The sequence below is a fragment of the Prunus mume genome, linkage group LG3, assembly GCF_029339155.1.
Source record: "Prunus mume cultivar Tortuosa linkage group LG3, ASM2933915v1, whole genome shotgun sequence".
In the NCBI taxonomy this organism is placed as follows: Eukaryota; Viridiplantae; Streptophyta; class Magnoliopsida; order Rosales; family Rosaceae; genus Prunus; species Prunus mume.
The window spans coordinates 5,697,447-5,830,953 of record NC_142700.1 but is presented as its reverse complement, the minus strand read 5'-3'; the positions used below and the strand labels follow the sequence as shown (position 1 = coordinate 5,830,953).

Below are 133,507 nucleotides of genomic sequence, written 5' to 3'. Positions count from 1 at the left end.
TGTTTAGAACAGCCACGTGGACGCTCATCTAGCCGTAGACTACATTTCAATGCATTCTTTCTATAGTGGGTTAATTATTGTGACTCGACTGTTCATCACGATTATGAAAAAGCTGTCTATTAAGAAAGTCTTTTGGTCAAGCCACGCCACTTGGTCACCAATTTTAACAACCAACCAGGCCAACCAAATATTTTCGCGTACTTTCATATTTGGTCAAGCTACTACTTGCCCCATACATGTTTCCACAAATGAATGATGCCTCTAGTCAAGCTTCTCATTTATTCAAATTATGGGCTGCCCTGAAGGTCATTTATTTTTGTCTAGTAAGACGCTACGTCTCCATTCATCTTCTAAAACGAGAATGTAAGAGTTGTACCTAGATAAATCTGACTTCAATCCATGGATAGAAACTAAAAACAATAATTTGGTGAATGAACTTGCATGAGAAGTTGACGCCTTGTGCTAAATCACATTCCAGGAAGCAATAGCGTTGGACTTGGGGTCTAAAAAATTACATTAATTAATACACAAATAAGTACTAAATATATGCATGCATTGATCAAGGCAGGCAAGGCCTGCTAGTAGTTTCTTTACTCACAACTTCAACACAACAACGCTGGTTGTAAAAGGAATTAATGCATGGCCTTACAAGGAAAGGGCGCAGTCAAACAGTCAGGTTTGACAGCATAGGTGGCCGCTTTACAGAGTCAGATGTCTGTGATTCTGCAATCCTTCGCACGGTCCAGCATTCCAGTCACGCATTTTGATGCGTCGACCTCCGAGCCCGTCCACCAAGAGCATCCCCACCAGACCACGGCCTCTGTAGACCCCCAGACCTCCGAGCCGCATGTGCCAGATGACAATGTAGATTTTGGAACATTATTTGATTAGTTTTGTATTTTCATAATTATTTTTAAAAAATTTCTCTTGTAGTATACATTTATTTTATTTTATATAATAAATGTATTCTTTTCGTTTTTTTTTTTGCAATTTCATTTTATTAGCAAAATAAAAAAAACGTAATATTAAATTTATATAATCTATATTAATTTTGCACGATGAAACGTTTCTCGTCTTGCAAAGTCACATTTTACAAAATAAAAAAAACGTAAAAAACATTTTAAATACATATAATTTATTCTTGCGCGACGAAGTCTTTCGTCGTGCGAAAAGGATATGCGCGACAACGACTATTTCGTCACGCAATATCGTTCGTCGAGCAAACGTTGGCGACACAAATTGAGCGACGAAGAACTCTTCGTAGCACAAATTTCTGCGACACGAATCGCGTGACGAATATTATCCGCCGCGCAGTGTTGTTGCGATGAACCTTCTTTTGTCGCGCAAAGGTTTGTGTGGCGAACCAGTTGTGTCATCCTTTAACCTTTGTGCAACGAAGGTTAATCGTCGCACGCTTTGCACGATTTAATGCAAAAAATTGGTCGCGCAAAGTCTTTCTTTACGCTGTTTGCACGACGAATTTTCTGTCGCGCAGAAATTTGTGCGACTAAAAGTAACTCTGCGCGACGACATTCTCTTCATCGCGCAAATCATAAAATGTAGTAGTGATTGTATTTAATTGCATAATTTTTTTTCCATGTTAGTTTATTATATTCTAGCGAATGAAAGAGAAATGTGCCTCATTTTCATTTCTAGCCTAGGGCCACCCAAAAGTTAGGGTCGGCCCTGCTTCTTGATTGATTCTAGAGTTTCATGTTATAGGCTAAAGTTTTAACCATTTATTTGTCACGCTGTGTCACCAACTTTCATTTGCTTCCATGTTTTTTCACTTCATGCAAAGCAAGCAGAGCAAAACATTAATGAAAATTATTGGAAAATTCCAATAGGAGACCAGAATATAGCGTAGGTTGACAAGTAAACAAGAATATATAAGACCCTTTCTTCACCAATAGAGTTAGATTTTAATCACCCTTTCTTCAATAATCAACCCAGTTAATCATTCTCTCTCACCACAGCAAGGCCTTGTAGATTCCAACCCACTGGCCAAAGCATTAATATATCATTCTCTCTCACATTGTTAATCAGATTTCTTTCTTTTCCTTTTCTACTCAGTTTTCTCAGCAACCAAACATAGAAAAAGAAAACCCCTCAAAGCATTAATATATCAATAATACACAGAGCGAATAGAAAAACGGAACATTTCTCCTTAACGCCACGTAAAGTCTCTGTCTTTTTTGTGTGTGTACAGAGTCAGTCTGCTGGATCGTTGATGCTTCCCTGTTGTTTCGTCAGAAGATTTCTTCCTTCGTAAGAAAATTGAAAAAGAACCCCAAAAAATTATATAAATAAAGAAACAATTGGGCCTAAAAGCTATTCGGGTCGAGTTATTGACCCGCCGGTGGCCCAATCTCATGGGAAGAATTAGTAAGGCCAGGTCTGAGTGAGTGATGTTGCAAGATGATGTCCATGATGATGGGTTTGGTGTTGACCAAAAACAGATGATGGGTTTTGTGTAAATTTTCTACTTTTTGGTAATTATTTAATTTAGATGACCAATAAATTATTATTATTTAAGTTCGCTCTGTTTTCCTGTCCTCAAGTGTCTAAGCACCGAAAAAAAAACGTCTAAGCACCATCCTGAATTTGCCTGTTTTACCTTTTACCTACCCATCACCATCCTGAAAGAGTTGTGCATGAATTATATTGGATAGCTCATGGACTTCCAACAAGTTAGAGACGACCTAGACGTATTATATTATTGCAAGGGACAAATTTGTCCCACTGGAGGAGGACCGTCATGCGAATTGTGGAATCCCAATGTCATGATCACTCAGAAAATATTGAAGCTGTACAAAACACGTAGGGCATGAAATAAAGACGACCGCAATTCAGACAAGTTGCTTTTAAATTTATTCAATCGTCATCATCGACGACAGTGCCTGCATTATTTCCTCACTTTTTAGTAGTGAGCAGCTTTGGCCCTTGATTGCGACTCGAGTCTTCATCCCTTATCTGAAGTCTTGGTCAAGCCACGCCACTTTATCATTTAGGTCCAATCACCATACTATTGTCATCAATTTTAGCAACAACCAAATATTTTCACATACTCACATATTTGGAAATATTACATTTTGTCTTTCAGTGATCAAATATTACATTTTACATTTTACATTTTTCATAAATTAAAAATAGGTATGCAATAATTTATAATATACCTATAAATGTGTATAGGTACAATATTTGGAGAGGACAAATAGGTTCGTTTAAAAAGATGCGTACATTGTTTTACTCGGTACATTATAAGGGGAAAAAAATAGTTACATTATTTGGAGAGAGAAAATAGGTTTATTTATAATAAAAATATTGTTTTTCATAAAACAAATAATAGGTATTTTATTCAGAGAAAAAAGGGTACATTATTTAGAGAAAAAAATAGGAACATTATTTAGAGAAAAAAAAAAATAGGTACATTATTTAGAGAAAAAATAGGTTCATTTAAAAAAAATGTTTTTCATAAACAAAAAATAAATAGATTATCAAAATATTTTTTACAAATTTATAAATAAACCCAATCCTAGACATGTATTTATAAAAAAATCCAAGCACTATTTAAACATAGAAACACACCTAAAATCAACCCCAAAGTCAACTTTTTGGGTGTGTTTATAAATGGGTTTTGAGTGTGTGTAATGATGGGTTTTGGGTGTGTTTATATATTTAAATAGTGCTTGGTTTTTTTATAATTTCAACCCCCATTTTGGGTGTTTTAGTGAAACTCCCAATATTTTTCAACATAATTAGAATGTACACTATTATTCATTAAAACTATAATAAAATAGATTACTAGTAGTATAATTTATAGAAGGAAAACAACAACAAAAATTTATTAAATAAACTAAAATGTTACTAACACGTTAATGTTGAATTTAATATTTAATTTCAAATAAGTTTCAAAATTAATTCCTACATTCATTATAATCATTTGAAGATGTTTCCAAATTCAATGTATGTCATTAGTTACTTATTATCATTGTCTAAGCTTATTTTAGCATGATATATTACACAATTACTCATATATAATCTATTTGAAGGGAAAAACTCAAAACTAGCCACTTATTATTTTCTAATTGGTTTTAGAAATTTTATATGCGGAGAGATTATAGAATACTACCACGTAGTACATCTTATACATGTGTTAATGGATATTTATAAATACTAATTCCTCTAAGTAATTATATAATACACATGAGACGGGGCACGTAGGATCCAGTGGATGATGACACCAAAGTGGCTTAACGCGATGACGTAGTATTACATGTCGTTTGCTGTTTAGAACAGCCACGTGGACACTCATCTAGCCGTAGACTACATGTCAGTGCATTCTTTCTATAGTGGGTTAATTATTGTGACTCGACTCTTCATCACGAATATGAAAAAGCTATCTATTAAGAAAGTCTTTTAGTCAAGCCACGCCAGTTGGTCGCCAATTTTAACAAACAACCAAGCCAACCAAATATTTTCACATACTTTTATATTATCGAAAAAGGGTTTCAAGGTGGAATCTTTTCTCACTCGTTAATTAAAATAAATAAAACGGACGGATGAGTAAAGGCATTTCCTATCTATATAATAGGCCTCAGTTTCCTCAGGAAACAATTTACACATAACATACAGTGCATGCCTACACCACATATGGCCTTTCAATATGGGATGCTTATGCAACTTTCAATAAAGTTGCTCGTAGTACTTGTAGCAACAACAAGAGCAAGCGCAGGAGGAGCAGGAGAAGAAAATGAAACAGCTATAGCCCTGCCTCCCTGCAAACCCAAATGCGGTAATGTCACAATTCCATACCCATTTGGCATTGGCGCCGGTTGTTACTTCGGACCACGATTTGAAATCACCTGCGAGGATAGGTCCACAGAACCCCGATTGATGAAATCCCGTATGCTTGTCAGCAACATATCCCTTGAAGAAGGTGAGCTGCAAACAATGCAGTTAGTAAACCGAGTTTGTTTTGACAGCCACGGCGACCAAACCGGCACCGAAGACCAAAGCGTAGGCGGGCTCACTGTGATTCCTCCTTACACCATCTCTGGTGCCAAAAACATGTTGGTTGCGGTTGGTTGTGACACGTACGTGCGCTTAGTTGGTAGCCGGGATGATCAAAACTACACAACCGGCTGCTTCTCCCAATGTCAAAATAATATTAGTAGCAACGCCATTGATAAGAACGACCCTTGCTCTGGCATGGGGTGTTGCGAAACGAAGATCCCCCCTTTAATGCACAACCTGTCTCTGACGGTGTTAAGCTTTAGACAACATGAGCCTGTATGGGACTTTAACCCCTGCAGCTACGCCTTCGTTGTGGGAAGGGGCAACTTCACATTCAGCAATACAAGTTTTCAACAACTCCGCAATACAACCCGGCTTCCCCTGGTTCTTGATTGGAAAATTGGGGACGAGTCGTGTGAAAATGCAAAGAAAAGCAACAATTATGCATGCAAGGGAAACAGTGACTGCCATAACACGACTTCTTCAGGTTACATTTGCCGGTGTAAGGACGGCTACAAAGGGAACCCATACCTCGAAGATAGTTGCCAAGGTATAATATGTTTTTATTTTAATTTCTTATTTACCTAGTAGAATTGAAAATTGTTTAACCAGACAATTATTATATATCATGGACAAACAAACACACACACATATATATGCTTGTTTGCTTGTGTGTGTGATAATTATTAGAATCTTGTCCAATATAGATCCCTACATTTTCTATTTCCTAAACATATACCCATCACTCTATAAATCTATGTGTAAAACCCAATTTCAAATTTAAATGACTAGTAGGATATAAGAGGTTGTAGTATTTCTATGTTTTTACATCATTGCCACCAAACTTCATATTTTATTTATAATTTATTTCAAGCATTTCATTAACTACCATAATTGTAATTAATATACTCCCTATTAATAGCATATCAACCACCCCATTTCTTTTAGTTGTCATTCCCTCTCACATCTCGCCCCTTAAAATTACAAAAAAAAAAAAAAAAATCTGTAAATTACATATCCAATAATATACCTATGAAATATAATATAGAATATATACATATAAAATATAGGTATATTATTTACCCAAAAAAAAACAAAGTCAGTTACTTTGTAATTGCGTATATTTTTCATAATTAAAAATAGGTACACAATAATTTAAATAAAATATAGGTACATTATTTACCCACAAGTAAATTATTTTACAATATACCTGTAAATGTGTATAGGTACATTATTTGGAATAGATAATTATGTACACTTTTCATACTAGGTAAATTATGTTTTTCATAAAACAAACAAGTAATAGGTACATTATTTTTTCAACATAATTAGTATGTACAGTTTTATTCATAAACAATTATAAAGTGGATTATTAGTCATGTATAATTCATAAAAAGAAAATAATATAAACATTTTATTAAACAAACCGATTACCTAAATTTGAATTTATTGTTAAATTTTTTTTAAAATGTTTCAAAATTAATTCTTATATCCATTACAACCATTTAGAGATCTTTCCAAATTCAACATCTGTCATTATATACAATCCAATTAAAAACTGTTTTCATATTGATTCCTACATTAATATACAAAATGCAATAATGGCTTAGTTGAGGGTATTTTTGGAATCTGAAAAGTACAATAAATCAGATTTTATGCTTAATTAGGTAACTTGCTGAGTTGGATCCTAGTAATGGGTTTTTACTTATACAAATTGGGTATTATTTATAGGAACAAAAAGTGAAGGGTTTTAGGTACAGTAAATTGAATTTGAAGGGTGTAAGCCAAATTTACTATAATTATTATTGCAGCTATGATATTCTTCTTGATGGATCTATGATATTTGAGTTTTACTATTTCTTTCAGATATTGATGAGTGTGCTTTGAATGCGACCCTCTGTGAGAATGGGAAGTGCATAAATAAAGTTGGAAATTACACTTGTGAATGTAATAGTGGCTACCATAATCTGGACGATATTACGTGCATCAAAGCTCCCAATACAAAACCCTTGAAAATTTCGCTCGGTATGTATTTATTTTACATATAAGTCAATCAATGAAACATATATTCAACACACGAGCAGTAATGCATAGTTAATATTATTCATGAATCAATGAAACAAAATAGTAGGTAGACAAAAACAAAAAAGAAAAAAAATAATCATGAGTTAAAAAAGAAAGAAATGAAATAGCTAGCTGATACTTGCCTATATGGTTTTCAATTTATTGCAGGTGTGTCATTGAGCTTCTCTGTTTTAGTGGTTGCAATTCTTTGGAAATATAGGAAAAGTAGGAAAAAAAAAGAAGAGTATCTCAGACGAAAATACTTTGAAGAGAATGGCGGCGAGCGTTTAAAGGAAAAACTAGGGGACAAAGCCAGAATCTTTACTGAATCAGAAATTAAGGAGGCCACAAATAATTATGCTGTAAGAAACGAAATTGGTAGGGGAAGGCATGGAATTGTTTACAGAGGAGTACTAGATAGAAAAGACGTTGCCATAAGGAAGTCAAGAGTTAGTGCCCCAAATGATCACCAAAATCAAAGTACCGATGCCCAAAAACAAAGCACCTCCGCCCCAACTGACCAAAATCAAAATACCGAGGCCCCAACTGACCAAAAAGAAATTACCCCCCAGGAGCAATTTGTTAACGAGATGACTGTTCTTTATCAGATCAACCATAATAATGTTGTGAGATTCGTAGGTTGTTGTTTAGAGACCAAACCCCCAATATTGGTTTATAAGTTCATCCGCAATGGCAGTCTTCATACGCATATTCATGGAAAAGAAGGCGAAAAACCGCCACCACCACTTCCATTGGCAACGCGCTTGAACATAGCAGCCGAGACGGCAGGAGCCCTAGCATACTTGCACCACGACGGTTCGAATAAAATCATACACGGTGATGTGAAAACAGCTAATATACTATTAGATGAGAATATGACCCCAAAACTGTCCGACTTTGGAGCATCAAGACTACTGGTTCCTGAAGATGAGAATCAAAAATCAACTTTAGTCCATGATTCGGACGGATACGTAGACCCTGAATACCTTGACTCAAAGTCAAAGAAGCCCCTAACAGAAAAGAGCGACGTCTATAGCTTTGGAGTTGTGCTAGCGGAGCTGTTAACAGGCCGAAAGGCAGAGGAAAACCTAGCAAATGACTTTGTTGACTCGGTGGAAAAGGATATGTTGGGTCAAATTCTTGATGGAAAAATAGTGGAGGAACATCTTGATGCAGAAGTCAGAAAAGCTGCTGATCTGGCAAAAAGATGCTTGAACCCAATTGGGGAGGAAAGGCCTTTCATGAGACAAGTAGCTCCAGAGCTCCAATTATTAGTGCTAACCATGGCACTACGTCCAAGTGGATGAGGATAGGCTAAAGACACCGGCATCTTGGTTGGGTCATCTGCTTCCGCTGTCGATATTACGACCAGAACCAGTGCAGAGTGCGAGAGCAACATGAAATAATACCTCATGGAGATGGAACCAATAATTAGTTGACTTGTTTGTTGTTCCATGTAAATTTGTTGTGTGCTTTGCCTTTTTTTTCCAGGTGTTGTGTGCTTTACTTGTTATATATATATTGTAAATTTTTTTTCTTTCGTATGTGACTAGATTTGCATCCTGTTCAAAGTTGGTTTTCTATATTTGAGGATGTTATGAATTCAAGATTTTCTGATTGAAATGTATGTAATCATTTAAGACATTAATCTATATATAAAGCAAAAGACAAAAGACAAAGAACAATAAAATATTCAAAATGTCAAAAAATACCCTTTGTTAATTAGGTTTATAAAACAAAATAAGAGATAAAATAGTAAAAACAAAATGTTGAATTTTTTTATATAAAAAAAAAAGAAAAAGAAAAGTAGTAGCTAATTGAACAATCTGATTTTGTTTTTGTTTTTGTTTTTAATTTTTCATTGCTTCTTATTTTTTAAAATTATCTCAAACATATTGCTTCTAAAACAATATATTAAATATTTAAGGCTAAATGTCATTTTTGGTCCCTGTAATTTGACACTTCAACTACTTTTGACCATGTTCTAATTACTAAAATGTCTTCGTTATTTGATTAAAGTAAATGTCAAATTCAACTTTTTTTTTAAAATTGTGTGAGGATATAATAGGTAAAAAAAATTATGAATTCCTAATAGGTTAGTTCACCAAGAATTAAAATACCACCTCTCACACAAGAATTGAATTTCTCAATTGCTATTTTATGTAGGCACCACTTACTTTTTAATTCCTTGATGTGAAGAAAGTTAATGTAAGAATCCTTCTATAATTGAAATTCAATTCTAATTTTAATTCCAATTCTTGATTAATAAACACTTCAAAATAAAAAGACACATTACCTTTCTCTTTTTCCTTTTCTCAACTTGTCTACTTTTTCTATTTTTATTACATTATTTTCTTGCACTCAGATATTCACAGCTTTAGGCCGTGATTGTGACTCGAGTCTTCATCACTAATAAAAACAAGATATTCACAGCTCCACCAAACTACCATTGGTCCAGTCAAGATTAGTTGTCAACAAAGATTCTATAGAGATATTACTGGCTTGAAGCACGAGGTCGTGAAGTTGCTTTTCCATTTACATGTGCAGGAGAAAAGGCACATTACTTGTCTCTTTTCCTTCCCTTTCCTTTCTTTTCTTCAACATGGCTCTTCTTTTTATTTTAATACATTATCTCTTATGCCTTTTTTTTTTCTTTTTGATCATGAGATTTTTCTACTAGTAAAGTGACCATCCTCGTAAAATTAGCCTTGGCTTGGCTTGGCTTGGTTGGCTAGCAATTCCTTTAATGAAGACATATATCAACATCGGCAGACTGATTTGTGTCGTTCATAATCATATCTCTTATTAAATAAAACTCAACATTACTTTGATCGCGTTCTTTTAGTAAGGTCACCTCCGATCATGGGTCATATGCCAAATATAACTATAAAATAATACAAAACTCATTTTCAGTTATGAGCTACAAAAAATTGGCCAAATTTAGAGGAGTCACATTTAGCCATTTAGCCCTTCAACTAAGCCACTTGTAACCCAACTATAGTCACACAACATTATTGCAATGGACAAATTGTACCGATGGGAGATCAATTGTGAAATATCATCAGCTTTTAGATAAGCATGAATCAATTCCATCTCCAGTATTAATTTGGTCCAGTCAAGATCAATTATGAACAAAGATGCACGAGGTCGTGGGTTGCAAGTATTTGTAGTATTTTCTCCATTTTGTAGAATTGGCCTTGGCTTGCTAGCACTTCCTTTATTCTTAATTCGTTCTACAAATTTCCATCCCTAGCTGAAACTACCAAGCTTTATGTTCATGGATTATAATTGAATTTGTTCTTGGATGTTCCATTGACTTAGTGACGACCTAGACACCATTATTGCAATAGACAAATTTGTACTAATGGAGCACTAATAGATCAATTGTGAAATAATATCATCAGCTTTTAGATAAGCATGTTCTATCTCCAGTACTAATTGGTCCAGTCAAAATCAATCGTGAACAAAGATTCAATGGATGTTGGCGTGATGCACGAGGTCGTGCGTCATGCACCATGGTTGTAAGTCATTAAGCCATGGTTTTAGTTTTATTTAATGTACCATTAATTCTAAGTACTTTTATTGAAAGCGCTTATGTTGAGAAGGACTTCTTATATATAAACATATTTGTTGTATTTGAACTATATTTATTGACTACATTATTGATCAGTGACCACATCTCAAATTTAGGTAGATTCCACATATCATCTCTCCTTTCCTTTCCTTTCCTTTCTTTTCCTAAACATGTCTCTTCTTTTTATTTTAATACATTATCTCTTATGCCTTTTTTTTTTGTCTTTTTGATCACGAGATTTTTATACTAGTAAAGTCACCATCCTCGTAGAGTTAGCCCTGGCATGACTTGGCTGGGTAGCAATTCCTTTAATGAAGACATATATCAACATCGGCATACTTTTTTTATTATATAAAACTCAACATTACTTTGATCGCGTTCTTTTAGTGAGGTCATCTTCAATCATGGGTTATAAGCCAAATATAGCTATAAATTAATGCAAAATCCATTTATGAAAAAATAAAATAAAATAGGCCAAATTTTGAAGGCCCCACATTAGTTCATTAGCCCTTGTTTTTTTTTTTTTTTGTAGGCTCGTCGCATATGCTTTTCAAGAGAAAAAAGTATCACGCATGATCGTGAGCATTAAACATCTCATGCAATCATTGGCGGAACTATGAATTTTTTTAGTCTAGGTGAAAATTTTAAAGGTTAAAAGCTTAAAAGAAAAGGAGTGGGCTATAATTTATATAGTATATCAACTAATACGAAAATTAATATCAAATCATTAATTAATATGAAAATCAATGTCAAATCATTAATTAATCTAATAAGAATCAATATCAATTAATCTAACGAAAATCAATATCAAATTATCAATTAAACAAACAAATAATAATTGATCATACCTCGACTCTTGTGCCACACAATCTCTTCCTATTTGAGTTTGCTAATCATACAAATACAGAGATAGTCAAATAAAAATATTTTAATTATCTCAAACGTATTCCTTCTAAAAAAATATTTTATATATTTAATTTTAGGAGGCTAGTGGGAATAGGGAAGTATTTTAGCAGCATTGTCCAATCCAAACAAGGTGTTATTTATTTTAACATATATGGATGTCTCCATATGTTCCATGACACGAAGCCAGCCATGCCATGGACTTCCAAAACGTATATACAGCTATAATAAAACCCTAAGTTGCCTGTACCAACCCTGCATCGACAATCTCTTTTAACTTTCCTTTTTATTTTTGTCTATTTTTTATATTTTATTACATTATTTTCTTGTTCCTTTTACTTTCTTGTGCTGTGTGACACAAGCGAACTCTACCTCCAGCTAGGATGTCTCCATTATTTTCTTGTTCCTTTTGCAAAATGTACATTTTCTTAAGATTGCAATTAAGAAAAGAGACCAACATTGGTTCCCTATATTATTTAAGATCCTCTTTTAGATGATTTCTAAAATTTAATAAAATTCTCGTCAGTCATACTGTCCAGGATTCTCACAGAAGAAAAAATAAATAAAGTAAAAAAACGGAAGAAATGTTTTAGTACGTAGTTCTAGACGTGATAGACAAAAAAAGGTTAAATGAGTTTCTTAAAGATCTGTTTGGTTCTGAGCGATAAATGTAACTTATTGCCTTGGTTCAGGCTGCCAACTCTTGTTTCTCTTTACTTAGATTTTTTTTAATTTAAAAAAAAATGATTATGGAGAATTGCAAACAAACATGGCATGTAAAGGATGGTCCAAACACAACACTTGCTAATCAATAAACAGTAGGCAGCATATCTTCTATTTACTACATGAATTTTATTAGGGGGAAGCAAGAAAAAGAAAAAAAAGAAAAAAAAGGAAGTTGAGGGAGGTTACCCCAATCCTCTATATGGTTTAATCAATATTTGGTGGTCTGAGACATGTCATGGTATGTATGCCATGATCCAATCCAACAGTTAAGAGCTATGATTTCACCTAAGAACCATATATAAAGCCCTTACTATAGAATGACTCTTCACTATATTTTTTTTATAATAAAAAATGGCAACAGTCACCCCAACAAATGTCACCTCACCTTTAGTCACCCCAGCAAATATCACCAAATAATAGTGGTTGTTGTCACTCTTTTTTTCTTTTCTTTTTTTGTAGTGCTTACCTGTCAAAGATTATAGAAGGAAATTTTATTTGTTTGCTAAAATATTTAGAGTCATGCTAGAGATATCATCTTTAGATACCAACTTGTAAATCATTTCTCTTCATCTATTGAAGTTTAATTGACCTAAAAAAAAGGAAAATAATATCATCCCTATTCTCTTATCCTCTTGCCATATAGGTGGGACTAAATTGTATTGGATGTTCCATGGACTTGCAAGAAGTTAGTGACGACCCAGACAACATTATTGCAATGGACAAATTTGTACCGATGGAGGATCATGTGAATTATTTAACCCCACAATATAAATATAAAGGGAAGACTACATCAATTGTGAAATATCATCAGCTTTAGATAAAGCATGAATCAATTCCATCTCCAGCACTAGTCAAGATCAATTATGAATAAAGATTCTATGAATGGAGATAGACTGGCGTGATGCACGAGGTCGTGTGTTGAAAGTATTTGTAGTGTTCTCTCCATTTATACAAAGGGGAATGTTAGCAATCATCTCTTTAATTTTTTTTTTTTGCAAATTCTTTCTTTTTGTCATGACATGTGTTACTTTATTTATACTTAAAACAATGTCATTAATAATCAAATAAGCTAGTTTTTGTTTTCCAAATTTACTCTTAAATTAAATATATTGACTTCCCTAATTTCTTCAATTTAAAAAATATTTTCTCTCTCCATCTCACTCTCAATCCTCTCTATCCTTTGCAGCGCCCCTCAACCCTTCTTATACCTCCCCGCTTCTCCCCAAAACAAACACTAATACCCAGCAATGACCCATGACCAGTACCCAAACAAGCACATGAAAGTAACCCACTTCCTCTCCCCCCCATTACCACCAAACATCTCCCACATCCCCACCCAACAGCCCCCCACCTTCCCTCGTCCTTTCCTTTCTCTGTTGTTTGTAATTGAACAATTTTTTATTTTATTTCTCAAATCTCACCACCAAACCATTATTATTATTATTATTATTTTAATATTTGATCTTGTTTATAAAAAAAAAGTGTTTGAACTTTCATGATTTGAGAAGCAAAGGGTCTATAGAGGTTAGAGAGGGACAAAAAAATATTGGATTTTTTTTTCTCATCGCACAAATGTGTGTGAGAGAGAGAGGTTGGGTTGTGTCTTGTGTCAAGGGCATATATAGAAATAGAATTTAATGTTTTATTAAAATTAAAAACATTGTTTTGAGTGAGAGAGAAGTGCCATGTATCATTAGAAAATTGGAAAAAGTTCAACGAGAATGTTAGAAAAAAAACTGCTAGCATTTTTCCTATGAAAAAAGATTTTTTTTTTTGCAAACGTACATGCAACTTAAGGCCATGCACCATAGTTTTCTCTATTATTTTTTTAAATGTTGCGAAAAGAGGTCCTGTCAGTAATAAATCAGTTCTAGGTCTTTTTAAAAGAAACAAAGTCTTGGTCAGTCAACGAAGGTAAACAGAAGTCATTGCCCTGTTTATAATTACTTCACGAAATTGCCTAGTAAGCCCACAGCTATTTCTGACTAGCAGAATAACGGCCTCTCTCCTCACAGATCCTTACTCTCTTCATCTGATGAAGTTTTATTGACCCAAAAGAGAAAATGAAAAAGGAAAAAAAGATCATCGCTATTCTCTCATCCTCTTGCCTTTGCATCCAGTAAATAGCGTGGTAAGTGTTTTTATCAGTTGAAGCTTAATTTCCTGAAATAAATATTTGTAATCTCTCTCACTATCTACGTTCAAAGGCTTCTGTAGGCTCTTGAAGTTATGTCTGTACAGCGCTGTGTTGATGATCTGACCAAAATCATAAGGTTAGTTTTTGCAAGATGTAGCCGTTTAATAATATAAGATGACTATTTGGCGTGCCCCACTGAGTATCATCTCGTTTTCTACGATATCGTAATGTATTTTAATTGACTTGTCATTTGATTTTGGGTTAGATATACTCTAATTTGTTAAGTCTAGACTTATCTCAATTTTCTGATTGCACTTTTCTTTTAATTAGCGACGCACCAGGTAAACTGGCACGATGTCTGCCATCCGAAGTCAGAGAATTTTTAACAAAGAAATGGGAAAGAACACATTTTTCAGCTTCTTTCTGGAACAAGATGATTGTAATTTCATGTGCTATTGCAATTTCCCTAGATCCCTTGTTCTTATACATTCCATTCATCGATCAGAATAACAAATGCCTTGGAATGGACAAAAGGTTGTGGAATGTGGCTCTGATTTTGCGATCTCTGACGGATATCACTTTCGTGGTGGATATTGGATATCAAATCTATGGAGGGCTTAATAAAGCCTACAAGGAGATCAACCAAGGGAAGCCAGAATGGCAAGTGGATTGGCAAACGACGTTAATAAAAAGAGATGAGATAATTCCATTTGCTAAGAATTTAGCCCGGGAGTTGAAGTGGTGTTGTTTGGTGACTGACCTTCTCTCTGTTTTTCCCATGCCACAAGTAATAAGAGAAATTTAAATTTTTGGTGTAAATTATGAACTAGGCAGCTTTAATTACAATGGACTTCTAACCCATTACTATTATTCTTTTGTGCAGCTTCTAGTGAAAGGTTTTTTCAAAATGTGGTCGGGATATTCAGAACCAACAAAGGCTGTCAACTTTTTTCTTCTCAGCCAGTATCTGCCAAGAATTTATCGAATTATTTTATCTTCTACCGAACTTACAAGGACCATCGGAATATGGGTCAAAGCCCTATTCAATTTGTTTTTATACATTATTGCTAGTCACGTAAGTTTCACTTCCATATCCTTTTATTTTAATACGGACTTATTTTGGTAATCGATAAATGCTTGATGAAGTTTAGTTGGATTTACAATAAACTCATGATTAATGCTTAGATCTATCAATTAATTAATTATGTTTTCATAGGTTCTTGGAGCGTTTTGGTACTTCTTTTCCATTCAACGAGAGACCTTCTGTTGGCACCAGGCTTGTCAAAATCAAACAAATCCTGGGGGATGCATGAGTACCTTTTATTGTGATCGTCACAATGCTGCCAAACCAAATATCACATTTTTTGATGAACATTGCAAAATAAATGTTCCATACAATGCTATAGAGCCGTTTGAGTATGGAATATTTCTTGATTCCCTTAAGTCTGGTAATGCGGCGCATATAAATTTTCCAACGAAGTTGTGCTACTCTTTCTGGTGGGGTCTGAGAAATTTGAGGTTTGCTTGCACATGTATATCTTTTTTAAAATTTCACTATTTTATTTTGTATCCTCTATTAATCACAGATTTTTTTTTTATACTAGATTAAAAAAAAAAAGATTCACTATTATACCCAATATAGAAGTCCAAATTAAAAATATATATATCTAATATAAAATGGACTTTAGGAACACAACCAAAATCCATTTATAACATAACAAAGAGGCTTCAAATTTCCTATACAAGACTACTATCGATTTCTTAAAATAAGCCCAACCCCCAAAATCTCATAAAAAAACTCAAAATCCTTGATATGGCATCAAAGTAATTTAATCAAAATTAAATTCAATAGGGTCAGTTGTAAAGATAGGGCATCAAAGTAATATAAAGATTAAATGGTGCAAAGTTTATTTATATCACTAGTGCTTAGAATGAATATATAACTAAATATCTCATAAATAAAAAAAGTCTTCAACAAAATATGATATCCTATTCCTCTTCTTCTTCTCTATTTTATAAATAATATATATCATATTCCAAAGTGCTTCCTAGTGCTAGTCTTGCTAAATTTTTTATACTACTTGATATGCATTGTAAGTCAGTAAATAAAGGAACGGTTGTAAATTTTCTCTTTACTTACTCCTATTGTATATGATATATTTTAAATAAGACTACTTTTCCTTTTATGTGGTAACTAAACTTACAAGGAGGATCCTTTTAGGAATCCCCCATTCCTCTGATCATACAAAAGCTTAATAGAAGAAGGAAATAATTGTTAGAGAACCAAATAAGTGTTGCTTTTGTAACTACTTTCTTCTGCCATTCATTAGTATCTCACATTTTTCTTGGTCCATTACTTACTTTTTGCAGCAATTTTGGCACGAATCTTGCAACAAGTAATTATGTGTGGGAAAACTTGTTTGCAATTCTAATTTCTGTCACTGGCTTGCTATTATTTATATATCTCATTGGAAATATTCAGGTTAGTAATAAATCTCTCTCTTAGATATCTATTTGGTTTACTTTCAATTACTTTCCTTCAGCTTTCAGGGGCGAATCTCCATCTTATGTAAATGTATATTCTCTTCTATTGATGGATCTCCTGCATAATTTTATTTGAGATGACGTTGTGAGGTTCACTAAGAATTTTATTTCAACTATCTGAACTGTTTGCCTTTGTGTCCTTAAAAAATTTGACCTTGAAAACCAATAAGGCATCAAATGGTTTTAGAATCAAGTGATTTTTTACATAGATTTTTTAGGGAATACTTAAAAGTTAGATGATTGGATCATTGATATACACTTCTAATTTACTATTTGTGCTGAAATGTACCTTTCAGACATTCATTCAGATGAGAACCACACAATCGGAGGAAATTAGGAAGAAGATTGAATTAAAAAAAGGAGATATAGACGAGTGGATGAAGAAATATCATATTGATGATGAAAAGAAGGATGAAATCATGAAAAACATAAATAAAAAATTGGAAGAGGACAAAGATGCTGAGCTGGAGATTCTATTCAATGTTCTTCCCGGTTATATGAAAAAACATCTAAAGCATCTTCTTTGCTTCAAAACTCTATCACAAGTATGTTTCTCAACCTCTCTCTTTCAAGTATTTGTATGTATATTATTTATTAAAAAAGAAAATTCTGACCACCTAAGAAATACATGAGTTGCCTTGGCCTTCCGTCACTCATACATCTCATTTGATGGTTCAGTTTGGTTTAGATTGAGACCAAGGCAGTTCTTATAAATCGCATTTCCTTAAATGAGATTTAAGAAATAATATGTTGGATTGTCATCTAACTTAATCAGTTCAAATCCAATATTTATAGATTTATCAAATAGAGACCAGGACATTAGTCTAATTTACAAGGAATTAATTTGTATTGTTGAACTTATATAAATGAATGAATCTTGGTTTGTGTTTAAATGTCGATTGATTTTAAATACAGGTTAAACTCCTCCAATATATAAATGAGAATGTGCTGACAATGATGTGCGACTGTCTGACGCCAGTGACGTACAAAGTAAATCAGATGATATTTACAGAGGGGGAACCAATTGATCGCATGCTTCTTATTATAGATGGAACTGTATTTACCTACTCTAATTCTAGCTTTGCACGACGTGAAGAAACAACAGAAGATTCTGGTGTCCCATCCCCAAAGGACAAGGAGGGACCTGGAAAAAGTGTTTATGGAGAAAAGCTTCTGACGTGGGCATCCCCCAACAAATCTGGGTTTGAGGTTCTTCCTCGCTGGACCGAAAATGTCAAATGTCATACAAAAGTAGAAGGTTTTACTCTCTCAGCCCAGGACTTGCTAAGGGTAGTCTCCAGACACGAACGGTGGTGGAAGTTAAACGTATAACCTTGATCTCCCTCCCACCTTCTACGGCGGCTGCCAGGCTGGTCATGTGTGTGTGTGTGTGTGTATATATATATATATGTATGGTAATTTAGGTAACCTTCCAAGTAACAAGGATATCCAGTTTTTTTTTTTACTTGTGTTTTTGAGTGCTTGTATCGTACTTTCCCCTACAAAAAACAAGACTAATGAAGATGAGAGGTGGACAGAGAAAAATCATTATAGATTAGTAAGGCATTTCCCCTACAAAATAGGCCAGGCTTTGCCTCACTTTCCTCATAAACGATACAGTGCATATACATGGCCTTCCAATATGGGATGCTTATGCAATTTTCTATGTTGCTAGGACTTGTACTAACAGCAGCAAGAGGAGGAGAGGAAAAAATTGAAAATTTGCCAGTGTTCGTCAGGCTTCCAAGGGAACCCATATCTCCCAGATGGTTGCGAAGGTATATATACGTACCATCTTTATATTAGCCACTAAAAAATTGAAAATTGTTTTACTATTTGATTATTATCAGGAACAATTAATACTATGTGTTTATGAAACACTATGTTCAGTCAAACAATATGGGTAGAATATTTTTCAGGTTGTATTTCATTCTCCAAAAGGAGGTATTTATAATATAAGGATGTAACCATAGAAGGGTCAAACTAGGAAACAAGATAAAATCATAATTACACAATATCTGTACAAAAGAAAAGAAATATAGTCCTAATAAACTACGAAATAAATATCATAATTAAGCTAGGATCTCACTAACACTCTCCCTCAAGTTGGAGCAAAGATGTCATGCATGCCCAACTTGTCAAGTGAGTTGAGAAAGACCGTAGTAGACACAGCTTTCGTAAGAACATATGCTAGTTGATACACTCGGATGATATAAACGGAAAAATAATAATTTATGCATGCAACTTCTCTTTAAAAAAATGTCGATCAATCTTCATGTGCTTTGTACGATCATATTGCACAAAGTTATGCGCAATTGCAATTGCAGCTTTATTATCACAATACAAATCAATGGGTTTCTGGGGTCTAAACCCAAGATCTACCAACAATCTTCTCAACCATAGTAATTTGCATACACCTTGAGTAATCCCATGGTACTCGGCCTCGGCACTAGACCTAGACATCGCTTTGTACCCTGATTGCAGTTCAGTCATGGAGTTAAATTTCTTGAAACTATTGAAAGCTTTAAATTTGCTTCTGAAGAAATATAGACCCAAATCATCCTTGTGAAGTCATCAATTATCAACATAAAGTATTTGTTGTCTGCAACATATTCATTTCTCTTAGGGCCACAAAGGTCAATGTGAACTAACTCAAGTGGAATATTTGCTCTTTGAGCTTGGCCTTTTGGAAAAACTAATTTTGTGTTGTTTTCCCAGTTGGCAGTCCTCAAACACATCATTTTTCTCTTCTAGTTAAGGTGATCCATGCACCATATCTTTGTCTCTCAGTTGTTTTAACCCTTTAAAGTGTAGATGTCCTAGCCTTTTATGCCAAGTCCATGTGCAATGAGTGACTGTTGCTTTCATGGCTAACTAGTTTTCAGCTAATAGATATAAAAGATATCACATGTTCTTCTTCATTGGAACCTTGATGATGAGATAGTTCATTGAGGAACTGTCAAACACTTTGCACATGCCTTCTCCAAACACCAATTAGTATCCATGCTCATTCATTTGCCCAACACTCAACAAATTCTCCTTTAGTCCTAGCAGATACATCACTTCCCTTATATATTTTCTGCCTTTACAAGTGCACCAGTTGGCATTTGCACTTTCCCAGCCACATTAATTTGTCCTTACATCAATAAGCAATTCCACATTTCCAATCATATGATTGCTACAGCCACTGTCAATGTACCACTCCCCTTGTGTTTTTGTCTCAGTGGTTGCACAGTTAGCATAGAACAAGTTCCCAGACACTTCCATTGACTTGCACAGTTTGCCTTCTATATAGACTTTCCTGCATTGCACTCTCTAGCCAAATGACCAAATTTGTCACAATTGTAACATTTTGGCTTGCCTTTATAATTGCATTCTCCAAAGATTTCAGAAGGAAAAATGATTAACTTACGTAGGAAATCCACATTCCCCTATATATAATGCTCTCGGTCAACTTAATTCAATAAACGAAGGGGATTAAATAATACAACTTACTAAATTAAATTTATTTATGTCAAGTAATCTCATCTACATGTAGAATTAATGAAAGAAAAATTCTACGTTTTTTTGAACTGCCATTGTATATGTAAATACGTTTTTTTTTTTTCTTTTAAAACTTCCAATCATATCTCGAACATATTTCACGTTAGTAATTTCTCCAAGAACCGGTTGCTTGTATTTCAATCTGTAGTTCTCCTCTCTATGTATATCCGGTGGTTCATGCTACTCACACATTTTGGAGACATTACATTTTGTATCCCATTGGTACGCAATGCATCGACGTTGTTGAGATGCTTTAAAATTCTATCTCCATCATGAGCCATGCATGCATGCATCGATCATCATCATGGGACTCAATTATCTAGGATGTTACATGGCCTGAAGGCATGGACTTCCAGCAAGTAATAGAGACGAACCAATCATCATGATGAGCACCCTCGTAAATTTGCCGGTTTTACCCTTCTACCGACCCACTAGGCACTAGCAATAATAATAGAAATAAAAGGACACCTTTACTTCTCTCTTCCTTTCCTCGACCTGTCTATTTTTTAAATAAATTTATTTAGAGCATTCACAATCATACTCTCTATTTTTTTAGTTAAATTTTAGCTAAAAACATATAAAAGTTATTTTAGGAGTTCTCTATAAAATTTAAACTTCAATCGTGCTCTCTAGTTTAGGGAGTTATAAATATTATAACTCTTTTTTGATTAGTTCATATCTATTTTTTTTTTAAAGTTAGCATTAAATAAAGATTTAAAATACTCGTTAAATAAAGCGACATTAAATTATAGGGAGCCACTAGGAGTCATTTATTTCTCTTCGGATTTAGGAGCTCCTAGAGGTCTCCTTATTTTAGGAGGTGAATAGGGAGCATGGTTGGAGTTGTATTTTTACAATTTCTCCTTAAAATTTGTCTGATGAGGTGGTTTAAGGAGTCATTGTGGATGCTCTTATTACATAACTATAATTAATCTGAAAAAAACTCTGAAATAATTGAATTAGACAATGCAACGGAGTCCAACAAATTAGAGAGACGATCTAGATGTAGACTGCATTCAACAAATTTGTACACAAGGAGAGGAGGATCTTAATATTATTCCAACCAACCAATTCAGCTCTTCACGGAGGAATATTATATACCCTACACATTAGGAGATTTATTTTTTTGTTTTTCCTTTTATTCATACACCATTGAGAGATTAGTATTAGTATTCAAAGTTGCACATAAAAAATCATCTCTCCTAATGCGCATGCACATGAGACGGGGCCACGTAGGATCCGGTGGATGACGACACTAAAGTGACTTCGCGCGATGACGTCGGAGTACATGTTCGATAGCAACATGTTTAGAACAGCCACGTGGACGCTCATCTATCCGTAGACTTCATGTCAATGCATGCATTCTTTATATAGTGGGGGTCAATTATTGTGTCTGAGAGTCTATCTCACTAATCTGAAAAAGCTGTCTATTAAGGAAGTCTTAGTCAAGCCAGGCCACTTTGTCCCCAATTTTAACAACTAAATATTTTCACAAAGGATTTCAAGTTCGAAACTTTTCTCGTTAATTAAATAAATAAATAAACGGATGAGTGTGTTAACTGGCAAAAAAAGGTAACGTAAAGGCATTTTCTATCCATACAATAGGTCTGGCTTTGCCTCAGTTTCCTTAGGAAAACAATTAACACATAACAGACGGTGTGTGCTTATGAGTTGCTTATGCATAAATGAGGAGATTTCTCACACACACTACTAAAATGTTATGTAAATTTGAACATAAGACTACAAAACCCTCGTGGACAACAAACAACAATTTTAGCAGCACTCCAAACAACATATTCAAAACAATATTAAATGGGCTCCAGTAAGTAATAATCTGCAACATTATTCCATCTCCACCATGGACCGTACAGATGGAGGTGGAGCCAGCCATGGCAATTTTAAGTGAATTTTCATTTTCCTACTTTAGTTAAAATTTTAAGTATTTTTGTGGCCCTTCCAACTCCAACAATCCCTCTTAACTAAAGTTTGACAACGTTGATATGCATAGTTTCTTTAAGCCTATCATGTCACGCTCACATTCTTGTCTGAGAATAAATCAAATATAAAATGTGAATCATTATCTGTATGGAAGGGGTCTCTTCCTGGCCCACCTCACTCTCCCTTGCCCCCAAAAGAACTGCGTTCATCACGTCACGGCCCACTAAAAAAGAATCAACATGATGTTCATCACGTCACGGCCCACTGGAAAAATGATTAACTTACATAGGAAATCCACATTCCCCTATATATAATGCTCTCGGTCAACTTAATTCAATAAACGAAGGGGATTAAATAATACAACTTACTAAATTAAATTTATTTATGTCAAGTAATCTAATCTACATGTAGAATTAATGAAAGAAAAATTCTACGTTTTTTTGAACTGCCATTGTATATGTAAATACGTTTTTTTTTCCTTTTAAAACTTCCAACCGCGAATCATATCTCGAACATATTTTACGTTAGTAATTTCTCCAAGAACCAGTTGCTTGTACTGCAATATTTAGTTCTCCTCTCTATGTATATACGGTGGTTCATGCTACTCACACATTTTGTATCTCCATCATGAGCCATGCATGCATGCATCGATCATCATCATGGGACTCAATTATGTTGGATGTTCCATGGCCTGAAGGCATGGACTTCCAGCAAGTAACAGAGATGAACCAATCATCGTCATGAGCACCCTCGTAAATTTGCCAGTTCTACCCTTCCACCAACCCACTAGGCACTAGCATTAATAATATAAATAAAAGGACACCTTTACTTCTCTCTCTTCCTTTCCTCAACCTGTCTATTTTAAAAAAAATTTATTTCCTTGTATTCTGGCCTTTAGAACTTGAAGATATTCACACTTTTTTCAGTGGTGAGCAGATTTGGCCTGGGATTGTGAGTCGTGACTCGAGTCTTCATCACAAATAAAAACAAGATCGTTCATGATGATGTTTGTAGTTTGTTTAAAAGATTTATATGAGCAAAATGATAGACAGATTATTAATTTGGCACTAATTTAGATAAGCATGAGTGAATTCTATCTTCAGCGCAGGCAAGATCAGTTGTCACCTTACTAAACTTTACGTTTACAATGACTCCAGACCCCCAATTCAAGTGGCCGGCCCCACACCACACCCTAATTCAGGAGAAGAGCCATGCCTTCCTCATGTGCATATATATAAGCAAGAGACATGCTGCCATTTTTCCAAAAGCTCACTGATCTGTACGTGACGGCTGCCAAAACACTGTAGGACTATTTTACCCAAAATTCCTAGGTAGGAAAGGACACTTGGCAGTCCAAAACTGAAAGAGAATAAGACATAATTCTTTAGGACTCAGCTGGAAATGCAAATGAGCTGGCATACTTCATAATGTGCCTTAAGAGCCAATACATTTGATGTAATCTCTTTAGAATACATTTCATATATGATATATAAATGGCAAATTTATTTTGTTAGCTTTTACATCGTGTAAAGAAACAAATTACCAGAATATGCTAAATAAGTGATAAAGTAATCTAAAGAATATTAGATTGGTATCATATTCATAACAATGGGGTTAGCCTACCCCATATATGCATCTCTCAACCCTAAAAACATATCAATTTCATGACCTATGGCTCTTATACCAATTGTAAGATTTTCAAAACATTTTTAGATGTTCATTTGAATATTAAACATGCATTTAATCAAATTAATTGTAGCTGAAGTCTATGGTGGTTGTTTAAATTCAAAAACAAAACTTCTTCCAAGTATCTTAAGCTATGAACATTGATATATTTTTCATAAATGGAAAATTCAAGTGAAAGGATAATATCTAATTACCCTTGAACCAATTATATGAACCAATTTATGTTTGATCTTCTCTTGATGATTTCCTCTTTGGTGATCTCCTCCTTGATCTTTGATCTTTGCTCCTTGATCTTCTCTTTGACATGATACTCTCTGTATTGTAGGCTAATCAAATTGAATAATAAGTCTATCATGTCACGCCCACATGAGAATATATCAAATATTAAATTTGAATCTTTATCTAAATCGAAGGGTTCTCCTCCTGTTCCATGGACTTCCAACAAGTTAGAGAGATGACTCATATGTAAACTGCATTGAGAGATTAGTATTAGTATTCAAACTTGCACATAAAAAAAATCATCTCCCGTAATATAGGTTTTCAAAAAGCTCATTTTAGCATATATATTATATAATTATCTATATATAATTTATTTGAAGGGAAAAATTCAAAACTAGCCACTTATCATTTCCTAATTGGTTTTTGAAATTTTTTTAACACACTAAGAACTAATTAAAAAATAACAAGTGTCTAGTTTTGGATTTTCGTTCCAAATAGGCTCTATATAGAGAGAGATTATAGAATGCTATAATAGTACGGTCAGAAAAAATCATCATAATATACACGTGAGATGGGGTCACGAAGGATCCAGTGGATGATGACACCAAAGTGACTTAACGCGATGACATAGTACTACATGTCGTTTGATGTTTAGAACAGCCACGTGGACGCTCATCTAGCCGTAGACTACATGTCAATGCATTCTTTCTATGGTGGGTTAATTATTGTGACTCGACTGTTCACCAGGAATATGAAAAAGCTGTCTATTAAGAAAGTCTTTTAGTCAAGCCACGCCACTTGGTCACCAATTTTAACAACCAACCAGGCCAATCAAATATTTTCACGTATCGAAAAAGGGTTTCAAGGTGGAATCTTTTCTCACTCGTTAATTAAAATAAATAAAACGGACAGATGAGTGTTAACAGACAAAAAATAATAATTATAGGTTAGTAAAGGCATTTCCTATCTATATAATAGGCCAGGCTTTGCCTCGGTTTCCTTAGGAAAACAATTTACACATAACATACAGTGCATGCTACAGTGCATGCCTATACCACAGATGGCCTCTCAATATGGGATGCTTATTCTACTTTCAATAATGTTGCTAGCAGTACTTGTACCAGCAGCGACAAGTGTTGTAGCAACAACAAGAGCAAGCGCCGGAGGAGGAGGAGAAGAAAATAAAACAGCTATAGCCCTGCCTCTCTGCAAACCCAAATGTGGTAATGTCCCAATTCCATACCCATTTGGCATTGGTGACGGTTGTTACTCCCGACCAGAATTCAACATCACCTGCATAGAATCCAATAATAATGAGCCCACATTACCCCGATTGATGAAAACCCGTATCATTGTCTCCAACATATCTCTTGAAGAGGGTGAGCTGCATATACTGCAGTTAGTAAATAGAGATTGTTATAACGCCAAGGTATCCGACTCCCAAGGGAAGACCAAAGCAGCGGCGGGCTCAGGGTGTATAATCCTTACACCATCTCTGGAGAAAAAAACAGCTTCTTTGTGGTTGGTTGTGACACGAAAGCGTACTTATTCGGTGGCCGGGAAGACCAAAGCTACACAACTGGCTGCGTCTCCGTATGTCGAAAGAAAATTGGTGGCTACGCGTACGCCATTGACAAGAACGAGTCTTGCTCTGGCATGGGGTGTTGCGAAACGAAGATCCCCCCTGGGCTGAACAACCTGACTCTGTGGGTGGAAAGCTATAACAACCATAGGTACGTATGGGACTTTAACCCCTGCGGCTTCGCCTTCGTTGTGAGACATGGCTCTTTCACATTCAGAAGTACAAGCTTTCAACAACTTCGCAATATAAGCCGGCTTCCCCTGGTTCTTGTTTGGCAGGTTAGGGAGGAGTCGTGTGAAGTTGCAAGTCAAAACCACGACACTTTTGCATGCAAGGGAAATACCACCTGCCATAACTGGTCTATGGGTTACATTTGCCGGTGTAGGAAAGGCTTCGAAGGGAACCCATACCTCTATGGTTGCCAAGGTATACAAATACATACATATATTATATACTGCAGCTAACTAAAGCTCAAAATTAAGGATATTCTTCTTGATGGATCTGTGATATATGAGTTTTACTATTTATTTCAGATATTAATGAGTGCGATAAAAACCCCTGTAAGAATGGACAGTGCACAAATCTACAAGGAAATTACTCTTGTTCCTGTGATAGTGGCTACCGCAACCAAGACCAGATTACGTGCATCGAAGTTCCCTCACAAACACGCTTGAAAATCTCGCTGGGTATGTACTAGAGCTAGTTATTTACCTGTAAGCAGTATATTCAACACACATGCAGTATATTAATTCTGTTTGGCAATGAATATAATCTAGTTTTGACATCGGAGCCGAGGATACTATTAAGAATAACATATATATGGTTTTCAATTTATTGCAGGCGTGTCATTGAGCTTCTCTGTTTTACTGGTTGCAATTTTTGGGATATATAGGAAACAGAGGAAAAGCCATGTAGAGAAGCTCAAACAAAAATACTTTGACGCTAATGGTGGCGCAATTTTAGAGAAAAAAATGGCTAGTACGGGGAAAACAGCCAAATCCTTTACTGAAAATGACGTTAAGGCCACCACGAACAATTATCATAAAGTAAAAATAGTTGGTGAGGGAAGATATGGAATTGTTTACAAAGGAATACTAGATAAACAAGTGGTTGCCATAAAAGTTAGTGCCCCAATTGACCCAAACCAAAATACTGACCCAGTTGACCAAAATACCGACGTCCAAAACCAATTTGTTAAAGAGATGACTGCTCTTTATCAAATAAACCATACAAATGTTGTGAGACTCATAGGTTGTTGTTTAGAGACCCCAATACCAATATTGGTTTACGAGTTTATGTGCAAGGGCACTCTTTATGAGAATATTCACGGAAAAAATGGCGAAAAACCATCACCACCCCTTAAATTGCAACAGCGGTTGAAGATAGCAGCCGAGACGGCAGACGCCCTAGCATACTTGCACCACTCCGCTGTCACGCGTTTCATACACCATGATGTGAAAACCGCTAATATACTGTTAGATAAGAATTTAACGGCAAAACTGTCCGGCTTTGGAGCTTCAACACTGGTTCTTGGAGATGAGAATGAAACATCAGCTTTAGCCTATGAAAGGGAAAAAAGACACGACGTCTATAGCTTTGGACTTGTGCTAGTGGAGCTGTTAACAGGCCTAAAGGCAGAGGAAAAAGAGGTAAAACTCTTTCTTCGCTCAGTTGAAGGGAGTACGTTGCGTCAAACTCTTGATGAAGAAATATTGGAGAAATCTTCTGATGATGTCATCAAAAAAGCTGCTGAGCTGACAATAAAATGCTTGAATTCAAGAGGGGAGGAAAGGCTATCTATGAAAGATGTACACGGAGAGCTCCAAAAATTACTTGAAACCATGCCTCAACATCCAAGTGGAGGAGAAGAGGATGATATCTCTCCATCTCCCAAAGATACCGGCAACTTAGTTGGTTCTAGTAGTGCAGAGAGTGCGGAAGCAGCATTCAAATAACGACTCTTCGAGATGGGTGATAATTAGTTGACTTGTTCGTCCTTGTAATTAATGTTCCGTGTAAAATACAATAGACTGTAGAATGGAGTCATGTGGTGTGCTATTGTAAATTTGTTGTGTGCTTTCGGAAATAAAATAATAAATAAAGATTGAGCTGGCTTCTGAATAAGGAGAATGCTAACAACCTTCTCTTTTTGGATATTTTTCCTTTTTCTCATGACATGCGTCTTTTTTTTTTTTTTTTTTTTGGTTGAGAAAAAGCGATTCCAATTATTGATGAAACATATCAAAGTACAAAGCCACAAAGAGCCAAAACGGGTACGACACCAGTGACCAAACACAACAACAAGTTGATTTTATTTGGAGAGAATTACGACTAGACCAATAAATACTCAACTCCTGATTTAGCATCTTGAAAGATTCGTACACAGACTAACAATATATCTCCTCTGTGTAACGGCAAATTTATATTGTAGCCAAAAACTAAAATACAAAACACAATAAACTCCTAAAGAGTTCATGAGAACTAAAATAAAAAAATGTAGCAAACTTCTAAAGAGTAATAGACTTAAAACAAGAAACAAGAACGCCATTCCACATCCTCTCCAGCAACCGAAGAAATCCATAACGCCATACTGGCTAAATCCTTAGTGCGGCATCAGCTAAACCCTAACCCACACAAGCCTATAACCTTCATTATTGTAACTCCAAACACTAATCTGGAGCCAAAACCTTATATATGTGGGCCAAAAGTGACAACTAAATCATGGCGGCAATAGTGTTTCGCGGTGTCTGTTTCCACATCGCATCCTAACCAACATAACAACCATTACTACTCTATCTATGTTGATGCCTCCACCTCTGCCGGGATAGATAGTACTGCCGACAACTCTTATTATAGCCAAGCAAAAAACACCCAAACCAAAAAAACCTGCATTCAAAAACAACAAACACAAAAATAAAACCAAGATCCATGGAAAAGGAAAATTAAGGAAAGAGGATAATGAATTTGGTATTTAGGTGAAGGGACCAAATTAAAACTCCAATGGATAAATCTAAGACAACAATGATTAAATGTTCTTAGTAACAATATGACAGACCTATGAACAAGCAAGAGATACACATATCCAAATCCCTAATCAAACATATAAGACAATGACAATGATCGACTGAACCTAACAGAGATATGACTAGTCAATAAACTAGTCATAAATCTATAAAAATAAAAATAAAACCAATCAGTTCACAGATACAAGGTAAATCAATTAACCAAAACTGGTATGAAACTAAGCAAAAGTATGACTAGACTTTATTAATAGGCCTATGAATATGTAATACATGGAAAACAACAACTAGATTCGCAACAAACCAATTATCAACACCTGCAATTCTAGACTTAGAGAAAGGAGGAGGAGAAAACTTCATTTATATGCCCAATAGACTTTATTAATTTATTTTTATAGCTAATTGCATCCTGATGTCTTATATGATGATTGATGATGGGTGCTTTCGCTTGCCAATGATAAATCAGTTGGGAATTTCTCTCTTTTTAGTTCAAGATGACTGCATTTTATTTGTAAAATATTCAAAATGTAGCTTACTCATCGAAAAATTCATGATTCCGTCATATATGGTTTTCAGAAAAGATTTGATGGGAAATAATTTTCTATATCTTTCCTAAGAGATAGAAAATGGAAGATTATTTTCCCTTGTTTGGTAATGCTAGGAAAGTAAAGAGGAAATACCACTTTATTTCCTCTCACATGTTTGGTTTGTATAAAAATGTAAAACAAAGTTTGTTTAATTTTTCAATTATACCCATATGAAATCAAATAAAAAAAGAATGCATTTAATGCTATAATGTAATTATAAATTGTTAATGAATACAAAATAGTAATGAAAAATATGTATTTAATGTTGGCTCATTTTCTCAAACTTTGTCATGATAAGGGAAAACAAAACCCAAACGGGGAGGAATGCTTCACTTTCCCCCTACTTTCCTATGTGCCAGCCAGACAACCATTTCTCATGCATGAACTTATCAAAAATAATAAAGCAATTGATTTACCATCCCCATAACTTCTTTCCTAAGAGCACTTTCACCAGTTAACCCTTTGCCATGGCAAGGGGAGCCCTAAAGCAGCTACTATTCATGTGAATAGTGGCTGCCCTAGCACAAAAAAAAAATATTGTGTTTCTAGCAGTGCAAGGTTTGTCATGGTAAATACTATTAATTTTTTTTGTTTTTTTCACAACTTTGTTTACTTAAACAATTAATTTGGATAATATTTTCGGATCAAATGTTTGGGTTCCTCCGTGTCAATACTATTCATATCGGATAAGATTTTCGGTTTCAAATTTCAAATAAATTTCAGGTACATTTCAAAATTCAAATTTTAGATAAATTCAAAATGTCAAATTTCAGATACATTTCAAAATTCAAATTCCAGATAAATTTCAAATTTCAAATTTCAGATAAGATTTTCACCCTCTAAATTTCATGTGGTTTGTTTATTTTTTATGCTTTGGTTGTGGTTTGTTTATTTTTTATGCTTTGGTTGTAGTTTGTTTATTTTTTATGCTTTGGTTGTTGTTTGCTTTTTATGTATGGAATGTTTTGAATAAAAAGGAATTTTGTTGAATATTTTTTCCTTGAAAGTGATAGAGAAAAAAAAAATGAAAAAAAACAACTTGAAAGTGAAAAAAAATTGAGTAGAAAGTGAAAAATAGTAGAAGAAGAAGAAAATGTATGAGGAGTTGGTGTTAAAAGTGAAAAGTATTTGTTGATATTTATAGAAAAAAAAATTCAGTATTTTTTTGGTATTTTTTTAAATTTTGAATTTTTATTGGGCAAAAAATTGCATGCCGTTGGATTGCTGAAAAAAGGATCGGAGAGCCTAGAAGCTTCCACGTGGCAGAGAGCTGTTGGGGTTGCTTTTTCAATTTTTTATCTGCGAAAAAATGGATGCCGTTGGATATGTTTAAAAGTCGATCGGATGGTTCAGAAGACACTGGAAGAGCCTCGTTGGGTGGTCACTGTAGCGACGATCAAATTTTTTTAACATTGGCGTGTGCATTGCACGCACTAACGTTAAAAATTTACTCCATGCACGACGTCATCGTGGCGTCGCGCGATGACGTCAGCACAGCCTGCGAGTGGCGCTCAGGCCAGCTCAAGTATGTGGGCCCCACTACTTGCCCTGACAGCTTCTTGTTGCTGGAACCACATTTTGGATCCCCCCCAACAAGCCCCTTGCTGCCAATGCTCTAATTACCAAACGGAGAGCGCAGGTCAGCTAACCGTTGATGGAGATGCCGTTGATGGAGATGCATGCATTCATCTCAATGGTCCATGTCACGAAGCCAGTCATGGACGTCCAACGAATAATAGAGGCGACCCCGAGGTATTGCAAGCCAATCATATGACACGTGACGTGAATCATGATGATGAGCAGAGCACCCTCGTGAATTTGCCTGTTTATTTCCTCAATCAACCTGTCTATTTCTTTTATTTTATTACATTATCTTCTTGTTCTTATTCCTTTCTTTTTTCTTGCCTTTAGAGAGATATTCGCACTTTTTTCAGTGGCATGCAGCTTTGGCCCGGGATTGTGACTCGAGTCGTCATCACTAATAAAAACAAGATCGTTCATGATCATGATGATGCTTTGTTTGGAAGATATATTATATTATATGAGCAAAATAATAGACACATTAATTTGGCACTGTTTTAGATAAGCATGAGTGGATTCTATCTCCAAGCATTGATCCAGTCAAGAACAATGGTCAACAAAGATACGAGCTCGTATGTCGCAACTATTTGTTGTGTTTTCTCCATTCATGGAGGAAAACGTTTTAAAGTACACATGTGCAGGCAAACTTAGGGCCATGCATCATAAGAAAATTATGGGGAAACGAGAAAAAAAAAATTAGGGGGCTTAGAAGATACAAGATAGTGGTGAGAGAAATGGGAAGATGATGATATATGAAACGAGTTATGGACCAAAAAAAAACCCTACTTAAATAAGTTTTAGTTTTTAGTTTCATTTACTATATCCATTAATTTAGAGGTATTTTTATTGAAACCGCTTATGAGAAGTACTTCTTGCATAAACATTTCCGCACATATCCGAATATATTTTTTTTAGGGCATAATGGGATATGAAGAATTGAAAATCTAAAAGGAGAGTTCGTACCTTATTGTTTTCTTATTTAAGTGATCTTTTTACTAAGATGAAGCATGAAGATGACTTAGAATAATTGATAGTTCAAATGATTGAAGTACGATTCTAATCACTCGTTCGGGTCTATTCCTCTATATTTTGGAGGAGGCATTATTATTGTAGAGCACTAATCTGTACCGATGGAGGAGGAGAACCATGTGTTTCCTTTTCCTCCAACCCAATCATATGACTGGTGAATCATGAGTCATAATGATGAGCAGCACTATCGTGAATTTGCCTGTTTTACACTTCTACCCACCCAGCAGAAAAAGACACATTACTTTGTCTCATCTCTCTTCCTTTCTTCAACCTGTATCTTCTTTTACATTATCTTCTGATGCCTTTTTTCCTTTGAAATAATGAATTTTTCTACTAGTGAAGTCACCATCCTCATAAGCTAGCACTTCCTTTAGTAAAGATATACATCAACATCGGCGTACTACTTTGTGTCACTAAACCCCACGTTTTTTTCTTTTTGGTGACAAAGATTCAATGGAGATATGACTGGCATATGACGCACCAGGTCATGTGTTGTCGCGATTCGCAAGTTTCTTCATTTATGTGGGAAACCTTTTGTAGGTACATTATACATTATACATATAGGGCAATGCACCATGGTTTATTAAGCAAGGTGGTTTCCTTTAACTTTCAGGAATTATATGAGATTTCAAGGATATTGAAAGCCTTGAAATTATAAAATAACTTGTTTGATACAGTCACATGGATCAAAATTGTCATTTTTCCCTTCTGGTTATAAATAATCCAGTTTTATTTCTGAAAATAAGGAAGAAAAAAGTAGAAGAATGTAAATTGGAAAGAATCAAGTGAACGAAGAGGTCTTGGTCAATAATTAGTCCAAAAAGAAGGGGTGGTAAAAGAGGTCTTGGTCAGTCCAAGAGCATAGTATATATATATATTTGAATTTTCAGCCATTTTATTCCATGAATTATGATCCTTGTAGAAATTAACCCTTAGAATAAAAAAATCAGCCATTTTAGTTCTTGGATTAATTAAATCACCAATTTAACCCTTACCGTTAATTTTTTCAATTTTCATTCATTTTTCTGTCTAAAAAGTCAGATTACTATTTGATTTTTTTAATTATTATAAAAAACTTAAATAGTTAGAAAATAGAAAAATGAAAAGGAAAAAAAAAATCTTTCTCCCCATCCCTTCCTCATTTCCCGTCTTTATTATGCATAGCTCAGGTTCCTCCTTCTTTTTCTTCCTCCTTCCTCTTTGAATTATTGGTTACAAATTACAAAGCTTGTTCCTTTTGAATGGAACTTGAAGTTGTTGATATAGAAAAGTGTTGGTGAGATATCCTAGTCTTATTAGGATATTTCTTTCTTATTCTATTAGGATTTTATTTGTTTCCTTTTTGTATAGATATTATGTAATTAAGACTTTTCTTATTTCCTAGTATAACCCTACTAGGGTTTGTAACCTTGTATTATAAATACCTCTTTTCGGAAAATGAAATACATCTGAAATATTCTACCCATATTGTTTGACTTTGGCATCAGAGCCGACTTTCTGGTGACCTGTGTGTGTTGTGGCCACTCGTGTTCTATTGTGTGCCCTAATTCCTTTTAGGGTTCTTGTGCCTGTGACTATGCTGTGTTTGTCGTATCCACTTCATGTTGTGTTTTTCCGTTGTTATCATGGGTGATGATTCTAAAGTCGTGGCGGGTGTTAGTGCGTCTACAACAAAGGATGAACGTCCCTCGCGTGATTACTCTACCCCGATTACTTCTGACAAATTGGATGGCTCTAATTATGCCTCTTGGTCTTGTGGTGCGCGTATTACAATTACTAGTCGTCGTATGCAAAGTTGGATCAATGGGAAGAAGCCTGCTCCGTCTAAAGATTCCACTGCCTATGACGAATGGGAAAAAGATAATTGTCTGGTGTAGTCATGGCTTCTCAATTCCACGACTAAGCCAGTTCGTGCTTTGTTTGAACATGGTGCTACTTGTTTGTGCCTAATAAATCACGGTCACAAACTGATTGAAGGGACTTCCTCTCGGTCATGACACTTACCATTTCGTTAGGCATTTCGCCTTCCTGAAAACAAAAGAAAAGCCGCAAAGGCAGAATCCTCTCGGCCTCGCGACCACGTATTGTAGGCCGAAGCCGAAGGCCGTAAAAGACACGGCCGAAGATACTGTGGTTAAATCGCCACGTGACCTCATGGTCCCACGCCCCATTTAATGAAGTAATGCCTCTGACTATCGCAACAAATCCACTAGTCGCAAGAAGCATTTAATGCACAAGGGAAGAAGGGAAGTGACTGAAGTCAGAATTTGGTGATGGAAATCAGAGTGGTTAGGCGCAGACATTCTCACAAGCAATCTTACGACTTGAGGTCAGATCACCAACCACCAGACCAGGGCATTAAATGCGTTCCCACGGCCAAAGGGGCAGAACCCACGATTATGGCAGTGGCCGAGATTTACCGGGATTTATGGGGGTCACACCACTATGCTCCACGATCTTAAACCACCATGCTTCACGATTCCAAATGCCGATTTGACTACCAACTTGCCCCGATCAGGCTCCACCACACAGGTCTTTTTAGCCTCGATTGTCCCTCCAGGACTCCTCCTATAAATACTAAGCTCAGGACTACATTCAAGGGGTTCAAACACCAAACCAAAAGCCTCCCACGGAGCAAATTATATTTTCCTGTAATGCACTTTCAATACCTTTATTTGCTTTCCTATGAGTAGTGGTAGATTGTAAGGAAAATCTATTCATCAATATATTATACGACCTTTGATTTTCTAGGCGCCGGAGCACCATCTCTGTTATCATCTCACTCACCCCATATATCATACGACCGTCGCTCTCTGAGCAACACGCGGAGCACCGCCTAAAACCCGCCACCAACACCACCACTAAACGGCCTTGTAGCTCAGGCCGTGAACCTGACGACCGAGATTAGTTCCTCTCTCGGCCACAATCGTTTGATTAAGAGTCGAATGCAAAACAGGCGCATCATTTAACCATCTTCTACCCAAACCTCATCACCATCTCGACGCACGGTAGACCGTGCTTTGGCACGCCCGCGCACAACCGCACCGCATCTAAAAGAAGGATGTCACGTGTTGACGCACATCCCCTCGGCTCGGAGCACCAGGCCGTGAGATTTGTGCAGCCAACACTACTGCTTTTAATATATGGGAAGCCACTCGGAAGACTTATACTGTGACTCGAATAGTTCTCGTCTGTTTCAACTTCGACGGCAGTCCATCCTTACGTGTCAGAATGGTGAATCTGTCAAAGTGTTCTATGAAAAACTCCATGTTATCTGGCAGGAGATTGATTGTCTGCGTCCACATGAATATAGCTGTACCGATGATGGGGCTCGCCGTCTGAAAGAACTTGAAGCCGATTGAGTTTATGATTTTCTTGGAGGACTTGATCCACCATATGATGGTGTCTATAACCATATCCTTGCTCTTAGTCCTGTCTTGCCCCCTCTTGAGGCCTATGCCATGGTCATGGAGGAAGACACCCGTCAGTCCGCTATGCTTGGAGGAGGTTCTATGGCCCTCAAAGTCGACCCAGCACGTCAACGACCGGTCGCACAAAGACGACGCGACCGGTCGCCTCGCTATAAAATTTTCTACTTTTGTTGGGTCGCGTCCTGCTGGCTCTACCCCTAGCTCTCTTGACGGTCCTCCTAAATGTCGTCATTGTAATGAGAATCACTACTCTGAGAATTTCTTTAAGGAGCATGGTTATCCCGATTGGTTTGCTGACTACAAAGCTCGTATGTACGATCCAAGGTCGCCTGCACTATGACTCAAGATGAGACCCGTCCTCCGGCCCCGTCTGCAAATCTGTGTGCTTCCGATACCATGCCAGGTATGGGTTCTAATACTTGGATAATTGACACTGGTGCTTCTGATTACATGACTTATGATACCAATATATTTGATGAGTTGTCTCGTAACCCTCGTGACCCCTATATTATTAGTGCTAATGATTTACATTCCCCAGTTACCGGTGAAGGTACCATCCACCTCACTCATTCTCTACCTATGTCCTATGCTCTTTTGGTTCCAAAAATTCGTTGCAATTTGTTGTCTGTTGGGCGTTTACTTTGATACATTTAACGCTTCTGCTACTTTCTATTCTACCCATTGTTTTTTTCAGGATCTCAAGACTTATGCGAAGATTGGGCATGGTAAACGGATAGGGGGTTGTACTACCTACTTACCGGTTGCAGCAGTTTGTGGGTGTATGGCTAATAAAGTCCAGGGTAGTAGTGTCAAAGACAAACAACAACTTTGGCTGTGGCATCGTCGCTTAGGACATCCGTCATTTGGTTATCTTAAGCATTTGTTTAATTCATTATTTAGTTCGTGTGATGAGTCTAGCTTCAAATGTGAGACTTATGTAATGGCCAAGAGCCACCGTACTGTTTTTCCTATGAGTAATAATAAAGCTGCACTGCCTTTTGAGTTAGTACATTCTGATGTATGGGGCCCTGCCCGTGTGACTTCTCATGGTTTCCGTTGGTTTGTCACGTTCATTGATGATTGCACTCGCTTAGCATGGGTATATTTTTTGAAGAATAAACATGATGTTGCCTCTATTCTTTTTTAGTTTTGTACTATGGTGTCTACTCAGTTTCATGCCAGTGTTAAAGTATTTCGAACTGATAACGGAGGTGAATATATGAATTATACCTTGACCCAGTTCTTCCGTGATCAAGGTATCATCCATCAAACTACCACTCCATTCACTCCTCAACAGAATGGTGTGTCTGAACGTAAGAATTGTCAATTACTTAAAGTTGATCGCTCTCCTATGTTGGATATGTCTGTTCCCCACCATCTTTGGGGACATGGTGTTTTGGCCGCTGCCTATTTGATTAACCGTACTCTTAATCGGGTTTTGAATTTCAAGACTCCGCTTGATGTATTATGTGCCCATACTCCCCCAGTTTCGGTCTCTAAGCTACCTCCAAAGGTGTTTGGACGTGTTTCTTATGTTCATGTCTACTCCCATCAACGAAGTAAGCTTGATCCATATGCTCTCCGCTGCGTCTTCATTGGCTATTCTACTACTCAGAAGATTACAAGTGCTACCACCCTCCTTCACAGAAGGTACATGTTACTTTGGATGTCACTTTTCATGAAGAAGTATCGTATTATGTCTCTTCCTCCTCTCCAATTCAGGGGGAGAGCGGGAGTGAATTGAAGAATTTCGGAATGGAAGATCTTAGACGAAAAAATGCATGTGAAAATCTTGGATGTACAGAGGCATATGAAGGAATCTCTGACGGAGTGCCAACGACCGGTCGCCTAGAGGACGCGACCGGTCGCCAAGCAATCTGTGCAAATTTGACCGGTCGTGTAGAGGGTGACGACCGGTCGCACGGCACGATGCATGACGAGTGCGTAGAAACGACCGGTCTTCCGTAAGATACGACCACGCTCAACAATCATGCAAAACCAACCGGTCGACTGAAGGTAACGACCGGTTGCTTGAATTCCATGATGAAATTTGCCATTCGCCAAAAGAATGTAACATTAATATTGGTGACTCCTGTGAAGATGAGATTGATATAAGACCCCCCTCTGCCCTGTCATTGTCTCAATCAACTCGTGATGATGATGAGGTACTCTCTAATGATGTATCTATTTATCCCTTACCTTCACGCACTACTCGTGGTAAACCTAAAGTGCAATATTCCCCTGATATACATGCCAAATCTAAATATCTCATTAATCATTATGTGTCAACTCATCGGCTGTCTAAGTCATATACATCATATTTGTGTCAACTATCTAGTGTATGTGTGCCAATTAAGTTGCAGGATGCTCTATCAAATCCAAAATGGGTAGATGCAATGCATGTTGAGATGGAAGCCTTAAATAAGAATGCCACGTGGGAGCTAGTCCCTTTACCAAAAGGAAAAAATGCAGTTGGGTGCAGATGAGTGTTTACTTTGAAGCACAAGGCTGATGGTTCCATTGACCGTTACAAGGCAAAGTTGGTAGCGAAATGTTATACTCAGACCTATGAAGTGGATTACACGGAGACCTTTGCTCCAGTAGCAAAGCTCAATACTGTACGCATACTTTTGTCCTGGGCTGCTAATCATGATTGGCCTCTGTTACAATTTGATGTCAAAAATGCATTCCTTCATAGTGACCTCAAGGAAGAAATATACATGGACCCTCTGCCAGGTATCCTTGTAACCTCTAAGGAGGGTATGGTGTGCAAATTACAGAAATTCTTATATGGATTAAAGCAGTCTCCAAGAGCTTTGTTTGAGAAGTTTGCTGCATCTATGAGGAAGTCTGGGTATGTACAAAGTAATTCGGATCACACTTTGTTTCTGAAGCGTCAGAAAGGTAAATTGACAGTTTTAATAATTTATGTTGATGATATGATTGTAACTAGAGATGATCAGACAGAAATACAGAGTTTCCAGAAATATCTGGCGTCTGAATTTGAGATGAAATCATTAGGTGACTTGAAGTACTTTCTCGGGATTGAAGTGGTCAGATCTAAGCATGGTATTTTCTTGTCTCAAAGGAAGTATATTTTGGATTTACTTGCAGAAACTGGAATGTTGGATTGTAAACCAATTGATACTCCTAGTGAATAGAATCACAAGTTGGGGTTATATCCTGATCAAGTTCATATTGATAAGGAGCGCTATCAACGGCTTGTGGGGAAATTAATTTATTTAGCTCATACACGTCCTGACATTGCGTATGCAGTAAGTGTGATGAGTCAGTTTATGCACGCACCTAGTGAAGATCATATGGCAGCTGTAACGCGTATTTTGAGATATCTCAAAGTAACTCCTGGCAAAGGGTTAATGTTTTCCAAGTATGGTCATACAGATGTGGAAGGATACACCGATGCTGATTGGGCAGGTTCGGCTACTGATAGACGTTCTACGTCTTGGTATTTTACGTTTGTTGGTGGTAATCTTGTTACTTGGAGAAGCAAGAAACAAAAGGTGGTGTCTCGATCTAGTGCTAAGGCCGAATATCGTGGAATGGCCCATGGTGTATGTGAGTTACTATGGTTGAGGAGATTATTGAGAGATCTTGGCTTTGGGCCTAAGAAACCTATGGATTTATATTGCGATAATAAGGCTGCGATTGCAATTGCTCATAACCCTGTACAACATGATCGTACAAAGCATGTTGAGATTGATCGAAATTTCATTAAAGAAAAGTTGGGCATGCGTGACGTCTTTGCTCCAACTTGAGGGGAAGTGTTGACGTGATATCCTAGTCTTATTAGGATATTTCTTTCTTATTCTATTAGAATTTTATTTGTTTCCTTTTTGTATAGATATTATGTAATTAGGACTTTTCTTATTTCATAGTATAACCCTACTAGGGTTTGTAACCTTGTATTATAAATACCTCATTTCGGAGAATGAAATACATCTGAGATATTCTACCCATATTATTTGACTAAAAGAACCCACCTCTGCTGTCCATTGGGGAAAAATGGATGGAATTTACAATTTACAAATTTACTCTTATTATTAAGGGAAATGGATGAAATTTCGAAAAACTTAACTGCGAGGGCTAAATTGGTCAATTTAATTAATTCAAGTGTTAAATTAAGTGACTTTTTAATCCAGGAATTAAGTTGAATTGGATCCTAGTTTGGGGGATGTACATCAATTTACTCTTTTGTTTTTTGTCAGAAAACAAAGTCTTGGTCAGTGAACGACAGAAGTCATTGCCATTGTTTATAAATTTCACCAACTTGCCAAGTAAGCCCACAGCTGTTTTTGAATAGCAAAAGAGCTCTCTCTCCTCACAGATCATCCTTACATGGTTCTATGAAATTTTCTTCTTTTCTCATCTCTCTTTTTCTGATGAAGTCTTATTGACAAAAAGAAGGAAATAAATATCATCCCTATTCTCTTATCCTGTTGCCATTGCTTCCAGTAAATAGCGTGGTAAGTTTTTTCATATAATCAATTCAAGCTTAATTTCCTGAAATAAATATGTGTAAGCTCTCTCTCTATCTACGTTCAAAGGCTTCTGTATACTAGTATGGAAAGCACTTTTGATATGTATGTTTCTGGATGCTCTTGATATGCTTGCATCGTGGTCATTTTAGCGGTTGCCTGAAACGTAGAGCTACTCTATTTATATAAACCGGAAACATATAGTTAATTCAATTTAATTTTTCGGTCAAACCAAATGTGACCGAAAAATTAAATAACTTGAATGGATATTAAGCCTTTTACTAATTATTTGCAATTCCATCATTTTTTATTTCAGAAAATTGAGAGATCTATAATAGTTTAAACTATCCTATCGACCGTATAAGAAGGATTAAGTTATGTCTTCACAGCGCCGTGAAGACGATGATCATCAGACCAATATGGCAAGGTTGGTTTTTGCAAAATGTAGCCGCTTAATAAGATAAGATGATTATTTCTCTTTATCTTCTTTTTTTCTTCCTTACTTGTGCCTGTATGATATCACTTTTTTTCTTCACAAGCCCACAATAGAAAAGCAATTAGCAAATAATTAAATTATATGCCTTAAAGTTAAGTGTTAAGTAGTTAGTTAGTTAATACGGTGCTAATAGCTGGTTTGGCACCACTAGAGAAAAAGGAGTAAATTTTGTATGGGTTGGTGTACAATCTAACATACATAGGACATGTGGAATATTTCCAATGCATCCAACCACAGTCATAAAAAAACAGTACAGCAAGTTGAAGAATATTTTCACATGTATTGGATGGTAACATACAAAAATTTCAAAAATTTCCCCTGAAGAAGTCAATCTGGGATACATCAGGTAAACTTAAGTCCTAGGCTTACATCAATTTTTTGATTTTTGGTTAGATATACTGTAATTTCTATATTTGTTAAGTCCTAGCTTTATATCTTAATTTTCTGATTGCATTTTTCTTTTAATCAGCGACACACCAGGTAAACCTTACAATTTGGAAAATGTTGAGGGGCAAGCACGACGTTCCGCGGTATCCAACAAAAATGGGGAACTTTCAACAAAGAAGAAATGGGAAAGCAAACTTCTTTCAGCTTCGTGCTGGAACAAGATGATTGTAATTTCATGTGTTATTGCAATTTCCCTAGATCCCTTGTTCTTATACATTCCATTCATCGATGAGGATAACAAATGCCTTGGAATGGACAAAAAGTTGAGGAATGTGGCCCTGATTTCGCGATCTCTCACGGATATCACTTTCTTGGTGGATATTGGATATCAAATCATTCCAGGTATTAATAAAGCCTACGAGGTTATCAACCAAGGGAAGGAGGAATGGGAATTGGATTGGCAAGCAACGTTAATAAGAAGAGACGAGATTATTCCATTTGCTGTGATATTAGCTCGGGAGTTGAAGTGGTGTTCTTTGGTGACTGACCTTCTCTCTGTTTTTCCCATGCCACAAGTAATAAGAGAAATTCAATTTTTTAGTGTAAATTATGAGCTAGGCAGCTTTAATTATTATATGGACTTCTAACCCATTACTATTATTATTTTGCCCAGCTTCTAGTAGGGTACCTTTTTTTCGAAGTGAGAAGGTCGGGATATTTAGTACGGAGAAAGGTTGTCAATTTTTTTCTTCTGAGCCAGTATTTGCCAAGAATTTATCGAATTGTCTTATCATCTAAGGAACTTACAAGAACTGCCGGAATACGGGTTAAAGCCCTATTCAATTTGTTTTTATACATTCTTGCTAGTCATGTAAGTTTCACTTCCATATCATTTTATTTTAGTACATACCTATTTTTGTTCATCGATAAATGCTTGAGGAATCCTAGTTTCATTTACAATAACTCCATGATTGGAAAGTGACTACTGATGACGTAGAGTGAATGTACCAATTTCTCTCTCAATTAATAATCATATTGATCATTAGATCAATGAATTAATTATGTTGTTTTTCAGGTTATTGGAGCTTTTTGGTACTTCTTTTCCGTTCAACGAGAGACTTCATGTTGGCATCGGGCTTGTGGAAAATGCATGGGTACCTTTTATTGTGATGATGATCACAAAACCACTGCAACAATGATCAAATTGTTAAACACATCATGCGGTATTCCGGACGATAATCCGCAGTTTGATTATGGAATATTTCGTGATTCCATTAAAATTAATAACACGGGGCATATACAATTTCCAACCAAGTTATGCTACTCCTTCTGGTGGGGCCTGAGAAATTTAAGGTTTGCATGTGCAAATTTATTTTAAAATTTCACTGTTTTATTTATTTATTTATTTTATTTTACGAAAGAGTTTCACCATTTTATTTGATATCCCATATTAATCACATTAATATGTTTTTTTTATACTACAAGATAAAAAAAACTAGCAAAAGAAGTATTCAATAAAATATGAATATCCTATACTTTTCTCTTTTAAAATTAATAGATATCATATTCCAAAGTACTTTTCATTGTTAGTCTTATTTTTATGCCACTTGATATGGCATGTTGTGCACATTGCGGTTGTGCACAACATGTATATGATATATATGCTGTGATATTTTTATTCCAAAGTAAATAAAGTAACGGTTTTAATTTATTACAGTTGTAAATTTTCTTAATTACTCCTATTGTATATGATATATATATTAAATATGACTACTTTCTTCTTTTATGTGGTAACTGAACTTACAAGGAGGATCCTTCTAGGAACCCTAAATTCTTCTGATCGACCAAAAGCTTAACAGAAACAGTAGAAGAAAGAAAGAAGAGAACCAAACAAGTGTTGCTTTATAACTACTTTCTTCGGCTATTCATTAGTATCTCACATTTTGCTTGGTCCTTTACTTATTTTTTGCAGCAACTTTGGCACGAATCTCACAACAAGTAGTTATGTGTGGGAAAACTTGTTTGCAATTCTAATTTCTGTCACTGGCTTGCTATTATTTATATATCTCATTGGAAATGTTCAGGTTAGTAATAAATCTCTCTCTTAGATATCTATTTAGTTTGCTTTCAATTATTTCCCTTCAACTTCAGGTCCAACCTCTATCTTATGTCAATATATATCCCCTTTTATTGATGGATTCCATAAATAATTTTATTTGAGATAATATTGTGGGTTCATTAAGAATTTTATTTTAATTACCAAACCTGTCTATTTTTCAAGCCTTTATCCATAGATCATCATTTCGGGGAAAAAAAAAATAATTTGACATTGAAGACCATTAAGGCATCAAGTTTTGACTAACAAAATAGACGAACACAATGCTTCAAGAAAACACTAAAATGATAACCATTAATGAGTGGTCAAATGGTTTTGGATTCAAGTGATTTTTTGTATAAATGATCTTTGAAGGGATACTTAAAAGTTAGATGTTCGGATCTTTGAAATACACTTCTAATTTACTATTTGTGGTGAAATGTACCTTCAGACATTCATTCAGATGAGAACCACAAAATCGGAGGAAAGAAGACAGAAGATTGATTTAAAAAAGGACGAGATAGAAACGTGGATGAAGGAAAATGATATTCCTGACAATATGAAGAAGGAAATCATGAAAAACATAAATAAAAAATGGGAAGAGGATAAAGATGGTGTTCTGGAGAATATATTCAATGTTCTTCCCGATTATACGCAAAAATCTCTAACGCATGTACTCTGCTTGAAAATTCTATCACAGGTATGTTTCTCTCTCTCTCTCTCTCTCTCTCTCTCTCTCAAAAGTATTTGTATCTATGCTATTTATTTAAAAAGAAAAATTTACCTAAGAAGTACATGAGTTGCCTTGGCCTTCGATCACTTATATCAGGACTGGATTGAGTCCAAACTAGTTTTTATAAGTCCAAGACATTAGTCCAATTTACAAGGAATTAATTTGTATCGTTGAAGTTACATAGGCTTATTAGAGCATCCATAATGATGCTCTCTATTTCTTAGTTAAAATTTAGCTAAAAATATAAGAAAACTATTTTATGAGCTCTCTAAAAAATTTCAACTCCAACCATACTCCCTAATTTGGAGAGTCATAAATGCTATGACTCTTTTTTGATTGGTCCATCTCTATTAAAAAATAAAATAAAAAATAGTTAGCATTAAATAAAGGTTTGAAATACTCATTAAATAAAGCAGCATTAAATTATAAGGAGTCACTAGGAGTCCTTTCTCTCTCCTCAGATTTAGGAGCTCCTAGAGGACTCCATATTTTAGGAGGTGGATAAGGAGCGTGGTTGGAGTTGCATTTTTACGATTCCTCTTTAAAATTTGTCTAAGGAGGTGGTTTAGGGAGCCCATTATAGATGCTCTTAGGAATTATGGTCCCTGAATTTTGTATTAACTTGAGCTTTAGTCTCTCAACACTCAAAATGACTTTCACAGTCCCTCAATTCCACTTTCGTTTGTAACAAAAGTCTTGAAGTAACTTCCGTTACTTTTTTCCATCAAAATGAGGTGTAAATTGGTCTTTTTGAGTGTTCAGGGGAAAAGAAAGAAAAAAGGGTTAATGACAGATGCCTCCACCACCTCTCCCTCGCAGCCCCCACCCTCCCCACAGCACAGCCCAGCCCAGCCCAGCTCACTCTCTCTCTCAACCACCCAATCCACCTGCTATATCTTCTCCCCTCATTAGCTCTTTCCTCCTTATGTCTCCCTCTCTCTCTTCCCCTTCTATTCGACAGAAACGCACACCACCGTACCCTCCAACCTCTTTGCCATCACTACCCCACCTGACGACAAAAAAAAACCCAATTAATTACTCTAAACCCAGAATCCGAATCCCACCCCAAAATTTCCGCAAAACTCCTCCCTCACACCATGCCCACTTTAAAAACGCATGAAAAAACCCCATGACTACATTACAAACAGCCCCAAATCACATCAGCTACAATGTAGTTTCAACAATCACATGTAAGAACAAGAAACTAGAAACCAAAAACATTGATGACCCAGATAACTATTTTTCAATCGAATTAAGCCCATATAAATATTTTGAGTTTTTCTATTTAAACCCCACACTTTTCTTTGTTCATCTCAATACTTAAATTATTAAAATTTTAAATTTTATTATTGTATAAAAAGATAAAAAAAGGTCATCCAACTTAATATTTATTTCTAGTACATCTATACACACACTTTACATGCCCCACCGCTCTTCATATATATTAAGTTATAGAAAAACACGAACTCCTCCATGCCGTATTGCCAAATTGCTCTTCTCTTTCAATTCAAGAAATCTACTACACTCTCATCTTCTCTTCATAAACCCTAATCGCAGCTTTGAATATCTTTATCTAATAGAGCCACAATATGGTTCACATGCACAAAGAAAAAGAAATTTGAGTAAAGGACGATAAGCAGGATCAGCAACCTAAACAAAGAATAAATAAATATGTCAATGAAGTGGTGTCCATTAGCAGAATTTAAAACATTTATGTTGCTAGAATTTTTTTATGTCACTGCAGTGTCCATTACCATTAAGACAATTATAGCCATGTGAAGGGATGCCATAACAACAAACTTGATTATTTTATAAAAAAAAATAATACTTTTAAAAAAAAAAGAAAAAAAAATGCATTCCATACTAAAATTACGAAGTTTCCTGCTGGGAAAAGCAAAGTAATCTAACCTGTAATTGAGTATAAGTAAATCCCCTTCTCTGTAGAAATTACAAAATTCTTTAAGTTTTTTTTTCCTGCTTGGTGTGTATTCAGGGGTAGTTTGAGAAGATAGTGGAATTTTCTTAAAAATTATGAAAATTTGAATTAGAAATTGAGATGAACTTAGAATATAGAGTGAATAAGGAGAAATGCGGGATTAAATAGAAAAACTCAATATTTTTCAATAGCAAAAACCTTCGCATCCGTTGGTATATTGTGGGTGTTGGGCTGCGGGAGGGGAGGGGAGGGGAGGAGAGAGAGAGAGAGAGAGAGAGAGAGTGGGGGTGAGGGAATAATGGTACTTGGTGGTGGGGCATTGGGTTTACTTTTGGTTTTTTTAATTGTTTAATTTTTAAATTTAAATTAACTTAAAAAACAAAAAAATTACAACACTTAAAAGAATCAATTTGCCCATCATTTTGATGGAAAAAAGTAACGGAAGTTACTCTAGAACTTTCGTCACAAACGAAAGTGGAATTGAAGGACTGTGGAAGCTATTTTGAGAATTAAGGTATTAAAGCTCAAGTTTATACAAAATTCAGGAATATAGCACTTAAAAAGCCAAGTTATATATATAGATGAATGAATCTTGCTTAAAAAGCCAAGTTATATATATGGATGAATGAATCTTGCTTTGTGTTTAAATATCGATAAATTTTAAATACAGGAACCACTTCTTCGACTTGTGGATGACAAAGTGCTGAAAATAATGTGCGACCATCTGAAGCTAGTGACTTACGAAGCGGATCACAGCATATTTAAAATGGATCGCCCAATTGATCGCATGCTTCTCATTGTAGAAGGCACTGTATTAACCTACAAACATACACGTGGTGAAGAAACAACAAAAGATTCTGGTGCTGCCCCATCCCCATCTCAATCAATGTCCACCAGGCAACTTCGGAAAGGTGATGTTTATGGACAAGAGCTTCTGACGTGGTCGTCCAACCAATCTGGGAGTCACAGCCATCCTATCTGCTCCGAAAATGTGCAATGTCAAACAAACGTAGAAGGCTTTGTTATTTCAGCGGAGGACTTGGTAGAAGTCTCCAAATGCCAACGTTGGAAGTTAAACTTTGACCCTTGATTTCCCTCCCACCTTCTACTGCTGCTGGTCATGTATGTATGTATGGATGGTAATTTAGTGCACCAAATATATATTGTAACATTCCAAGTAACTTGGATATCCAGCTTTTTTTTACTTGTGTTTTTGAGTGCTTGTATCGTACTGATGTCTAGAATTATCTCGTTTTTGAGTGCTTTGTATCATATACTTGTGGTTTTTTTTGTTTTAGATGACCAAGAATTTTTATTAATCATATGGTTTTTGAGTAAATTAATTTCAGATAGTTTTTGAAAATCTTCTAATATTTTGGTTGTTTTTTTTTTACTCTACATTCCATAAAGAAGAAAAACATGAATTCAAATTAAATCTTGTATGTCGTAAACAGCATGAGGTTTATATTGCAACTTGCAAGGTTTCCATATACCGTTGAAGAATATGAGGTCCATTGTGTTTTTTCTCGTGACATGTGTTTGCGCTCTCCTTGCAATTTAAGTGCTCTTCTTCCTTCCTTTTCAAGGGGGAGACAAAGAAAGACGTTTGGAAGCAAGTTCAACAACAATGCATTATTTCCCCCTTTCAAGTCCAGATGAAGAGCCTGGTGACTGGAGACAAGATCCTACATTAGAATTCCATACGGAACCAAACAATCCCATACCAGTTATGCAACAAAATTAAGGAAAGGATTACATCGAAATAGGATGGGGAAATCAAAGAACGCAAATAATTCAAATGATTCAAAAATTTCAACGAATTTTTCTTTCCTTACAGAGATGCGAAGGGGAGACGAGGCAGAGGAAGAGGAGGGGGTGGCCGTCGCCGGTGGTTGGTGGTCGGTTGTCTATGGTAGAACAGAATGCCGATTATGAAATTGAAAGTGGAGGGGACCTTAGATTTTCAACGAATTTGAGATTGGGTTTTCTTTCCTCCCAGAATAAAAGTGGCCATTCATTAGTATCTCACATTTTACTTACTTTCTGCAGCAATTTTGGCACGAATCTCACATGTAATTATGTGTGGGAAAACTTGTTTGCAATTCTAATTTCTGTCACTGGCTTGCTGCTATTTATATATCTCATTGGAAATGTTCAGGTTAGTAATGGATATATCTGTTGGATATCTATTTAGTTTCCTTTCAATGTTCTTCCCTGGTATACGAAAAAATCTCTAAAGCTATGTTCACTTTTGTTGTTTTATTTGACTGTACTCCCCTGTCATTGGACTCTGCTCCTACCTCGTCTACTGCTGCTGTGCCAAAATCTCTTAATCTATGTCTCCATCTATTCATCTTCTAAAACTAGAATGTAAAAGTTGTACCTACATAACTCTAAATTCAATCCATGGATAGAAACTAAAAACCAATACTTTGGTGAATGAACTTCTGGGAAAAGTTGACGCCTTGTGCTAAATCACATTCCAGAAAGCAACAGCAGCGTTAGACTTGGGGTGGAAAAAATTACATTAATTAATACACAAATAAGTACTAAATATATGCATACATTGATCAAGGCAGGCCAGGCCTGCTAGCAGTTTCTTTACTCACAACTTAAACACTACAACGCTGGTTGTACAAGGAATATATGCATAATAAGTGAATTCTCTATCTCCAGCATTAGTTGGTCCAGTGAAGATGAATTGTCAACAAAGAAATACTTGGTTGCAACATTTGCTATCCAAGTCAGTAACGCTATATATGACTGGTGTGACGTACGAGGTCATCATGTATTGCAAGTTGTTTTGTAAACATATATTTGCAACTTAGGGCAATGCACCATCCATAATTTGCTTATTAATTCCTTTACTTATATGCTGTGAATGGTTCAATCCATGAACAGAAGTCAATCATTTCATGAAAAAAATTGATGTCTCTAGTCTTATTGTTATGCTAAATTACCGAGCTCCGATTTTGGTCGTTTTGACAATGCATTCTATAAATAATAAATAAAGACAACCTCAATTCAGACTTGACTGATGAAAAGCCTGCGTTGGAGGAAGTAACAGCAGCATGAAATTGGAGTGGAAAATATTACATTAACAGAACTACCAGTCTAAACGGCAGCCAGATGTAGCTTTCAAATTCCATCTGCATTATATACGACAATGCATGCATCTTTCTAGTGGGTTAAATATTATTATTCACACTTTTTAGTAGAGAGCAACTTTGGCCCGTGATTGTGACTCGAGTCCTCATCACTATTACTAATATGAAAAGTTGTATCCATCAAGGAAGTCTTGGTCAAGCGAAGCCACTTTATCTTGTGGTCCAATCACCATAATATTTTCATCAATTTTAACAAGGGAAATAATTGTCAGGAGCTCTTTTTTTGTAAAATCAATTACAGTTTGATATGTGTTCTGCCAATTAAACTGTGATTTGCAGAAAGTAGGGATGCTTTCTTACAGAGAAAGAGAGAAGAAGTATCCTATACAACCACCAACAAATATTTTCACATACACATGTATTAGGAGAGCTTTCTTTTTGTGTTTTTCCTTTCATTCATACACCATTGAGTGATTAGTATTAGTATTCAAAGTTGCACACAAAAAATCATCTCTCCTAATACGCATGCACATGAGACGGGGCCACGTAGTATCCGGTGGATGATGACACCAAAGTGAGTTCACGCGACGACGTCGGAGTACATGTCGTTCAATAGGAACATGTTTAGAACAGCCACGTGGACGCTCATCTATCCGTAGACGTCATGTCACAATATTTAACCCCACAATATAAAAACAAAAGGACAATAGATCAATTGTGAAATATCATCAGCTTTTAGATAAGCATGAATCAATTCTATCTCCAGCACAAATTGGTCCAGTCAAGATCAATTGTGAACAGAGATTCTATGGATGGAGATATGGCTGGCGTGATGCACGAGGTCATGTGTCGCAAGTATTTGTAGTGTTTTCTCCACTTATGCTGGAAAGCTTTTTGTAAACATACGTGTAACTTAGGGCCATGCACTATGGTTTAAGCCATTGAGATCAATTTGTGTGCAATTTGGTAACACTTGACAACAAAATTATGGGGAAATAAAAATAATGAGGGAAAATAAGGGGGATTGGAAGATAGTGGTGAGAAAATTGGGGAGATGATATATAAACAAAATATGGACAAAAAAAAAAAGCCTACTCAAATAGGTTTTAGGTTTTAGGTTTATTTACTGCACCATTAATTCTAGAGACAGTTTTATTGAAAACACTTATGAGGGGAAGTATTTCTTACATAAACATTCTCGCGGAGACCTGAAAATTTTGTTTTTTAGTGTTATAATGGGTATATGAACTTATGAAGTATTAACAATGTAAAAAGGGAGACCGCAGTTAGCATTCCTCTTAATGAAACATATATCTCACATCAACACTCTGTAAGCTTACTTGGTAGTAGTCAATCATCCAAGGCTCATTCAAGTTTTTCAAAGGATAATTCTTCTCTCCTTGTCTAATAGTGTGGCTCAATCACAAACACGTCTTTTTTTGGGTTAAATTCTCAAAAGTTTTTTTCTTTCCTATTTTATTATTCTTAACTGAATTTTCTTTTTCCTACTTTAGTTAAAATTGTTTATTTTTGTGGCCCTTTCCAACTCCAACAATCCCCCTTAGCGAAGTTTGCCATTGACAACGTTGATATGCATAGTTTCTTTACGGCGTTTTTGGATCAATCAAGTTTTGAGTTGTAAACACCGTAAAATACAGAATAAAAATACATATGAGTTCGGATCTGTTGTCCCCAAAACTATATACCCTATGTTCCCCTACTTATTCTTTTGACATGTATCACTCTCACTTAACCTAAACTTAACACTGTTAGCCTTGAAAAAAGAAAAAGAAAAACCAATTCCACTTGAATTTTTTTTCTACTCTTCGTTCTTCTACTGCACAGGTGAGCCAAACCAGCCCTTTGTTTTTGTTTGTTTTTTTTTTTATTCAGTTCCGTCTCTAACCAAAATAACACCATCTATCTACCAGACGATTTCTATCTCTCTAACAAAATTCAGCCATTCTATTTTTAATAATATGTTCTTCTCTTGCCCCCCTTTTTATTTTCTTCTATGAATAACTTAAATTACAACACACCCGTTCTGTTCTTCCATTAGAGCATTTCCAGCAAGGGGCCCAAGGGGAGGGTTGGGGGCAAACCCAAAATGGGGTTTCCAGCAACAAAGATCTGTCGGGGCAAGGAGGGCCCAACAACTGGGCTGGCCCGAGCCGAGGGCAATATGACGTCCAGATCGACGCCACGACGATGTCGACTGGAGTTAAAAAATTTAAGGGCCCGCTACGGTGCCCCCAACGGCTCTCTTCCACGTGGCTTCTTATGGGCTATCCGATTCACTTTTTCCAGAAATCCAACGGCATCCATTTTTCCCAAAAAAAAATCAAATTGCCCCCAATGGCTCTCTTCCACGTGGCTCCTTCTGGGCTCTCCGATCATAATTTTTGCTCCAATCCAACGGCAGCCAATATTTTTGTAGTAAAAAATTGAAAAAAAAACCAAAAAATTACTTACTATTTTTTTTTTCTCTCTATACTTTATTTCCATTTTCAACATTTAAGTAAATGGAGTAATATATACTTAAGTTTACAATGTAAATAAGGAAGTACCCCCCATTTGGATTCAAATAAAAATACTATAAAATCAAATTCCCACTAAATCAAAATATGAAAAATCGATTTTAGTGCAAAATACGATTTAGGCTAAAAATAATGGCTCATTAAGTCAATATATACTTCACATTAAAATCCCATAAAATCAAGTTTTCTTATTTGATGTGTAAGGAATAAAAGCCGCCAAAAATTATCTTGAGTAAATGATTATTCCGAAAAACTATTTTCATACTTAGTCAATATTGCACTCCACTCCGCTAAAAAAATTCCGGGTCCGCCAGTGTCTATAAATATCAACCAATACTCTTCACTTTAAACACCAAATCCTCATACTTTTTTTTTTCTATAAATACCAACCAATACAACTAATAAAATAAAATCTTATCCGAAAATATTATCCAATAAAATAAAATCTTGCCTTTCATTTCTTAGTTTGCTTGCCTTTCATTTCATTGTATTTTTTTGTTTTGTTTTAATAATTAGTGGTCATTCATGTATTTTATTTTATTAGTTGTATTGATTTATCTGAATTTGAATTTTGAAATTTATATGAAATTTGAAACAAAAAATCTTATCCGATATGAATAGTATTGACACGTAGGAACCCAAAAATCTTATCCGAAAATATTATCCAAACCAAATGTTTAAGTAAACAAAGTTGTGAAAAAAAAAAATGAATAGTATTTGCCATGGCAAGCCTAAACTCTGAAACATACTTTGTTTGGGAGAAGCAGCCACTATTCACATAAATAGTAGCTGTCCTAGGGCTTCCCTTGCTATGACAAGAGGCTAATTGGTGGAAGTGCTCTTAATAGCTTTTTTTAAGAAAAATAAAACTTGCGAAAAGAGGTCTTGTCGGTAATCAATCAGTCCAAAAGCGAAGTCTAGGTCCATTATTTATTTATTTGGTCAGAAAACAAAGACTTGGTCGTTCAACGAAAGAAAACAGAAGTTATTGCCCCTGTTTATAAAACTTCACGAAATTGCCTAGTAAGCCCACAGCTTTTTTTTACCAGCAAAAGAACCCTCTCCCCTCACAGATCATCCTTATTTCTAGAAAATTTTCTTCTCTTGTAATCTCTTTCTCTTCATCTGATGAAGTTTTATTGACCCAAAAGAGAAAAAAAATTTCAGGACTTGTTCAGAAAATTGAGGGATCTATAGTGCCGTGAAGACGATGAGATCATTTTCTTCAGGTTAGTTTTCTCGAATTCTATATATCACATTGTAAAGTCCTTTTACTTGTCTTAATTTTCTGATTTCCTTTTACAATTTGGAAGATCTTGAGGGGCAGGCACGACGTTCCAAAGTCAGAGAATTTTTAATAAAGAAATGGGAAAGAACGCATCTTTCAGCTTCATTCTGGAACAAGATGATTGTAATTTCATGTGTTATTGCAATTTCCCTGGATCCCTTGTTCTTATACATTCCATTCATCGATGAGGAAAAGAAATGCCTTGGAATGGACAAAAAGTTGAGGAATGTGGCTCTGATTTTGCGATCTGCAACGGATATCACTTTCTTGGTGGATATTGGATATACAATCTATGAAGGTATGAAGAAAGCCTACACGGATATCAACGAAGGAGATGAGATAATTCCATTTGCTAAGAATTTAGCTCGGGAGTTGGAGTGGTGTTCTTTGATGACTGACCTTCTGTCTGTTTTTCCCATGCCACAAGTAATAAGAGAAATTCATATTTTGGTTATGAGCTAGCTTCATCCAGCTTTAATTATTACGGACTTCTAACCCGTTACTATTTATTATTTTGTCCAGCTTCTTGTAGTCAAGGTTTTTTTCCAAAATGAGAGGGTGGGGATACTTGGAACGGAGAAAAGTTCTCAACTCTTTTCTTCTCAGCAAGGATTGGTCGAATTATCTTATAACCTAAGCAACTTACATGGACTACTGGAATACGGATGAAAGCCCTATTTAATTTATTCTTTACATTCTTGCTAGCCATGTGAGTTTCACTTCCCAAATCATTTATTTTAGTACTTATTTTGGTAATAAATGTTTGATAAAGTTTAGTTTTCATTTATTGGAAAGTGACTAGTGATGAAGTATAGTGATTGTAGGTGCCAACGCAGTCGCTCTCTCAACTAATTATCATGTCGGTCGTTAATGTTTAGATCTAACAATTAGTTAATTATGATGTTAATAGGTTCTTGGAGCCTTATCGTACTTCTTTTCCATTCAACGAGAGATCTCATGTTGGTATTGGGCTTGTAAAAAACATCCATATCATGAAGGATGCATGAGCACCTTTTATTGTGATGATCACATTACTTCTACAACAGTTATCGCATTTTTAAATGAATCTTGCGATACAGATGTTCCAGATAATACTAAGCCGCTGTTTGATTATGGAATATTTTTTGATTCTCTTGAGATTGTTAACACGAGGCATATACATTTTCCAACCAAGTTATGCTACTCTTTCTGGTGGGGCCTGAGAAATCTTAGCTTTGTACATACATATATATTTGAAAATTTCAGCATTTTATTTTGTAGCCCACAGTAAACAAAGAAATATATTTGTATACTAGAAGTTAATATATATATATATATATATATTATATCCTATTCCTTGATCCTTTGCTTACTTTTTGCAGCAACTATGGCACAAATCTCACAACAAGTAATTATGCGTGGGAAAACTTTTTTGCAATTCTAACTTCTATCACTGGCTTGCTACTGTTTGTATATCTCATTGGAAATGTTCAGGTTGGTGAATCTCTCTGTTAGATATCTATTTAGTTACTTACAATTATTTACCTTCAACTTCAGGTAACGATATGGGTTCACTACGAATTTTATTTCAACTATCCAATCGTCTATCTTCAAGTTTTCATTTATAAATCATTTTTGCAAAAAATAAAATTGATAAATTGAAAATCATTAAGGCATCTAGTTTTGATCAACAAAATAAACTAACATGGTTCTTCAAGAAAACACTAAAATGACAACTACTAATTGATTGATCAAATAAGTTCGGATTTAAGAGATTTTTTTACAGAAATGATCTTTGAAGGAATCCCTAAAAGATAGAACATTCGGATCATCAAAATACACTTCTAATTTACTATTTGTAGTATTTTCTCCGTTTATGCAGGAAATTTTTTTGTAAACATACGTGCAACTTAGGGCCAAGTTAAGCAATTAAGATCAATTTATGTGCAATTTAGTAACACTTGACAAGAAAATTATGGGGAAATGAGGAAAAATAAAGGGAACTGAAATTGGTACTTAGGTGACGAGGGGTAAATTTAATCACACAAACAAGACACAACAACATAGCATTCTTCACACACTTTAAACCTTGACCAAATACACATATGACTAGTCAACTGCTAGTCATGAACATTCACAACCAAAAGAATACATAGATCATGCCACAATGTACCTGCAACCCTAGAAGATTACTAGTGACAGCCTAGGCACTCAAAATGACCCGTCAATCTAGGCATCCCCTGTGCTAGCAACAACTATGGTGAAAGTGTGTGAAATCATCATTATCATGTAAACATCAAACAACAGATAAAGATGACTAGTCAACCACCAAGAACACAAGCCCAGAAAAATTACAGATATGCAAAACAGATTTTGTTTACCTAGAAACCCACCATTGGGAAAAACTGAGGAGTCATCAACCAACCAGGCACTCCACTAAGTAGAAAAAGATTCTTACAAAGGAAATACAACCAAGCTCAAGAAGCACCTAGGTCTATTTAGGAATGTGAGCAATACCTCCTTTGTGCAATCTTCTTCTCCAACTTAGCAAAACTTGAAGCTCAGTTCTTCATGACAATGGTAGCTCATTCTCCAGCTCGTTCATCACATGACAATTGTAACAACCCGGTCCTTAATTAATATTTAATTATTAATTTATTCTGATAAAAGACACTTATACCCTTAGAATATTTTATTAGTTTAAAAGTTGACTTTTTGACCGGGAAGGAATTTAGGAATTTCAGTTATACTGTTGGGAAGAGCGCGACGAAACGAGTCCGTAGACATGTAGTGGACTCGAATTGGAATTGTAACGAAGGAGTTACGATCAAAAGAAGTTCAGTGGCATAACCGTAAATATTTCGAAGTTCAGATTTTATAAACCCAGAATTCTGCATTTCGGGGAGGGGAGCAGCCGACTTCTGGATGTGTTTTCTCTCAACTCTGACCCCCGATTTGAGCAAGACCAGTTTCGTTAGAACCACCACACTTCCCTCTTCCAGTACCAGCCTTTTTCTGCCCCGATCCGCCTCCGTGGTAGTCGGAAACAGCCAATAAACAGGCGGTGTTCGACAGTTTTTTCGTAAACTTTCGCCTGCTCGTTCTCCGTCATCCGGCCACCATTTCCGGTGATCCAGGTATGGAAACTCATCTATTTCTCGAGCCCTAGCTGCTGGTTGGGTAGGATTTCAGAAATTTCTAGCTTAGATAACTCGATCTTGGATCCAAATTTTAGCCGAATTTCGGGTTGAGATTCCGGCCACTTCCGGCCAGTTTTTGGGGTAAGTCCAAGAACAAAAGTGGCTCCAAATAGGGTGTTATACCTAGGGTAGGAGTCTTGAGCCGTGGTTTAGAGTTTTTCCGGCGAAGTGTTATCGCTTTAGGCACTACGTGCTGCCGGCGTGTGACGGCGCGTGGGCAGCAGGGTGGGGACCAGAGTCAGCCCTAGAATAATCTCCTAATCTCCACGAGTGCGTAGGATTTCGCGGATCTTAATTCGGATAACGTTTGAACCCCGAACGGATATCGCCTAGTGTGTGATTTCCGGGTTCAGCAGGTTTGAACCGTTGGATCGTAGTCATGCTCAGGTATGTTGATCTAGGTAATTCCAGGATCGTATACTATTTAACGGGTCGTAAAATGGAGTCCCGGATACTCCAGGAATGCCAACCCTAGGACTTGGTTTACGAAATTCGATTATAGATCGAGAATGAAGAAAGAACTAAGTGTGACTTGATCCTCAAAAGGCGTAGGCAGCCTACGCTTATCAGTGCAGCTACGAATCGAGTCCCTCGGTTGTTATTCTTGTTTTGACATTTTGGTCATTTACGACCCACGTTTACTAGGTGTCGATTTTAAAGTTTCACCGGATTCCAAAGTGGAAATTGGGTCAGGTCGTTTCAACTAGCTTGCAAGCTCTAACACAGACCGAAACCAATATTTGGATTCAAAGGAGAATGACCAATTTCTTCAAGAAACCATACTCTTGAAGAAATCAGTCTTGAATCTGACCTAGATATAAATGAGGGAATGATTTACGAAGCTAGATGCAGATTCGGATTTCAAATGCAGTTTTTCAAAAAGAAATCAATTGGAAAAACTCATAGATGAAAAGTTTGGTTCTCTCTTAAGGAAGAAGAAGAGAAAGATAGCAAGCCAATCTTTCCAAAACTTCTACGCAAAAGAGACAGCCGCCAAATGAGCAAAATCGTAGCCTTCTACAGACCAAAAATTCCTTAGGTCAGAAACCCACATGGCAGCAGAGAGAGAGAAAGAAGAATAGGACAAAACAATTTGTTATCCAGCTGGAAGCAAGGATGACTAGTCATATGAAAAACGGATGACTAATCATCATTTTATGAAGACTGTTTAATGTAATGATATGCAATGCATAATACCTTTGTCAACTTGCTTGAACCTCTATAGAGCATAAATTAGAGAAGAACACCAAGAAATGTTTTCCTTAATCTAAACTTGAGCTTGATAAATAACAATTCAAATCCTATTACAAAGTTGTCAAGGGAAGCCAAAAGAAAATAACAAAAACCATACATTAACAGGATCTGATACTCTTCTTTGATTCTCTCACTATGATTTGCTTGACTTCTTCCTTACATATGCTATCTCTTTAAAATTTAATTCAAGGGACTTTAAATTGACATAATCATCTTTAAAACAAAACTCAGTTTCCTCAAAAAAAAAATTTATCAAAATCCCTAATTAAACTAACAAGAAACTTAACACCGTGAAACTTAACTCTAACAATTGTTTAGTTTTTTTTTTCTTTCTATTTCCCTACTTTACAAGAAATCTTCTTCTTGAATTTCTACTGTTTTACTCTTTTCTTTTTTCATTTTTAAATACAAGAGATAGTCTAAACTACAAGGAAGAATGAGGTTTTCCGCACATATTACTAATGTGTCATGAGAATTTGAATATAATATTACTAATTTGTAAGTTAGAGCCTTTTAAACTGAAGTAGACCCGTTGACAACAAAGAAACCATTTTTGCAGCACTCCAAACAACATATACAAAGCAATATTAAATGGGCTCCAACAAGTAAATAATAGTCTGCAACATTATTGCAACGCACTAATTTGTAATGATGTAGGAGGACTATTTTTTCCCTCGAACCCAACCATATGAGTGACTCATGAATCACGATAAGCACCCTCGTGAAAGGTAAGTTGCAATGCAAGATGCATTCCCTTCCACAGTACTGATGCCAAAGTCGAAACCCAACCATGTGTTCATAACTATTTTCAAACTTTGACATATACATGTCAGTACAACAATTCAGTTATACGATGTGAACAATAGACCCCCCAGTAGAATTGAGTCACATTTTTCTGATGCTTGGAGCATAAAATAAAGAGGAATGCTAACAGCCACAACCCCCACAGTAAGTTTATTTTTCCAAAAAATCCAAAACATATTGCTGAGAGCTATAATAAAACCTGAATTGCCTGTTTTACCCTTTTACCAACCCAGCAGCATTAGTAACTTATCTCTCTTCCTTTTCTCAACCTGTCTCTTTTCTTATTTTATAACATTATCTTCTTATTCCATTTTTTTATTTATTCGAGATCAAGAGATTTTTCTACTAGTGAAGTTACCATCCTCGTTGAAATGAATTGGCCTTGCTTGCTAGCACTTCCTTTATTCTTAATTCGTTCTACAAATTGGCCTTGGCTGACTGTTTTCCTTTCCTAAAGTTTCTAATTAACCAAACACAGAATAAGAATCTAAAGTGATGCATAAACTATATCAAGCTTTATGTTCATGGATTATAATTGAATTTTGAGGCCTATCATTATTGCAATGGACAAATTTATTCTTGGATGTTCCATTGACTTAGTGACGACCTAGACAACATTATTGCAATGGACAAATTTGTACTAATCGAGCACTATGTGAATTATTTAACCCCACAATATAAAAACAAAAGGTAGATCAATTGTGAAATAATATCATCATTTTTTAAATGGGGAATGCTAGCAACCTTCTCTCTAACATTTTCTTTTGGACCTTCTCCCCTTTTAGCTTGACATGTGTCATTCTCTTTACACTTAAAACAATGTCATTAATATATTATACAATCTAACTTTTTCTTTCCAAGTTTACCCTTATTAAATGTATTCAATTTATCCAAAAAAAAATTCACAACTTTCTTACCATCTTATTTAAAAAAAAAATTAATGACAATTTTTTATTTATTTAAGAAAATGTCTGCTTTTTAAAAAAAGAGGAAATGTCCCTTTTTTTTAACGTCAAGTTTAGACTTTTTTTAAATTTAAAAAAAAAGGACATTTCCTCTTTTTTTTAAAAAGCAAAAATTTTCTTTAAAAAAAATAATTTACGTTAAAAAAAATTTAATAAGATGGTAAGAAAGTTGTGAAATTTTTTTGGATAAATTGAATACATTTAATAGGGGTAAACTTGGAAAGCAAAAGTTAGTTTGTATAATATATTAATGACATTGTTTTAAGTGTAAGGGGAATGACACATGTCAAGCAAAAAATGAAGAAGGTCCAAAGGAGAAGGTTAGAGAGAAAGTTACTAGCATTCCTCTTTTTAAATAAGCATTCTATCTCCAGTACTAATTGGTCCAGTCAAAATCAATCGAACAAAGATTCTTTTTATGGAGATGTGATTGGCGTGATGCACGAGGTCGTGTGTCGCAAGTATTTGTAGATTTTCTCCATTGCAGGAAAGCTCTTTGTAAACATACATGCAACTTAGATCCCGTTTGATTCACAGAACGAATTTGAAAGAAAATCATTTCCCATATCATTTCTTAAGAGATGAGAAATGGAAGATTCATTTCCCACGTTTGATAATGCTAGGAAAGTAACCGGGAGATAATACTTTATTTCCTTTCCCATGTTTGTTTTGAGTAGAAATAGAAAACTAAGTTTGTATAAAATTTCAATTATACCCATATTAAATTAAATAAAAAAAGAATGTATTTAAATGATATATTGTAATTCTAAATTGTTAATGGGGACAAAATGGTCATGAAAAATTTGTATTTAATGTTTGTTCATTTCCCCAAACTTTCCCATGATGAGGGAAAACAAAACTCAAGTTGGGAGGATGACTTCACTTTCCCCTCTACTTTTCCATGAGCCAGACAACGATTTCTCATGCCTGGACTTATCAAACATGGGAAAGTAATTGATTTCTCATCCCTAAGTCTCCTTTTCCATGAACCAAACGGGGCCTTAAAGCAATGCACCATGGTTTTAAGCCATTAAGATCAATATATGTGCAATTTGGTAACACTTGACAAGAAAATTATGGGGAAATGAGGAAAAATAATGGGGCTTGGCTTGGAAGATAGTGGTAAGAGAAATGGTGAGATTATATATAAAACAACATATGGACCAAGAAAAAAGACTACTTAAATAGGTTTTAGTTTTAGTTTTTTTTTAAATGTACCATTAATTCTAGAGGTACTTTTATTGAAAGTGCTTTGTTGAGAAGTGCTTTTTATATAGGTCAAAATGTAGCAATGGTCCCTGGACTATACCCAAACTTTACTTTTCGTCCCTCACATTGTTTTGTTGTTACTGTGGTACTTTAATTATGTCTTTAGTTTCAGAAATTGTCCTTTCCGTCATCTCACTCAACTTTTTCGTTAAAAATGATGATGTGGCATGGACAAGTCCTACTTGACATGGGCAAAAATATCTTTTCACATAAAAAATTTAAAAAATAAATTTCATCTCTCTCTCTCTCTCTCTCTCTCTCTCTCTCTCTCTCTCTCTCTCCCTCCCTCCCTCTCTCTCTCTCTCTCTCTCTCTCTCTCTCTCTCTCTCTCTCTCCCTCCCTCCCTCCTCTCTCTCTCTCTGTCTCTCTCTGTCTCTCTCTCTCCCTCCCTCCCTCCCTCCCTCCCTCTCTCTCTCTCTCTCTCTCTCTCTCTCTCTCCCCCTCTCTCTCTCTCTCTCCCCTCCCTCCCTCCCTCCCTCCCACTCTCTCTCTATCTATCTCTCTCTCTCTCTCTCTCTCTCTCCCTCCTCTCTCTCTCTCTCTCTCTCTCTCTCTCTCTCTCTCTCTCTCTCTCTCTCCTCCCTCCCTCCCTATGCCAAATCTGAGATTAATTTCTCTCACTCTAATTTCCAATCTGCCATTAATCTGGGATCAATTTCTCTCACTCTAATTTCCAAACCAAAACCCACTCTCTCTCCACTCTCCGCCATGAAAACAGACATTATAAAAGTCTATGTGCTTTGATGCTAAGCGGGAAACGAATGAGGGAGAAAGAGATCGAGGAGAGTGGGGTGAAATGCTTGAGGATGGAGAGGAGGATTGGGAAGTTCATGAGGAAGTTTGTGCTGCCAATTTGGCTGCAATTTCAGCGGTGGTTGAAGAAAGGGTTATGTCATCAGACCCATATTTGTTCTCTCCCCCACACCCAAATTTGTTCTCTTTCCTATAGTTGTTGGAGTTCTGTGGTTGTTGGGGTTCTGAGTTCTGTGGATGATTTTTTTTGTTTTCTCTTTTTTGTAGTTGAGGGCTAGGGTGGGTGGTGTTGGGTTCTGGGTTCATGGGGGTGGGTGGTGGTCATGGGAATGGGTGGAGAAGAAATCGGTGGGGAAGTGAGGGATTTTTTTTTAAATTTAAAATTTAAAATTTTTAAAATTAAAATTTATTTTTAATATAAATATTTTAATCAATTTAAAATTAATAATAAGACAAATATGCCCTCATTTTTAACTGAAAAGTTAACTAAGATGACGGGAAGGACTATTTCTGAAAGTGGAGGCATAATTAAAGTACTACAGCAACAATAAAATAATGTGAGGAACGAAAAGTAAAGTTTGGGTATAGTCCAGGGACCATTACTACAATTTGGCTTTTTATATATAAACATGTTTGTTGTATTTGGACCATATTTATTGAATACATTACTAACCAGTGACCACATATCTCAAATTTAGGTAGATCCCACATATTATCCGTCCTTTCCTTTCCTTTCTTTTCTTAAACATGTCTCATCCTTTTATTTTAATACATTATCTCTTATGCCTTTTTTTTTTTTTTTTTTGCTTTTTGATCACAAGGGATGAAAAGTAAAGTTTGGTCTTAGTCCAAGGACCATTGCTATCATTTTGCCTTTATTATATAAAACTCAACATCACTTTGATCGCGTTCTTTTAGTAAGGTCATCTTTAGTCATGGGCCATAGACCAAATATAGCCATAAACTAATGCAAAATCCATTTCCGAAAAAAAATTGGCCAAATTTGGAAGGGCGCACATTTAGTCCATTAGCCCTTCAACTAGATTACTTGTAGCACAGTTATAGCCCAGGCCAAATTTTTTTCTGGGCTCAGCGCATGTGCTTTCCAAGAAAAGAAAGTATCATGCGAGAGTATGAGCATGAAACATCTCATGCAACCGCTGGTGGACCTAGGAATTTTTTAGCATAGGTGAAATTTTTAAAGGCAAAAAGCTTAAAAGAAAAAGGATTGGGCTATAATTTATGTAGTACGAGAATCAATGTCAAATCATCAATTAATATAACGAGAATCAATATCAATTAATCTAACGAAAATTAATATCAAATTATCAATTAAACAAACAAATAATAAATAGTGCTCTCATAACTTGAATCTCATCACCTTATTTTAATATGCTTGCTTTTATTTATCGTTTTTAGTTAATTAATCAATCAAATCTCATCATCTAGTCGTTCAAATAAAGTCTGAGGTTAATCACAATAGGTACTTAATAAATTTAACCACTCTTCGTGGGAACGATACTTTACTTAACTCTAAACTACTTGTGTGATCCTTATGCTTGCGAAATTGCTCAACAAATACTCAATTACTTTAGTCAATGTTAATTCCAAGTATTTTTTTTCCATGTTGAGTATCTATTACTATGCTTAATGCTTTGAATGTTTGGCCAACATTTAATTGTTTTGATGCTAAATTGACGATAGGGATATCCAATTTAGAGTTTGCTTCTTGTAATAGTTGTCATGGGTTACATAATTAGACAAGAATGTTTGTCATGACATACCTCGAGTCTTGTGCCACATAGCCTCTTCTTATTCGAATTTGCTAATCATACAAATACAAAGATGGCCAAATCAGAAATAATAGTAATAATTATTACTATTATAATAAACATGTTATAAAGAAATAATAAATAAAAAAAACCAGAAGAAATGTTGGGTGGTTGCTGAAGAAGAAAAACAAAAAATCAGACCTTGAATCAAAGCTCTTATTAAGCCTCGAGTACCAGACCTTTATTATTATCATATCAATAATTATCATCAATTCAACCCAAGGCTTGGGATAGGGTGATTGTTGGGTGGTTACATCTTTCTTCCCCTTTTTTTTTTTTTTTTTTTTTTTGCCCTTTTGGCCAGAATTTGTTTAGTTTTTTATTTTATTTTTATAAATGTTGCGAAAAGAGGTCTTGTCAGTAATCAATTAGTTCTAGGTCCTTTTTTTGGAAAACAAAGTCTTGGTCAGTCAATGCCCCTGTTCATAAACTTCACGAAATTGCCTAGTACTCACTGGCGGACCCAATCACAGACAAGTGTGGGCAGCTGCCCACACTTACTCAGCCACCCAACTTGAGTTAAAGTCCAAACCGCCCAACTTGACTTAAAGTCCAAAACTTATATTAATATTGTAGAGAACTCAGCCGCCCAACTTGTTATTTATTATATATATATCATGATGAAAAATAATATAAACTATTTATGACAGTTATGGAAAAATATTTTAAAAGAAAACAACACATGCGTCAATACTAATATTCAAAGTTTGAAACAACACATGATGCACACGGATAAACGAAAGTCTGAGTCCGCCATTAGCCCACAGCTTTTTCTCACAGATCATCCTTATTCTCTTCATCTGATGAAGTTTTATTGACCCAAGAGAGAAAACAAAAAAAGGAAAAAGGACAAAAAGATCATCCCTATTCTCTTATCTTCTTGCAATAGCGTGGTAAGTGTGTTTACAAGTTGAAGCTTACTTTCCTGATGAAATAAATATATATATATATATATATATGTAATCTCTCTCCCTCACTATCTACGTTCAAAGGCTTCTGTATAATAGTATCTAAAGCACTTAGGTTCAAAGGCTTCTCCCTCACTATCGACGTTATGTCTTTACAGCGCCGTGATGATCATCTGACCAAAACCATAAGGTTAGTTTTTGCAAGATGTAGCCTTTTGATAATATAAGATGATTATTTGGCGTGCACCACTGAGTATCATCTCACTTTCTACGATATCGTAATATATTTTAAGTCTTGACTTACCTCAATTTTCTGATTGCACTTTTCTTTTAATTAGCGACGCACCAGGTAAACTGGCACGATGTCTCCCATCAGATTCATTATGGAACATGATGATTGTAATTTCATGTGTTATTGCAATTTCCCTAGATCCCTTGTTCTTATACATTCCATTCATCGATGAGGGAAAGAGATGCCTTGGAATGGACACAAGGTTGTGGAATGTGGCTCTGATTTTGCGATCTCTAACAGATATCACTTTCGTGGTGGATATTGGATATCAAATCTATGAAGGGCTTAATCAAGCCTACAAGGAGATCAACGGAAGGAAGTCGGACTGGCAAAAGGATTGGCAACCGACGTTAATGAGAAGAGATGAGATAATTCCATTTGCTAAGATTTTCGCTCGGGATTTGACGTGGTGTCCTTTGGTGACTGACCTTCTCTCTGCTTTTCCCATGCCACAAGTAATAAGAGAAACGCAAATTTTTGGTGTAAATTATGAGCTGTAGACAGCTTTAATTACTACGGACTTCTAACCCATTACTATTATTCTTTTGTGCAGCTTCTAATGAAAGTTTTTTTCAAAATGTGGTGGTCGGGATATTCAGAACCGAGGAAGATTGTCAACTTTTTTCTTCTCATCCAATATCTGCCAAGAATTTATCGAATTATCTTAGCTTCTTCCGAACTTACAAGGACCATCAAAATATGGATCAAATCTCTATTCAATTTCTTTTTATACCTTCTTGCTAGCCATGTGAGTTTCACTTCCATATTTTTTCATTTTACTACGGACTTATTTTGGTAATTGATAAATGCTTGATGAAGCTTAGTTTGATTTACAATAAACGCATGATTGGAAAGTGACTACTGATGACGTAGAGGAAGTCTAGGTGTCAATACAATTTCTCTCTCAATAAATTATCATATCGATGATTAATGCTTAGACCTATCAATTAATTAATTATGTTGTCATAGGTTATTGGAGCCTTTTGGTACTTCTATTCCATTGAACGAGAGACCTTATGTTGGCACCAGGCTTGTCAAAATCAACTAGATCCCGAGAGATGCATGAGTACCTTTTATTGTGATCGTGACAATTCTGCCCAACCAAATATCACATTTTTTGATGAACATTGCAACATAGATGTTCCATACAATGCTTCAGAGCCGTTTAAGTATGGAATATTTCTTGATTCGCTTAAGTCTGGTATTGCGGGGAATAATTATAATTTCCACACGAAGTTATGCTACTCTTTCTGGTGGGGTCTGAGAAATTTGAGGTTTGCTTTGCACATGTATATCTATTTTAAAATTTCACCATTTTATTTTGTATCCTCTATTAATCAAATATATATTTTTTATACTAGATAAAAAAAATAAAAAAAAGGAAGATTCACTAACAATTTGTTTGTATGTCCTTAATCACCATTTGGTCACTATTATATCAAATATAGGGACCCAATTATTAAAAAAATTCAACATAAAATGAACTGTAATAACACACCAAAAAAATCCATTTACAACAGAAGAAAGAGGCTTCAAATTTCCTATAAATTATCAAAATGCCATTGATTTCTTAAAACAAGCCCAACCCCCAAAACCTCATACAAAAATTCAAAACCCTCAATAGGGCATCAAAGTAATTTAATAATCAAAATAAAATTCAATAGGGTCATCTGTCATTTAGTGTTTATTTATAAATATTAAATGGTGTAAAGTTTATTTATATCACTAATGCTAAAAATGTATATATAACTAAATATCTCATAAAAAAAAAAGTCTTCAACATAATATGATTCCTATTGTATATGATATATATTAAATATGACTACTTTTCCTTTTATGTGGTAACTACTTACAAGGAGGATCCTTTTAGGAATCCCCCATTACTTTTATAACTACTTTCTTCTGCCATTCATTAGTATCTCACATTTTGCTTGGTCCTTTACTTACTTTTTGCAGCAACTTTGGCACGAATCTCGCGACAAGTCATTCTATGTGGGAAAACTTGTTTGCAATTCAAATTTCTCTCACTGGCTTGCTATTATTTGTATATCTCATTGGAAATGTTCAGGTTAGTAATAAATCTCTCTCTTAGATATCTATTTAGTTTACTTTTAATTACTTTACTTCAGCTTCAGGGGGGAACCTCTATCTTACGTAAATGTACATCAATTTGAAATAACAGAATAAACGTAAATGTGAGGTTCACTAAGAATTTTATTTCAACTATTTGAGTTGTCTGCCTTCGTCCTTCTTAAAAAATTAGACCTTGAAAACCACTGAGGCATCAAGTTTGGACTAACAGAATAAACAAACACAATGCTTTAAGAAAACACTAAAATGATAATTATTAATTCATTGGTCAAATGGTTTTGAAATTAAGTGATTTTTTACATAAATTTTTTCTGTAGCAATACTTAAAATTAGATGTTCGGATCATTGATATACACTTCTAATTTACTATTTGTGCTTAAATGTACCTTCAGACATTCATTCAGATGAAAACCACACAATCTGAGGAAATTAGGAAGAAGATTGAATTTAAAAAAGAGGCGACAGACATGTGGATGGAGAAAAATGCCATTCCTGATGATGAAAGGAAGGAAATCAGGAAAATGATAAAAAGAAGCGACAGACACCTGGAAGGGGACAAAGATTCTGTTTTGGAGAATCTCTTCAATGTTGTTCCCGGTTATATGCAAAAATTCCTAAAGCATTTTCTCTGCATGAAAATTCTAAAAGAGGTCTCTCTCTCTCTCTCTCTCTCTCAAGTATTTGTTCGTATATTATTTATTAGAAAAGAAAATTTTGACTACCTAAGAAGTACATGAGTTGGCTTGGCCTTCCATCACTCATACGCATCATTTGATGGTTCAGTTTGGATTAGATCGAGGCAAAGGCAGTTCTTATAAGTCTCACTCTTATATGAGACTTTTAATATATTGGATTGTTATCCTATTTAAGATCCAACACTTCATAAATTTACTAAACAGAAACCAGGACATTAGTCCAATTTACAAGGAATTAATTTATATCGTTGAACTTATATAGATGAAGGAATCTTGCTTTGTGTTTAAACATCGATCAATTTTAAATGTACAGGTTGATCTCCTTCAACTTATGGATGACAGTGTGCTGAAAATGATGTGCGACTGTCTGAAGCCAGTGACTTACGCAGTAGATCACATCATATTTCCAAAGGAGCACCCAATTGATCGCATGCTTCTCATTATAGAAGGCACTGCATTGACCTACAGCATAACTCCTATTCCTAGCCTTACACCTGGTGAAGAAAACGATTCTGGTGCTGCCCCATCCCCATCCCCATCAATGGCCACCAAGCAACTCGGGAAAGGTGGTGTTTATGGAGAAGAGCTTCTGACGTGGGCATCGCCCGAGAAAACTGGGATTGACAACCTTCCTACCAGCAACGAATATGTGAAATGTCATACAAAAGTAGAAGGCTTTGTTCTCTCAGCCCAGGACTTGCTAAAGGTAGTCTCCAAATCCAAGCAGTTGCGGAAGTTAAACATAGGCCCTTGATCTCCCTCGCAACTTCTACAGCGGCTGGTCCCGGACATTATGTACGGATATCCAGTTTTTATTTACTTGTGTTTTTGAGTGCTTGTGTTAGTATATGCAGACCATAATCTTGCATATTAATTCAATCAGAAATATAATAAGATTCAAAGAAATGCAGAGAGATTTTCAGAGAAAAATGAGTAGTGAATTTCTGAGAGAGAGAGCTTGGAGAAGAAGCTGACTGTCTTAATTAGCTCAGCTCCAAAACATGCATATATTGTGATTCTGACAAAACCGTTAGGAATAGAATATTCCTCATTACATCACTCAATCTTAGCCATTCATGCACTACCCTATGAGATAATGACAAGTGGCATAAGCTAAAACATTCTCTGCTATACACTTGGACTATGATCCAACGCAGCCTTTTAAAGAATAGAACCTTCCTATTCTAATTACATTTCAGCAGACTCACTTATACACCAACAGTATCGTACTTATGCCGTAAACTGCTTCCATAAAGAAATGAAGAGGATAATAATAATGCAACTTACTAAACTAAATTGATTTATGACAAGTTGTTGTTTGTAGGAATAGGATTAATCAAAGAAAAATTGTACGCATCAAGCAACTTTGTCTAAATACGCTTTTTTTAATTTAAAAAGAAGAAGTCTTCCCAACGGCAATCACATCTCGAATTTCATTTCATATTAATAATGCAGTCATTCTCTAAGAAACCAATTGCTCATACCGTCTAATTTTATGTTAGATTTAATTTAATTTTAGGATAAATAATGACCAATTTGCTCTCATATTTAATGGAAATATATATTGACAGAATGTAACGGTATGACCAATGGAACGAATAATATAGAGTTGATGGACCATTTAAATGAATAATTTAATTAAGAGACCAAAATGTAAATCGAATATAAGTTTGAGAACCATTTGAGTAATTTACCCATACTCTAAAGAAAATGGTGGCTTAATGTTACAACAACAACTCGCTAGTCAAGGAGGCTTTGTGGAGACAGCAAAAAATTACACTGCAGAAGAACTTGGGAAGGCCACAAACGATTACCATGAAAGTAGAGTCCTTGGAGAACGAGGCTATGGAATAGTTTACAAGGGAGTATTGCCAGATAACAAAGTGGTTGCCATAAAGAAGTCCAAAATTTGTGTTCAAACCCAGAAGGAGCAGTTTGTTAATGAGTTATTGTTCTTTCTCAAGTCGACCACAGAAATGTGGTGAGGCTATTGGGTTGCTGTTTAGAGACATCTGTGCCTTTACTAGTTTATGAGTTCATCACCAATGGTACTTTTTTTGACCACATCCATAACAAAATGGAGAAGGATCATCGTTTTCCTTGGATTTGCCTTTGAAGATTGCAGCAGAAACAGCAGGAGCACTAGCATACTTACATTACTCATCCGCTCTCATGCAAATCACACACCGAGATGTGAAAGCAACAAACATACTGTTCGATGACAATCACTCAGTTAAAGTGTCACACTTCGGCACTTCACGATTGATCCCTTTGGATACTTAGACCCTGAATACTTCCTTACAAATCAACTAACTGAAAAAGTGACGTTTATAGCTTTGGGGTCGTTCTTGTAGAATTACTAACAAGCAAAATGGCACTTTCTTTTGACAGGCCAGAGGAAGAAAGAAATCTTGCTAACTTCTTTGTTCGTTCGATGGAGGAAGACTGCTTGAACCAAATTCTTGATGATGGCATATTCAATGGTGGAAACATTGAAACAGTTAGAGGTGTGGCGAATCTTGCAAAAAGATGTTCAAGGTTAAAAGGGGAGGAAGGGCCTATCATGAAAGAAGTAGCATCGGAGCTAGAGGAAATGAGAGTTAGGGTGAAGCAGCATGCATGGGGAAATGCTGATCTCTGTCTAGAAGAGACGGAGTACTTGCTGGGTTCACCAATTAATTCAGAAGCTTTTAGAATCTGTTCGTCTCTAACAAACACTACATTACATACAAGAAGTTGTCCAATTAACACAAGATAAACTAATTAATAAACTGCATGCAGTATAGACTAATTGCTACATCAAAACGATTTGCATGAAATTTAAGAGACTGGCAAAAGGAAATTGATCTATAGCATGTTACTTCTTTATGCTTAATCGATGGTTTTGCACAATTATACATGTTACTTGTATAGATGGTCAATTAGTTCCTGTTTCGAGATTTACTAAATTGCAAGGGGTATTCTGGTTGAAAGAAAGCGAATGGCATCCGTAAATCAGAAGGAAACAGACTTCAATCATCAAAAAGTTGCTAATCTTACTTTAATTGACGATTTTGATCTTTTGCTGCGGTTTGTGACGGTTTCATGATCTTTAGTGACAAAATTAAGGTCCCATTTTTGAGAATTAGCTGCGGTTTTTCTCGTCACAAAGCGCAGCTAAAGAGCTTCCGCTACGGTACCAGGAAAACCGCCGCTAAAAGTCGAAAGCAGTTTTTAGTTCCTACCGACCATTGACAATTGTTGAAATTTTAAAATTTTATTTTGTTGGTGTTTTATGAAAATTGTTGGGCATATATATATATATATATATATCAGTCTCTTTCTATTGAGGGATCCCTCAAATAATTTTATTTGAGGGACGCCCTTTAGGGTACCATACAATTTTTTTTTCAATGATCCAAACCATCTATTTTTTAGGTCTTCATTCATAGATCATCCTTACAAAAAATTAGACAAATCGGAAACCATTTCGACATCCAATTGTGTCCTACAAAATCAATGAACACGGTGCTTCAAAAAAATACTAAAATTTCAATAAATCAATTGAATGGTCAAATGATATCAGATTCAAGTGATTTTTTGTAGAAATGATCTTTGAATGTGTATTCACAAAATAGACGGTTTAGATTAGTGAAATACAATCCGGAGTGAGCCCTACAAAGGGTGTCCTTCAAATAAGCTTATTTGAGGGATTCCTCAATGGAAGCTCTCTATATATATATATATATATATATATATATATACATTTATAAGGTGTACATATTGTTGTGGTAAATGTTTAAATATATACACATATTTTGTCGTAAATTACAGGAGAATAAAGAAAATATTCGCTATCCATCTATAAGCAAAATATAAATCACCACATAATTGCTTTCCTCAGTGGCTTGCACGTAAATGCCCACAAGCTCACTCACAGGGATTTGCCTACTAAACAATATGGCTATTGGAAAGCAAATGTATGCCAATGCATTTGTGCACAGGAACATCAAATGCAGCAAGACAGGAAGATAGCAGAAATGAAATTTAAACATGATGAACTTAAAGTAATGTCCTTCCGCCTTCTCTGCCAATGTCACATTCGCTCTAAGATAAATTTGATCCAATCTTGAAATAGAAAAGTTTGAAGGAGGGCAAAATTAAGGAATAATTATACTACTAAATTTTAGTAGTTAACAGGGATCAAAATGAAGTTTTTTAAAATGGATCAATAACAAGATCTACCTCAGAATTTAGCCACGCCTTCAGCAAGTGATTAAGAAAACTAGAGGAGCTTGAAAGGAGGGTTTTAACAAGAGTGTTTCAAGAATTAAAAAAAGCTTGGCATCATGTGGTCAATTAATCCCAAACATCAAATACATTATAGCAAGACTATGGATGATAGCAGAAGGGAAGTTTAAACACTTTCAACTCAACTATATGTGTACAGTATGATTTGGAATTAAGACATGATGCACTTAAAGTAATGTCCTAACCCTTCTGTACCAATGACACTCAATGTAATGTTCTTCCCCTTTGATGTACCCTTTGGCAACTCTTGGCATTAACTTTTAGATGCTTATAACATGTCACCGACATAGTTAAGTACATGTTTCCCTAATATAAATGAGATCGAATCTTGAAATAGAAAACTTTAAATGAGGACATAAATAAGAAAGTCTCTAAAACTAAAGTCAAAGAAGATAGCTTAAACAGAAGGAATAATTCAACCACTAATTTTTAGTGGCTACTAGGGATCAAGATTCCACTTCCCAGTACATATTTAAGTTTATGAGGCTACCTTCTTGTATCCTTTTATTGGACCAGGCACAGATAAAACTCCACTACGAAGGTAACTTACATAATTGGAAGTTGGAGCCCACAAAATGAAGTTTTCAAATAGATCAATAACAAGATTTACCTTAGTGATTAGACAAGCCTTCACCATGTGATTAACAAAACTATAGGAGCTTTCATACAACTTTACATACAAAACTCACACGCCACTACATTGGGTCCGCCATTAATATGAGAAGTGTTAGTGGGTAGTCTTGTCTCTGTAGTTTTCAACCTCTCTTATGTGAGAATTTTATTTGTATTGTTATGGTTTGGTTTTTCCAAACTTTATCTCTTTTTGGTTGTTCTGAGTTTTCGCTCTTATTTAGGATGCCTATGCCAGAGTTTCTTCGATCATGCGTGATCATTAATCGATGAGTCCCAAATTGTCATAATTTTGATGTTAAATCACTCTATTATTATAATGACCATTTGTGACTATTTTGTATTGACATTTTGTGGGTAATGATTTTTGTTGTTGTTGAAATATGAATGCAATTCCATAATTTTTTTTATAAAAAGAAAAGATAAAAAGAAGATAAAGACAAAGAGAGACAAGAAGAGAGAAAGGGGGTAGGAAGCTTATGATCGGCCACAATTTCTTTCTTTCAATAATAAACTTACTGATTACTGATATATGTTGATTGCAACATTGGTTCAGTTGAGTCATACTAAAATAAGCTCTTATAACTCAAAAATCATATACGATAACCCAATAATAAGCTTCCATTTTTTTATATACCTAATATCCTTCAATTATATATATATATATATATATATATATATATATATCCCAATTCTCATTTAACAGACTCCTGTATATGTTATGTTATGGCTAATATACCTAGATGAGATTATTATCCATTATGTACTTATTCATACCGTAGTTATTCATTCGCTAGGATTTTATCTCTAGTTGGGATTTTACCTAATATCGCCCTAGCTCGGATTATTATCCATTACTTTCTATTTATAAAATTAAATAGTAAATTAATATGTTATGGATAAAATACGTAAAATTGTTATCAATTATTAAAAAATAGGTAAATTATAATAAAAAACAGGTAAATAATATGATGACTATCCCATACAATTTGCTGGAGGTAAACACATAATCAAAAGGTATAATAAATGGTGGTTGACTCGCATACAATATGCTGGAGGAAAAAATAATAACAATAAATTGGGCAAAATTTAAGAGATTTTCTATTTAAACCTCATACTTCTCTTAGTTCACCCCAACTTTTAATTTTAATTTTCACAATTTCTAAGAAAACCCCACTATCTTCCCAAATTACCCTTAAATACACCCCAAGCTGAAAAAATAAGAAATAAAAGAAATTTTCTATTTAAACCCCACAAGCTACCCTTAGAGGAAGACGTACCTTCTGCAAGCTCTAATGCTAATTGCTAGACATTTTATCATTTTCTCTCTTGAGTATTTAATAATGACAATGAGGTATTTACAATGAGAATGAGAATGAAGTTGGTACGAACGTTCCGTGCGAGAGGAGATAAAACTGGTACTTGAAGTTGCTACACTTTGCACTAGGAGTAGGCCATCTGATCGGCCGTCAATGGAGAATATATTGAAGTTTTTATCAGAGTGGAAAAGCAACAAGAAAAATAACCCAACTATTGAAGCAGCAGCAGTAAGATTATGATTTTAGATGCATATTGAAATTCCAAAAGTGACAATAATATCACTATTCCCAGCACACAAAAAACGCAAACAAATGGAACCCCAAATCCGAACTTTCATACTTTCTAGAGAAAGAGAACAGCTTTACCAAAACATCAAGTATAAAAATAAATATAAAAAAAAATAAACAAAACAAAACAAAACAAAAGCAATCAACAAAGGGAAAAGATTAAGATCACTACAACCAAACAATCAACAAGTCTTTCCATCAGCTCTCACGCAGATTTTAAAGAGGCATGCTCTTCAATGTTCTACGTCTCTGGCAATACGATGTAGAGGAGTTTGTATTTTTCTAAAACTTAATATGAAAAGCGGTGGGGTGTGTGGGTGTGTGTATAGATGTACTAGGGTTAAGTCTTAAGTTGGATGACCTTTTTTTGTCTTTTAACACAATAAAAAATCTTAGAGCTTAATGATTTAAGTATTGGGGTGAACTAAGAGAAGTGTAGGGTTTAAATAGAAAATCTCAAATTTAAAAGCTCCATAAAATAAGTTGAATTGTAAATAGGGGTAATTTTGGAATCTAAAAATTACAATAAATCAAAATTCAACCTTGATTAGATAACTTACTGAGTTGAATCATAGTCATCGGGTTTTACTTAGAAAAATTGAGTTTTATTTGTAGAAAAAATAAAAGGATGACTTGCAGACGGGTAAGGCAATATGAATTTTATAGGAAAAAGCCAAATTTACTTTATTTTAAAAAATAATTTATTTGATAGTGAGAAATCGAGTATTCATAACAAATTGTAGCCAAGCAGAATATTTAACTTTTAATTATGTAATAAATCCATAAATTTATTTTGCAAATTTTAGTCTTGTGTTTTTCAAGTTCGCGAGAAGAGTTTAATATATCACTTTCCCTCTTGAACATCAGAAAAATGTGCACATATATCGAGAATGGAACCATGTTCCCAGGTTCCTCTTTATTATATGCGATAATGATTTATAACAAGTTACTTGTAATATTGCTAAAGAAACTGTGTTTGCATAATAATTTCCGATTTTATTATCATTGTGAATATATGGTCCTTTGTGAAATATTTTTCTGGTTAAAGGTACAAATTCTATTTCTGCTTTTGGATCAGATTTGTTGCCAAATAAAATTTGTTAAATTAAACGTTAGATATATCTATCTCACACAAAAACTTATATGTAGTACTACATCTAGTCATTCCATTTTTTCTTTCTCGTATTTAATCACAAATCTGATTCGAGGATTTTGTCATTCGTACATGCATATATTAATTTACTATATATAAAAACTGAACTATTTTGCATCATATTGTTGAGAAGTTTTGCTTTGAGGTGTAACGATTTTACTATTTGGGAGGAGGAAGGACCTTCTTGATTCGAGACTCATCTTCATGAAGATTTGGTTGTAACTCTTTCTTGATACTATTGATTTGCATGCAATTAATGTAGCATAGAGAATTATGATTATAAATAGTAAATACTACCAAGAAGTGAGCGAAGAAAAGCCACCTTGTTGTGGAAAAATACCCTAGAAAACAATGAAGGTACCACTACTCGCCATTCTCTGCGTGTTTTCGCTCTCAATATCAAGGGCAGCTTCCGATAATCCATTTCTCAATGACTTTCTCCAATGCCTTCCACAAAAATCTGAGCCCACTTACCCGATCTCTGACGCCATTTACACTAAAGAAAATAGCTCGTTTCAATCAGTTTTGCTGGGATACATAAGAAATAGAAGATATTCAACCCCTACAACTCCAAAACCTTTGGCTATCGTAGCAGTCAAGCATGAATCTCATGTCATAGCAACCGTGATTTGTGCGAAACAACACGGGTTGCAAATTAGAATCCGAAGTGGTGGGCATGATTATGAGGGCCTATCATACGTATCGCATGTCCCCTTTGTCATTCTGGACATGTTTAATATGCGATCCATCGAAATCAATGTCACAGATGAGAGCGCTTGGGTTCAGGCAGGGGCTACAATTGGTGAACTTTATTATGAAATTGCAAATAAAAGTAAGGTTCATGGGTTTCCAGCTGGAGCTTGTCTAAGTCTTGGTACTGGTGGTCACTTTAGTGGTGGTGGCTATGGGTACATGATGAGAAAATATGGGCTCTCAGTCGATAACATTGAAGATGCTAAAGTAGTTGATGTGGATGGGATTACTCTTGATAGAAAGTCCATGGGAGAAGATAGTTTTTGGGCCATTAGAGGAGGCGGTGGAGCAAGCTTTGGAGTCATTTTGTCATGGAAGATCAAGTTGGTTGCAGTTCCAGCCAAAGTGACTGTGTTCAATGTTAAGAGGACACTAGAACAAGGAGCTACAGATATAATTTATATGTGGCAATTCGTAGCACCAAAGCTGCCTCAGGACATCTTCATCAGAGCCATGCCGCAAGTGAAGAACAATACTGAGGGCAACAAGACTGTGGAAGTATCCTTCATTGGTCACTTTTTGGGACAAAGCGGTAAGCTTCTTCCGTTGATGAATGAGAGTTTCCCGGAATTGGGTTTACAACAAAGAGATTGTTTTGAAATGAGCTGGGTAGAATCCACTGTTTTCTGGGCTGACTACCCTGTTGGAACTCCCCTAAAAGTGCTACTTGACAGGCCAAAGGGCCCAACAATGTTCTTCAAAGTTAAGTCTGACTATGTGAAAGAACCAATTTCGAAACAAGGAATAGAATCCATATGGCAGATATTACTCGGGATAGAGAAAGTGTGGATGCAATGGAACCCCTACGGTGGAAGAATGAGTGAGATTCCTGAGTCAGAAACACCATTTCCTCACAGAGCTGGAAATATATTTGCGATTCAGTATTGGTTGTTTTGGGTGGAACAAGGGGCTGATACCACCAACAAGTACATTGACTTGTCAAGAAAATTGTATCAAGGAATGACTCCATTTGTCTCCAAGAGCCCAAGAGAGGCTTTCCAAAACTACAGAGATCTTGACATTGGCGCTAATCTGGATAATCAGACTGGATTTGAAACTGCTAAAGTTTATGGAAGCAAATATTTTAAGGGTAATTTTAATAAACTGGTACTTGTGAAAACTGTCATGGATCGTCAAAACTTTTTCAGGCATGAACAAAGCATCCCACCTCTTTAGAGGGAAAGAAAGTGACAAGAAGATAGAATAAGAAGCACAGTATGCTCATGATATATGGGCTAGCTTCGATAGTAAGCTCATGATATATGTATATAGGCAAGCTTCGATTGCTAATATTATGTCATACTGAAAAATTGAGTGTTTATTTATACAAGTCGATACAAAATAAAAGAAAATAACGGATTTAACTCTTAATTATGTAATACATCCATACGTTTATGCATAATATTGTACTACGTCTGTGTTTGGAATATTGCGAATAAGTGGCCCAAGATGTTCTTATAGTAAACTTCCATAATTCGATGTGGTAATCAAACATATATGAATTAGAGATCTTCACTTTCCCTCATTGAACAACAACAAACATGATTACTAATCTATAATGGGAATTAAAATAAGGAGTTGGATTTCGATAACGGATTACTTCACATAAAGAAATGAAAATGCAAGTGGAGCCCATATAAAATAAAAAATTCAACTCATGATTTTGGAGGAATTGAACTTTTGGGTGTGAGGTGGTATTCTAATTTCTGAAAAATTAACCCATCTTTTTTTTCCCCCATTATATTCTCACAAAATTTTTAAAATTCAAAATTTGCCATCAACTTTAGGGATAGGCATGGTTCGATTTGGTCTGGTTTTTCCCTCGAATTGGAACCGAAATTATGTAAGACCCGTGTCTTGGGGAAACAATAACGGTGAGCAATCCCACATTGCTCGAGGAGGGAAAGGTGAAGTGCCTTATATGTGTGGGCACTTCTCTTCCTAGCAAGAGGCCTTTTGGGCAAGATAGCTAGCATTAGCTTGAGCCCAAGAACAAAACTGTGAGGGGGCAAGCCTAAAGCGGATAATATCTTGCAAGGGAAGTCGGGTCATGACGAGGACATCAATAAAATTGGAATGATACAGAGAAGATTAGCATGGCCCTAAGGGGGTTGGATTGTGTGAAGTGCCTTATATGTGTCTGGACACTTCTCTTCCTTGTAAGAGGCCTTTTGGGCAAGATAACATTAGCTTGAGCCCAAGAACAAAACCATGAGAGGGGAGGCCTAAAGCGGACAATATCTTACTATAGGATTCAAGTCGTGACAAATTGAAACTTACACACGGTACAATTCAATTCAATTTTCATAGAAATTGTTTAGAATAACCGAACCAAATTGGACCTATGTGATTCCGGTCCAATTCAGCCAATTTTAGGTTGGAAAGATAAAAATATGAAGATGTGAAGAATATAAGAATTGGGAAGAGAAAAAGAGGTATAAGAGAGAAACAAAGGTGGAACCATGAATTTTTCAACTAGTAGGCTAGCTAAAGTTATTAATTACCTTAAAATCTTTTATTTTTTTTATTTTTACTTCCAGTTTCTATATTCTTTCTAGAAATAAAAGTATACATTAAATCATATAAATCACGCTAGTTCATAATTTCATTGACTAATTTTCAATACCTTTTTTTTTCTTTTTATACAAGCGATATTTGTGGATAGGGAAATCAGACCTAGGACCTCGAGTGCATGGCTAAATACTAATTTCCAATAAGGTTTAACATAAAACAAATAAATATTAATGAAACCATAAAGCACATATTATAAAATGAAAAATATATTCAACAACATAATTGAAAGTGTATCTATTTTATTGTGTATTTTAATTGATTTCTTGCAACTAAACTCATAAAGAATTGAACTTTTTTGGACTAGTAATAGGTTAATATATATTAGGTTATGTTTAAAACAACTCAAATATACAGGTTTTATTTTTTAATCCCCAAAACTCCCCCTAGGCTAAGCCCACCTTAGTCATTAAGGTAGTTCTATCCATGGAGAGAAAGAAGTGAAGAGATGAAGAGAAAGATAAATAGAAAGAAATACGTGGAAAAGAGAGAAAGATGGAAGCTCAACAAGAACAGGTGTGGTTCACTGAAAAGTAAAAGAAGTTTCTAGAGTTGTTATTGAATTGGGTATAAATTGGAACTAAGATATTTGGGTATTAATCAGGCTAAAATATTAAGATATTAATTTGAGTTGCTAATGTTATTTGAATATTAATTAAGTTTACTACTAATTTTGGATATAAATGAATAAGTAAACTTAACATAACTGGTTCGGTTATATTTAAAACAATTTTTAAGGATTAGTGGCGTCTTGCATTGAGAATGGGTTTTGGTTAGCGCTTTAGTAGATTGAGAAAATTGAAAATAGATGGGTGCAGTGTCGAACTTCTTGTGGGCTTGCTGCGCCCACCACTGTTGAACTTGTTGAATGTCTTTTAATTCTTTTACTTACAAATGTCTACAATGAGTTGAATCTTCAGTTTTGTTTGCAAAATTATCTTCTTAAGATTGCCATTAAGGAAACAGAGGAATTGTATTCTGGTAACAAGGGGAGAGCACGCATAACATAATTGATTTTGAGAACATTACTTGAATTGACAAGAAAACAAGAATACGTCCTTAAGTCTTAAGTTTAGGCTTCAAGAATTCGACCAAAAGAAGAGTTAATTTATCATCTATACAAGTATCATATTGTATAACTGTGCAATACAATATGGTACTTGTATATATTATAAATTAACTCTTCTTTTGGTTGAAAGAAAGTGAATGACATCCGTAAATTAGAAGGAAAGAGACTTCAATCAGAAAAACGTAGCTAATCTCATTTTTAATTGACAGTTTAGATCTTTCGCTACGGTTTGTGACTGTTTCGTGACATTTGGTGACGAAATTAAGGTCTCAATTATGCAAAATATATTTAGCTGCGGTTTTTTTGGTCGCAAAGTGCTGCTAAAATATCTTCGGCGACGGTTTATAAAAACCGCCGCTAAAAGTCGAAATTAGCTTTTAGGTCCAACCCCTATTTAGTGGGGTGTTATTTTTGAAATTTATTTAGTTCGTGTTTTATGAAAATTGTTGGGCATATACATAATCTAAGGTGTACAAATTGTTTGTAAATGTTTATATATATATTTACATATTTTGTTGTAAATTTGGGGAGAAGAAACAAAATAGCCGCCATCCATCGTATAAGCAATTGTCTGTAAATGACCACATCGTTTGCTGTCCTATATGGCTTGCATGTAAATGCCCACAAGCTCACTAACAGTAGTACGATTAGCTTGCTAAACAATAACACCACTGGAAAGCAAAAGTAAGTCAACGAAGTTTAAACATCAAATGCATTGTAGCCAGAGTCAGGAAAGATAGCATGAATGAAGTTTAAACATGCTCAAGTCAATTATTTGTGCACTATGATTTGGTAATAAGACATGATGAACTTAAAGTAATTTCCTTCCCCCTTCTCTGCCAATGACACTTAATGTAACATTCTTCCCGTTTCATAAACTTCATATGCCCAAGGTCACAAGAATACGGTTTATACGTTTTCCTGGCTGCAATGCCAGTGTTTTGTTGCTCAAAGATAAATCTGATCCAATCTTGAAATAGAAAAGTTTGAAGGAGGGCATAATTAAGGAAGTCTCTAAAACTAAATTCATAGAAGATAGCTTAAACATAAGGAATAATTCTACCACTAAACTATGGTCGTTAATAGGGATCAATATTCCACTCCCCAGACCATATTTAAGTTTAACCTAACTTCTTGTATCCTTCTATTGGACCAGACACAGATAAAACCCCACTAGGAAGGTAACTTCCATATATACATACAAACGAAGTGTTTTAACTGAAATTCAAACTCATAAGTGGAGGCTGGAGCACAGAAAATCAATCAAAGCCCCACACAGTTTAAAATGAAGTTTTTAATGGATCAATAATAAGATCTACCTTAGAGATTAGCGAAGCCTTCTGCAAGTGATTAAGAAAACTAGAGGAGCTTGAAACGAGGGTTTTAACATGAGTGCTTGAAGAAAGAAAAAAGTACGGCACCATGTGGTCAATTAATCCCAACATCAAATACATTATAGCAATACCACAATTAGAAATCAAATGTATGTCAATGCATGTATACACAAACATCAAATACATTATAGCAAGACTATGGAAGATAGCAGAAAGAAAGTTTATACACTTTCAACTCAACTATATGTGTACATTAAGACATGATGCACATAAAGTAATGTCCTCCCCCTTCTGTACCAATGACACTTAATGTAATGTTCTTCCCCTTTGACATACTCTATGGCAACTCTTGGCATCAACTTTTAGATGCCTAAAACGCATCACCAGGACATAGTTACGTATATGTTTCCCTAAGATAAATGTGATCCAATCTTGAAATAGAAAACTTATATGAGGACATAATTAAGGAAGTGTCTAAAACTAAAGTCAAAGAAGATAGCTTAAACAGAAGGAATAATTCTTCCACTAATTTTTAGTAGCTACTAGAGATCAAGATTCCACTAAGAAGGTGACTTACATAATTGGAAGTTGGAGCCCAGAGAATCAATGCTTATCCCTCACAAAATTTAGAATGAAGTATTCAAATAGATCAATAACAAGATTTACCTTAGTGATTAGCCAAGCCTTCTCCATGTGATTAACAAAAGTAGAGGAGATTTCATACAACTCTACCACCAAAACTCAAACGCCAAAAACCTTTGAACCGAGGATTTTAACACGACTGTTTAAAGAAGAAAAAAAGCTTGGCATGTGGTCAGATTAATCCTAAGTTATTTTTTTATTTTATTGGCCTGCATCACTCTCCCGACTTGTACTCATACATCTCCATTGAAATAATTCACAACTGTTATCACTCACTCTATTAGGCATTTCATCCCTTCCAAAACCATGAAAACAAATGACATAAATCTTAAGATCGTCGCATGAAATAAATCTTAGTTACATGCCAATCATTTCATTTACAGATTGTTTCCGATCAACTTTTGAAAAAAGATGCAAACTTTGATATTTTACAGAGCGCGATGTATGGAAATAGAAAGACAAAAAATGAAGATGCAATTTTCAACCAATTAGATATCCATTGTAAACACCAGTGTTTACCTTCTCTTTAGTAACTCGACAGAGGTTCCACGGCGGCTACGGTAGTGCGAGCGGCGACGTCGTCTTGGGAGTTAGGTTTAGGGATTTTCTCTTATCGAATTGATTTGGGGATTTTTGCCGTAGTAACCGCAATCAATTTCTCTGTAAGCAATGGGTCGGGTTATAATCAGATTTGGGCCATACGAGTCTTGTTGTGGTCCAAAGATGTGGCTGCCCATTGAAAGTCAAACTGTTGACCTCGACATAACTTTTATCCTTCATTTTTTTCATTGTTTTTGTTTTAGTTTTATCCATTTTTGTTTTCATTGTCATAAGGTTCTAAGTTTGAGTCTCCCTCTCCATAATTAGATTAATTTAGAGTAGTTTAGATTATTACTTGTATTAAAATAAAATTTTTATTTATATATATATATAAAAATAAACATTTTCTCGTAAAAATTGTTTACATAACAAAATAAATAAAAAATGCTTGGTCACAAGCAGGAATTGCTATGAAATGATTTACTCAACATTATTGTTTATCATTCTAGCACGGACCTCAAAAAAGACCCATGGACTCCATGAACGTAAGGTAGAAGGTCCCTTTGAACTGTGTGACCCATGAATGGTGAAAGAGGACTGCAAATCTGAGGAAGTGATTTTTAAAAAATAAATAAAACAGTTGTAGTGATAATTTTGATTACATAAAATTTCTTTAAACGACCTAACAAGGAGTGAAAACCAAAGCCTAAGGGATCTACCTGTTGAAAATTACCACCACCATTGCCAGCCAAGTAGCAATCTACCTACTTGAAATAAATAATTGATCAATAACGACTCCTAAGATGCACTACCAAGTACCAACCAAATACCTCCTCCTGCTTGCTTTCATTGTTCTTGTTATAATCCCGTTGCTTACTTATAACTTGCTCAACCAATCTTCGCTCTTGAGTTAAGGACAAGTAGAAAATTTCTTCAAAATCTTCTTAAGTTCATTATTTTAAGTTCTAAGGGCTTTGATTGATGTACCGTCGCCTCATGATCAGTGAACCGTTTTCGTCATCATTATCATGTGAAGCTCTTTATTTAGAGTGTCATTGATGAGCAACTTACGGAGTTAGATGCTCGTATTAATGGGGTAAACATGAGTTGCTTATTTGTTTGGCATGTTTTTGATTGTATTGAAAATGAAGCTATAATGCTACGTTTTCAAAATATGAAACATTTTCTCGTCGTGGCCAATTGTAATTTGTAATATTGTTTTTAACAAAATAAATTATGAATGAATGTACTATTGTTTCATTTTCAATGTTATTTTAATCTTTAAAAAAAATTTGAATTTTTACTCACTATGACCCTACGAGTTCATATTCCTGGGTCCGTCCCTGATTCTAGCCATAAACTAATTGCTACATCAAAAGGATTTGCATGAAGTTTTAGGTGGGGGACATTCTGCTCCCGCTGGTTCTCCCTCCCTTCCTGGCTTGATACAATACAACCCATTTTATCGCTCACCGAAAGCATCTAACTTATCCGGTTACGTCAAATAAAACCCTTCCTTACTGGCCATGGTTTGTGGAAATATGTTGATGGTACCTATCAGCCACCCACACCCACCACCACAACCAAAACCACCACTATTCCTTCCTCCGACTCTTTTGATTCCTCCTCTACCACTACTTTCCCTTGAGCCTAATCCTGAAATTCCTGCTTGGAACTAACGGGATCAGCTGGTGGTACTAATATATATATATATATATATATATATATATATATGTTTCAATATTTCCTGCTAAATATCCAAACTTTTTTTTCTTCTAAGAATACTACATTGGCTTCTTACCTAAGTTACGTCGATGCTGGAAAATCTAAAATTGGCTTTTCACCTGATGTTGGGATTTCCTTACTGTCTTTCAGATATTGATGAGTGCAAGGATTCAAACCCCTGCCCTATCGGAACGTGCAAAAATTTATTGGGACATTATTCTTGTAAATGTCCCAAAAGGGTACAAATGTGAAGCCATGGATGAAAAGAAATGCATCAAAGACAACAATCTTTCAAAGATCATTCTCCCGCTCGTTATTTCATTGGGTATAGATATATATCTATATGCATTTTAATTTGCATGTTAACATAGCCTAAAATTTATTTTACTCGTCGAGACAGTTTTGGATCAAAATCCGAGATTCTCATAACGTATTATTGCAGAAGAAAACATCAACACATAAGTCATGCTAGCTAGCCTGTTCCAATTTCAGCCTTTTTAATACTAAACATTTTTAACAGCTTAGAAATATTGATTAATCTCAGTAAGAAGACCCAAATATGAAACAAACTCAAATGTGGTAGTTGTAATTTCGACCAAAAAAAAAAGTTGTAGTTGTAATTCTTTTAATTACTGCAGGTGCCAGTGGAGGCCTCTTGTTTTAGTGGTTGGAAGTTTATGGATATATTGGGGTATGCAGAGAAGAAAGTTCATCGAACTCAAAGAGAAATACTTCAAAGAAAATGGTGGCTTATTGTTACAACAACAACTCGCTAGTCAAGGAGGCTCTATGGAAACAACAAAAATCTTTAGAGCAGAAGAGCTTGAGAAGGCCACGAACAACTACCACGAAAGTAGAATCCTTGGAGAAGGAGGCTATGGAACGGTTTACAAAGGAATATTACCAGACAATAGCGTGGTTGCCATAAAGAAATCAAAAGTTAATGGTGCATGCGCCGGCTCAGAGTGAGGATTTTATTAATGAGGTGATTATTCTTTCCCAAATCAAGCGTAGAAATGTGGTCAGGCTCTTAGGTTGTTGTTTAGAGACACGTGCACCGTTACTGGTTTACGAGTTGATTGCTGAGGGCACTCTTTCTGAGCACATCCATAACAAAAGCAGCCTAATTAACATCATCACTTTCACGGGAGCTGAGATTGAATATAGCGGTAGAAACAGCAGGAGCACTGGCATATTTACACTCATCTGATCTCGTGCAAATTATCCACTGCTCTCGTGCAAATTATCCACCGAGATGTGAAAGCAACAAATATACTACTAGATGAAAATTACAGTGCAAAAGTGTCTGACTTTGGGGCTTCAAGATTGATCCCTCTAGATCAAACTCAACTAACAACGTTAGTGCAAGGAACACTTGGATACTTAGACCCCGAATACTTCCTCACGAATCAATTAACAGAAAAGAGTGATGTATATAGCTTCGGAGTTGTCCTTATGGAGTTACTGACAAGCAAAGTAGAGCTTTCTTCCGCCAGGCCCGAAGAAGAGAGAAACTTAGCAAGCTTCTTGTTTGTTCAATGGAGGAAGATCGCTTGAAGGAAATTCTTGATGATGACATCGTTAACGAGAGTAACATTGAGACGCTAAGAAACTTGGCAGAACTCGCAAGAAGATGTGTAGGTTGAAAGGGGAGGAGAGGCCTAGCATGAAAGAAGTGGCAATGGAGCTCGAGGGAATGAGAGTTACAGCAAACCATCCATGGGGAAAAGCTCAAGTTTCAAGTCCAGAAGAGACTGAGTACTTGCTTGGGTCAGCTATGAATTCAGAGGCTTATTTTGTGGATGTTAGAGGTGATGGTAGTTCTAGAGATACAACTCTTGGGACAACCACTGGGTATGATATCATGCAGATCCAATTGGCCATGCCTGATGATGATGGGCGATAATGGATCAAGACCCAAGTATTACTTTGTTATCTTTCGTCATTTCAATTTGTACTTCTGTAATTTGTTCCATCTGATATATAATTATATCAAGTAACAGTTTCTATTAAGAAATGAGAAAAATATATAGTTTTTATCAGAAATAGAAAGGGGAAGATCTCACTATACTGTTACTGATTTTTCTTATGGTATGAATATGCCTGTGCTGATTGGTTATTTTTAATTGTTAGGCCGGCTCCCAATTCTTTATAATTAGACCGACAAGATTATGGAACTTTTAGAATCTGGTCGCCTCTAACAAACATTACTTTTACATGCAAGAAGTTGTCCAGTTAACACAAGAGAAACTAATTAATAAACTGCATTCAGCATAGACCATAAACGTAACTAATTGCTACATCAAAAGGATTTGTACGAAATTTTAGGGTGTGTAGCAGAGGTGTAGGTGGGGGAGACAAAAACAGCACGTAAGGAAATTGATCTACAATTGGGGACAATATCGGTGTTGCAAACATAGACAGATGTAAAAGAAGTTGATGTTCCATCTATGCAGTTGAACAAATGCTCTTTTGTAGTGAAGGGGCTGGTATTAATGTATTTTGCCTCGGCATATGCCTTTGCACAGATGACTAATTATACCAACATTATATCAAGCATCATGTAATCTTTTATATCTTATGCAAATTCGAATTTGTTGCTATAAACAGCTTTGATTGAATTCTTTTGGTACTTATACTTTATGTTTTCCACACGTTGCTGGTATAACTTCCCAAGCATTTTACGCACTAGGTAACTTGCTTTCTGGGTTCATAATCACTTAAGGAGAAGGCTATCAGAGTTCACTTAAGGAGAAGGCTATCAGAGTTCCCCTACATCTATAATTTGGCAGCCACATAAACTCTACTTATACATTTAAGAAGTTAAGGGCCCGTTTGATAACTATTTCAATTTTAATTTTTAGTTTTTAGTTTTTATTTTTTATTTTTCATTTTTTAGTGCTAGAGTATAGAAGAAAAAGAGAGAGAATGGAAGTGAGAATAAGAGTGGAGATGGAATTGAGAGGGGAGATGACATGAGAGGATGGGAGGAAGGAGTAACAAAAGTGAAAACAAAAACTTGAAAGTGAAAACAATTTCAAATGGATTTCGTTTTAAGTTTTTGTTTTCACTTTTGTTAGTCCTCCCTCTCATCCTCTCCAATCTCATCCTCACTCTCATTTTCCTCTATACTTCAGCAAAAAAAATGAAAACTAAAAATTAAAATTGAAATGGTTATCAAACGGGCCCTAAGTTACTAAAGAAACAAAAGAAGAAACCAAGTTTTTTTTCTTTCATCAATTCTATTGCACAGATATACACCATGTTACTTGTATAGATGGTAAATTAATTCTTGTTTCGAGATTTACTAAATTGCATGGGGTATTCTGGTCGAAAGAAAGCGAATGGCATCTGTAAATCAGAAGGAAAAATACTTCAACCAGAAAAACGTAGCTAATCTTCTTTTAATTGACGGTTTCAATCTTTGGCTACGGCGTGCGACGGTTTAGCTACCTTTAGTGACGAAACTTAGGTCCTAATTTTGGACCGTAGATTTAGCTGCGGTTTTTATCGTCGCAAAGCGCTGCTAAAAGTGGTTCCCCGACGGTCCCCAAAAACCGCCGCTAAAACTCGAAAACAGTTTTTAGCTCCTCCTTCGCACGGAGAGTCCATATTTATGAAATTTTCAAATTTTATTTTGGTTGGTAATTTGAGAAAATTGTTGGGCACATATATTATTTGGTGTACAATTGTTGTGATAAATGTTTGAATACATATTTTGTTGTAATTGGGGGAGAAGAAATAAAATAGTCACCATCCAATAAGCAATTGACTCTAAATCACCCCATAATATCTTTCCTCTGCAGCTTGCATGTAATTGCCCACAAACTCACTCACAGGGATTTTCCTGCTAAAAAATACAACCATTGGAAAGCAAATGTAAGTCAATGTGTGGGCACATGAACATCAAACGCCTTGTAGCAAGACTCAGGGAAGATAGCAGAAATGAAGTTTAAACATGTTCAACTCAATCACATATGGTTAAGTATATGTTTTCCTCGCTGCAATACCAGTGTTTTAGTTCCTCTAAGATAATTAAGGAAGTATCTAAAACTAAATTCATAGACGATAGCTTAAACATAAGGAATAATTCTACCACTAAACTTTAGTAGTTAATACGGATGATCCACTCCCCAGACCATATTTAAGATTATAACCCTAACTTCTTGTATCCTTTCTATTGGACCATACAGATAAAAACCCACTAAGAAGGTAACTTCCATATATACATACAAACGAAGTGTTTAACTGAAATTCAAACTCATAATTGGAGGCTGGAACCCAGAAAATCAATCTAAGCCCCACAAAATTTAAAATGAAGTTTTTAAATGGATCAATAATAAAATCTACCTTAGATATTAGCCAAGCTTTCTGCAAGTGATTAAGAAAACTAGAGGAGCTTCAAACGAGGGTTTTAACATGAGTGCATAAAGAAAGAAAAAAAGCTCGGCATCATGTGGTCAATTAATCCCAAACATCAAATACATAATAGCAATACGACCATTAGAAATCAAATGTATGTCAATCCATGCATACACAAACATCAAATACATTATAGCAGAAACGAAGTTTAAACACTTTCAATTCAATTGTATGTGTACACTATTATTTGGAATTAAGACATGACACTTCATGTAATGTTCTTCCCCTTTGATGTACCCTATGGCAACTCTTGGAATAAACTTTTTGATGCCTAAAATGCGTAACCAGGACATAGTTAAGTATATGTTTCCCTAAGATAAATGCAACCCAATCTTGAAATAGAAAACTTTAAATGAGGACATAATTAATGAGGTATCTAAAACTAAATTCAAAGAAGATAGCTTAAACAGAAGGAATAATTTTTCAACTAATTTTTAGTAGCTACTAGAGATCAAGATTCCATTTCCCAGTACATATTTAAGTTTATGAGCCTACCTTCTTGTATCCTTGTATTGGACCAGCGACAGATAAAACTTCACTAAGAAGGTAACTTACATAATTGGAAGTTGGAGCCCAGAGAATCAATCTTATTCCCCACAAAATTTAAAATGAAGTTTTCAAATAGATCAATAACAAGATTTACCTTAGTGATTAGCCAAGCCTTCTCCATGTGATTAACAAAACTAGATGAGCTTTCATACAACTCTACCACCAAAACTCAAATTCCAAAAACCCTTGAACCGAAGATTTTAACATGACCGTTTAAAGGAAAAAAAAAGCTTGGCATGCGGTCAGATTAATCCCAAGTTCTTTTTTTTCTTTTATTGGCCTGCATCACTCTACCGACTTGTACTCATACATCTCCATTGAAATAATTCACAACTGTTATCTCTCACTCTATTAGGCATTTCATCCCATCCAAAACCATGAAAACAAATTACATAAACCTTAATATCTTCGCATGAAACAAATCTTAGTTAAATGCCTATCATTTCATTTACAGATTGATATCGGATACTCTAAATAAGTTAAACACAGCCACAGCCAAAATCAAATTCAGTTCTTCAAACATATTGAGTTAGAATCCTACATTTACTACTACAACAAAATAAGTGGGAGTGAGGCTATATAAGCCTGCGAATATATATATTTTTAAATAGGGGCAATTGCCGCCTACATTGGGTCCGCCATTAATGTGAGAAGTGTTAGTGGGTAGTCTTGTCTCTGTAGTTTCATGTTTTCGATCAACTTTTGAAAAAAGATGCAAACTTTGATATTTTACAGAGTGCGATGTATGGAAATAGAAAGAAAAAAAAAATGAAGATGCGATTTTCAACCGATTAGATATCCATTGTAAAATCCAGTGTTTACCTTCTCTTTAGTAACTCGACAGAGGTTTCCCGGCGGCTACGGTAGTGCGAGCGGCGACGTCGTCTTGGGAGTTAGGTTTAGGGATTCTCTCTTGTCGAATTGATTTGGGGATTTTTGCCGTTGTAACCGCAATCAATTTCTCTGTAGGCAATGGGTCGGGTTGTAATCAGATTTGGGCTATACGTGTGGTCTTTTTTCTTTTCTAGACATTTGACTTTTGACCCACAATATTGAAAGTCAAACTGTTGACCTCAACATAACTTGATCTGATATCATTTTATCACTCAATTATATTATTGAAATTTAAGTAGTTTCTTGAAGCATCTTGTTCATTGATTTTGCTGATCTCAATTAGATGCATTAATTATTTCTAATTTGCATGATTTTTTGCAATGATGATCTCTGAATGAAGATTTGCAATGATAATCTCTGAATGAAGATGTGAAAAATAGATGATTTGATAGGTGAAAAAAATTTCATAGGATACCTAAGGGATGTTACTCAAATAAAATTATTTGAAGAATCTCTTAATAAAATGAGACTATATATATAACATGTATATAAAGTTTAATGTTATTTTCCATCCTTTCAATTTATACTTTTGTAATTTTCTCCATCTGATATATAATTCATAAACTGCATGCAGCAGCATAGGCTAATTGCTACATCAAAAGGATTTGCATGAAATTTTAGGCGGGGGAGACAAAAGCAGCACGTAAGGAAATTGATCTATAATTGGCATTTAGTGTCTGGAAGTAATATTATTTATAGTATTTTTCTGAAGCCATAAATTTTATGTACAATAAACAAATACATATGGGTTTGGAAGCCCATGAATGCCAGTGAAGAAAAACAGTCAAACCATGCAGGCAAAGGTTTCATCCCCTTTGACCGTTTTTCCATTACAAGCCAAGGCCTTCCAGCTCTCATGAAGGAAAAAAACACATAAAAAAACCAATTTGAAGTCAGGATCAAGTACACATATTTGATTTTTGGCCGGCCCAAAACAAACAAAAACATGTATGCTTTCTTCTTTATTATTGGTGTAGATTTGTCCTGGCTTTGTCACATAATAAAAGGACATGGGTCCTTATTTTGTCATGATCTTGTTTGGACTGTGAACCGGTAAACAAGAATTAGAGCCGGCTTAGAAAACTTCAACTTGGACTGGAAAAGTAGAGCGCACAAATTAGTACTGAGGAGGAGGAAGATACATTCCTCTTGAAACACACTGGCTTTGATTGGATTGGATGGCCTTACATGGGATTATTCTGCAACTCTTCTTAGTGGGAATGGTTGTATTAGCAGCTGCAGAAGCTCAAGCCTTGCCTGGCTGCCCAAACCAATGTGGAAATTTGTCAATTCCTTTCCCATTTGGCATAGCTAAAGGCTGTTACCTCAGAGATGAGTTTTTCATTGATTGTAATGAAACCAACCAAACCCCAACACCATATTTGAATGGAACTGGGATCCCAATTTCCAACTTATCCCTTAATGGTGAGTTACAAATAATGCAATTTGTAGCCAGGGATTGCTATGACCAAGATGGTTCTTTAGACACAAAACTCAGCAACACCCCAAGGCTCAAGCTTTTCCCTCCTTACACAATCTCCGGCACCAAAAACAAGTTCATTGCCGTTGGTTGTGACACTTACGCAATCTTCGAAGGCGTTCGGGGCAAAGAAAAGTACATAACTGGGTGCATGACCTTCTGTGAGAGTCTCGGAAGCATTAGTGAGTCTTGCTCTGGCATTGGGTGCTGTCAAACTTCAATCCCAAGTGGACTTCAAGTGCGTACCGTGACAATGAGTAGCTACTACAATCATACATTTATATGGGACTTCAACCCCTGCAGCTACTCCTTCATTGTGGAAGAAGGCCAGTTTACATTCTCTAGTAAAAGTTTCCAAGAACTGAAATCTATAAGCCGGCTTCCGATGGTTCTCAACTGGGCAATTGGGGGTGAACCATGTGATGCAGCTCAACATAGGCAGGATTATGCATGCAAGGGAAATAGCACATGTGTCAACCCCCTCAATCTGTCTGGTTATTTTTGTGAATGCTTGCCAGGTTATGAAGGAAATCCATACCTCCCAGACGGTTGTCAAGGTACTGATTATGATCTCTTATATACATCTAATTTGATAATTATGAGCCTTAATTATGTGTTTGCTAATGGAAATGGATCCTCTGTTATTTTCAGATACCGATGAGTGCCAGATTTCAAACCCCTGCAGTGCAGGAGCGTGTGTAAACGTACTTGGAAATTATTCTTGTGTATGTCCTAAAGGTTTCAAAGGCGATGGAATGAAAGCTGGAACAGGTTGCAGCAAAGACAACCACAGCAATCTTTTTGAGGGCATTCACTTGCTTACTATTTCATTGGGTATGCACATCTGAAGAACTGTTAAAATGCATCCTATATTTATTTAAGTAGATTATTATACAAAATACTTATGAAATAAAATCTGGTTGTGATTTGCAGCTATGACAGTAGCCTTGTTGGTTTTGCTGGTTGGAAGTTCATGGACTTATTGGGGAACGAAGAAAAGGAGGTTCATCAAACTCAAAGAAAAATACTTCCAAGAAAATGGTGGCTTCTTGTTGCAGCAACAACTCGCTAGTCGCGGAGGATCTGTGGAGACAATGAAAATTTTTACCGCAGAAGAACTTGAGAAGGCTACAAACAATTACCATGAAAGCAGAGTCCTTGGTGAAGGAGGATATGGAACAGTGTACAAAGGAATACTAGAAGATGACAAAGTGGTTGCCATAAAAAAGTCCAAGATTTGTGGCCCCGCTCAGAATGAGCAATTTGTTAACGAGGTGATTGTTCTTTCTCAAATCAACCACAGGAATGTGGTGAGGCTGTTAGGTTGTTGTTTAGAGACGCCGATGCCATTGTTGGTTTACGAGTTCATCATCAACGGGACTTTGTCGGAGCATATTCACAACAAATGCAGAGAATCTTTACTTTCATGGGAGCTGCGGTTGAAGATAGCTGCAGAGACTGCAGGAGCACTGGCATACTTACACTCCTCCACTTCCATCCCGATCATACACCGAGATGTGAAGACGACGAATGTACTACTAGATGAAAATTACATAGCAAAAGTGTCTGACTTCGGAGCTTCACGGTTGATTCCTGTAGATCAAGCTCAAATAACTACTTTAGTGCAAGGAACACTCGGGTACTTGGACCCTGAATACTTCCATTCAAACCAACTAACGGAAAAGAGTGACGTGTATAGCTTCGGAGTTGTCCTTGCAGAGCTACTAACAAGCAAAGTGGCACTTTCTTTTGCCAGGCCGGAGGCAGAGAGAAATCTAGCAAGCTTCTTTGTTTGTTCAGTGGAACAGGGTCGCTTGAATCAAATTCTTGATGAAGACATAGTCAATGAGGGAAATATTGAGACACTTAAAAAAGTGGCTGATCTTGCAAATAGATGTTTAAGGGTAAAAAGGGAGGAAAGGCCTACCATGAAACACGTAGCCATGGAGCTGGAGGGGATGATGATTATGGCAAAGCATCCATGGGGAAAGGCCAATTTCGGCCCAGAGGACACTGAATACTTACTTGGGTCAGCTTCAATGGCTTCTGTTAGAGGTGACAATTGTTCTAGTACCGGTACAACTACTGATGCAACTACTGTGTACGACAGCATGCGAATCGAAATCGAAATGTTAATGCGACACAACGGGCGATAGCCCCTCGACTGGTCAATAGTGATGTAATGTAGGAAATCTTACCAATATTAGTTTGTTTTGATTTCGAGACAGTGCCTCATTTAAGAGAAGGGCATATCAGAGTACATACTACAATGTACTGCGTTGTAAAGTTATGTGGAAAAATAAATTCTAACAAGAATGAGTGAAGATTACACAAAACTACTCAGGCACCCATGAAATAAAATTAAAACACAGTATATTTAAAATCCTGTCAGCTCAGCTTGCATTTCTCATGATGGAATTCGAGAAGAAAATTTAACAGGAAAATGTTGCTGTCTACAATATATGAAATTTCAAAGTTACACATTTCGGGAAAAGCAATTAATTTGCCAGCTCAATCTAATCTGTTTATTCTCAAAAGACACAAGAATAACCTAGATCAAAATCCTTAACCTGTTCATTACAGTGAAAACCATTATCATGAACCTTGCAATAAAATTTGAAATAGAAATACAAGAGAAGCACAACCTAATCAAATCCCTTGAGGAAACTAACATAACCGTTGTTGTAGTGTAGCTGAAGGTTGAAAAATTGCTCCTACTTGAGCAGCAGGAGATCATCTTATCTGGGTAGGAGAACAGAGCAACCCAGACGCATCCGCTCCAACCACTGCAAGATCACAAACAGTACAGAGCTGCCCTTCTTGGGCCAGAACAAACCGAGAACTGCAGTACGGGCATGAAACATCCTTCTGCCCACGGTAAATAGGCACATATGTTGCACCACAAACCACAAATGGGTTTCTGAAATCGTAATTTAGCTGGGTTGCATCATTCATGTTCTTCTCGGCAGCCTGGAGGACTTGTCTTGCAGTCTTTGCATGGTTTTCAGTGGTGGGATTGGTCTCCAAAAGTCGCCTGGCAAAGTTGGCTGCTGTGTTGAGATTACCAGCCTTAAAGCAAACACTCATGGCATTCAGTAATGCAAGTCTCAAGTGAGGCGTCTGAAGGTTACAGTGGGTGAAGTAAGCTGCTAGCTCCTGTTGGCGAACGGGATTGTCCTTAAGTTCCCTCCTCTTAAGCTCCATCTTCAAACCCAGAACATACTCCTTCACAATGATAATTAATTCTTTTACTTCATCAACCTCTCTCCTTGAATCAACTACAATCAAAGGAATAGTATGCAGAATACCAAGGAGAAGTCGTAAAGCCTCTGTAAATTTCCCCGTAGTTGTGGCCTTGTAACCCGCCTTAAGCTTCTCTTCCAGCTCTGAGAATTTAAACACAAGGGCAGGAGGACCCCTAACATTAGGAGTAGCTGACTCACTCCATCCCCTCTCAACAGCCACAGAGATCACAGGAGCTGACGAGAAGGCACGTAGATACGTATGACTGCCCATGTGTAAGTCAAGAAACAATTGTCTTAGGGGAGCAAAGTTCTTTATACCCAGCTGCCGGTTCAACAAACGCATTGCAATATCGAAATTCCCAGCCGCTGCATGTTCAGCAGCAAGAGATGACTTCTGAGTCCAAATTTGACTTACAGGCATACCAGGAGTTGGGGCAACAAACACAGAAGAACGGGCATTACTTGCAGTTTTGGGAGTATCAATCTCAGGTGGAAGTTCAAGATCTTCAAGATCCCATCCTCCCTCCTCATTTTCCTCATGTTCTTCCTCATCCTCCAGCACTGCACTGATGTCTCCATTTGGAATGTTTTCCACGTCAACAATATCCAAATCCTCTCCCCAATCAGCATCTGTAGCCTCTTCATACTCTTCCTCTGCATTCCTGCCCACATTATCAAGACCACCCTCAAATATTCCTCTCATAACCCTCAACAAGGGCCAATCTCCACCACAGATGATTGGGGTTGGAGGCATCAAAAGAGATGGAGATTTCCCCTTGGGTAAAATCGGAACATTATCTCCCAGTTCAGCTGCCAAACGTTCTGCAATATCATGGAGGCCATGAACTACAGCTGTGCTATAAGCAAGGGGTAAATGACCAGCATTCTCCAATATCTTAACACGCTCTCTGATGTCACCCAAATATAGAGCATTGTGGAATTGACCCATCACATCATTCTTGACTTCAGCAATTTTCAGCATTTTGGACAATTTATCCAAGTTTCCAGTCACAAGATAGAGGAATGATAGCCTCTCAAAATTCTTTGTCTTCTGATACGCATATTCTACAATGCCTGCATTACCCTGGCGAAGGGCCTCCACTCCCAAACGATACCAGTGATCTTTCTCATCAATTTCCTTGGCAGAAGCAACAGCAATCTGGATGTTTCCACTCCCTAGTGCCAAGTTGAAGCGAGTCCTTTCATCCTTCACAAAATGAAGGGCAACCTCAGGGAAACCTTTCTGCTGTAGATATGCAATCATGGCCTGGCCACAGAGCTCAGAGCTCTTAATCATGCTCATAACCTGGTCATACCTCTTCTTCAGTAAGGATAGCTTGAAAACATATTCTGTTGCATCAACAACAATGGCACAGTTCTTCCCATCTCGATCCAAGCAATGGATGGTGCTTCCATACACTTTTGTTATATATACTGGAACATCTAGGGTCCTGATGATTCCATTGTCCCCATTGGGCAGGCAGTATTTGATGTGGTTCAAGGTTGTATACATGAAAACGCCATTGTCATCCCAAGCTCCACTCTTTACACGAATTGTCTCATGGAGAGTGCACTGATGCACAAGCTTCTTGTTGGCTATCACAATAGAATGTTTGCTCAGCAAAGCAATGCTTTCCATATCGTTTGACCAAACAACATACCTTACGAAAGGAGTTTGAAGCTCCCCAAGAATAATTCTCTGCTGCAGGTCAAAAATAATAACTCTGTCCTCTGCCCTGCAAAGCAAGTTTCCAGTTCCAGCATAAAATATTGCATCAGCAACAATAGGTAGGGCACTCTTCTTGACAATCTCATTTTTAAGGTTCTTAACTATAACTTGATTGCTGCTCTTTTCAAGCACTGCAAACCTATTCCTAGCCACGAACACAGCTGGCCCTCCAATTCCTCTTTTTGCCTCCTGCACAATATCACCCCGCCCAAAGCTATCTTTGGGTATAATGTATAGCTCATAAGAACCCCCTTCTGTTTCTGAACATATCAAAACAGCATTTTCTGTAGGGCTATAAGATAGTGTTTTAGCCCCTTGATTCAAGGTGGAAGAACCAGGCCTTCGAATAGGGATAACCTGAGTGTCTCTCTGGGTAGAGAACTCAAAGAAGCGGAGAAAACGATCTTTAACATAGAACATTGAATCACCACTAACAGAAAAGGCAGGACGTTCTCTCTCCAATTTAAAGACAATCATGCCACTATCATGACCAGCAGCCAAAAGGTTCATTTCAGGATGTGCTGCAAGAATCCAGAACCTATCATGCTCTCTACGAAATGTCTGAAGACCAGTCCGTTTTGTGGCATCCCAGACTCGGATGCTTCTATCCTCTGAATTGGACACAATAATATCCTGCCTTGCATGGAATAAAACACATGATACATTGTTCATGTGCCCCCTTAAGGTGTCCACCTCCCAAGCCTTTGTATCTGAGATTGGAAAGATCAACAGGTGACTATTATTACTAAACAGATTTCTGTAACTCTAATTTTTCCTTCTTTCTAAAGCGCACACACTAGAAGAGTTTTTATTTTTTACTTTTAAAAGTTAGACCAATAAGAGCTTAATTGTCCAATGTATATGCACATAATATTTACCAAGAAATATATAAGCACACGTACAAAACAATTATGTGGCTTTCTTCAGTGCTACTGAACAGGCCATGAATTAACTTTTACGAAACAAGGCTTTATTAATAAAAGGAATGTACAAAATTACCAACAGATGGCTGGTATTTGACAGAACAATAATAGAAAATTAAGTTAAATGACAATTTGGGAGCTAAAAACTAATCTATTGCCCTCTCTTCAACAACATGAAACAATTTACCCCAATGGGTTACCAATTAAAACGAGAAAATAAAAGAAAATGTTAAGTGTTTTTGAGGTTACTATATCGTGTACATGGTTGCAACTAGCAACAGAAAGGCAGATCTTCAGTAGGATGATTAAAAAGCTAAAAAATTAGTCTTTAAACACCTAGTTTCCTAACATATGCTGTGTTTGGCATCATGAACACTGGATTACTTCTTTTTAAAATATAATATATAATTAAATAAATAATTATATTTAAAAATTCTTACCAGAGTTGGATTTAGCTTTTACAAAAAATTAATTAATTAATTAATTAATTAATTAATTAAATAACAAAATTTCATTCAAGTATTCTAGCCTACTTTTGATACTTGAAAACAAGAAGCAGATCCATACACATTTTTGTTTCTTGTTAAAAAAATCTTTGGAGGTGCATACTTATTAGAATGTTTATTTCACAGGACACCTGAAACAGAAGAAAAAAGGCATACCATTCATTCGCCAAAGTTTCACTTGTCGATCGTCTGCTCCAGAGACGATCAGAGGGAGTGTGGGATGGAATGATGCCCAATTAACACCCCGATCATGACCTTCCAAGACATACTTCACAACAGCATCAACTCCACCAAAGAAATCTGCATTCATCTGACTCAGGCGCAGGATGTCATCTGCAGGGGCAACCGTCTTTTTCCTGAGGGCACCAATATCCCAAACACGAACAGTTTGATCCAAGGATGCTGAGACAACAAGATCCTCCTTTGGATGGAATAAGGCACACATGACGTAATGGTTGTGTCCAGTGAGCACAGAAATACAAGTTCGGGACTGCCAATTCCATATTCTGATTGTCTGATCATCGCTAGCACTGACAATCCATGGGTACTCATGATGGAATTGAACAGTGCGTATGTAATCAAGGTGTCCAAGAAGTGTAAACAAACACCTATGCAGCTTGTAATTCCACACCTTGATCTTGTAATCATCCCCTGCCATTTAAGCTTAAACAATGAATTACTTCCTTCCAGGATCTCTTCGGAGTCAGCAGCGCCATCATGTAATAAAATAAAACTTACAAACAAGTAATATTCTTCTCAGCTTGATAGAACTTGGAAAAACACAGGTACCATATTTAAGATTAAGAAATATATGGGTGAATAGTCCAGATCTAACTGTTTCTACACGGCAAAAAGGAGAACCTAATAAACTAACATTTCTAATGAATGCAAAGGGTGATGTGCAAGAAGGTGACACATAATATTACACAAAACTAACATGGCAGAATAACATGCAATATACCAATTTCATATCAAATCTAAGCACACCGTGAAAACAAGAAATCAAGTGCTGAAATTTTCAGATGGTAACACGGAATGAACCAACAGAAAACATAAAATTTTGAATTTTGATGTTATACCTCCAGAGACGAAAAGCGGCTGAGAGGTGTGGAAATGGACACCACGTACAGGGCCATCGTGCTCGTCAAAACGGTCGATGAGAGTGCCCATTCGGTAATCCCAGAGCTGGATCACACCGCTGTGGAGACTGGCCAAGATCCATGGCCTCTTGCTGTGAAAGCTCAGCCCCTTCACTCGATTACTCTTGGTCTCGAATTTCGTCAGCATCTCAAAACACAATTGAATGCCCCCCTGATTGAAATCAAGATCAAACAACCGACACCTCTTTAATTGATTGAAACTCAATTCAGCAATACAAATCACGTCTCAAGGCTATCCAATTGATAATACTTTCAATCTAATCAATTCATTGTTTTCTTATTTATTTTATCAGCAAACAATCAGGGGAGGTGAATTTCGAGATTGAACTGATACGTATAAAGAAAGAAAGAGAGAAAATGTACCTCAGATCTGGTAATGCGGATTGTTGATTAGTCAAGCGGCGATACGAGATGATGGATTTGTTTACCAATCCAACAAATCGTCTAATGATCCAGACAAATTTTATCTTCTTTTCTCAGAAGCCAATCAGCAGGTGAGAGAAATTGGGGGAGAGAGAGAGAGAGACTCAGATCCGGGAATGCAGAGATTCAATCATATGAAGGCTAAATACATCAAAATTGCAATGCCCAGAGAGAGAGAGAGAGAGAGAGAGAGAGAGAGAGGTCACTACAAAGCAGTCAGTGACCTTGCAGATCTGTTTTGGGTTTTCAAGCAAAGCTCTTTTATTTCTTTCTTACTTTCGTTCGTTCTTGGTTTGTCTTTCGTTTTTTGGACAAGGGTGGTCACTGGTCACGTTTTATTCAATTCAATTCCTTGAACCTGATTTTTAGGCTTCTTTTTCTTTTATAGGGGCAATGGTCTACGAAAATTGATATTTCTCATACATAAATCACTTATTTTGAATTTTAATCGTGCATGGTGAAGAGCTAGCAGCTTGAATCATAAGCCTTCCTTTGAACTATTGAAGTGTAAAGTTATCAAAGTTGTAATAGCCTTTGTTAAGTAATTTTTATTTACATGAAATTTGCAACTCACATCGTGGTTACATCCTCTTTAATGTTAACTTAATCTCAAGAATGATGTGATGAATATTAGTTTATTTTATGTCTATTCAGAGAATTGTGTTATTAGGACCCAATATCTCATATTGAAAAACTATACATATCTTGAGATGCTTAAGAAATCTTGAGCAATGTTTCTTTACAAGCCGATTTTTATGGGCAAGTTCTACCCGTGGAGTATTATCAAATTTATCTATTAAAATACCATTGAACTAAAAGGTAGCTGGTGTAAAATTGTGTTTAATTAGGCAGGATCATTTCTGGTCAGGTATAATTTTATGATTAGGTAGAATCATGTCTGATGAGGTAAAACCGAATTACATGATTAACAACATGCCGTGCGAATTAATCTCTTCCTATCCGCATGACTGATCAAATGGGAAAAAGAAAGCATGAAAACGTTAGCTATGATGGTGAGGGAAGTTTGGAAATGAGATTAGGATTAGGAAGAGCAGAGCAATTTGAATTAGGTACAGAAGCCAAAAATACATACAAGAATGAAAAGATTTTGGTAATGATGATCAACAATTGAAAATAAGAATGATGCAATAATTACGATGGTGATGCCATATATTCCACTGGTAAGTCCAAAAGTGAACAGCTTTGGATCTCAACAACAGTAGCAACATATTTACCAAGCTTTGTAAAACATTATTATTGCATTTATCAGATTTAAAAATAAATAAAAGAAAGAAATGCGAATGGCTTCAAAAGAAAGAAATGACAATGGCTTCAAAAGAAAGAAATGATTATTCAATAAACATTATCAACCTACAACACCAGTTTATTCCCTATTTTGTCCCCACCATTCCACCCACCAGCTTGCTTACCAAATTTATATAGTACAATAAGCCAAATTTATATATTACAACAATCAAAATTGCATCATTTGCAGATTTCAATACTAGCTAGCTGGTACGTGTTCTCAAAAATGGCAATTCTACCAAAGAGAACAAATTTGGGAAAGGTTGCGCGGTAATCACCTCACTTTCGGAATCTGCCTAGCTTCGATATCCTTAAGTCTAAGGGTTACAGCTCTCTTGTGAGCCTCTAGTCCCTCAACTTCAGCCATGGTTGCCACGTACGGGCCAAGCTTTTGCAAACCTTCCTCTGTCAAAGACTGCACTGTCATGTACTTAAGGAAGGAGTCCAAAGACACACCACCATACATCCTCGCATAGCCATATGTTGGGAGGACATGGTTTGTCCCACTCGCATAATCTCCCACACTCTCTGGTGTCCACTGTCCTAAGAATACAGAACCTGCAGGAGAAAGATATCAAAGTTCAGATATCTAATCATCTTATTTCGATGACCGGAAGAAAAAAGTGTGATGCATGCAAAATGCACAGGTAAATAACAAATTAGTGATAAATGGCATGACACTAAAAAAAATCTACATTCGCAATCATCGCCAAAGTTAGCAGCAAAAGGAAAAGGAAAATGAAAGAAAGAAAAGGACAACACTGTCAAGTAACAGTATAAGAGTAACTATACCTGCATTCTCAATGAAACTCTCCCATTTTTCTGCATCCTTGACATTGATGATCAGATGCTCGGGTGCGTATAAGTTTGAAAAATAGACTGCCTGAAACAGCCACAATCATGTCTAGTTTCAGAATCACGCAGAACTTCTCAAACAACATACAAGTAAACAAAAATGAATGCATGTACGCTTGCACATTCTAACATAATTTTCTTCATAAAAATACGAAAAGAAACCCTTTCCTCATTGTGATTCCAATGATGTTTTGGTGATAGAATGTCATATTAGGATGCAAGGACAAACCTCAACCATATCACGAGCAAACACTGTGAAACTGTGGCTCAGTGCTTTTGAGGCAAACTCTCCCCTTGGTAGGCTTTGGCACTGTTTACTGATTTCCTCCTCTATAGCTTTAAAATCCACACCATCCCCAGCAATTACAAGAACAACTTGACTATCAGGGCCATGCTCAGCCTGAAATTGCATTAGTTACTCATACATCAGGTTGGCCACAAGCATTCCCAAATACTTTATCAAGCATTTAGATTTCATATAATGCACTAAAATTTCTGCAACAAATAACAAATGTGCCTTATTATACTAAAATTCATATATTCTATAGTAAAAGCTAGATTTCTAATTATAGGGGAAAACTAATACATAGTACTCTTGCTTGAAGCAGTTCAGTAAACTGAAGTTGATTAATATTCCAAACAGTAAAGGTGCAAAATTGTATTTACTTCAAGCAAAGACATCTGAATCACAAGTACCTAATATGATTATATTTCAATTCTAAATGTGGAATCTAACAGGCAGGAATAGTGGAATTGGTTTTAATATAAACAATTAAACGAGACCTGTCATATTGTAACACTTCAGGCAGGATACACTTAATACCGTTGGATTTTACCATTACGTCACAGCAGAAAAAATGAACCATAACAGAACAGCCTGAACCTTTCATTATGAAAGTGATCAATCACAAACTTAAAGAAGCATTGCAGAAAAAGCAAGTACCTGAGAAAGCAAATCTGCAGCTATATGAACAGGACTGGCATGTTTGTCAGCAATGACCAAAACTTCTGAAGGGCCTGCAGGCATGTCAATTGAAACCATGGCTTCGCTGTTCTGTTAAGAAAATTAGAAAGGCGGGTAGGAAGTCAAATCAAGATGGTAAAAACAATAAATCTCCCATAACTCCCATTTTTCAACTTCAACAAAAGTTATGAAAACAACTTCTAATAGTAAAAATGTGTACCTGGAGAATCATTTTTGCAGCAGTGACATATTGATTTCCAGGGCCAAAAATTTTTTCAACCTGCAAATTATTTGAAAACAAAATTAGATACAGAAAATTATTTCATGAAATTTGAAAGAAAAATTACAACATATTAGCTAAGCTAACTTTGGTCCTCTATTTTTATTCAAAAGAAATCATGCTCAGAGGTTCAGAACCCGAGTTAAAAACTTAGCAACAAATTTAAGGCCTTAGCACAAATATCTGCATAAGTTACCTTTGGGCAAGATTTGGTACCCCAAGCCATAGCAGCTATTGCCTGCAAAGCAAAAAATATTGTCAGATTGCTGTATGTAACGAAGTATATAAGAATACTTTCGGTGTTTATAAACCTGAGCACCACCAGCTTTAAGGATGTGAGTTACACCAGCCTTCTTTGCACAATATAGTACTTCCTGAAGGGCAAAACAAAAATGATCAGCTCTAATTTAGGAATCCCCTCATAATGCATTCCATCCAAAGTAAAGAATGCCTGGCACGTACCTTGCATATGGTGCCATCCTGACTTGGGGGAGTTGCAAGAACAACAGTTTTACACCCAGCAATCTGTGCAGGCTGGTACACATGATAAAGCAGAAGTCCATCAAATCATTGCAACATAATAATCGATAACCATGATAAAGACCACAGAGAAACTTTTACAACAAATATGATCAACTTACAACTGAAAGCATCAGAGCTGTTGAAGGTAAAACTGCAGTTCCTCCTGGAACATAAACACCCACAGAACCGATGCTTCTCGCTACCCGTTTACATTTGACACCCTAAGAGGTTAAAGATACGTAAAGGCTCTGTGTATATAGGAAGAAGCAAGCTACAATATAGGCTTACCTTCATGTTCTCAACACTTTTCTCAACTGATTTCTGAGCAAAATGAAATGCATATATGTTGTCATATGCCACATCAAATGCTTCTCTAATAGCTGCATCAAGCTGCATGAGGAAGATATCAGAATTGAAAACATAAATAAATATCTTGTATCTAGAAAACATGCCTAAATAGCAATACCTCTGGATCTGGAAGCTCAGAAACTTCTACAACAATGTTATCCAGTTCTACTTTGTCAAATCTTGCAGTATATCTGTGTGAGAGAAAAAATAAACATATTTTTTTTATAAAAAAAATTACTTTATTAGTAAAATTGCTGCATAAACAAACATGTTCATTAATATAGATAATAATAAATCAATAAATTAATTAAAAATAATAATCAAAGAAGTACATACTCCTTGATCGCAGCATCACCTCTTTTGCGAACATCATCAACTATTGGGTTGACCTAACCAAGTACAGCTACTATAATTCATGAGCTACTTCATTTATGAATATAAATACCCAAAAAAAATGTCTGGTTTTCAAAGAACAGTCAGTATTTGGGAACAAAAGAAAAGCTCACCGTGCTAAAAATGGAAGAAAAATCAATTCGAGGACGAGCTTTCAGGCTTTCAACCTCGAGTGGAGATAGTTCAGACAACCTGTAAGACTTCATTGAGCAAGTTGTTCCCTTACAAGCAAACCCTAAGCCAACAGTCAACTTTAGAATATCAGGGAAAACAAGTACAAATAAGAAATAGCATTACATTTCTGGGTCAGGAAACAGATTCCAAAGCTTACTTACCCCACAGGAGTTAACTTGCATACATAAGCATCTATCATCTACCGCATAACTTGCATATATGGACAGACAAGCAGCATTTATACATAAATTTACCTTTTAAGTATAAAAACGTCTTTTATTGGGCAAGTTTGCACATTTTATTTGCACAAACGCAAATATAGATGAGTCAACGGACATAAATCTAAAACTCATTAGCTTTACACATCTGAATAACTTTATAGAGGATTCGTACTTTTCAATCCAACTGTTGACCATATCCTAATCATGCCAACGATTTCACCAAATTTCAAGTCAATCCTATACTGATTAGCACTGTACTAACTTAATGTATAGTACAGATGAAAAGGTTAAAGATACCAAACGGCCTTACAATTTAAACATGTATACGAAAAATACCAACTTGATACAATACAGATGGAATGCTTGGATATATTCAGTTTACTTGAAATTTAACATATATGTTGAAAACAATTGAATTATATTCGATGGTTAGCAGAAACTAAGTAAAATTCACTCTTTCAATTGAGCATTATATTTTGATACCACAATCAAAAAGATGAACCAATCAATTCATGAAATCGAGCAAATGGTGGCCTCATACCTCGTCGAAGAAAAAGATTTGTAGTTTTCGGCGCAGCGATTAGAGGATGATATTGTCGTTTGATAAAACAATGACTGCTGCTGCGATTAAAACATAGAATCTGACTGTCCATCACCGCCTTCAATCAGACCAACTCAATTAATATTAAACATGCACGAAAAGAAAAAGAAAAACATTCTTTGTCTATTGTTTGGCTGGCGAGAAACGGTTGAGAAAAATTGACCATTCTGAATTTGCGCACGGTATTGCGAAGTAAAGGTCGGACAAGTTAAGATTACCTGCAAAGTGGAAAGTAAACGCGACGGCGGTGACTGACTGGAAGCGTATGGGTAGCTACTGCTTTTACTTAGCTAAGCACAGAGTGTGCGCTTGGGTGTTCGGCCTCTGTTGTCCAGTTGTGGGCTGGAAGTGGTAAATCCAAAGCCGGTTTAACCGGCCCAAACTTTCCCTCACCCGCTTTGATTACGAATTTAACCCAAAGCCGAAGCGAAATTACCCTCTGTAGCCCCAAAAAAAATGTACAAACATAATTTTTAGGTGTTAGAAATAGTTTTGTAGTTCTTTCCTTTAATTTGATAAAAGAATTATTTATTTTTTAAAAAATGGGTCAAATACAGAAAATTACCCAAATGATGGGTGTATTTTTTCATTCATACACGAACTATCAATCATTCGTATGTCTAAAGGCGACCAACAAAGTAACTGGAGGAGTTCAGATTTTTTTTTTTTTTTGAGAAAAAAAAAAAAGGAGTAACTGAAGGAGCAACAAGTTATTGAGTCATTCTTATAAGGCTTCCTAAGCAAAAACTAGTAGTTGTACAACTTTGTATCAAAAACCCTTTTTACAATATACAAATGAATATGTGAGAGATATACAAACAAAGCTTGAAGCCACAATGACACACTGAGATGGAAAGAATAGACTGAATCATACAGAGATACTCCAACAAGTACTATATAATACTGTATATCAATTGGCATGAACAAACACTGCAGTTTTTCTACTTTGTTCTCTGTCTGTAACTGATTCAAAGCTCATGGACTGTCTTGAAATTCAGTTATATCCTGGAAACTCTGCAACCTTTTTCTCCTACTGAAACTCGAATTCTTTCCATAAATAGAACCCTTCCCATTTGCCTCCACAGAGTCAGAGCCTTCAAAATTCAAAGCCTCCTTTGGAACCGGTGATGAACTGATGTAATCTACTGACTCTTGCTCCTGCTGCTGACCAAAGCACAAAGAACGGCGCACGGTATAATTCCTTGATGAAGCAGCATTTCCAGATACATATTCATCCACAAGATCAGTGGATTGAAGCTTTTGGCCCAAACTTTTCATTTGACTTTGTAGACAAGGACTTTCAGGGGTTATGTTGCAATTCAGGTTCTCATTGTTAAACCCATCTTCAGTATTCCAACTATCAAAATACTCAGTTCTTCCATTCAGCAATTCTTGTTCTTCTTCTTCAACCATATCTGCCCAACTTTTCTTACCCTTACTGTACATTGAAAAATCAGGGGCCGACTTTTGATTTTCTGCTACAGGTTGATGGACATCATCTACTTTGCTGGAAGTGTTCTCTCCAAAGCAGTCTTCCACAAAAGCATTCCTCCATTCCATGCTGCCTAAAACAGTTGTATCAGAACTCTGATTCTGACCTCCATCAGTGGAAATTTCTAGTGCTTTTGCATCTTCACCTACCATTTGTGGTTCTGCAGATTTCTTCATACCACCATTTTCCCAACTGGTCCTTCTCCAGTCTCCATTCACAGTATTCTGGGAAGAATTGACCACCACAGCTTCATCTTTCAGTTGGAAACAGCCATCATTTGCCCGAGAAGTACACTTCCAATTTCCACTTGATATAGGTTGCAAAACAGATCGTACTGCTGCATCTTTTTGGGGCCTCTTCCTCAAATCTCTGCTAATTGGTGAAGTAATACTAGATACTGAGTTTTGAAATGCCACTTCTGACTTTCCAGTTGTTGAAGCTAGCAAATCTTCATTGAGACTTCGAACAACATGTGCTCGCATGTTTTCTGGTCTTGAACATGGCTGAAATGAAAGTTTTTTATTTGAACTGCCAACACCACGTCCCCATATTTCCCTAGTCTGATGTCCATCATTAAATCCCCGTGAAGATCTTCTTGGTTGTGTAAATAGAACTTCTCGATTCCATATATCAGGAGCTGGAGAAAAGAATGTTTTTGAATATGGAGTTGTTTCTGTTCCAACTATACCACCCTGATTTTCCTTCATTCTGCTGGAAAAACTAGACCTGCCCTCACATGAGTTTTTGAAATAACAATCTTTCTTCCACTTATTAACAGATACAGTCTCTTCTTCATGTCCATCTGCCCATCTTCTAGAGATCATGCATCCAGAAACATAATGCTGACCTTCGTTTGTCAAGCTACTAACTTGTTTCGAGTTTCTGTTGATGGGTGATATAGGAGATCTTGAAATTTCTTTGCAGCAGTTTTCATCCAGTTGAATTGGTCTTAAAACTGATTTTGCCTCTAGTTCAGTCAGCATCTGAATTGCACGCTCAAAGGACTTAGCATAAGATTCATCCATTGGTTTATTTCCAGATGAAGCTCTTACAACTTGAAGCAGAGATTTTGCTTCTGCAAGTCTGTTCATGTGCATCAAGCAGATTGCTAAATTGCACTGCTTGTTCTTATCCAGCTCCAATGACAGAGATTTCCTGAGATTTTTATGGAATAAATCATATATATATATATATATATAAGAAAATATGGTTTCACATGTAGGAATATAGAGAAGGATGCAAGAAAACTTACATGTAATATTCTTCAGCAGTTTTGTAATTACCTTGCTGCAAGTAAGCCCAGGCCAAGTTTCCTAGTATTCTGCATTGATGAAGGACCTAAGTCATCTAATTATGCGCAAAAACTTTGTGGTAAAATTAGTTAGAAGAATGAGAAAGCTGTGATATTCACCTTGATCTCTCTTGTTCAACAGTAATTTGAACCTTTTTCCCCTGAGATCTTGCGGTCTTTGTCCTCCTTCCACCAAAAGCTATACCTTCGTCAATGTGTTTCAATTTGGATTGAAGCATTTCAATCTCTTCTTCAATCCTCCCCGCCCTCTGCAAAACCGGTAAATGTAAATAAAAAACTGAGCAATGCATAAACATACACACACACACAAAAAGAAGTTTGATATACCTGAAAATGTTTTATCATGATAGATATTCAGAAATGCATCTATAATATTAATCATTCACTCTTAGCCTCTTAGTCACCTCAACATAGTGTGAAAAAAAAAAGGTACTCAGATTTGAGCTCTAAACTTTCTAAAAGTGCTGAACATCACTTGTAGACTACTTTTATATCTCCTACAGTGACGGAGTTAAAGCAGCATATAAAAGTGCTAATGAAATATAAGTAACTTGTTGAAGAAATGGAGGTGCTTTTACCTTGTACAGTTCAACTAACACATTGTTAAGAGATTCCTGAGAGTCATGCGGGCAGAGATGACGAAAAGATTTGATAGCTTCAATTGCCTCCTCCGATCGATTCAATTGTTTCATCACAATTGCCATGTCTTTCAAGGCACTATCAACTCGATCCCCCGCATTTATAGCAGCCCAGAAGAGGGATATGGCTTTGCTTGGATCCTTTTCTATCAACTGCATTTCAAGAAATGAAAATTGATAAAATACATGTAACAGTGAAGAAAAAAAAAAACCCCAATCATGCTTTAACCAAAAAAAATTCAAATGGTTAAGTTTTAAAGATCAACTCTAGTAACTTTTATCAGAACTCCAAAGTGTGATCACTAAATCTTATACATGCTTTGAGTTATACATTTACCCAATACTTCCCAGCCCATTTAAACAGTGATTTCACAGGACAACCAATCAACTCAGCTTGTATTAACAAGAACAAAACTCAGCCCATTTACTCACACAAGAACAAAACTTCATAATCCATTTCCTTCTTCCTTGTCTTAACAAATTCCCCAAAACAAATGGGTCCAAGATAATCTGCATTAATGTAATCAACAGAATTGGTAATAAGTTCTTGCTTTCCATAAAAAATAAGTTGAGTCAGCTTAAGATACAAATCCCAAAACATACAGACCAATTAACAACAAAGGAAGACAGTGGCTAATCTTGAAAAAGAACCAAACGAACACTGAATGCCAAATTACTAAAATCAAATTTACCCATAAAAATTCAAACTTGCTTACCTGAACTTGTTTGGCTCTGACGTACGGAGAATCGCCAACAGGCACTTTATGCATGACATGAAAAAGATCGCCTCCGTCTGAAGGCGACACTCTCTTTCTCTCCGACATTGGCACCATTGGAGGGTTTGGCGGCCCTGACTTCCATGTCGGAGGCGGCGTCGAGAAGCCTCTGGTGTGAAAACTCTTGTCTCTGGTCCACATTGCCTACTTTGAGAGAAAATCTATAAAATTACTCAGGAAAAAGTCAATTTTCTCGAGAAAATCTTGAGACCCTTTTCTTGAATCCCCAAGAAAGTGTTTTTAGTATTGAGAAAAATGTTCAGACTCGTTTCTTGATCGAGCAGAAAGCGTCTTCTTGTAGAGGCAAGGAAAACCAGTAGTTTGTCCTGCCGGGAGATTGTTTATATTATTATGGGTTTTCTGGGAATTGGTGAGAAAGTGGGAGAAATCAGAGAGAAAGTGGAAGAAAAAGTAGAAAGGTGAGCGAAGGTGAATGAGAGAAAGTAGACGCAAAAAGAAAAAAGAAAAATAGCCGTTTATTTATAATTACTAGCCGTTAGGATCAGGGACGCATTCGCACGTGTGTTTGGCACGTACCAAACTGGGTTTTTTCGTTTTTGTTTTTGGGTTTTTGCAGCTTTGGCTGATATAATAAGAACTGATCGATGAAAACAAAAACAGAGAAAAATATTTCATGAAAAGTCATGGTTTTACAAGTATTTATTTAATGGATCATATAAATATAGATATATATATATATATAAACCAAAAACAGTATAAATTTGTTTTAAACAAAAGTGAAATGCTATCTTTTTCTTTTTTTATTCTCATCCCGCAACACAGATAGTATGATGATGGTAGTCATCTATACTTTATACGCCACCATTAAAGATCATCTATACGAAAAAAAAACATGAAAAATTTGAAAATGGTTAAATCATCTAATTATTTTTAAATAAAACTAGCCCATTATATTGATTAAACACTCAAATTATAACAATCAAATCAATATTATGAGATGGGAAAGAGAAGTAACCACGTTAATCGGACCGTGTAGTGTCAGGCCTTACTTAATTGGGTCGAACTTGTGCAATGTTCGAGTCAGCTCGGTCTGTTTGACACTTCTAAGTAACATGAATCTAATGTAAAGTTGCCATAAAACAACTCTATACATATGTTGGAGTTCTGTATATGGAATTTAGTTTGTGTTCTTATTATAGAGAAATGTGATAGATTGCATTCATAATTCAAGAGTCATCAGCCATAATGATCAATACAAATAACCACATATGGTTAATACAAATACTTAAGCACAATAACCACAAATGATTAATCTAAATATGGAAGCACAATAACCATAAAGAGTTAATCCAAATACAATGGCAAAAAAACAAAAAAAAAATCAAAAAAAAATTACACCATGAAATGCACAAAGTATACCTCCACTCATAGCCACACATAGCCAAAGAAATTCAAGCATAAAAGCCACAAGCCTGGAAAAACCAGGCAAAGGCCTCAGCATACACACACACACAATCAAAAAAAACAAACAAACAAGCCAATCTGCCACCATACTGTCCCCAAGATAGCCAAGCAGCTAACAAACTCAACCAAGATGCCCAAACACCAAAATCGCCAAAAGCTGACAGAAGCCCTAGGGAGGATAGGGGTTGAGGGAACGAGAGGGAAAAGGAGGAGAGGGGGGAAGATCTGGGAGTGGAGGAGGGGAAGGAAAGGGAGTAGTAGAGGGATGGAGGCCACCAACCCCAAGGGGGAGAGGCTACTGAAACTTTTCTCACCTTGGTTTGATTGTTAGTTTCTTTCCATTTTAGGCAGTACATTCTAAATTGTAGACAACATCTTTTGATAATAAGTAATATGTAAGTAGCTTGTAGCTCTCTTGGTTAAGAACATTTACCTCTACACTTGAGGTCCTAGTTTGATTATCCTCTTTCCCCAATATCGTGCGTATATATATAATATAATATAATAATAAAAGATAATAATTTGATACTGTTTTTACCAAAAAAATATTATATTATTGTTAAAGATATCGTTACAATATGCAAATACACTCACAACGAAATTATATCATCACCTTAAAGTTAACAATAATTAACTATCGAACATCACAAATACATATACTTTGATTATCCTCCTAATTGATGAAAAATAATCACTTGACAGAGCGATGTTCTACACTACTCTAATGTACAGGAAGAGTGATCAAACTCGGATAAAGAGGCTGAGTACACTGTCTTGCCCAACACTTCTTGTTGATCAAAAATATCAACTTTTATGACCTCAATCTCAGCCACCACCCCAAACTCTCTGATCCCAATAGCCTCGGCTGCCTCAGCTATTTGCATCACATACTTCTCTATCATCGGCCCGACACGCTCGCACACGCGGTGGTTGATACTCAAACTTGCGAGCGCATTGCGAACGAAGAGCTGGCGCAGTGTGGGCGACACTATGACGCGGGGAGGCACAATGAGGCTCTTTGTGGTCAACAATGGAGAGACCACGTCATCGAGCAAAGTGTGGGACGCGACGTCGTTTTGGTAAGTTAGGAGTTCGAATTGGAGCCTCTGCCTCGTGCGGATTTCAAGATTGGAGGTGGCGCCTGTGGTCTGTTGTGATGAGTTTTGGTTCTTGAACGAGGACATGCGAAGATGGTAGCTCAACTTGAACACCATTGAATTGATGACCAATTAATAGTTTCTTGAAGCTTTAATTTACTCAAACAGAGAAAGATCAATATTCAAAGATAATATTGGCTGTGAAGTTGAATATGAGAGCAGAGCTTTGCCACCCTAAACCTATTTATGTTTTAGCTTGGAAGATTAAATAATCCTATTTCAATTAGGAAATTAAGCCAACCATGTTTAATTATTTCATTCGTTTATGAATCGATCATGTGAGCTTGATGCGTTATATGATCGGACTAATATGATTAGTCATTCAATATAGAGTTGAATCTGCTGAACGTTGTGTATTATTCATAAACTTATCTTGTATCCTAATCCTAATACATTTAGATTTCCTTGCAATCTAAGAATTTTTGCGTATCAAGTAGGATTAGGAAAGTCTTAGATTTCCTAGTAATTTTAATATTCTTGCGTATCAAGTAAAATAAGGAAAGTCTTGTATATGTTACTTGTTTAATGAAAGATTGACTAAAAGTTACAGGCAACTTGAGCTAAAAGTTACAGTCGATTACTAATTTAACATGTCAATTGTTTCATCATGTAAATATATGATTTAGTTAATGCGAAAATAAGAAACTAGCTAGAAAATTTGAAATAATCATATTCCAATTAGGAAACCCACGGATCCAATGTTTTTACTTGGGAATTAAGTAACCTTCCGAAAATAAATGTCGAATTTCGATGCCTTTTAGTACAAATAGAAAACCACTCAAACAAGCTGATATAAGGTTTGGTTAGTCAAATTATTGTGAAACTGAAAATTCCCATGTGAGCAAATGACATCTTCCACAAGGGCCACTCAAATATGAATCAAGATTGAGACAAAAATTACAATGTGTTCCTACTTTAACGAAGAAATTCCAATGAAAAGCATCAGATTTTCATGGAGATTTTAATACACGCTTCTACTTCTACAAATTCAGCTCACAAGATGCAAATCACAAAGCATAAACAGAGGGATGATATGAAATATGAGAAACTGTTTTCCAGGGAAAACATCTAAAATTTTGCCTGAAGACTGCTAATTACGGTTTTGTCCACCTGGAAGGACTTGGCCAGAATATCATCTGAGATTGAAGGATTGGCTCCAAAAACAGCATTGGCAATGGTGTTGACTCCAGGGTTTTGGCTGCTCAAAGAAGAGAGTGAAACGGCATTTCCTTTTCCCACATTCTGCTGGAAGTGAACTAGCCCAACAGGGAACACAAACACATCACCCTTGTAAAGGACCTTTGAGATGAGCTTGTTGTCAGGGTTTGAGGTCACAAAGCCAACATAGAGGCTGCCTTCTAGGACGGTCAAAATCTCGGTGGCCCGGGGATGAGTGTGGGGAGGGATAACACCCCATTTTGCATAGTCGATGCGAGCCAGAGAGATGCCGAGGGTGTTGAGTCCTGGAATTTGAACCACATTGACTGGGGTGACTTTTCCACCAACAGGGTTTGAGGTGTTGCCTGGGATGTGAAGTCCACTGAAGAAGAAATGATCAGCCTGTGCTAGCTTGGAGTCCAAGCAGGGAAGCCCATTCACTCTGGTCACTGTGATGCACAAATTTAATTGACAAGACAAACACACAAAGTTAAAGTCATTGGACGATTAAGTATAGGAAGAAGAAGAAGGATACATATTTTCAAAATGCATACCAAATAAATCGAAAATTTTGAATTTTCGACACCAACCTGAGCTAGTAGTGTCAGCAACACAGAAATCTTGCAAAGGACTAGGCTCAAAAGCAATGACCAGAGCACATGTCATAGCTAGGAAAGTAGTCAACAGAAGAATTTGGTTTGCCATGTTAATTTTTCAGCTTTTTCTATGAGATTATCAAGTTATATATTGCAAATTAAAATTTGAAAGTAGTGAGAGAGAGAGAGAGAGAGAGATGTGAAGCAATTGATGTATGAACTTTCTTATTTATAGAGAAGCAAGAACTGGGTGATGGTTCTGAATGAAGAACAAGCAAGCATATAAAAGAAAATGCTGCCGGCCTTGCTTTACGGACGGTGGAAAAGTATTGAAAGTTCTGGTAAAGCCAAATGTTAACAAGGAGGCACAGGCACATCCATTAAATCCAAAATTTGTTCAAGGATATTAATCCTTTCTTAATTTTCTATTCCTTGTGTGAATGTGATGTGAATTTAGAATTTAGAATTTCTTCATGCATACATATGTTAAACATATTAAGCCAAAGCATCTTGCTAAAAATACATCTGGGTCCAATTTATTTGACTTGGCTTCAAAGAAGGATGTTAAGAATTTGTAAATTGTAATAGCATCTTGCTAAAAAGACGCAGAAGCAAGCTTATAGAAAATCTGAAGCACCTTTTTATTTTCTTTTTGTTTGCGCACCTTGCTCCGGCTGGGGGCTCATATGGTCAGAATTATCAGTTATATTGCCTTATATTTTTGTCCACTTGCAAGACCAAGTCAATGGGAGAAGGATGATTGTTAATGTAACTGAGTTAACATTATCTTAGCCTGAGGCATAGAGGAACTGGCTACATCTGCATATGTAGGGTTTAAAACATGTTTTTTTCTTCTTATCTTTTCCGTGTAGATATGAGAATACGCAAATACATTCTGTACCTACACAGCCATGCATGATCATATAAGAAAAATTCTTTCATGCAACTCTGTAAGCCTAACAGGCCACAGACAACAAAAAAATAAGTCATAACGTTGCATAACATTGATTTGTCAGAGAGCATATCTAAGACGTATTACCTATTTCTGAGAATAGATTTGCTCAATGCCATTAATCCGCAGTGAGCATCACCACCACATTATGCGTTAGTGGATGAGTTTGATTTAACTTACCAACTCATCAAACAGCACATAACGCGCTGGTAATCTATTCTCCTTAATCCCTATTGCTAGTTGCTAGTTGTACTATTACATTCCCATATAACTATGTCATAATGTTCCAAATCTGCAAGTTGGAAGATCATCTCCCTGAGATAAGGATCCCCCCCTTCAAAACCTGGTTTTAAGTCAGACAGATCCACCGAATCCAGTTCTAAGTCAAAATAAAACATTGTTTCATGGGCTCTGAAAATGCTGCACGAGTGTCTCAGTTTGTCAGAGCAGATCTTGAGCTATCGTTGCTGCTCCATTCCCATATAACTTTGTAAGGATGTTCCATATCTGAAACCTCTGGAAGAACATCTTCCTGACGTACAGGTCCCCTTCTAAAGACAGCAATCTGGGAAGCAAAACCTGGTTCTGTACCACCAGATCCCCCAACCCCACTGAACTCAACACTGTAATTGTGCCTCATGGCCAATTCAGTTGCCCAGCAATTGAACTGTTCTCTTGTCCACTCGAACTTGTGGTCATGGTTACGAAATTTACATGATTGTGCTTGATTTTTGTCTTCAGGATCATCTTCCTGGCTTGACAAATTGGATTTCTGGAGTATCACATTGTATTCATAATTTGGAGTGGAGACAATAAGAACCCTTGGACGAAATAAACTCAGTACCACATTGCCAAACTCAGATGCTTGATCTTCCTCCATATGCTCTATGACCTATGATTTTCCAATCAGAGTAAGCAACAATAAAAACCAATTACTAAAGAACAGGGACATCATACTTGATTTCAGTGCAAACAGGAATATTTACAGGAGGCATAATCTGGTAACAGTGATGAACATTAATGGCAAGCCAGAGCATGTGTGCAATTCAAAGGCTACTGGCCAGTTTGCAGTTACCCAACACAACCAAATATCAGTGACATTGATAAGCATTATGTAGCATGTAGAATACTAGTCTTCAAGTAGTACTAAATGGGAAAAGATGAGAACAGATAAAAACTTGTATAGTCAAATTCAACTGCTAAGACTATAAAAGAGAAAGAAACCTTAGACAAATTGGCATACATGAAAAGATAAATTGAAAGGTAAATAGTAAGGACTGAGTATGAGACTTAAATAGATACAAAGTAAAATGAATCAATCAATCAAAGAGTTTGGTGTCACTTCGTTTTTTTCTTTTAAGTGAAAAATAAATAGCAATCTTCTTCGTAAAGCCAGGTCTTAAAGAAAAGAAGAAAAAAAAGGGTAAGAGGTTACCTCTAAGCAAGTTCCAATATCAAATCCACTCAATCGTGAATCAAAAGCTGTAATTGAACCGTCATACAGAACTGCAGAATTTATGGCTGACATACTGGCATCTAATTTGGAATGAAGTATCTGCAATGTTAAACAGAAAATTTAGATTCTTGTCTAAGACAAGTGGTTAACTAAACAAACTTTATGGAAGAAACAAACAAAGAACATCATCTCAAATCAGCATACTCCGTACAGAATATTTTGTTTCTTGTACCCATTATGACCATGCAAACAGGTTCACCCAAACGAAGGATCCTTTATAATAAAGTAAAACCACTATTAATGTTCGTGACCATAACTTAGAATATTACTTTTAACAAAGTGAATCACAAGTCTACCAGGAAGGTAAGATGTCACACTGATTCCCTCAATATTTTGGCTACACCAAAGCTTTCTGGTGACAAATTCCCTACCTAGCAACTACCTATCAGTATTCGTCCTGACACACTCATCATATTATTTCTTCCATAAATGCTTACAAGCAAAATTCAAAGTTCTATAATGATTCAGACCTTTGCCGCACGGGTAAGACTCTTCTGTGAAATGTCAACACCAGCAATTTTTTCCAGAGAAGTTGGATAGTTTAATAAAGAATCCAACAAACTACCAGAGCCACATCCAAAGTCAACCTGCAACGATTACAAAGGGCATGAAATTGACTCTATCACATACACCAGAGTATTATTATTTTTTTCTTTTCAGATTGATAACAAGTTTAAAGTCAGAAGATTTTAAAAACAAATTTACCAAAGTAGTGGCGCAAGATTCTTTGATGCTTTGCACCGCATATTCGACACGCTGTTTTGAAAGTGGAGGGCTGAAAAGAGCCTGCTCCATTCTATCCTCCAGAGGTTCTGTTACCTGCAACAAAGTTATAGTGTACTCCAAGAAGCAGGTCTCTGAAGAACAGTAACACCCAAAAGAAATGAATCACCTGTAAGATCTCAGAATAAACAGTTTTTAAAAGAAATATAACAAGAAGAACAACATAGGTTCAGTTATTGATGAATATCAATAACCATGTGTTTTTTTTTTTTTCACAAATAGTTATCATTGCATGTCCAAATTGTCCAAGTGAAATCCTTTTTGACAGCCTGAATGAAACATCATGCATCTAATTGTTTCTGAGAAACTCACTTGAAGACAACAAGGAAAGCATCCTAGCAGAATCATCAGCTGCAGCTAAAATCAACTCTTGATGGGGCAAATCCATACTGGAAAAAGCAGACTGACCAACAGTCATTTGCATGACAACTGACTCGAGATGTGGAATCACTGCTCCAGATGCTATCTCAAACTCAAAGTCATCACTACTTTCCAGAAGTTCTTTCTTATGTTCATCTTCAGTCACCAAAGATACGGAATAACTTACAGATGATAAGGATCCATTAGATGGAGTAACACCAGAATCTGGTCCTTCTATATTTAGAGAACGAAATTCATGTCCAGGCAGAGCATATGACGCATTCACAGAGTTGGAACATACTGATTTTCCTTCTTCAGTTTCATTACACCCAACATTATGAATATGTTGGCACAGCATAAATACTTTAATAAAGTTTTGGGGATCAAATCTAATGTTAAGACCATCAGCAGAAGCATTAAGTCTCTCCAAAGGCACAGTTGGATCTCGAAAATATGCATTTAACCATAACAGAACTTTCAAAGAAACATTCTGGATGGAATCGCTCTGTTTCTTAAAAGAATCTTTCGGTGAGCACTCTAAAATAAAATCCTGAAATTTAGAAACTATTTTCACTTCACATCTAAAGCTACCTCCGGATTCAACCGAGTCCTTTACGCCAGCAGCAACAACACAGCCATTTGCATATTGTGCCTCTTTCACAGGCAAGTCTGTCACCTTTAACTTCTTGTGTGATTTTGGTGACTCGGATGATTCTTCTAGAGTGCTTTGAGTAGAGAAGACGGGTTCAAGCCGGTGCTGACGGCAGAATGTACAGAGCATCTCCCTTGGAAAGGAACCCTTCCATTTTGCATTGGTAGTAAATGCCAAAGGTAACTCAGCTGCAAGTATTGCCCCTCTGGACAACTTGTAAATTCCACCTGGTGTCTTGCCAATGACCATCCTGTAGACTTAGATTTAAGTATGATTGAATAATGCAATGTTGTACACTTTATTAATGAATGATGCAGCATGAAAAAGGGAGTAAGGTTCCTCTTTTCTTTGTAACTTTTCAGGAATAGTTAAACATTATAAAATAAAATAAAAATACTAAAAACACCGAAGAAGTGGATCTTTTCTTCCTTAAGAGAAATCCCAAATCCCATATGTTACTGAAGTGTGTCAGAATTTTGACACAATCAAGCACTGACAACAGAAGAATCCTTAAAAGAATTAGGGAAATTAAATTTGTGGAGAAGTCTTTTAAACAGAATATGAAGGTGAACAATCAATATAGGATAAGTCAGACAAGACCTGTGATATGATTGCAAGGTTACATCTTCATAGAAAAGGTCTTTGGACCTCCACGTGTATCCAATGGATGCTAAAATAGCGTCACCATATATATCTTGGCCAGACAAGTAACTTGCTCTTGCATTCAAAGATCCTTCAGAGTTACAAGCTTCTTTGGCATTTAGAAGATCTGAAGACATATCCAACAGATATTGCTTGGGAGCAGCAAAGTACAGTCTTGTCTCAGAGGAAGCCTTACCTATAGGCCTGTCAAAGAATTTGTACCACACATTAAGCACAGAAGGTTACAGAGTCAACAAACTGTCCTCCCAGATTTTTCCCCATTATCCCTTCCACTTACCTTGAGATCAGAACGTCAGAAGCTTTCGATAACCCAAGTTGTTTTGCAATAACATCCAGGAAATATCCAGAAGATGAGACATTAAGGATTACTCTTTCAACAGTCTTCTCTAGTGAAGATGGTACATTTATGGCTTCAACTGAAAAGATTTCTGTCGAACCTAATTGCTGGATAGATGATGACTCCACTGTTTCAGGAGCATATGGATTTCGCCTCCTAAACCAGAGCTCTTCCTCAGAAGTAGAAATAAGTTCAGATAATCTAGCAGCAGCCCTCACAACATACGGTATAACCAAGAAAGGATTGGACTCCACCTTAGGATCAAGGGATTTACACATATTACAAAGTGTTGCATCAAAGATGGCAATGACAGAAGCAGGAATCTGCCCAGAAAGATCACCTTCTCTCTGCAAAGCTGCTCTGAAGTGACCACTCAGCGGATGAAGAGTTGAAAGGAACTACAAAAGTGAAACATACGAGAAAAGGTCAAAGTGATAACTAAAAATTTCAACGCATCAATAATCTCATAAACTTATAAAGCAATCAAGGTCAAGAAAAAGTATATCAGCTAATTCACCCTCTTTTCCACATAACCACAGCAAACTGAGGCATTGACAACAAAAGCAAAATTACAAGTAGAGAAGAAAGTGAGAGAGAGAGAGAGAGAGAGAGAGAGTAAAGAAGAATTTGACAGAGTAAACACAAAAAATTAAGCATGTGTTACAACTGAGTGATTTAGGGACTAAGTTTTAACATAGAAAAATGCTATTGCATACATATTGGACCACAACCAGGATACAATAAGCAGTAAGTGCTTCCAAATTCAAATTATCAAAATTCAAAGAATAACAGGAATGCTAGGTCAAAGAACAAGTTAATAGAATCTTGTCCAATTAATATGACAATCGTATAGAAATTAAGAAATATGGTCATCATATACTTTTTTATCAAATTAAATGTAAACTTTTAGTTATGTGGCAGAGCATAATTTTAACTGTTTACCAACCTCGTCTGAAAATAAAAAACTGACACGAGTGACTAAATCATCCCATGTTTCCTGCAGAGAAGGGCTTTTTGTTGCGGGATTAATGCCTAGCTGCAGCAAACAAATTAACATTACTAACCATATTGATAAAGAAAGAAAAGAAAAACACTTAGTCTTGGAAGCAATGCTTTGATAATGTATCAATTCATTGAAACATGTTAAACCCTACATATATTAACATTTTGAAGATGTAGAACATGAAAAGCAGTTGCCTCCTAATTATGGTAACAAAACTCAAATATAACTAAAACTTTTATTTTCCATATCTGGCCAAAGACAAATCTCAGCACAAGAGCCTAATTAGCTGCCAAAGCAGGACAACTGCTCATGCCTCATCATACATGAAAACATATATATGCAATTGACAAACAATCATATTGAATATAGACAAATCAAATGTCCAGATTAAGATGGGTGATGTCCAAGCAACATTGAACATTGAACAGAATTTCCATGCCTTTATGGAAAATCACCATTCATGGGAGTGGCAATAACTGCGACTACATCTGGATAGTCATCCAAATACTAGATTCTACAAAAGAAAACAAACCAACCTTCTCTAAGGCCAATTCAGCAGCAGATTGCTCAGCATCCTTCTTCTTTTTAAAAATTCCAGATACAACCGTAACTTCTGGAAGCTGCAAGGTACAGCGATAAAAGCAAGGGCCCTTCTGCATAATGGCCAACCCTGGACATCCATTTTGAGTGGACTCATGCACTTCCTCTACCTTATAGCAGGCTGAGCTACCAAATCTTTTGTGTACAATAGCCTTAGGTGTAAATGTAGTCATTCGTGCTGTTACAGTTGGGGCTCCTTCAGTAACTATCAGTATCCAAGAGGTCTTCAACTATAAGTTATTAAAAACACGTTTGATAGGATGCCCTTTACGCAATAAAAACATCAAGGTTACAACTCAGTAGGACATTTTAGTAATATTTTATAGGTAGAAACTGATACATAGGTTAGTGAGTCAGGCACACGCACGTGTAGATGAAATAGAGTGACTAAAATTGTTAGTTTGCCATTTTGTAACCACAACCACACTGGGGTAAATACTTGTCATTTGGGAAAATAGTTTTAAATTTTTTTCAATTTACCTTAGTGATCTCTGTCTTCCCTAGATTAAAAAAAAAAAGAAAAAGAAAAAAGAAATCCACAGTTAAGAAATACAAGGGAGAAGCAAGTTATAAATGTTAATTTGACCAGTTCATTCAATGACAAGATTTCCAATTAGGTAACTATGACCACTGTTGTAAGAGAGGAATGAATAAGCTCCAACTTATGAGCACAAATGCTAATAACAGACGTGACAGCAAGAACAACAAAATCACATTGCATCATAACTATAATTGGTGTTAGGACCATGAAGTTCATATAATACCCACTTTTTTTTTTGGTAACAAACAAAATAATTTTATCACCTTATCATAAAAACATGCACGAAGACAGTGAACAAGTGTGCTCTGAAGTTAGAGGAAAAAACCTTTTATATCCTGCTACAAAACAGCTAAAAATATATGCGATTGCATTGCAAAACAGCTAAAATGGACAAATCGTATTGGAATGAAAACCAATGGTTTCCAGACTTTGGAGGAACCTATAGCCCATAATTCTTAATACAAGACACTGTAATGATCCCTAAGAAAATAAAACACACCCTTCAATTGATGCCCATATAACCTCAACTCAGTATGCAATATCTGGCTCTTGCTTATCAGTCCTAAACAACCATCCTAACTATTTTAGTTTGAACAAGAAAGCAAAGAAAGAAAAGAGAAAACCCTTTGGATGAGTTCAACCTAAGTGATAAGTAGCCAAAAACAAATGGACAGATTAATTACAAGTCAATACATTTGAGTGAGCTTAAAAATGTTAATGCTGTCATTGTGAATGATCAACCTATCAAAACCGAAAACTTGACATTGAAAACAAACAAAATATATACAGATAATCTTTGAATTCATGAAAAAGAAAAAGCAAAAGAATTTCCGTCCTACATAATACATCTGCCGAAAATAAGGAAGCAGTTCATTTATTCTTTTCTTGTGTACCTCAACTTGGACAGTAACCCATCCAAGGGTAGCGAGTAAAACTTCCAAATTACAAAACAATAAGCCACCTTTTGATCACCAACGTTAAAATTCTCTTCATAATATCTAGTCGCTCGGTGATCATATAAGAAAGATCAGAAATTCAAGATTCTACATATGAATAATAAAAAAATTAAATAGCTTTCAGCTAACCAATATGACAAAGCAATGCGCAAAGCAAATGGAACAAAAACTGAGCAAGTGAAGTTATGGGTTTTAAAGCAAAAAGACTAACCAAGCAAATAAAACAGCAAATCAGCACAGAAAAGTTAGGAAACAGCTGGAATTCGTTCAAAAATTGAAGATAGAAAAGCAACCCAAACCCAGATAATCAATGGAATATTTATGACAAAGGCAAAAAAAGGTGAACAAAGCAATGACAGACAAGAGAGGGCAAGATATGATCAAAGGAAGGAGCAAAGGCCGTACCTTTCTACATTAACATCGGCAATGGCTGAAAGAGAGGCAGAGATCAGAGAGAGCGAGAGAGAGTGTGTGCGTGCGCGCGCGAGAGAGAGTGTGTGCGTGCGCGCGCGCGAGAGAGTGAGGCTTTTGGGGTTCTACAGTGTGTTGTACTATAACCGAGAGTTTTGTGTGTTGGGGTTTTTGGGTTGGTAGAAACGGTATATAAAGAGAAAGGAGGGAAAGGTTTCGGAGGAAGAATATCAACATGAAACTTGTACATGCCTATATGGGGGCCCCACAGGGTCATCTTCTTCTGGTCTCTCATAGCTTCCTTGCTAAGGAGTGATGCCTTCTTTCAGTCATATTGACCCTTTTTTTTCTTTTCTTTTTTTGTGGCTTTGGTGGATGTTCTTTCAATTTACTTAATTTCAGTTATGTTTTTTCATTTTTCGTAATGCGATAATTTAAACTATATACTAATTTATAGGAAGAAGATTCGAATTCATGTGTAAGGGAACTGTTACATCTTCTTAGTCAATTGGCATAATTTAAGTCTTTTTTTTTTCTTTTTTTTCTTATAAATAAGAAGGAGAGAAAGATTTTCTCACACACGCTGTCAAAGTATTATGAAATTAGAATTTGAGAAGATTTGCCTACACGTCAATGTCTTTTTTATTGAGTTAGACCTGATTGGCCATAATCCAAGTCTATGAGAAAGGCTATAATGAGGCCAAATCTCACCATCAACAAATGTAAAGAAATCATGGGACTTAAATATTTTAAATGTTTTGGGTCGGATCTACTTTAACTCCTCATTGTAGAAGCTCCATGAGTCCTATAATTTTGATTAGCACTATCCGGAAAGGCTATAATGAGGCTTAAAGTGAGGAGGTTATTTGAGGAGGTCAAATCTCACCATCAACAAATGTAAAGAAATCATGAGACTTAAATATTTTAAATGTTTGTGACAGTCTCGAAGCTCCACAGCACTATCTATCAAGTCTCCAAAATGTTTGAAGGCCCAAACACGGAAGACCCGCTTCCAGGCCTATTACATACCCATTTCCATAAACACCCTTACCCATTCTCTTTGAGCTCTCTGGTGCCTTTGTATTTTTCGTCGACTTCTTATCCTCACAAGGGTTATTTGTGTGAATTCTGTTTTTACACTATTTATCTCCTTGATCCAATTTTACATGTCGACACAAAATTTGTGGTACAAAAGACTTTATCCAATGCAACATTTGTATTTTCAAAGTGGGAAACAAGAATCTTCTTTTTTCTTTTCGGTAACAGAACAAAATCTGAAACATCAAGGGAATATATTCTTCTTCTTTTTAATGCATATGATTAGGTTTCAGAGTGATTCTTCTTCCTTTTTTTGTCTCTTTTTTCGGGGGGAGATTAGTAGTTCAAGCACGGCATGTTATGAAGTAGGGATTGCCTATACAACAAGGGGCATGTCTTTGATTTGAAAGTAGGCGGTGAAAGGAGGCCTAGGGCCAGTTTTCTGTAGGCTTTTTTGAAAAAGTTTTGGCTTGTGAAAATTTTCTTTTGGCTAAAACCTAAATTTACTTATTAATATATGCTTTGATATAAAGAGGGTTGAAATAAAAACACAATTAGGTTATGTTTTGGTATATGGATAATGGGCCTAAGCCCATAAGAGAACCTTGTTAAAATATCAGCCCACAAGTGAAACACAGCATTTCACTAACCCTATCTTCACCTTTTTTTGGACGAACCCTTATCCTCACTTACTCTCATCTCTCCGCCTCCATCGCCTCCCATCTCTCTCTACCTCCATCGTCTCTCCTCTTTCTCTGCCACCATCATCTCCTATTGCGCGCCTTTGAAATAAGATAAACCCAGCAGTAGCCAAAAAGAAAAAAAGAAAAATTGAAAGATACCTCCGACGAGTAGAGAAGAAGCCGTCGCTGCCACTGGTTGGGTCGAGAATAGTAAAGAACCAGCCACCCGACCTGCCCAGCCCCCTAGGCGAGCGCTCTGGCGCTGCCTAACTCCCTGGCCCCTACCCCTAACGATTAGGATGAAATCGCGGCGGTGTCCTTCCGCCTAGCACCTAGGCGGCGCCTAGGCGGCCGCCTAGCACCTAGCCGATTTTTCGAACACCAGTATACAATGGCAAACAAGACCACAACTTGAATAGTTTCAAGGGATGAAAACATCAATACTTGATTGGATTTCAACCAGCAGAAACAAATGACTAGCAGCACACAGACAACATGATATTTCAGTTTTCCAATATTTGGACATTTACAGACTAAGTCTCATTCTTGCCCGAGTAATAATGACGGAAAACGCACGAGAAGTCTTCGGTTTCATGACCATCCTCACAAAGCTCTGTATATCTGCACAACACGTCAGTTTAGTTTATGATAATTAGATATGAAAGTTATGCGAGCCACAGAAATGGGCTCAGGAAGAAAGAGGAAATGAATTACATCTCTTGTGCTTGGGATGTCAATGGGCATTTAAGGCCAACCTCTTTGGCTGATGTTGCACCAAGGTTTAGATCTTTAGCCTGCAATTTATAGAATACAATCGTCAGTTCTCATCTCAGTACCCTGAAAAATGTTTTTGAGGACTCGAAATTTCATGTAAGGCTCATAAGCAATGTGTTAAGGCCTGCAGAGATCAAAGCGAAAGAAAACTGCCCAATGGAGAGCATAACAAAAAGAAATTGCACCACTAGAGCATGTCTGACAAACAGGATCGAACTAACTAACCATAAGTTTCGATGCGAACCCACCATCATAGTTCCTCGACGAGGGCACCCCTTCCATCACTCCAGGAACTGGATTATAACTATCACTGTGATCATGCATGCATGCCATGTTTTCAGTGTTACGTATAATAAACCAATTTGAAATACAAACCTTACCCAAATATGAGCAAAAGCCCGAAGATATTCCCCATATATTTGTGTGTGCAGGTATTTTTGGTAGAATGAGAGCATGATCCTTTCTCTAACTGTCATTGAATACTATTGAACATGGATCACAAGAGTAACCTTTATGTGACTACAAATATGCAAAAGTTCCCTAAGCTACAATGTACGGTGTATTTCAACAATACCTACTCCAACAGCGACCACTGGAAGAGTTGAGTACTCTTGTCAAAGTACTGGCGGAAATTCCCAGAGACTGGCCAAGGGCAAGAGATTCTGAGACACCAAGCATACTAATAGCCATTGCCAAATTATTGCAGATCTTTGCTGCCTACATAGCAAACAACTAAAGATGTCAAATACTCTGCAACAAATTAGTAGCATGAAAATTCTCAGAAAGCTGAAGATATAGTATTTTTGGTGCAGTAAAGACATGAGAACTTACTGAACCATTTCCCGGTCCACCACAAAAAACTGTGTTCTTGCCCATTGAAAGGAATAAAGATTTTGCAGCCAGATAAGCGTCCTCAGAGCCACCAACCTGCAGACATGCTATCTCTTGATCATGATTTATGACTCACAAGTTAGATATCACCACCCCAGGTACAATTCCTCCTCACCCTCTAAAAGCATATATCCTGTTTATGTGCATATGAAAACTAGGAATGGCAAGAAGAAAACAACACCTAGGAAATATATTGAACAGTAAATTAGTGTCTCTCATAAATGAAACTAGAAATCTAGATCAAGAAACTCAGCTTCTTTACTTCCATAAAGCCAAATAGGAAGGGAGCCTTCTGTCAAACTTAGTTTTGCAACCCTTTAACAATTTAATACTGAAGAAAAACCCCAACTTAGGGATGCATGTTTTTCTCTCTTCGAGATAACTACATCAGACTTACATCTACTGACTTTGGATGCCAAAACTGAAATTATACCATGAAGGTAAGAGTCCCAGCTTCTGCAGCAAGAACACCTCCAGATACAGGAGCATCCAACATGGCAGGCTTCTTCGCATAATCTACACAAAATAAAATATAACAAATCAGTTAGAAGAAAATTTCTTTAAATACTTTTTTTTTTAACAAATGAAGGGAAAAATTGCATTTTTCCACAACCTCAACCGTTTGATATTTAAAAAAATGAAATGGTAGATTGAGCAGAAACTGACAAACAGACAAATTAAATGACAGTCTACTATTGTACCTCTTTTCTCCTTTAAAGTACAGTTAGACACAGCAAGAGAAAGCTTTCTCGATGTTTGTGGATCGATAGTAGATGAATCTATTAATAACCGTGGTCGCAATTCCCCTCCATGAAGCAAGCCATTAGGTCCAGTATAAACATCATATACCTGCATTTGGGGAAACAAAGTTCACATTGAACAGTTTATTTGGAAGAAGAAAACCTCAAAATTGAAAACTACAATCTGAATCTTCACATATCCTATAAATCTTTGATGAAAATTTTAGCAACAGTTGAATTAAACTTTCCAGAATATAGAGCTTAATAAGTAAATGAATAAAACACCGATGAAAACATCAAAAGATGATTCCTTCGTGGCACTAAATTCAAGTTGGCTCTGACTATAGGCTTAGTAAATAATGGAAGACCATGAAAACTTAATTTTTTCAAAAAATGGAATCTATACCTATGAAGAGGATGACATAAACTAAGAAACTCACATGAGATGAGGAAGGCAGCATTGTGATTACAACATCACTAGCTTCTGCAACTTCTAAAGGAGTTTCTTTTGTTTCAACTCCCATGTCAGAGAACTTCTTCATAGCATTGCAGTTTCTAAAATCAAAATAAAAAATATGATGTGGCATCATTATTTTACATCAGATATGAACAGAGCAAACTTTTCAGGAACATAACTGCCTGATTCTAAATCACCATTAAAAACATGGTGATGCCCCTTTCTACATAAATAAGACTGGGATTAGCATTGCCTTAGATATTTGATACTTTTGATTACTCATCACTAAAAGATATGTATAATTGACTGAGATCCAGATAGTTTGTAAAAAAAGATATAAATACATTACATGTCATGAACAGCTACTCGGTATCCAGCCTTAATTAGATTATTTGCCATTCTGGATCCCATATTTCCCAGTCCTACAAACCCAACACTCTGCAATTCATCATTCAGACAATATTAATGTACAGGACTCACAAAAATCCACTATAACAGTAGATATCTGCAAAATGTTTCTGTGTTCTAAAACAAGTGATAACCTGACATCAGAAACAAAAGCAATGAACTAGTCCATAAAATTTTCAAAAACCCAACTGAGAATTGCTGCAAACAGGCTTAATTATGCACATGTAAATTTAATTTAAAGAACAGAATTTTGTTTCATCAATTTTCTCACAGACCCAGTTGAGAATTAACATAACACAACTCAAAGCAGCCTGAATAAGTGGGGTTTCAGTTTTTCAACTTATATCAAACACTTACAATTTTACATCAAACACTTCTTTTTCTGGGATCTTCATCTTCAAAGGTAAAAGCATCTACCATACCAGTTCCACTTGAAGATGAGAAAAATCAGAACTTTACCTCAAAATGAGACGTGGCTTGTTCTGAATAAAATCTGCGTATTGGAGACTGAAAATAAAGAGCGTTGATTGAGGAAAAGCATTTGGAAACATAATTCAGTGACCTCACTCTGTAGAAGATTGCCATGCTTAGCACTTGCAAACAATGACTCTGCTTAACAAATGAAATGATATAATACTAAAAACTACAATGCGTTGGTTTTGCTTGGAACGAAAAGACACTCAGAGAACAGAACACAAACATGGAATCTTTGTCATTTCTTTATTTATTTCTTATCTTAAAATCCACGTCATTGTATTTTTGTATCTCATGAATCATCTTTATCCAGTTGGCTTTTTCCTCCAAATTATTCGCTCACACATGGAATAAACTGATAAGCACTTGGAATTAGCTTCTTTTTTTCTTCTTTTATTGGTTTACCTCTGTTTTTCAGAAAAAATGACCTGCACCTGCTTGAATAGTTCAGCAGAAAAAGAAAAACGTTAACCCTCAACCTTTTTTATACGCAGGACAAAGTAGTAGAGCGTTTCTCTTCCTAGCGCTGAAAGAAGTCTCGAGTTCGACTGCCCCAACCCATTGTTCAAAATTAAATATGGTACAAGGTGAAAAGCACAGGGCCATATTCAAAGAACACTGCTGCTTATGGTTTGCTTCAATAGTTTACCATGGTATGCGATGATACTTTGTTAGCCTGAGAATCATGCTCAGAAATATACCATAACCATAGCACAAATTACAACTCTTTCCAAACCCCCTTGCAAGGCCACTCTCTCCTGTCACATTCTTCATTAGGCACTTGCAAAGGGATGGTGTGGCTCGTCATGGAAGTGGAACAAAGTTTAAAAACAAAAATTACATCCTTTGAAATATGCTCCATTTACACAATGGTTAATTAGCTGATCACACTAGAACACCAAAGGATACAAAAGGGAGGCCAATGAGATATTAAATTCCCTCCCAAAAAGGTAAAAGTTCAAATAAGTTAATTCAAAACCTAACTATATGGAGGAGAGATCCTCATATATAGTCTTAATACCTGGCCTCTCAGAAACAGACCGTATACATCGTAAAGATATACCAAGGACCTCCTTCATTCCCTTCTCTGCTGCTGGCATTCCCATTTCTGGCACCAATGTAGCATCAAAACAATCAGAGCCACGGCCTTCTGCTACCCTCAACCGAACCCAATCTGTCAAATCAACCCCACCTGCTTCACCTGAAATCACATCGCCAGCACACCTTCCAGTTAAAAGTTCCAACAGTATCACTCCAAAGGCATAAACATCAGACTTGAAGGAGGGAAGCGGCTTCTTGGAAGAAGCCAACTCTGGTGCACGGTAACCTAGCACACCAGCATCAAGAATCTGTTCAATGGTGCCAGCTTGGGTCATGAGGCGGTGGAGGCAGTAATCAGCAACACGGGCATTCAGCTCAGGCCCGTCCAACAAAATATTTGTTGCTTTAAGGTTACCGTGCGGAACAGCACGATCAAAATGGAGATAGTTCAGGCCACGTGCAACATCAACTGCAATTTTGAGCCGTTGGACCCAGGTCAATGGAGGGCCCTTTCTTCCTGGCCGGTCTGAAAATAATTTAGGCTCATCAGAAATGCAAAGTGAAGGTTACACATATATGAACACACATAGAGATATATACTTTATATATATACACACATACATGTACATATGGGGAGAGAGAGATGAATGAAGTAGGGGAAAAGAAATTTCTTCAACGATCAAGAGAGAGAATGAAGTAGGGGAAAAGAAATTTCTTCAACGATAAGAGAGAGGATAAAGATCAAATACAAGTCATGCACTATATTTCCCCAGTTTCATTTTGATGAGTAACAAAAGATAAAAGCAAGATAAATAGGTTGACGAGACTAACAGAAAACAGCTTACCGTAAAGAAAGCTTGCAAGACTTCCAGGTGAGATATAATCTGAAAGAATGAGCTTCTCATGCTGTGTGGGGCCCCAATAGTACCCTCTCAAACCTACAACATTTGGATGCCTCATATTTGCAAATTTTTTAGCCTCCTTCGCAAACTCCTTTTTCTGTTTTGCCACCCCTTCTCTCAACCACTTAACTGTCAAGAACAGCCCATTATCAAGTGTTGCTTTATAAGAAGTTCCATGGCTACTTCTCCCCAGAACTTCAGCGGGGGCCCTTGACAGCTCCTCAGGGGTTAATGCAATTGTATCATCAAGAAAATGCAGCTCACCAACCAATCTATCTGGCGACCTCACATCCAGTCTTGCAAGGTTTTCTGCAGTGAATGACTCTCCAGATTCTGGTGACCAAGAATAATGGCTGTGCTTTGCAGGGGAGAAGCCAGTTACAGACGCAACTTTTTTGTCAGGGCTGACAATTTCAGATGATGATCCTTTTTGTGAAGCCACAAGATCCTCAGCTGAAACAACCAAACCACCACCATTGTCAGTTCCACGTACACCAGATGGGTTTGGTGGAGCGCGTCTGTGGATGTCTTTGGTTGTAGTATGCTCTGATGGGATTCTTCTTGACATGCGAATGTAGTGTATGAAGATAGCAAGCAAAAGAAGAATGAAGACAGCAACCACACATGAAACTATAATAATTACTTTGACAATTGTGTTGATCGGTTTCCTCTTCGAATTTTCAGTTGGGGAACTGGTCGATCCAGGAGGACCATTTGGAAAATGCAAACGTGTATTCCCCGGATAGAAGGAAGAACTTGGAAACTTTTTCAAATTGTCTGGGACATCTCCAGAAAGATCATTGTATGAAGCATTAAAGCTTTCAAGACTGTTGGGGAAGTTATTTGGCAAAGGACCTGTAAAATGATTCTGCGATATGTCTAATGAGCTTAATGTGGTCATGTCAGTGATGGACGTCGGCAGAGAGCCAGAAAAATTATTTCTCGCCATATTAAGCTCTTTAAGTCCCTTCAATGAACCAAAATGATCAGGAAAATAGCCACTAAGCTGGTTCTGAGAAAGATCAAGAACCTGAAGATTTGACTCACTTGACAAAGGAGATGAAATGTTAATAGAGCCAGTAAGTAAATTATTATGAAGGTGGAGTTCTTGCAAAGTGGGCATTGCTAGCAACTCAGCTAGAACGGTTCCATCTAACTGATTAGAACTGAGATCAAGGACACTAATCTTTGGATACTGTGTTATAACACTTGCTATGGAACCACTAAGAGCATTATGGGAGAGATTGAGATAATTTAAACGCAGAAATTGTGGGGTCACATCAGGAATGGGCCCTGTCAAATGATTTTGACTCAGATCAAGAAATTCAATGTTCCCCCATTTCACCATCCTGGTTAAGTTTCCTTCGAATTTGTTATCTGATAGATCAAGTACAGCACAACTTCCAGTCAGCAATGGCAACTCACCAGTAAGCCCATTTGAGGAGAGATTGAGGATTCGCAGATTTGTTGATGTAATCATATTTACTGGTCCTGAGAGATGAACTTCAATGAGAGAGGCATACTAAAACACACTAAGCACAAAAGACTAAAGTAAAAGAAGCCACAAAGACACTTTCGTAACCAAATACACCAAGGCAAAATGTAGTAAGTAAAAGTACCTGAGAGATTGTTGCCACTCAAATCTAGTTCACTTAAAACTAGAGAATCTCCTTTTAATACACCATTAGGAATATCTCCAGTAAATCTGTTGTTGCTGAGTTTGAGGACTTGGAGGTCATAGACAAAATTAAATCCAGGCAATTCCCCTGACAGCTGGTTGTAGCTGAGATCCAACACTTTCAAGTTTTCAAACATCTGTAGCTCACCCCCACTTACCAGTGACCCAGTGAGCTGGTTGTGGCTAAGATTCAAGTACTTAATAGTCTCAGAAAGACGAGGTAGAAATTTCTGCTGCTGTGAACTAGAACTAGAAAACATATTGCCACTAAAATCCACATGAGTGGCACTTGATAGCATAAAAAATCCCACATCGATATGACCATCGAGCATATTCCCATGCAAGTCAAGCAATCAAGACTTGAAATTAGTTCAAACCCCTTGGGTATTCTCTTGGTAAATTCATTTAAAGACAGATTTAGAGATACCAGATTAGACAGCTTTGTCAACGATGTCGGAAGTGGGCCGGACAAGGAGTTGCGACTCAAGTCCAATGACTGAACTGAGGAAAGCCCTGAAATCGAATCTGGAATAGAGCCCGAGAAGTTGTTACCACCTAATGAGAGGTTCCTTAAGCTCCCTAACCTACCAATTCCAGGTGGTAAAGATGAAGAAAATAAATTATTGGAGAGATCAAGAAACTCAAGGCTTTTGAAGTCGGCTATGTTGTGGGGAATCTTCCCCATTATCGTATTATTGGACATGGAAAGTTTCACCAGCTTTGTTAGATTCGAAAACACGCTCAAGTCCACATCCGCGGAGAGACTCAAATTATCAAGGACAACTCCAGCAACATTTCCACCATTACATACGACTCCATTCCAAGAAGAAGGACAGCCATCAAAGTCAATGGATTCATCATTCCACGAATTGAGGACATAACCAGTGGGATCATGCTTGATACCCTTCTTGAACTGAAGCAGAGCCAAAATATCTTGTGAAGGGAGCTGCCCCATGGCAGAAATAAGAAGAAGGGACAGCACTAAAAGCCGACGGAGCATAGTTGGCCTATCAATGGCTTCACCCAATGGAAACAAAAGCTCAATGTTAGAACAAAAATGAAACTTTAAGCTCTATAACCAACAAATTCAAGCAGGCACGACAATATTCCCAGGGCCAACTACAGTATGATACAGAACCTGCAATGCTTCCTTTCATTTCAAGATAATGAGAAATAGCTATCTATGTTCTGAAGGAAAGGGGTATTTTGAGCTCACAAATCCAGAGAGTGAAAGAAATCCAACTATTTTGCTAACTATTTTGCAATAAAACAATGGTCATGCCACACCTATCAATGAACACCATGAGTGATCAACAGTTCAGAAAGCAAACAATGAGTTGGAATCACACATGCAACCAGAACACAGCATTTTATCAAAATAACACCTTTTCCTAAGAACGAACCAAATCTTTAAAGTTCAGAGCTTCAAGAATCGATTCTCCTCTCCGAAGAAAAACAAAAATGATTTCAACGATACAGCACAGCTTCAGACTACACAGACTCAAAGCAGTAAATGACAGAAATAAACAACTCAAGCTGAGTCACCTTTAAAGATCTAACAACATCTTCCTACTACGACCCCATTTTTAGGAACAATGTGGCCCGTACAAACTAACCCTCTAGAAAGACTCAAGCTTTGAAACAAACCACACTCTGAAACGGCTACAAAATTACACACGGGGATAGTGTAACCTTACCTCCTCCACATTGCTTCACAGTGCTCAGCACAATCAGCTACAACAAACCCATGAACAAACTAGAAGTCGGCTTCAAATTGCAAATCAGGCTGCATTAAGGAAAGGGACCCAGGAGAATTTTTAACCACAAAAACCCTAAAAAAAGTACCTTTGGCTTCTTAACAGTCCAAAAACCTTCTCTTTCTTTAATGAAAGTTAAAACAAAAACCTTTAGAAAGGCAATACCTTTGCACTCCTCTTTCTCTTTGCACTTTAAGACGGGGCATGTGGAGACACTATAGAAAAAACCAAATGGTTCTGCTTTGGGTAATTAAACAAAAAAACCTAGCTTTGTACCTTTCTTACTTCTTTTTAATGGTAGAATTGAGAAAGTAAGCGGGAAAATGCAAGGGGTTTTTAGGGAGTAAATTAGGGGCTCACCCGCCAAAACAGAGGACAGAATCTCTCACTTTCCTAGTGGACGCCAAAGAATTTATTAAATCCAGTTTAAGATTTTCACTTTTTGGGGACTTAAAAAAAGTCTGAGGAAAGAGGCATGGAGGGTTGTGTGGACAGTGCCATGTAGGACTGAGGGGGGCTCCACCACTGCCCCCTTGACCAGGTTCTTCACTTCATTCAAGTTCCAATATGACCCAAGAGGTGGAGTAGGTGGATGCATAATGATATGGTGTGGCAATAGGACCCAGAGGCATACCAGCAGGACCTTTCTGATAATGACACGTAGAAAGGCAACCCACTTCCCACAAATCATTTGACATTTTCTTTTTGGAGCAGAAAAGCAAATTGACATTACATGAGTATATAGTCCCCTTCTCGTGAGTGCAACCTACAGTTTTTGTTGTGTGACTTGTTGGTATTTAGATCGAGAGGACCACAAGAAAAGGACATGGGCAATTGGTGGTCCCACATGAAGACTGCATTGTCTTCTGTTGGGACAATGCCAAAACCATTGACAGTGCTCTGGTTTTATTAGACCAGTTGAAATCAGAGATGAAATTATTATGTGGTATAATCCAAACCAACTACAAAATTTTAACTCAACGTGCTCATTGTGTTTCTCTTTCTTCCCCCTAAGCAACAAGTATGTTGTTATGTTTGCTTTTCAACATCTGCAATTCAAAGTTTGACAAGGTATCTTTTACCAAAGTAAATATGACGATGGGGTAAGGGTATGGCCAAACCAAAAGGGCTGAGAAGAGCCAGGAACCACCCAAAATAAAAAATCAACCCGCTACAGTGTTGGGCTCAATGCTCGATAGTGCAAACTTTATCGTTGGTAAGTTTTAGTGCTAAGTTTGGAACCAATAACAACTTGAACCTTTTTCATTTAATAATTAAAATGTCCCCCTTTTTTAAATGATTTACTGGGTAGGGAGAAATGGGAGGGGAGT

The 133,507-nt window shown here is 36.3% G+C and overlaps 15 protein-coding genes, 1 long non-coding RNA gene and 3 pseudogenes across 31 annotated transcripts; 11 read left to right on the top strand and 8 right to left on the bottom strand.

The window, feature by feature from the left end:
• Positions 1–4,638: 4,638 nt before the first annotated feature.
• LOC148918514 (wall-associated receptor kinase 2-like) lies at positions 4,639–8,620 on the top strand. 2 transcript variants are annotated; one of them, XM_089048040.1, is made up of 4 exons: positions 4,643–4,834; positions 4,873–5,566; positions 6,883–7,041; positions 7,249–8,620. In XM_089048040.1, exons 1-4 carry the CDS (start codon positions 4,799–4,801, stop codon positions 8,385–8,387), a joined length of 2,028 nt encoding a protein of 675 aa, XP_088904166.1. In that variant the 5' UTR covers positions 4,643–4,798; the 3' UTR covers positions 8,388–8,620. The 2 variants fall into 2 exon arrangements, with proteins under 2 accessions (XP_088904165.1, XP_088904166.1); XM_089048039.1 differs by having other exon boundaries at positions 4,639–5,566.
• Positions 8,621–14,145: 5,525 nt separating this feature from the next.
• Positions 14,146–18,522, top strand: LOC148918513 (cyclic nucleotide-gated ion channel 1-like). Of its 2 annotated transcripts, none has more exons than XM_089048037.1 (8): positions 14,146–14,414; positions 14,491–14,556; positions 14,751–15,207; positions 15,304–15,495; positions 15,637–15,938; positions 16,791–16,902; positions 17,261–17,509; positions 17,880–18,522. In XM_089048037.1, the coding sequence occupies exons 2-8, from the start codon at positions 14,513–14,515 to the stop codon at positions 18,294–18,296; spliced, it is 1,773 nt and encodes a 590-aa protein (XP_088904163.1). In that variant the 5' UTR covers positions 14,146–14,414; positions 14,491–14,512; the 3' UTR covers positions 18,297–18,522. The 2 variants fall into 2 exon arrangements, with proteins under 2 accessions (XP_088904163.1, XP_088904164.1); XM_089048038.1 differs by having other exon boundaries at positions 14,249–14,414; positions 14,501–14,556.
• A 6,835-nt stretch (positions 18,523–25,357) lies between these two features.
• Positions 25,358–28,056, top strand: LOC148918512 (wall-associated receptor kinase 2-like). Of its 2 annotated transcripts, XM_089048033.1 has the most exons (4): positions 25,358–26,083; positions 26,211–26,358; positions 26,466–26,618; positions 26,773–28,056. In XM_089048033.1, exons 2-4 carry the CDS (start codon positions 26,295–26,297, stop codon positions 27,885–27,887), a joined length of 1,332 nt encoding a protein of 443 aa, XP_088904159.1. In that variant the 5' UTR covers positions 25,358–26,083; positions 26,211–26,294; the 3' UTR covers positions 27,888–28,056. The 2 variants fall into 2 exon arrangements, with proteins under 2 accessions (XP_088904159.1, XP_088904158.1); XM_089048032.1 differs by having other exon boundaries at positions 25,358–26,358.
• Positions 28,057–39,856: 11,800 nt separating this feature from the next.
• Positions 39,857–47,071, top strand: LOC148918511 (cyclic nucleotide-gated ion channel 1-like). Of its 3 annotated transcripts, XM_089048029.1 has the most exons (8): positions 39,857–40,064; positions 40,393–40,503; positions 41,042–41,534; positions 41,633–41,830; positions 42,035–42,312; positions 42,932–43,043; positions 43,506–43,754; positions 46,394–47,071. In XM_089048029.1, exons 2-8 carry the CDS (start codon positions 40,454–40,456, stop codon positions 46,811–46,813), a joined length of 1,800 nt encoding a protein of 599 aa, XP_088904155.1. In that variant the 5' UTR covers positions 39,857–40,064; positions 40,393–40,453; the 3' UTR covers positions 46,814–47,071. The 3 variants fall into 3 exon arrangements, with proteins under 3 accessions (XP_088904155.1, XP_088904156.1, XP_088904157.1); XM_089048030.1 differs by lacking the exon at positions 40,393–40,503 and having other exon boundaries at positions 39,858–40,064; XM_089048031.1 differs by lacking the exons at positions 39,857–40,064; positions 40,393–40,503 and adding an exon at positions 40,809–40,918.
• Positions 47,072–52,327: 5,256 nt separating this feature from the next.
• On the top strand, positions 52,328–54,185 carry LOC148918510 (cyclic nucleotide-gated ion channel 1-like). 2 transcript variants are annotated; one of them, XM_089048036.1, is made up of 4 exons: positions 52,328–52,596; positions 52,681–53,081; positions 53,178–53,364; positions 54,017–54,185. In XM_089048036.1, exons 1-3 carry the CDS (start codon positions 52,578–52,580, stop codon positions 53,322–53,324), a joined length of 567 nt encoding a protein of 188 aa, XP_088904162.1. In that variant the 5' UTR covers positions 52,328–52,577; the 3' UTR covers positions 53,325–53,364; positions 54,017–54,185. The 2 variants fall into 2 exon arrangements, with proteins under 2 accessions (XP_088904162.1, XP_088904161.1); XM_089048035.1 differs by lacking the exon at positions 54,017–54,185 and adding an exon at positions 53,566–53,914.
• Positions 54,186–63,549: 9,364 nt separating this feature from the next.
• Positions 63,550–67,627, top strand: LOC103325246 (cyclic nucleotide-gated ion channel 1-like). The gene is made up of 9 exons (XM_089048034.1): positions 63,550–63,604; positions 63,778–63,809; positions 63,958–63,968; positions 64,152–64,366; positions 64,465–64,659; positions 64,881–65,185; positions 65,868–65,979; positions 66,395–66,652; positions 67,011–67,627. Exons 4-9 carry the CDS (start codon positions 64,265–64,267, stop codon positions 67,449–67,451), a joined length of 1,413 nt encoding a protein of 470 aa, XP_088904160.1. The 5' UTR covers positions 63,550–63,604; positions 63,778–63,809; positions 63,958–63,968; positions 64,152–64,264; the 3' UTR covers positions 67,452–67,627.
• A 791-nt stretch (positions 67,628–68,418) lies between these two features.
• LOC148918509 (Protein kinase superfamily protein) lies at positions 68,419–69,455 on the top strand. Its single transcript, XM_089048645.1, has 2 exons — positions 68,419–68,678; positions 69,089–69,455. Exons 1-2 carry the CDS (start codon positions 68,419–68,421, stop codon positions 69,453–69,455), a joined length of 627 nt encoding a protein of 208 aa, XP_088904771.1.
• A 5,273-nt stretch (positions 69,456–74,728) lies between these two features.
• Positions 74,729–76,306, top strand: LOC107880797 (berberine bridge enzyme-like 17 pseudogene; annotated as a pseudogene).
• An 871-nt stretch (positions 76,307–77,177) lies between these two features.
• On the top strand, positions 77,178–77,270 carry LOC148918508 (U6 spliceosomal RNA; annotated as a pseudogene).
• A 6,434-nt stretch (positions 77,271–83,704) lies between these two features.
• On the top strand, positions 83,705–84,917 carry LOC107880653 (wall-associated receptor kinase 5 pseudogene; annotated as a pseudogene).
• Positions 84,918–86,591: 1,674 nt separating this feature from the next.
• LOC148918507 (uncharacterized) lies at positions 86,592–88,959 on the bottom strand. Its single transcript, XR_016125093.1, has 2 exons — positions 88,805–88,959; positions 86,592–86,858 (listed from the first exon to the last, which is right to left on the bottom strand). It is a non-coding gene; the product is annotated as an uncharacterized LOC148918507 (long non-coding RNA).
• A 1,007-nt stretch (positions 88,960–89,966) lies between these two features.
• Positions 89,967–92,959, top strand: LOC103325247 (putative wall-associated receptor kinase-like 16). Its single transcript, XM_016792688.2, has 3 exons — positions 89,967–90,913; positions 91,008–91,190; positions 91,290–92,959. Exons 1-3 carry the CDS (start codon positions 90,055–90,057, stop codon positions 92,510–92,512), a joined length of 2,265 nt encoding a protein of 754 aa, XP_016648174.2. The 5' UTR covers positions 89,967–90,054; the 3' UTR covers positions 92,513–92,959.
• LOC103325244 (coatomer subunit alpha-1-like) lies at positions 92,788–98,698 on the bottom strand. Its single transcript, XM_008227395.3, has 4 exons — positions 98,283–98,698; positions 97,839–98,070; positions 96,916–97,410; positions 92,788–96,040 (listed from the first exon to the last, which is right to left on the bottom strand). The coding sequence occupies exons 2-4, from the start codon at positions 98,044–98,046 to the stop codon at positions 93,090–93,092; spliced, it is 3,654 nt and encodes a 1,217-aa protein (XP_008225617.2). The 5' UTR covers positions 98,047–98,070; positions 98,283–98,698; the 3' UTR covers positions 92,788–93,089.
• Positions 98,699–99,673: 975 nt separating this feature from the next.
• Positions 99,674–104,364, bottom strand: HDH (histidinol dehydrogenase). Of its 2 annotated transcripts, XM_008227393.2 has the most exons (15): positions 104,224–104,364; positions 103,946–104,063; positions 103,123–103,244; positions 102,953–103,005; positions 102,735–102,807; positions 102,557–102,658; positions 102,388–102,489; positions 102,209–102,280; positions 102,058–102,120; positions 101,943–101,984; positions 101,687–101,746; positions 101,446–101,556; positions 100,732–100,902; positions 100,440–100,530; positions 99,674–100,205 (listed from the first exon to the last, which is right to left on the bottom strand). In XM_008227393.2, exons 2-15 carry the CDS (start codon positions 104,055–104,057, stop codon positions 99,922–99,924), a joined length of 1,458 nt encoding a protein of 485 aa, XP_008225615.2. In that variant the 5' UTR covers positions 104,058–104,063; positions 104,224–104,364; the 3' UTR covers positions 99,674–99,921. The 2 variants fall into 2 exon arrangements, with proteins under 2 accessions (XP_008225615.2, XP_008225616.2); XM_008227394.2 differs by lacking the exon at positions 104,224–104,364 and having other exon boundaries at positions 103,946–104,181.
• Positions 104,365–104,700: 336 nt separating this feature from the next.
• On the bottom strand, positions 104,701–108,654 carry LOC103325252 (uncharacterized). 2 transcript variants are annotated; one of them, XM_089048026.1, is made up of 6 exons: positions 108,164–108,504; positions 107,880–107,957; positions 107,388–107,600; positions 106,909–107,057; positions 106,750–106,818; positions 104,701–106,652 (listed from the first exon to the last, which is right to left on the bottom strand). In XM_089048026.1, exons 1-6 carry the CDS (start codon positions 108,362–108,364, stop codon positions 104,981–104,983), a joined length of 2,382 nt encoding a protein of 793 aa, XP_088904152.1. In that variant the 5' UTR covers positions 108,365–108,504; the 3' UTR covers positions 104,701–104,980. The 2 variants fall into 2 exon arrangements, with proteins under 2 accessions (XP_088904152.1, XP_088904153.1); XM_089048027.1 differs by lacking the exon at positions 107,880–107,957 and having other exon boundaries at positions 108,164–108,654.
• A 3,049-nt stretch (positions 108,655–111,703) lies between these two features.
• LOC103325241 (putative germin-like protein 2-3) lies at positions 111,704–112,674 on the bottom strand. The gene is made up of 2 exons (XM_008227392.2): positions 112,554–112,674; positions 111,704–112,412 (listed from the first exon to the last, which is right to left on the bottom strand). The coding sequence occupies exons 1-2, from the start codon at positions 112,666–112,668 to the stop codon at positions 111,874–111,876; spliced, it is 654 nt and encodes a 217-aa protein (XP_008225614.1). The 5' UTR covers positions 112,669–112,674; the 3' UTR covers positions 111,704–111,873.
• Positions 112,675–113,475: 801 nt separating this feature from the next.
• On the bottom strand, positions 113,476–121,686 carry LOC103325240 (small RNA 2'-O-methyltransferase-like). Of its 5 annotated transcripts, none has more exons than XM_008227391.2 (10): positions 121,328–121,686; positions 119,362–119,690; positions 118,769–118,858; positions 117,763–118,220; positions 117,423–117,668; positions 116,123–117,072; positions 115,733–115,884; positions 115,498–115,614; positions 114,947–115,066; positions 113,476–114,403 (listed from the first exon to the last, which is right to left on the bottom strand). In XM_008227391.2, the coding sequence occupies exons 2-10, from the start codon at positions 119,596–119,598 to the stop codon at positions 113,945–113,947; spliced, it is 2,829 nt and encodes a 942-aa protein (XP_008225613.2). In that variant the 5' UTR covers positions 119,599–119,690; positions 121,328–121,686; the 3' UTR covers positions 113,476–113,944. The 5 variants fall into 5 exon arrangements, with proteins under 5 accessions (XP_008225613.2, XP_016648778.2, XP_088904149.1 ...); XM_016793292.2 differs by having other exon boundaries at positions 119,362–119,630; XM_089048023.1 differs by having other exon boundaries at positions 119,362–119,655; positions 121,328–121,418.
• Positions 121,687–123,470: 1,784 nt separating this feature from the next.
• LOC103325239 (6-phosphogluconate dehydrogenase family protein) lies at positions 123,471–127,027 on the bottom strand. Of its 4 annotated transcripts, none has more exons than XM_008227388.3 (10): positions 126,784–127,026; positions 126,266–126,354; positions 125,900–126,014; positions 125,421–125,568; positions 125,153–125,235; positions 124,660–124,755; positions 124,403–124,545; positions 124,054–124,138; positions 123,769–123,848; positions 123,471–123,675 (listed from the first exon to the last, which is right to left on the bottom strand). In XM_008227388.3, exons 1-10 carry the CDS (start codon positions 126,907–126,909, stop codon positions 123,588–123,590), a joined length of 1,053 nt encoding a protein of 350 aa, XP_008225610.1. In that variant the 5' UTR covers positions 126,910–127,026; the 3' UTR covers positions 123,471–123,587. The 4 variants fall into 4 exon arrangements, with proteins under 4 accessions (XP_008225610.1, XP_008225612.1, XP_008225611.1 ...); XM_008227390.3 differs by having other exon boundaries at positions 126,682–126,823; XM_008227389.3 differs by lacking the exon at positions 126,266–126,354 and having other exon boundaries at positions 126,784–127,020.
• A 632-nt stretch (positions 127,028–127,659) lies between these two features.
• Positions 127,660–132,328, bottom strand: LOC103325238 (LRR receptor-like serine/threonine-protein kinase GHR1). Its single transcript, XM_089048022.1, is given in 4 exon segments — positions 127,660–128,365; positions 128,685–130,232; positions 130,361–130,771; positions 130,774–132,328. Coding segments are annotated over 4 exon segments (3,189 nt in total). The 5' UTR covers positions 131,420–132,328; the 3' UTR covers positions 127,660–127,781.
• Between the last annotated feature and the right edge of the window lie 1,179 nt (positions 132,329–133,507).

Coding starts and splice junctions, on each gene's coding strand:
- LOC148918514 (XM_089048039.1), top strand. CDS start 4,639: ATGCCTACACCACATATGGCCTTTCAATATGGGATGCTTATGCAACTT. Junction 5,567..6,882: donor CCTCGAAGATAGTTGCCAAG/GTATAATATGTT, acceptor TATTTCTTTCAG/ATATTGATGAGTGTGCTTTG. Junction 7,042..7,248: donor ACCCTTGAAAATTTCGCTCG/GTATGTATTTAT, acceptor AATTTATTGCAG/GTGTGTCATTGAGCTTCTCT.
- LOC148918513 (XM_089048037.1), top strand. CDS start 14,513: ATGTCTGTACAGCGCTGTGTTGATGATCTGACCAAAATCATAAG. Junction 16,903..17,260: donor ATCTCATTGGAAATATTCAG/GTTAGTAATAAA, acceptor TGTACCTTTCAG/ACATTCATTCAGATGAGAAC. Junction 17,510..17,879: donor GCTTCAAAACTCTATCACAA/GTATGTTTCTCA, acceptor TTTTAAATACAG/GTTAAACTCCTCCAATATAT.
- LOC148918512 (XM_089048032.1), top strand. CDS start 26,007: ATGGGGTGTTGCGAAACGAAGATCCCCCCTGGGCTGAACAACCTGACT. Junction 26,359..26,465: donor ATACCTCTATGGTTGCCAAG/GTATACAAATAC, acceptor TATTTATTTCAG/ATATTAATGAGTGCGATAAA. Junction 26,619..26,772: donor ACGCTTGAAAATCTCGCTGG/GTATGTACTAGA, acceptor AATTTATTGCAG/GCGTGTCATTGAGCTTCTCT.
- LOC148918511 (XM_089048029.1), top strand. CDS start 40,454: ATGTCTTCACAGCGCCGTGAAGACGATGATCATCAGACCAATATGGCA. Junction 41,831..42,034: donor TATACATTCTTGCTAGTCAT/GTAAGTTTCACT, acceptor GTTGTTTTTCAG/GTTATTGGAGCTTTTTGGTA. Junction 42,313..42,931: donor TGGGGCCTGAGAAATTTAAG/GTTTGCATGTGC, acceptor TATTTTTTGCAG/CAACTTTGGCACGAATCTCA.
- LOC148918510 (XM_089048036.1), top strand. Junction 53,082..53,177: donor CTGTTTTTCCCATGCCACAA/GTAATAAGAGAA, acceptor TATTTTGTCCAG/CTTCTTGTAGTCAAGGTTTT.
- LOC103325246 (XM_089048034.1), top strand. CDS start 64,265: ATGAGAAGAGATGAGATAATTCCATTTGCTAAGATTTTCGCTCGGGAT. Junction 65,980..66,394: donor ATCTCATTGGAAATGTTCAG/GTTAGTAATAAA, acceptor ATGTACCTTCAG/ACATTCATTCAGATGAAAAC. Junction 66,653..67,010: donor GCATGAAAATTCTAAAAGAG/GTCTCTCTCTCT, acceptor TTAAATGTACAG/GTTGATCTCCTTCAACTTAT.
- LOC148918509 (XM_089048645.1), top strand. CDS start 68,419: ATGTTACAACAACAACTCGCTAGTCAAGGAGGCTTTGTGGAGACAGCA. Junction 68,679..69,088: donor AAGTCGACCACAGAAATGTG/GTGAGGCTATTG, acceptor TTCTTTTGACAG/GCCAGAGGAAGAAAGAAATC.
- LOC103325247 (XM_016792688.2), top strand. CDS start 90,055: ATGGCCTTACATGGGATTATTCTGCAACTCTTCTTAGTGGGAATGGTT. Junction 90,914..91,007: donor CCTCCCAGACGGTTGTCAAG/GTACTGATTATG, acceptor TGTTATTTTCAG/ATACCGATGAGTGCCAGATT. Junction 91,191..91,289: donor CTTGCTTACTATTTCATTGG/GTATGCACATCT, acceptor TGTGATTTGCAG/CTATGACAGTAGCCTTGTTG.
- LOC103325244 (XM_008227395.3), bottom strand. CDS start 98,046: ATGCTGACGAAATTCGAGACCAAGAGTAATCGAGTGAAGGGGCTGAGC. Junction 97,411..97,838: donor GCCGCTTTTCGTCTCTGGAG/GTATAACATCAA, acceptor CTTAAATGGCAG/GGGATGATTACAAGATCAAG. Junction 96,041..96,915: donor GAAACTTTGGCGAATGAATG/GTATGCCTTTTT, acceptor TTCCAATCTCAG/ATACAAAGGCTTGGGAGGTG.
- HDH (XM_008227393.2), bottom strand. CDS start 104,057: ATGGACAGTCAGATTCTATGTTTTAATCGCAGCAGCAGTCATTGTTTT. Junction 102,490..102,556: donor AAAGTGTTGAGAACATGAAG/GTAAGCCTATAT, acceptor TTAACCTCTTAG/GGTGTCAAATGTAAACGGGT. Junction 101,557..101,686: donor CTGCAAAAATGATTCTCCAG/GTACACATTTTT, acceptor TTTTCTTAACAG/AACAGCGAAGCCATGGTTTC.
- LOC103325252 (XM_089048026.1), bottom strand. CDS start 108,364: ATGTGGACCAGAGACAAGAGTTTTCACACCAGAGGCTTCTCGACGCCG. Junction 107,958..108,163: donor TCAGAGCCAAACAAGTTCAG/GTAAGCAAGTTT, acceptor ACATTAATGCAG/ATTATCTTGGACCCATTTGT. Junction 106,819..106,908: donor GTTGAACAAGAGAGATCAAG/GTGAATATCACA, acceptor TCATCAATGCAG/AATACTAGGAAACTTGGCCT.
- LOC103325241 (XM_008227392.2), bottom strand. CDS start 112,668: ATGGCAAACCAAATTCTTCTGTTGACTACTTTCCTAGCTATGACATGT. Junction 112,413..112,553: donor TGCTGACACTACTAGCTCAG/GTTGGTGTCGAA, acceptor TGTGCATCACAG/TGACCAGAGTGAATGGGCTT.
- LOC103325240 (XM_008227391.2), bottom strand. CDS start 119,598: ATGACTACATTTACACCTAAGGCTATTGTACACAAAAGATTTGGTAGC. Junction 118,859..119,361: donor CTGAATTGGCCTTAGAGAAG/GTTGGTTTGTTT, acceptor TGTTTGCTGCAG/CTAGGCATTAATCCCGCAAC. Junction 117,073..117,422: donor ACCTTGCAATCATATCACAG/GTCTTGTCTGAC, acceptor CTAAGTCTACAG/GATGGTCATTGGCAAGACAC.
- LOC103325239 (XM_008227388.3), bottom strand. CDS start 126,909: ATGGCAATCTTCTACAGAGTGAGGTCACTGAATTATGTTTCCAAATGC. Junction 125,569..125,899: donor TGCTGCCTTCCTCATCTCAT/GTGAGTTTCTTA, acceptor CCCCAAATGCAG/GTATATGATGTTTATACTGG. Junction 124,139..124,402: donor AGTGGTCGCTGTTGGAGTAG/GTATTGTTGAAA, acceptor GCATGATCACAG/TGATAGTTATAATCCAGTTC.